Raw genomic sequence first — 131,868 nt, forward strand, 5'->3', positions numbered from 1 at the left:
ATCTCCGTTTGTTTTTTCTCTTAAGAATGCATGACACTTTCCTGTTTCTTTGTCTTTTAGTAATTTTGGATTAAATACAGGATAATATATTGTTATGTTGTGGAGACTCTAGATTCTCTTACATTCCTCTGAAGACTGTTATATTTGTTTGTTTGTTTGTTTTAACAAACCATCTACTTGGTTGGATTCAAACTTCAAACTCTGCCTCTTGAGTGGCACTCAAACCTCAGTTCTTTTATTTTAGCTGGAGTCTGTCCTGCATACACATGGTTCAGAGGTCAGACCAAAATTTGGGAAGAGTTTTTACACACAATTTGGGGTTCTCCCTGTGGCTCTCTCCTTTTGGGAATTTCCCCTTCACTTCCCAGCCGCTGGGCTTGTCTTGTTCTCTGTATGCTAGTTACTTAGGCTAGAAAGACTGTAGATTTTCTGTTGGGGTTTCAGCCACCACTAGACAATATCAACCATGACCTACCCTCAGGCAAAAATCCATAAAGATAGCAAATTCACTCCATTCCCTTCCTCCAAGTGTCAATGCCCCTCTAGGATCTTACAGGGCATTTTTGTTCTGTTTTCGCTTCATTTTTTTCACTCCCCATTGCCTACAGGTCATTGTTTTTGTATATTTTCCAGAGTTTTCATTATTATATTCAGGAGGGTTGGGTCTGGTGTGAGGTGGCTGGTCATCTGTATTTTCTTTTTAAATTTTAAGGCTTACTTTCACTTTGGGGCCTTTAATTTATCTGGGAATATGTTAATATGAGTTGTAAGTTGTGAATCTAAATTTACCTTTTTCTCGATATGGATAGTTAAGAGATGCTTAGTGTTGTGATGCAAGGATCTAAGTTTATCCTTTTCTGATATCAATAACTGATTGTCCTGATACCATGTACTTAGCTGTCCTTTCTTTCCCCACTGATATGAGTCTTTTTCTGTTATTATCCAAGTTACCTTATATAAATGGATCTATTTCTAGGTTTTCTGTTCTGTTCCAGTTGTCTGTGACTCTATCACTGCACCAATACTTCTTTGCTTTAAACACAATTTTTGAATAATCTGATTAGACAGATACCTTCTGATCCTTCTCTTCCTCTTTTTACTACTTGTTTTTTAAAAGTTTCACTGGATATCTTTGGTCCTTTACCTTTCCATATAAATACTAGTACCAATTTGTGGTGTTTCATAAAAATCTCCCTCAGGGATTTTGATTAAAAATGCATTGAATATGTAGTTTAATTTTGAAAAAATTGCTACCTATAAAATCTAGTCTCTACAACAAGTGGTGTTGGGAAGGATGGACAGCTACATATAAATCAATGAAATTAGAACACTTCCTCACACCATATACAAAAATAAACTCAAAATGGTTTAAAGACAAATATAAGACATGGCACCATAAAACTCCTAGAAGGGAACATAGGCAAAACACTTTCAAACATAAGTTGCAGCAATATTTTCTTGGGTCAGTCTCTCAAGGCAAAAGAAATAAAAGCAAAAATAAACGAATGAGACCTAATCAAACTTAAAAGCTTTTGCACAGCAAAAGAAATCATCAACAACCAAAAAGACAACCTTCAGAATGGGAGAAAATATTTGCGAATGATGTGACTGACAAGGGGTTAATATCTAAAATATACAAACAACTCAATATCAAAAAACCAAACAACCCAATCAAAAAACGGGCAGAGGACCTAAAGAGACATTTCTCCAAAGAAGACATACACATGTCCAACAGGCACATCAAAAGATGCTCAACATCACTAATTATTAGAGAAATGCGATCAAAACCACAGTGAAGTACCACCTCACACCTGTCAGAACAGCTATCATCAAAAAGTCTACTAATAACAAATGCTGGAGAGGGTGTGGAAAAAAGGGAACCCTCCTACACTGCTAGAGGGAATGTAAATTGGAACAACCACTATGGAAAGCAGTATGGAGGTTCCTTAAAAAAATAAAAATAGAACTACCATATGATCCAACAACCCCACCCCTGGGCAGATATCCAGAAAAGAAGAAAACTCTGCTTCAAAAGATACATGCATCCCAGTGTTCATAGCAGCACTATCCACAATAGCCAAGACATGGAAACAACCCAAGTGCCCATCAACGGATGAATGGGTAAAGAAGATGTGGTACATATATATAATGGAATATTACTCAGACATAAAAAAGAGTGACATATTACCATTTGCAGCAACATGGATGGACCTAGAAATTGTCATACTAAGCGAAGTAAGTCAGACAGAGAAAGACAAATATTATATGACATCACTTATACGTGGAATCTAAAAAGTAATACAAATGAATCTAAACACAAAACAGAAACAGACTCACAGACGTAGAAAACAAGCTTATGATTACCTAAGGGGAAAGGGGGTGTGGGAGGGATAAATTAGGAGTATGGGATTAGCAGATACAAGCTACTATATATAAAATAAACAACAAGGCCCTACTGTATAGCACAGGGAACTATATTCAGTATCTTGTGTAATCTAAATCTATTTCTGTTTATGTTTACATATATATATATATATATAAATGAATCACTATGTTGAAACCAGCACAGCTGAAACTAACACGATATAGTAAATCAACTATACTTCAATCAAAAAAAGTACAAAAAAATGTGGTCTTCTTATCCATGAATAGGCACCTCCCTACTTATTTAGTTCTTTCAGGGGCTTCAGTAAAGTACACAATTTGTTTATTTATTTAGCCTTCTGTTGTGCTATGAAGTCCCTCATGAGAAGGAAATGTTCATTTACCTGATTTTGTTCTCTCTCACTAGCGTCTGTCACAGTGACCTGCCCATTAGAAGATCTCAAGAAACAAACTTAGAACTTCTGTCTTTGGATTTTATATTCAATCAAGAATAAATACAGTTATAATCTCTCTTCTAGGTCCCCTACCCCTAGGGTCATAGGATGTTAAGAGTGGAGGGTCAGCTGGGACATCCAGAAACAACAGATGTCATGTTTCAATGTGAGATACAGACCATGACATCTTAAAAGTAATTTGGACAGTTAGATGAGTCTTAAATTTTGTACTTGTATTGAAGCTATAAAAGCTTCATGAGCAGAGAATTTTGGAGAAAATGACATGTGAGAACATTCAGAGAGAGCTGTTTAGGTGCTGCGAGTCCTTCCCACTCCCATCTTGCCCCAACAGGGAAGGAGGGTGGGTGTGCCTGCCCTTGATCTCAAGCCTGGTGGACAAGGCGTAGGGGGACCACTGAGAGAGCTTGGTCCATGCCCGCCATAGCTGGGGGTGACAGAAGGCTCGTTTCTGACTCTTGAGAACTCTAATCTCAAGCAAGGAACAAGATGAGCTGTTAGGATCTTCCTGCATCCCAGAGTTCGTTGGGCAAAGGATAAATAAATGTTTCTACTTATGAACCAGAGGCGGGCCATGGGGCCTAGAGGAACTCTGTGCATCCCCTCTAGGGCTTGTACAAGAAGTGTGAACTCTTCTTTTTTTTAAAATAATCTAACTACCAATTTTTTAAAAAATTTTTTAAATTAAAAAATTTTTATTTTGGCCATGCTGAACAGCAGGTGGGATCTTAGTTCCCTGATCAGGGATCAAACCCGGGCCCTGGTATATATCTGAATATATATAGGTACCTGAATATATATACAGATACACAGTCATAAATCTACAATACAATTATCATGCTACCACTAATCCCTTTATAGCATCAAATGAAATCAAATTTAGAATTTTGAATTTAATTATAACATGGAGCTTAAAGCTTCAGTTCCTGACAACTAAGTTTTGTGACTTTAGGGATTATGGGATCACCTGAGTTTTCATCCCAAAAGGAAAAGAATCGGTCCCCACTGAATGGGAAATGAAAACAAAGACACTTAGTGATGCAATCCCACAGGCCCTGTGTGGTTACTCCGCTCACTGACTACTGATTAGGGCCTGCAGTGGCCTGAATGCTTGTGTCCCTCCCAAACTCCTGTGTTGAAATCCTAATGCTCCATGTGATGGCCTTTGGGAGGTGATGAGGTCATGAGGGTGGAGCCCTCATGAATGGGATCAGTGGCCTTATACATGAGGCTCCAGAGATCCCCAGCCCCTCCCGCCGTGTGAAGTGCAGATGTCTCTGAGCAGGCAGGCCCATCTATGAACCAGGACAATGACCCTCCACAGAAGGCCTCAGGGCCATGATCCTGGGCTTCCAACCTCCAGAGCTGTGAGAAATACGTGTTGTTTATAAGCCGCTCCATCTGTGGTGCTGTTACGGCAGCCTGAACACACTGAGACAGGGCTGGATATTCACACTCATACCCACAAGCACACTGCCCGCCAGGGCACAGGCATGCACGTCAGAGCGTGACGGACCATGACACACTCATGTTTGCACCCCTTGGCTTTGTGTCTGTTTCCAGAGCTTTAGAGAGCGCCTTGCCAGTGCCCCATCAAAGCCTCACGCTGTTCAAATCAGACTCAGAAGTGACTGCCATTGGTGAGGGGCTGGTTGAGTGCCCTCTTGGCGGGTGGCCTGGGACCCCACACCTCCTGTCCTGGCATAATCGCTAATAGCACCCCATACTCTCTGAACAGGTCCCAGTTTGGACAACTCAACTCACGACACGGTTACCTCCCTTGGGCCTCCCCTGGCGTGGGCTGCTCCCTGCCCTGGCCCATGAGGCCCTGATTGGGAAGTGGGACCGCTGCACTTCCCTGCTGGTCAGTGTGGTCCAGCCTCCCCAAGACAAGGAAATTGGAATAAAGGAGCCATGGGGATTATTTGGGTGACGTGTGGAAGCATGGGAAGGGATTCAACAAGCACGTGGTCATTGATTATAGCCTGTGATTCAGAGGGGCCAACAATCACATGCGCACAGTGAGGACAAATGCAGGGGCCCGGGGCAGGGGTGGAGTCACAGTCTGCACAGCAGGAGGGTCGGGGTCCCAGGCGGGGGGCACTGGGCAGAGTGCATCCAGTTCACCAGGGGAGGGTCAGGGTGGGGAAGACGAGGGTCTCTTTTCAAAACAACTGCCGAGATTTTTAGCTGTGCCCTCCCCTCCCTGCCCCTCACCCGAGAAAGTACAAGTTAAAATAGCCCCTCGGAGCTGGGTGTCCCTTGGGGCGACCATAACAGAGTACCACAAACTGGGTGGTTTCAACCACAGAAATCCCTTCTCCCACAGTCTGGAGGCTGGAAGTGTCAGCGGGCTGGGCTCCCTCTGAGGGCTTGCCCCCGTCTCCGGGCTCCTTGGGTCTGCCCGCGTTCCTTGTATCTTAGCTGTATCTCCCGGTCTCGGTCCCCGAAGTCAAGGGCATCTCCCTGTCTGTCCGTGTTCACATCGTCTCCTTTCTGTGTGTCTGTCTCTGCATTTCCTCCCCTCTTATAAGGACACCAGTCAGATCGGACCAGGGACCCACCCTACTCCAGCCTGACCTCGTCCTAACTGAAACACATCTGCAACAACTCTGTTCCAGATAAAGCCACGCTCTGAGTTTCCGGGAAGGACGTGAATCTGGGGAGGACACGCTTGTATACCCAGCACACCTGCAAGTCATTCAGTGACAGCGGCTTGATTCACAGGGAAGAAGTGCGCGGTGGCTTTTATCCAACTTGGCTGGCGGGAGGATGGGGTCCCCGGGGTCTCCTGCAGCTGCTGGGCCTTTGTCCTGCCCTGCCTGTACCGGGGGCTCTCAGGGACCACCTCTGTCTTCCATGGCTGTCCCCCTGGGACACAGCGCAGGGCCAGGGGCTGGCGTTCGTCAGCCCCAAGTGGAGGCACACCCAGGTGCTGCCTTAGCAGCCGCCAGGCCTAGGTTCCTGCTGGAGCCCGTCCAGCTGCAGAGAAAGGCCGTCTGGGTCCAAAAGGCAGGGCTGTCCACGAGGGGCCGGGCACATCCGCTCCCGGCTCCCAGCTCTGTTTGCTTCTGACTTATCTCTGTTCCTTTGGGTGCCCTGGTCATCAGCTGACTTGTTCTTGGGAACATTTCCTTGGTGTCACGGCACCTGGGGCTGACGCATAGCTCCAAACCCAAGCGAGCCCTCGACGTAGAGGTCACTGTGGCAGCATCACCAGATATGTACCTTGAGCTGGACGCTGCTTTCCCTGAAACCTCCAATGGCTGTCACATGCCCCTGTATGTGGTATGATGGGTGCTGGCCCAGGACTGGGGGCAAGAGATCCAGGGTCCATGAGGGGCGTATTCGGGCCCATAACCTCCGTCCGGACTCAGGACCCGCTGTCCTCTACTCCTCCCCTACAGCTGGTGCGCGATACATGTGCACGACTCTAAGCCCCCCGCTTGTCCTCGGTGTAAACCAGGAGCCTCCCTGAATCGGTCCATGGTTGCGTCCCCAAAGCATACACACTCAGGTCCGGCTCCTCAGGAAGGGTCGGGCTGGAAGGAACTCTGTACGGAACACAGAGGGCAGGGCCACACCCAAGGCAGCCGCAGAGCGATGCGACAGCTGGTCAGCAGGAAGCTCCCTGGGGAGGTCTGTGGCCCCAGGGCTACCCTAGGTGTGTGGAAAAATGTGACTTTGTATCTTCCATCTCTGTGTGGCTCTCTGCCGGCTTGAGTAACCCAGAGGGACGGTATTAGAAAGCTGAGGGGTGACATGGAGTATTTGGCCCTGACTGTATTTTCTGTGAGGTGGTGAGTTCACAGTGACTGCCTGGAACGCGTTTCTGACCTTCATCCATCTGTGAACTCCTACTCATCCCTCAAGACCCAGTGCAGATTTCACCCCGGATGAGAAGCCTGCTGGGCAGCATTCTGCCAGGTCTTGTGGCGTCATACCACAGTTCACACTTCAAGGCTGGTTCGCCCTCACAGGGCTGTGGGCTCTGAGGGCAGGACTCTGCCTGGTGTCCTCCGGGCCCTACATTACAGGTCAAGTACCAGGCCTGTGATCACGCTCGGTCCATGCTTGTTGTATACGTGCCAGGGGCCATGCATCCTGCAGGTGGGAGGTTGCAAACCTAGCACTTGGGGCCAGACAGCCTGCTTCTTGGCCCTCGCCTTCCCTGGGCACCAGCATACAAAGACCAGGGAGGGAGGGATGCAGGGTGGGCTCCCAGGACGGCCCAGGCAGCTCCTCACCCTGGTCTCTGGGAGCGCTGGGCAAGCCATCTGTCAAGGCTGGGCCAAGACAGGTGACCCTGGGGCCTGCCGCTCTGGCACTGGTGTTATTTCATTCCCGGAACTTGAACTCCCCCGGGGAAACGCGGATGGCTATGGGCCTGTGCGCTCTGGAGGGCAGGATGGGCTCTCTGCCCCCATCTTCTGCCCCTGGTGGACAGCCCAGGGTCCCCAGAACAGAACAAAGAGCACACACACGGCTGAACTTCCCCCAGCAACGTGTGCTCACCTCTCGAGGCTCCGAGGCCGGCCTCACCCTCTTCCCTCTAAGAAGCCTGTGCTCCGTCCCCCCCGCCCCCCTTCCCACAGCTGCCACTTCTATCAAGACCTGGAGTCTGCGAGGCTGGACCCTCTGCCGCTGTAGCTGCTGCACCGCAGCTGGCAGGTGATCAGGTGTGACCCCAGCACCTGGTTCGGGCTCACCAGCTCAGGCAAACCTGCAGATGAGGCTGTGTGTGACAGGCAAGGAGCTGGGGCACCGGCGGGAAGTGAAGCGTCCAAGGTCACACAGCCCGGACTTGGGACCAGGTCTCGCAGCTTCATCATTGTAACGGTGACCCCCGTCTCCCTGTGAGGGAGTCTTTCAGGACGGGGCTCTGCCCCCTTGTTATTCCTTCCTCAGCCCCAAGCCCCAGGCTCCTGCAGCGGGGTCTCCACCCACATCCACCGAGTGAAACTGCAGCAGACCAGCAGGCAGTGGCTCGCGCTGGCTGCCGGGAGAACTCAGTGGTCTCCCAGCCACCTGCCCGGGCAGGCAGGGCCCAGGGGTCCACGCCGGTCCGGCCCTCCAGGTGATTCCAAGGGCAGCCAGGCGGGCTCCCTGCCAGGGCAGCCTTCACATAACTGCCCCTTCTAAGCCCGTTTCTGGGGGTCTGTGTTTTCCTGAAACCTGGTCCAACCCCAGCCTGGCCTGGCCTGGGGTACTATGGGGGGTGGGAGGGCGGGGGCTGTGGCAGCAGTGTGGCCAGAAGAGGCTCCCAGGAATTTCCCCTGCGATGACATAACCATCATGCCCTCTGTTAGCTGGGGCGACTCTCTCCCTCTGGGAACAGAGCGAGGGGCATGAAAACGATGAGGAGCCTGCTGTCTCCAAGCCTTGGAGCGGGGAGCAAACCAGATGCGGGTGTCACGGCATGTGGATTCCCCCAGGGCTCACTGGGTAGGCAGCAGGGCTGGGCCAGGGGAGTGGCGAGGGGGGACAGAGTCCCCGTTCCCAGTGTAAGCACAGTCTGGCCCTATGGGTCACTCAGGGGAGGACAGCTCTGAGGAGGAACCCCTGGGTGGTTTGGGGACCCCCTCCAACACTGTAACCCCACCTGGGGATTAAAGTGCGGCCAGCAAGTGGGTCCGCCCTGGGATGGTGTACAAAACCTACCCCACGGTCCCTGGGTCAGAGCTGAACAGGGAGAAGAATAGCCCAGCCAGGAAGGAAGCCTGAAGAACACACGATAGCTGGACCCCAGGTGCGCCCTCTCTCCCCAGTCAGCCAGCTGCAGGGTGGGGCGGGTACCCTGAATGGAGAGTGGAGACCGCAGGGTCCCACAGAGGCAGGTCGAATCCCAGCTCCGCCGGGTCCCCTAGGTAACCTCTGACAGCCATCCTGTAACAGAGAAGTACAAACCTGACTCCAGGCGGGATCTGTCCCCTCAGCTCTAACCTTGTGCTCTGTGCTTAATCATGTTGCCTCTTCACCTGGGTACCGGAACGTCCCCTATGGCCTGAAATATACATAACAGCCCTTTCCCAAGGCTCTGCCTCCCAGACTTGACCTTTAAAGGTAAAACCCTTTTCACTCACATAGGGATAAAAAGTTGCACAATAGAGAATAACCCTTGTCTTGTTGGAAGTTTACAGGCACGCGGTGACTAGACCTACGTGGAGGCTGCAAGAACAAAGGTCTGGGTCTGGCGGCGCTAAGAAGTTTCAGGCATCAGCCGCGTCCCCTCCCCTTTTAGAATAAAAGAAGCCCGAATTCTAACCCGGGTAAGATGCTTCTTTGGGACACAAGTCCACCATCTTCTCGGACTCCCAGCTTTCCCAATAAAGCCGCTCTTCCTGCCCCAACCTGTCTCTCGATTTACTGGCCTTTTGTGTGGCCAGCAGTATGAGATTGGATTCAGTAACAATGTTTTGAGCCTTGGTGTGTTCCTCCAGAAAATGGGTAAAGTTATACCCGTATCATGTAGGTATGCTGTTATAAAATAATTTCCAAGATATAGCCTTCACTTAAAAAAAAAAAAACCAGCCAGCTGGGCAAGGTGTAAATTCGCCTTTGTGTTAAAAATGTGCTTAAATGTACAGAGAACATTCTGGAAAACACCTAAGAACGTGTTAAACATGGACAGCACCACACAAAAGGGGGAGAGTCTCCTGTACTGTCTGATTTTAAAAACCTACTGCAGGGACTTCCCTGGCGGTCCAGTGGTTAGGACTTCGCCTGCCATTGCAGGGGGAGCGGGCTCGATCCCTGGTCGGGGAGCTAAGATCCCACATGCCTCCTGGCCAAAAAACAAAACATAAAACAGAGACGATGTGGTAACAAATTCAATAAAGACTTAAAAAAACCAAATGGTCCACGGCAAGAAAATATTAAAGAAAATAAAAACCAGCTGCAGGTATTGTATTTTTATGAAAATGTATTGAATAAGTTTATTTAATACATTTGTTAACGTGTAGCTGATGATAAAAACAATTTTTTTGCTGGAGAAAAGCAAAAAGGAAGAAAAGGAACTTCTACCTTTCAAGAGCTGTGAAATCTGTACGCACCACGTACCGCACTTGCGCCGCCACCTGTCTTTTCAGGTACCCGAGACTGGGCTGCGATTAAGCGGCCTGGGAGCTCTTGTCGCTGAGCAGGAACCCTGGTGGCCTGCTGCTGGGCGGGTTGCAGGATTGATGCCCAAGCCTGTTGACCCTGCCCTCCAGCCCCACGCTGAGCCTGTATCCTTTTCTTCCAGCCAGGCTAACACAGGCATCAACACGGCCCTGCTCCCTGACAGAGAGGTATTCGCAGGAAACTGGAATCTGCTACCACCACTGGCTTACTACCAGAAAGGTGGGGTCGGAAGCAGCCTCTCCCCTTTGGGATGGACGACGCTCTGGGGGCTGTACCATCCTGTGCAGGGGAGAAGCAGGTGGGGCTGGACCTAGAGGGAAGGGCTCCCCAGACAAACAGAATCCGGAGTGCCTGTGTAAACACAGGGGTATAAAAAATGAGTCTTCTTGGCAGACGTGGCATGTCCTCTGAGCCGACGGGTCCCCAGAGCCCGCCCGTGACCATGGAGGCCAGAACGTTCTGGCTGCTGGTGATGGTCCTGCCCTTGGTGTCCTCCAGCTCGACTGGGCAGTACGTGGGTCTGGGTGAGTACCGCTCTGACCTCCTTAAGGAGGAGGGGCCGGGTGGCGGGGTGGGAGCACATGACAAGGGGACGGGACGTGGGAGAGCCAGGCTGGGGGCTTCCTGTGACTTGAGGAGAGTGACCAGGCCCCTTAATAAAATTGCCACTTACCAGACACACACGTTTTCTCTCAACAGCTCTACATATTGGGTCTTGCTGTCCCCATTTTACAGACAAGGAAACTGAGGCTCTGAAAGTTGATAACTGACCCTCTCGGGCAGTGTGGAAATTAGGATTGGAACCCAGGTCCACCCGGCTGGCAGCCAACACCGAAGCCACTATCCCACTGCCTGTCTTGCTGGGGATTTCCAAATTACAGTATAGGTCTTTGTGCATTATGCTAGCACATTCGCAAGACAAAAAGAAAAGACAAATGAAAACGATCACATTTTCAATACCTACAAACACAGTTTTCATTTAGCCATTGCACTGCAGTTCCAGTGGAATGAGTCTGCCCCATTAACCAGCGCGTGAAGAAATTAGGGTGTGGAGCTTCCCTGGTGGCGCAGTGGTTGAGAATCTGCCTGCCGATGCAGGGGACGCGGGTTCGTGCCCCGGTCCGGGAAGATCCCACATGCCGCGGAGCGGCTGGGCCCGTGAGCCATGGCCGCTGAGCCTGCGCGTCTGGAGCCTGTGCTCCGCGGCGGGAGAGGCCACAACAGTGAGAGGCCCGCGTATCGCAAAAAAGAAAAGAAAAGAAAAGAAATTAGGGTGTGGCAGTTATCTGCTGAGAGGTCTCGAACTTGTCACCCATCAGAATCACCTGGAAGATTTTAAAACTCTTAAAGCCCAGGATACGCCAACTATATCAGAGAGTCTCTGGGTGGGAGGAGGTAGCAATGGTTTTTCAAGACCCCCGGCTGATCCCAATGTGAGCGAAGTTTGGGAACCAGTGGAATGAGGAATTATGAATTGGCAGCCATAGGAGAGGATTTGAGATTTCACGTGATTTCTATTTTCCTAAGGACAAATCCAGTTTAAGAAATGAGGCAAAGTGGACTTTTGCTGAACTTCAGACATAAAGGCTTACCTGGAAAATGAAGAGTAGAGGCGAAGGATGTACAGGGAAGGCTTGACAGGGGGGTAGGGAGATACAGAAAAGAAGCAGGAAATAGTAAACATTGTGATTTTCTCTTTTGAATACCCGCCTTCTATTATACTCCTTTTGTTTTAAGGGGGAGATTTTGTTGATAAGACAATAAAGAGGAACGTTGTTTCCGGGTTCGGGGACCCTGGATTCCCATGGGTACCTGCCAGCTGGAAGGAATCCAGGCCCTATTGACTTCCTGGCAAGGTGCTAGGAGCACCCAAGTGAGAGACACCAGGCAGCCAGCCAGATCTCCTACAGAACGTTTCTCTTTCAACATTTACGGGAAGAGTGTCCTCGACAAGCAGACAAGCACAGGTTATGGGAGGGGTGAGATCACAGCCTTTGAACTCAGGAGCTGGGGGAGGGTGCAGACCAGCAAATGCAGCCGGTAGACCAACCCCAAGCCAGCAAGGGCTCTGACTGGGCTTTGTTTGGGACAGCGCCGAACCAGTGCGTGGTCCCAGCCAAGGACAGGGTGGACTGCGCCTACCCCGACGTCACCGCCGAGCAGTGCACCAACCGGGGCTGCTGCTTTGACTCCAGCATCCCCGGGGTGCCCTGGTGCTTCAAGCCCCTGCAGGAAGCAGGTGAGTCAGCCCCACGTGCACGGGGGACCTTTCTGGGCTCCCAGGAAGCCACACACACCTGAGCCCTGGGTGGGACCCCCTGTGCCACGGCCGTCAGTTGGCCGAGGAGGTCTGTGCAAACTCTAATCATTTCAGAAAGGTGTTCAAAGTCGAGGCCCTACGGAGAGGGAACTAGTTTGGAGAGAAATGGACAATACGTAGGTTTGGAAAGTTGGGCGGATTTCAAGGTCATTTTCAGCACACGACCCCTGCAGAGTCTCTGTCCTTTGTGACTGGCGACATGCTGGGCTGGAGTCCTGGCACCTCTCCCCACCCTGCCATCCCCCACCCTGCCCCCAGCACGAGGTGCTCACCCCTCCATCGCTGGAGTAGTGGGGTGCAGGGCAGCCCCTGGGGAGCCGCGTGTCAGGAGCAGACTGCGCACAGGTGATTTGCCTCCATGCCCCGCCCATCACCTGTGTGGCGTGGAGGTGGCCGTGAGCCACCTGGCAGCCCCGGTGCCAGATCACCGTCTACGATGAACGTAGCTACCTAAGGCCCCTTCTTGGAACGAGCACCCGGGGGGGCCCCTCTTGCGCTTCGTCCCCGGGTAACGACGAAGGAGGCCACGTCTCAGCCAGATGCCGGCTCCCTAATCAGCACGGGGCCCCTTCCCACTGTCCAGGGCCTCCTCCCCTTCCCGGCAAAGCCAGGCAGAGGTCCAGATAAGGCTCTGGGCCCAGGAGGGAGAGTCAGCCCTGTGCTGGCCGTCCCCGCTCTGCCGGCTCCTCGGCCTGCGACGACACTTCTTTGAACTCTGGCAGTGGCCCTACCTGGGCCCGTCTCCGGTGCCGTCTGTCCTGACAACCTGGGTCCCCGTGGGGCATGTGGCTATTCTCCCACGAGGGTCGGGGGGAGCTCAACCCTTCCCCAGGGACTTGGTGTGGAAAGCAGCAGACGGCGCTGACCTCGGAGCCTGTCTGGACCTGGAGAAGCGGGGCAGCGGGTGGGCAGGCACGGGATGGCTCAGGGTAACGCATGTCTGTGCTTTGTTTCCAGAATGCACCTTCTGAAGCCGTGCTGCTGCCCGACAGCTTGGGAGGGGACTCTGCCTGGCGCTAGCACCTCTCCTTTTCTATCACCTGCTCCCGGCAAGCACTGCCCCTAATGTGTGAGGCCTGATGTTTAAAGAATAAAGCTCCCGTGCTCAGCATGAGTTCACGTCTTCATTCCTGAGACTTTCCGCTGCTGTGTTTTATTTCTACCGAGTCACACTCCCCCTTCTCAGCATTTCACAGATGGGAGCGGAGGAGGGTGTCTTAGCATCTCCCAGCGGAGGGTCTCCCCCAGGCCTGGGGAGGAGGGAAGGCTCCCAATCTAGCTCCCTAGCTGTGACGGTGCAGCAAACCTCGCATCTAGTGCTGACCGGACGGGGAGGGCAAGCCGCCTTCTAAGTGTCCCTTGAGAAACACCGTTTCAAATGTAAGTTCCAAAAAAAAAAAAAAAAAAAAGATTATTAATGTCTTTCCTGGCGAAGAGAAAGCTAATAAAACCATCCTACCAATTGGCACTTTTTGGTTTCTTTGTAAGTCAAGTTTACCATCTGTGACAGCTTGGGTGGCCTTCTTTTGCTTTTTTCCTCTGAAAATGGATGCAGCTTTGTGGATACATGAACAAATGTCACCACGAACACTCATGAAGTCTTAGTGACCCCGAGATGGAGAGCTGTCCCCTCACTCCCTCTTGGGGACACGCAGCTCTCCACGGACACCGGGACGGTCTCCAGCCGTCCAAGCTGAGTGTCCTGCTCTCCTCCTGCTGACAGGACTCTGTTAAGGTTGCACAGACGATTCTACTCATTCTACCGCAGGGCTCGTTTACGCCGCATGCGCGGGGCGGAACGGAAAGCAGCGCAGCCTCCGGTCGGGGGTTTCTGGGTCTGAGCCATCCTTCCCGCTGGAAAAGAGACACTTGCTCCTTTTCGAAACCAAAGGCTTTGTTTTTAAGCTTGCACTTTGGGCCAGGTCTCTCGAGTGAGATCCTATGAACATCCTAGCAGTGAGATGTTATTCCCTTTGTTGTAGGATAAGTAACTCATCCCAAAGCCCCCGCTGAGGGCCCACCCAGGGGAGGCCTGTTACACTGCGATTTGTCACGTGAGGTCTAGTTGGAGGAGCTAGAGCCCCTCTGAGGTGCACGTGATTCCCCAAGAGCGAGATGCCCAGCCCGCTCCCTGAGCACTCTCACGCCCTCCACCCTGCGAGAGGGACTCCATCCTGTCCTTCCTCCCTGACGGCCGAGTCCGTAGCTCTTTGCGGCGTCTGCCCTCACGCACTCGACTTGTCCGCAGAGTCCCACCAGCGCCTTCCCCCACCCGCAGGTCCCCGCTCGCCCTCCACCCCCAGGAGGACCAGGCATTCAGCGCACAATCCCGTGGGGTGAGGAGGGAGCGGAGGCTGGGGACCACCCTCCATCCCAGAGGCCCCAGCATCCCAGGCCCCTGCACCCGCCCTTCTGGATGGAGCTCGAGGCCCGGGGAGCTGCTATCTCCCCTCACAGACGCTGCTGCCACCACCCCCCGTAGCTTCCGTGGTCAGATCTGAGCCACTGCTTCTGTGTCAAGGCCACCGACACCATCAGGGGAGACGGTGCTCACCCCTCACCCCCAGGCCGCAGACGGCGGCTTCTGTTCCCTTGCCGGCTGCTCAGGGCCCCGTCTTGAGTGTGTGCTTTCCCGGGGGAGACCCCGGGCCAGACTCAGACGCTGGAGCGACCTTCATCCCTGCTCAGGAGAATCACCCACAGGTGGGGGGATGGGGAGATGGACCTTCATCTTCCCCTCCTGGGGCGCACATGTCTCTCCCCAGCCTTCGCTCCGTTGTTCGTGCAGGGGGCAGAGGGGGTCATTGCGCAAGCCGGGCCGCGTGTGCCCTGGGGTCCCGGTGAACGTGAATATGGAGCGGCGCACCCTCCTTCAGTGCCCACCGCCGCAGCCCTGCAGGGTTTTACACATTTGACTTCCGTTAATTCCCACAGCAGCCCCGGATGATAATCTCCATTTCTGCAAGTGAACGAGCAGAGGCACAGAGGTTAGGTCAGGACCCCACGGCCACACGCAGTGCAGGGAGATCTGGTTCCAGTGTCCGAAGACACTCTCCCACCCCAGCAGCTCTGAGCTCTCACAGGACAGGGGGCTCTTTCTCTGTTCCCAGCCTGGACGCCGGACGGGGCAGCCTCCGGGTGGCGGGGAGGGGAAGATGCGCGGGTGTGGCGGGCGGCTCCAGTGCCCTCAGGTCAGTGAGGACCCCGGTCTGCTGTGTGTCCTGCCAAAGAGAGCGGGAAGCAGCCCCGCTGAAGCCGCAGCTTCCAGAAGGGTCTGGGAGGGTGTCCCATCGGGACCCCACCTTGGTGCGCGCCAGCCCCGGTGTGGGGGGGCTTGCGGAGGTCCACACCACCCTGTCCGGCATGGAAGCCCGGACCCCAGCAAGCCCCAGCTTGCTCAGCAGGGAACGGGATGGAATTTGCCCCAAAGTGCCTGGGTGGGGGATTTTAAGTTCGGCAGTAGAGAAAACTCAAGTCACTGACGTGCCCATCGCAAATGAATTTTGGGGTGAGGCCGAAACACGTGTGTGCCACATTTTGTGTGTCTGCCCTAATGGTGTGGCTGCCTCTCGTTTCACCCTTTGGGCAGACACACAAAGGGTCTGCGTGAAGCCCAGCATCTCAGGGTGACATCTGGGGGGTGGAAGGAACTTGGAGAGATGCCGTTCCCGGCGTGCTCTGTGTTGGGGGCAGGGTGGTTTCTGCCTTTATCTTTCCCCCAGGTATGGACATCTCACGGTGCAGCCAGCCGGGAGTCCCTGGCGGACACCCAGAGGAATCTGTAAAGATCATCAAAGCTAACGAGACGATCAAGCACTTGGCATGCGTCAGACACCCACCAGGTGCCTGAGATTTGCTAACTCCCTGAAAGCCCACGCAGTGAGGGGTACCACCATCCCCATTCTCGTTTTCAGAAGAGGGGACTCTCCACGGAGCCCCACAGTAACTTGGTCAGGGAGTGGCGCCCAGCAGCAGCCTGCGAGGACAGGCCAACAGCAGGAGGCGGGGAGGGTTCAGAGCCCTTCTCGAAGGTTGTGGCTGAATCCTAGCCCCTCCCACGGGTCATTCCCATCTCATTCAGTCTGTAAGTCACAATAGATCGGGGATAAGGAAATTACATAGTTACTATGTTTCCAACCTTGTGTAAAGGTCCATAATAACTGGCTAGGTTTAAAAAGGAAACACTGAACTGCCGATAAACTAGAGTAATTATTCTAATTACTGGCTTGCCAGGAGCCAGCAGACGATCCCACGGAGCCCTCTGCTGTCCTTGCGTTCACTGTGACACGATGGGGGTCCCTCAGGGGTGGGTGGTCTCTGTCGGGAATTTTAAACAACCTTCTTGGCTCCGGACACTGGCTGTCAATTAAGTACCCAGAGAGTGCGAACCGATTTTAAAATTCGGGGATAAGAAGTACTACAGTGTGGACTGGAAACGTTTTTTTCTTTTATCTAGAGTGCAGTGAGTAACTTGATATTTACCGTTGCTTCGCCAATGAGGACATTGGGACAAATTCGCTCCAGGACACAGCCTTGCTAAGACTCAAACCCGGGATGGGCTGTGGCCACTTCTGCTGGGCTGCGTCTAATACGGTCATCATCGGTGGACTTCAGCCCCCCTGAAAGCACTTAGCTGACACTGACTGCCCACGGCCCACGTGGCCTTTACACCCCCTTACACTTCCCCACCTCCTGGTCAGTGCGCCTCTAAAATTTGAATCCACAAGTGGCTCAGGGTGAATTCAAATGATCAGTTGAGTTTCACAGGATCCAGGGATCACTTTGATATCAAGTACCTTCCTCACTGACTAATGGTGCATATTTGTAGAACCTTCCAGAAACCATGGAATGAGAGCTTTGACTTGCCAAGGAGAAGCCAGAACCCCACTGCTGCTGGTGGAAAAGGAAGATAACACCAGGCTTCCCTCCCACCAGCCCCCAACACACAGCGTGGCCACTAAACCTACGGATAACTTCTCGTGGCGTTTATGTGCTTCTCCCCTCCTCTTGTGTCAGTGTGGTTGGTCCGTAAGAGCGTCGCTTCAGCGTTTATTTGGCAATTGTTCCCTATGTACTGTTCCAGAGTATGTCAAAAGTTCACTGGAATTCGTCACGCTATTCCAAGAATTCTTGAACATTCAGTGGCACGGAGAGGAGGGATTTAGCTTCCAGCTCAGACACCTGCACAGGGTCAGATGCTCAGCAGACTCATGGTGGGGGGGACCCTGTGAGGGAGAAGACCGGATGGTGCAGGAGGTCTCAGATCTCACTGCGGATCTGACACCACTGAATGGAGCAGGGAAGGAAGGACTGAGTGGGCAGGGTCTCAGGCCACAGCCAACTTAGACAAGGTCTCCAAAAAGTGGATGGACGGTCCCTAAACCAAGGTGCCCCGTAGGGGAATCCTGTTTGGGGCAGGAATGGCCTGGTTGGGAGAGGCCAGGGGGAAGCGTGCTCGTGTAGGTGACATGGGACTGGAGGCAGAATGTGGGTGCTGGATGGGGCTGCCTTGAAAGCACCGTGAGAGTGGGAGGCACCCGTGGGGTCTGCAGCTCCACCTCCAGTGGGAAACCTTCTCTGCGTGCCTGTTGGGTTTCCTTCCGCTTGCGTTTCCAGAAAAGCTTCTGTGGTTTAAACGGTAGGTTGTAAGGATATAAGTATAAGGATGTTTTCCAAATTTTCAGACTTACTGAAGCACGGTTGTTATGGTAGAAACCACCACAGCAGGGATCAGGAGGGACATGGCTTTACGGATTCTGGAACATTCTGACGAGGGCATGAGTGCTGTACCTTCCGGTCCAGGGCGCTGTTGGCAATCTGGGGCGAGGCGCAGGAAGCGCGGCAATGAGGAGTGTCTTTCTGGGTGGGATGAGGGGCTGGGTGATAACCTGCTATCTGGTTACCTGGAGGGGGTGGGCTTGGGATAGGATGGTTTGGGGATGAGATTACTAACTTTTGTATTATTTGTTCAAAGAAGTGTGCAGGGTATTTGTAAATTAAAATTTCTAATAAAGAGCATTTGGGAAGGAGTGGGGAAGGAGTGGGGAAGGAGTGGGGATTTTGGTGGGGAAGGAGCGGGGAAGGAGCGGGGAAGGAGCGGGGAAGGAGCGGGGAAGGTGGCAGGTGGTTCAGAAGCACAAGACAGCGTCCAGGGACAGAGAAGCCTGGGCAGGGAGAAGGAACGGAGGAGCCAGGTTTCTCTCTCTGTCCTGTCCCTGCACGCACACCTTCCTCCACACCGACAAAGGTAACCTAGTGCAACCCCATTACGGCCACACTCGGGTGATTAATCCCAGAGTGATGCCTGAACTCCAGTGCTGACCCATATGGGGCCCTAACAGCACAAAGACCCCCAAAGCTGACTCCTGGGGATGTTCGCCCATCACCCTACCCTAAGCAAAGCGTCTGGGAGAAATTTCCCCTGGGTGTGGGGGACGGACTCCCCCAGGCCACTTCCTGTGACCCGATGGATTCTTTGCTGTCAGTTTCTCAGTGTCTTCTTCCAAACGAGGGAGTGCGAAGCAGGGGCCGGAGCGCCGGTTCCCTGGCTACTGTCACCATCTGCATTCTGCCTCCACCACTTGCCTCGGGCCACTTGTCTAACCTCTCTGAGCCTCAGTTCCCTGGCCCGTGAAATGGGCTGGCAGTGACACGCTGGCCCCAAGGATGGCAGTGAAATGAGACCACATATAAAAGGCACCTGACCCTGTGCTACCACATCACCTAACAAGGGGGGCTTGCACATCACCCCCGTCACTCTTATTTTTCTTCCCAATTTCATCCAAAGCCATTATAACACCTACCAGAGGAACCTTTTCATTAAAAGAGAGGGCAATGCAAGAATGAGAAAATTCCCCACAGGCTCCGTCAGACCCCAGGCCCAATTCTCCCGCTGGTCCGCAGGCTGCTGTTGTTAAAAGCAAACCAGAGAGAGAAACAGAAATCTGAAAAGAGCGATATGCTTTATTTTGATTTATGTCACATTCTCATAAATGGCATCTAATTTCAGAAAACAGTGTTCAAATCTGCAAAAAATGCACGTACAAATTTTCTAAGGAGATTTCTGGAGAAATATACAAGCAGGACCACGGTCTGTGGAGTCAGAAAGCTCACACGTTAGGGTCTGCTCGGGCCTATGTTCCAATAGACCCGAGGGAAACAGCCAAGGAGACAAGTACCCGAGGGGGCCGCTGTTATTATATATATATATATATACACACACACACACACACATACATGTGCACGTATGTATAGATGTTCTCACCTGGGACAGTGCACACCTCTCCCAGCGTGCGAGCACAGTACTTCCTAAAGTCACGTGGCTAAATCAATGTAAGGTTATCCGCACAGCGTTATAAAAACCAGACATTACATAGTTACGCATTAGATATACAGACATATGCACATCTTTACACGATGATTCAAAGTGTTATTTGCATTGACTCTTGCTTTGGAAGGAAGAACAGAGGAAAAATGTTAACTAGCTAACCGTTAAGGAAAAGGCAGCGATTCAGACTCAGCTACGAGCAGGTATTAAGCCGCTAGGTCTGCAAAGGAAAAACAAACCTGGGTGAGGGGGTCAGCTACACACGCTCACTTTTGAAACATACTCATTCCATGGAGAAACTCATTTCTGGTCACCCCCTTCCCCAGGGAGCATTTGACTAGAGAAACAGAAAACTCCTTGTGTGGGGTGGGTGGTCCATTTTGTTAGCGGTTTGGATGGTAGGACCTTCGGCTACCAGCTTTCACTGGCCGAGGACTTGAAATGAGATATTTATGATGAAGCTTGGGCAACCTGTGTTCCAAAGGTTGTGGAAAAGAGACCCCCCAAGGTACGTGATGACAGAATTGTGAAAACATGTAAAGATATAAAAACAAAATATCTACCATGGCCACTGACATAGAAACCAACCGTGGTACCTTTCAGATCAGGTTGCACCTCGGATGTCCAGGAACCCATGAATATAGGGACCTTAACCTTGACCCAGGTACCCATGACTTTCAGCCTTTCCCTTCAAGGCCAGATCCATTCCACCCAGCACAAGAGAGCACGTGCTGGGGCCTCAAGCGTGGAGGTCGGTTTGATAACTTCTCCCCAAGAAATGCACGAGCCTGCTGCTTCCTCTGCTTCAGCAAAGCCCTGTTGGGTAAACACTGTTTTCTCGAAAGCTCCACCACGCTGATCCAGGGCTGTGATGGAAGAAAGGGGCTGAGGCTGGACAGTCACCTCACGGCAGGTGAGATGAAAGAACGCTCCCCTCCCAGTGGCTGGCAACAAGGGCTCCCCGAACCCTCCTTCCAGGAGATGCCCTGCGGGACTTGAGAACTGGCCCCCAAGCAGGTGGCAGGGAGGGTCACACGTCACCACTCCGACGCCTGCCAGCCAAGCCTCAGCGTCTCCGTCCCAGCTCACCTTGGCACCTGCTGCAGGTGAGGGATGACTCCCGTCCTGCAGAGGGACGAGCAGGTGGCTTACAAGTTCCCCAGAATCAGATGTCCGAACATCAGTGGACAGAGGAGATACCATTTAACTGTATACAGCATCACGGCCACGGTTAGATTCACGTGCAAAGTACAGGCCAAAGGCACCCACAGGTGATCAACAGGGTTCTCGTTCACGTTTATTCAGACACACCAAGCGGGGGATGGGGCCACGCCACTGAGAGAAAACGTCAGCTGAACGTAATCGCTTCCGGCTTTGCTATTTTTCGCTCGTGTGTCTTGGGCTCATGCCGTTTCCAACATCTGGGTCAAACCACGAACCCCAGGGACGAACTCACACGTTCCTGTGGCCACGTCCCTGGCTTGGCGTGTCTCCCTGGGAACCGGTGGGCCGGGCCCTCCAGCTGTGTGCGCACATCCCACCACCCTCCTTCCCAAAGCGGGGCTCGGCTTCCGCCCAGCCTGTGACAACACGAGGGCACTTTTGTGCTTCTGTTCCTTTCCCTTCAGCTTTACAATGGTCATTATATTGTGGAAAAGCCCTGAAGCCATGACCCCACCGGTGATAACCCCTTGGCTGGACAGAATGCGATGGCCAGTGTGCCTGGGGTACTTTCTCCTTTCTGACACCACGGGACTCTTTTGAGAACAGGGAGGGGGTCAGGAGCTCTGCGCCTGACCTGTGCTCACTTTAGTCATTTGTAGACTTGGCTGACCTCAGGGTCCGCTCGAGCAGGCCACAGAATGTCAGTCTGAGGAATGATTCCAAGTGGACTGTTCAGAGGTAACGTAAAAAATTAAGCTGATGCTAAACCCTCGTTTCCTTAAAGATGGGGAGAAGGGAAGGATACGCGCTAGTTAACAGAAAACCTAGGCTAGGCCTGCAGAAGGATGGGCGTGAGCGCATCACCTTCACGCCCACTTCTTGCCCAGGAGGCTGGGTTTTCAGCACAGGCTGAGCGGAGCCTGCAGGTGTGAAAACTGGACTGTGCAATGGGGGTGCGGGGCTCCCCGACGTATTCCTGCTTCTGGTCCCAGGGAGGCGCGCCAACAGGGACGTCAGGAACATCTGGCTTTGGCAGACTCCAGGGAATCTCCCTGAGGCAGGAGGCCCAGTGCCCGGACCTGAAGGACCATGACCTTAATGGAGGCTGCACAGAAGAAGGGCGGGGTCCGCAGGGCAGGAGGGGTGCAGAGAGGAGGCTGAGGGAGCCTCGTGAGCTTGCCCCACCCCAGGGTGCTCGCTGAGGCTCCCCGCACCCTCTCTCCCTGTCGCTTGGCGGGACTGCAGGGGCCGTGAACTCTGGGAGTTGGCCCAGCACCGCATTCTGCCCTGTGTCCCTGAGGAGGAATGCAAGCCGGGGGTGACAGCCTGGCCCTGAGCGCGCTGCTCTCGGAAGCGCGGCTCAGTGTAGTTCACCCACCAGAGCTGAGCTAAGACAACACCCTACGCCCGGCTCCTAGGTCCTCCCACCCAGGGCCCGTGTCCCCGGGGACCACGGCAAGGGCGGCACACGTGGGGCCCGTGCATCTGGGCTCCGGGCATTTCTTAAAGCCCCGGCCGACATTAACAAGAGGGAAGAGATGGGGGACGAGGCTGGAGAGCGGAGGAAAAACACAAAACTTTAAGACAGTTCAACCTAAAACGTGCAAGTTACTGAGAGAGAAGGGTGACTGTTGACAGTGGGGTGTTGAACCAGAACACTGAGGAATGAACCAGAACCCACGCTAGACGTACAACGAAGATGTTCCAAATACAACCTAAAATTCCCCTTTGCCTGGTACCGTTCAAGCCAGTTTTGAATCTGAAGTATTTAACACTGAACACAGGTAAAAAGTTTTACATAAATATTTTATTAGCAGTCTTATTTCTCCAGAGCATCTAACTTTATAGCCACACACGCTGCACCACCCTCCGCCCTGCTGGGTTGTTTTGTTTTGGTTTTTGTCACATTCCAATTGAGCTGGTATTTGCTGAAAGACTTAGTGGGTTCTGACTACACTTTACCAACTGCTCGGCAGGCATGAGGTGAGGGAAGGTTCTCTTTCTTTCTTGCAGTAAAGGACGATTGACGATTTAGAAACACCACAGATAATACTATGAGATACATACCCGGATCGAGCTGGCACGTGCCCTCGTGTGTGTGCACACGTGTGTGCATGCACACACTCATAGGCACACACGCATGCGCGCGCACACACACACCAGCCCCTCTCGGGCCCCAGTCAGCCCACTGGTGCGCTGAGTTAAGAAGCTAAGGCTGAGCGAAGGCAGAGGAAGGCACCTCTCCACTGAGACGGGGGGTAAGAAGCTGGGCCCCCAGGCCAGCTCGGGACACCCCTACGCCAGGCAGTTGAGGAAAGGGGCACAGGCTACCCCCCATCTCAGCTGTCCGTTTGATGACAGCAAGTCCAGAGCTAACCTAGTATTGCATTTCAGACCTCGCAAAGTGTTTTCCTGTACATTCGCACACTATGAACAGGAGGCAATACGGCAAAACAAAAAACAGAGAATTTGGGGTCCGACGTGGGCCCTTTCCCGGCCCTGGACCCGGGGCCTCACGGACCCTCTCCAGCGTCGGCACCCTGCGTCTGCAGAACAAGATACCCTGCGGCCTGCCAGCACTGGAGGGCGAGCCCGCTCTGAGCTCCAAGCCCCTGCGTCTGCAGAACAAGATACCCTGCGGCCTGCCAGCACTGGAGGGCGAGCCCGCTCTGAGCTCCAAGCCCCTGTGCCTGGGCCACGTCAAGCATGCAGGGATGGGTCAACACACGTCTGCTGAGTAAGTGAACAGAGGCGTGGGTAAGGCATCCAGCCAGCTCCCGGGCCACCCGGCAAGGAAGGATGCTCGGGGCACTGAGGCCCAAGCTGTTCTCTCCTCAGTGAACCCACCGGCGGGCTTTCTACCCCGTGGACTCAGCCTGCCCCTGACCTCCTGGCAGTGCCTTTCTTAGGTGGGAAAATGACCTTTTTGTGGGTCTCCAGGATGAGTTTTTACCTAAAAGCTTAAGTCCTATTTCTTGGTTCTGAAGCCCCTCCCCACAAGGTGACAATCAGATTCCAGCATCTTCTATGTAAAATGTTTACCTGATTTCTTTCCTTCCCATGTCACCCACACAGGAGCTTTTGAAGCATTTAATTCTCGAGCTGATACCCAGCAAGGGTAGGAGGCACAAAATGCTATGAACGTGGACAGAGGAGCACGGCTCCCGAGACAGGGCTGGTCAGCAGACCCAGGCCCTGACGCCTCCGCGAAGCGGGCACTAGGACCCAGCGGAGGCCCTTCCTCTCCCCAGTTCCATGTAACAGTGATATTCTTTGGACTTCCATTTCCTTCTCTACTAACAACTGCAAAGGCTGCACATCGTTCATCCGACGTTTCCTCCGTCCTTCTAAACGAAGAAGCGCGATCAGACGAAAGGAAGATCTGAGTCATTACATTCAGAAATTACTTAAAAGAAGTAGATTTGGGAAGTCGGCCTGGTTTAAATTCCAGCGTATGAAAGGTAGCACGTCACCGCCCCCCGCCCCACACTTCTTAACGGCACCTACTTAGAAAAATAAAATCAACAAGTTGCTTGCATGTTTTCTTGGGCCATTGCAATAAGCAATGCAATCTTCCCTATAGCAAAAAGCAGAGGGGAAGCATCTGGAGACCCAAACTGCAGCGTCTGGGTCTATGCTGCCGAGGGTTTAGGGTGAGAGAGCTGGAGCGAGGGGCATCGCTGACACTTGAAGACTGATGAAAGCAGCTTTCCAGGTCGACATCCTCACTGGATACGGCCTCAGGTGCTCCGAATCAGATTATCCTGCGGTGGTGACCTCAGTGTACTCACCGCACTCCAGGTAGCATCCTTGAAAAAATACCCGTGTGCATGTCCTTCTTGGGCTCACAGACCCACGACTGGAAGGACTCACCTGGAGGGAAAAATCTTTCAACAGTGGCCTCAGCTGATGTAATTCTGAGGCATGGTCCAGGACTTCTCCTATTCCCAACTCTCTATTTCACCAGGCTGTTCCCACGTGTGTCTTCCTACGTGTGACATTCATACAGGCAAGTCTACCTTGAAACTGAATAAAGACTTTTTATAAAGGCTAAGTTTGACCCTGGTTAAGTAACTTAATCTGGAAGGCAACGCCACATTGGTGTAAAACAGGCAAACGTAAAATTACATTTGAAATACCTCAATTGTGTTTACTAAAAGGGATCTGAGGGTGAAAAAGAGGCCTCTAAGAACTTGCAAATCAAATGCATGTGACTGAAATTTGCACCTTCCTCATTCTCTTAAATAGGAAAAAGAAGTTCTGGAACACAACCTAGGAATCTCAGAACCTTTCAGAGCTGAACGTGACCTTGAGGACGATCTCGTGCTGCTCTTTACAGGTGGGGAAACTGGGGCTCAAGGACATGAATGAATCTGTCCACAAAAAATACAGTCTTTCATTAGGAGACCTGGATTCCGGGTTCACGGCATTCTAGAAGGGGAAAGCGATTCCGTTTTCCTTCCGAGGACCTTCTTTGGCCAGAGTCCCCTTCCACACTGGGGTCATACTGCCGCCAACAAGCACACGGGCGCCCGCCATGAATTCAAAGGCCGTTTACCCTGCAGACGTGCCCACTGCTCCTGTGCTAGAGGGATTTTACTTATGCGACTGTATCACTGGAAAGGAGTTTCTGGTCTGGAAAGACTATGCTAGCCCGGCGCTGAGAAGGTGAAGGTGCCGCTGAGACGCCATGGAAACCAGATGTGGGAGACGGACTCTCCCACGGCCCTCAGTGCATGATGTGATGGAGTTCCAGATGCCTCGGCCACACTAAGTCTTCGCCAGTTTCTGGCAAAGGCCTTGGATTCTCAGGAAATCTCAGCATCTTCCCTCCTGTGCAGTTAGCGCAACTTTTGCGGGCTACACCTGCACAACGTTCACACCTGGAGTTTCTCTAAGCCCAGCTTCCCCAGGTTCAGTGGAGGTAGTTGATGTGATATGTCAGGGAAGAGAAATGTTTGTAAAAAATCAACAGGATTGATTTTCTAGAATTTTTTTTTAGGCAAAATTAAGGTGCTTGGAAAGTTAGGAAGAAAAAAAAACCCAATATATTTTGCTTAAAATAAGAAGCACGGGGAAAATAAAAGACTTTGAAAGAGATGGCCAATTTCACCTTACACCTTTCTGTGTAACTTTAAAAGATTTCCACACGGCTTAGTGCGTACGGTTCCAAGGTCACCCTTCAACCTGGAGCCGGCTTCTGTGTCTTTCCCAAGTTCTGTCTGTAAATGAGACCAGCTCAGCGATCAAATCAAACCCCTCTCATCTCTAAACAAAGTATATTTACCCTGAATAATTTTCTTCACCAAGTACTAAAAAGGTACAGTTTCTGGAAATGAATGAAATTTATCGACTTTTGGCTTGGAAAATGACCTCGTTGGAAAAAGAGACAAACCGTAGAAAGGTGAAACTACGAAAACACTAGTCACAGAATGGAATCGCTCCTGGCTTTGCCTTTCTGCCCCTGGACGTCTGACTGCACAGGGATTCCCAGGAAGCTGCCTGAATCCCCAGTCCAGGACCAGAGCTCCCTGGTCAGAAGGAAGAATTTTGCCGAGGAACCCTCTCGTCACCAGCTTTGTTGCAGTTTTAAATTCTGCCTCAGGGGTGGTATTTTAAAATCCTGCACGTGGAAAAAAAAACCTTTCTACTTCTTCTTCTTAGTTACAGCTAGAAAGGGTAATGGAGAGAAGGCCCAACCCAGCAGGGCGGCGATGTCCATCCAGCACTGGACGCCCAACAACCAAATGTGGTCCCAGGGGTTGGGTCACAGGAGTGTCTGTGTCCTCGGGCCCGGGCTTGCCGCAGGTTCTGCAAGTGGCCCTTGGCCACTGTGTCCGATTTTCCTCTCTCTGGCTTTCCAGTGCTTTACCTCTCTGCCCGGATTTTGTATCTCAGCACAAGGTAGGCAGTGAGACGCAGGGAGATGAAGAAAATCCCCAGGACAATGAAGTCCAGGTAGAGCTTGGCGTTCTCCACGTCCAGCTCTCTGAGAATGGCCGCCGACTTCTGGAAGTGGCACGTATCATCGATGTCACAGTGCAGGTCCTCGCGGTCGAGGCCATAGATGGAGAGGATGACCCCTTCGAACCCATATCTGAGGAAGGAGGTGCCAGTGTGAGGAGGGCTCAGGAACCCTCCCCCCTGCCTCTGCCCACATCTGCGGAGGGTAAGGTACCACCACCATCCCCCCATCCTCAGCCTGGCTCCCCTCCCTCCCCGGAGATCTTTCTCCCTGGAACACTTCCTAACGACTCCACAGCTTCCTCAGATAAATCCATTCAATGGCTTGACGATGTGTTTTCCAATTTTGTTTCCTCCAAAGTCTCAACGAAAAAAACCAAAAACCCACCCAAAAAAACCAAGAGTAGGTATTGTTCAGGGGTGATACGAATGGAAAAACACTTTGATTACTTCTGAAATCATACTTTTTTTAACAGTTAAATATAATAAAGGGTCCGATAGCTTTCCAAGGACTGGGGAGCATTTAAATAAAACATTTCTGCATCACCTTTCATTCTGTTCCAGCCCTGCATCATCAGAACAAAAACGCTAATTCTGAGAAGAAAGACACGGGTTTCTGATTTCTTGGTCTTGGAAGGTGCACCTATGGCTGAAACTCTGTACAAGTGCTTTGTTTTGATTTTGTTCTCCGGAACAATAGACCTGGGTCTGAATTGACATTCTAGAAAAGACAAGCTTGTCCACAACCGGGGACCCTGGCTGTCACGTGGAATGGCTGTGTCTGGGGAGAAAAGCTCTAACGACCAGCCTCTCCTGCCGAGGGCCGACGTGCCGAAGCACCTCTGCGTCGAGAGCGTGAAATCTGATCGCCTAAGGGCTGAGGCACCAGAACTGCCTTGTTCAAGAACATTAAGATGCTTGAAACATGACCTGTTTGCCACTGGATTTCTTATTAAGGTTTTACGGGTTCAGAACCTTGTTCATCCCAGAGAGGAATGAAGTTGCTAAGAGATGGAAACATGCAAGGCAGCGCTCCGAGGCACGCTGGACACGGAGCCACGAGCATGCGTGTGTGTGTGGCATGCACAACTAGGAAAAAACAAAAGGCACCGATACTCTTCGGGTTCAGGATCCAGGAAACATGCCGTCGTCTAGCTGACAGCGAACAGGGGGCTTTTGTGAGCCTCTGCACGTCCCCAAGTCCCTTCCCTCTGTCGTCCTAAAGTCCCTGAGGCGTAAGGTGCCCCCGCATGTACCTGACATAGGAAATGTAGGACATCCACTGCAGGTAGGTGGGGATTGTGTGGAAGCTGACGAAGAATCCTGAGAAGAGGAGGACGGGGACGGCCGTGACGGGGCCCACGAAGGTTGCCACCTGAGAGGGGACACAAAGGGGACTTACTCCCATCTACCTCCTCCTCCCCAGGTGGCCCGGAGGCCACAGCCCGTGTTTCTGGACGGTCGCCAGCAGCTGGCAAAGGGCCAGAGACTTCAGGACGGGTCACACCAGGGCCAGGACGGTGCAGAGAAGCACCCTGTTTGGGGAGCGAGCTGGCTGGTCTCTGGCACAGGGAGGGGCTGGGGCTTGTGCCCAGAGGCCCAGCAGAGGGGACAGAAGGTGAGAAAGAGTAGAAACCCCACAGAGCAGGGGCGGCACGATGCTGGACATGTGGTTGAGGGTGCTTGGCTGGGAGAGAGGCACAGCGTCCCAGGACCTGATGTCAGCGTGTTCCAGGGAGGAAGGCTCGGGAGCGCGATTCCCTGGGTGCTGACTGCAGCTGGTGTGGGCCGAGCACTTTCTACGGCTCGGCTGTGGGGTGGATGCCATCGCTATTCCCAGCCACAGATGAGGGTACGGCCCAGAGGCTCTGAACACAGAAAGGAGTCCATCACACGCCGGGGAGGGGGGCGTCAGAAGGCCACGGTGGTGCTGACTGCCCAGGCTTCTGGATTCGTCTTCTAAGGGTCGGACTGGCCTGAGCACCAGGAAGCCCCAGAGGCGCAGAAACTGCAAACGCAGCGGGTTTGGCAGGTTGGGGGTGGGTGGTACCAGGCATCCAGAAGGGACACCTGGAGGGGCTCAGGAGGGTGGGAGCATGGGGTGCAAAGGGGGGTGTCTAGGGGACAGCTGAGTGGATCCCGCAGGGGCAACAAAACGTAGGCATTGAGAGCTTGGCCTCTGAGCCGGCTGTGTGACTCTGACAAAAACATGTTGCCCCTCTGGGCCTCAGTCTCCCCATCTGTGAAATGGGGAGCATTGCACGTAACTCATGGGTGTGCTTGGACTCGATGAGCTGATGTTCAGAAAGCACTGAGACCAGCAGCTGGTGTGCCCCGAGCTCCACACAAGGGCACCTGCTGCTGTCAGTTTGCCCATCCTGAGAAACCAGTACCACTCGATCCCTTCCCTGGGGGTCAGTCGACCTACTGAAGCCAGACTAGGAACCTGGGGCAGAATCAGGAGGAGGGTCACAAGGTGGGGGTGCTGAGCCCCACCGGAGCCACAGCCCCGGTCGCACGGGCCAGGGTGGAGAAGCGAGGCCTGTCTTGTGGTGTGTCCTCAGCTGATACCTGCAGGGAGGTGGAGGCGGCTCCGATCAGCAGGCCCAGAGACTGCGCTACCAGGGAGGTCATGGTACCCAGCGCCGCGAAGAGGACGAAGCGCACGGCGTCGGACGGCTGGGACGTCATCCAGTACACGATGCTGCAGTAGGCCACGGGGAACATGATCTGGAAACACAGGGCCTGTCACCCTCTCCCGGAAGCCGTACTCTCCTCTCCCCCACGGGGGGTACTGGAGAACCCCTGCCCCTCTTCACATCATGCCACTGCCACTCACATACCTGAAAGGGCACGTCAGCCATGGTCTTGGCCAGGTAGTAGGCCTTCAGGCTGTACCAGTAATTCAAGTGTTCTCGAAGAAACACTCCCATCTCCAGGGGAACTAGGGGACGGGAAAATGGAAAGGGTCAGGCTGACATCACAGCGGGATCACCACCTCAAACAGGTGGTCTCGGGCTTCCCTGGTGGCGCAGTGGTTGGGAGTCCGCCTGCCGATGCAGGGGTCACGGGTTCGTGCCCCGGTCCGGGAAGATCCCACATGCCGCGGAGCGGCTGGGCCCGTGAGCCGTGGCCGCTGAGCCTGCGCGTCCGGAGCCTGTGCTCCGCGGCGGGAGAGGCCACAGCAGTGAGAGGCCCACGTCACGCAAAAAAAAACAACAACAAAAGAAACAGGTGGTCTCCTGCCAAGCCCTCTGTAGCCCCAACCTGTCCTGCACCTCCCTGTGGACCATGCAGTACTTACAAAGTACATTAAGGTTGAATGGAAAGGTGTGAAATGATTGACCCGTCTGGAAAAACTGCCAATCATTTTTACAACGGAAGCGTCACGAAGGGGAGAGTCCAAGTGCAGAGCATCACTGTAGTGATGGGTACAAATGTCTACGGTCGCCCTTATTTTCACTGAGTAACTGTAACGATGTGATTCCCTTCCTGGACAAGACCTCGCAAGCTGCTCTTGGAAATTCAGGGCAATTTAAGGAGGAGGCATTGCCGGGAGGGGGTTAAAAACGTCTCTTCAGCCTTCCACCAGGCTTACAGGACTTCCTAGCGGTTCATTCCTTTGGCTTAAATATAGTATGTATTTTCTTGTCTAACAGAAAATACAATAATACCTACATCTGTCAACGAAGAAAACGGTATTTAAAAACACAAGACGCTATGTGTTCGTGGCCAAGCCAGCCATGGCCTCAGCGGCAGATAAGGAGGGAGAGGTGGGCACGGGGTCCGCCAGACACTCACACGTGAGGACGGTGGGCATGAGGGCTGCAAACATGAGGAAGAGCATGGAGAAGAAAAGGAAGCCGGAGTTGCTCAGGACCTTCTTGGCTTCGTTCCCGATCCCCAAGTAGAGCAGCCCGATGAGGAGGCCGATGCCAATGTGGGAAGTGATCCGCAGGTGTGTCAGGACCTGGGGACAGACGTGGTTCACACTGAGGTGTGCAGAAGTCCGAAGGCGGACAGTGAAAGAACAAGGCGGCCAAGGCCCCCAGAGGCAGCGGCCAAGGCGGGTCACAAGCTCTGTCCTGCCCCTTCCCTGCACGAAACAAGCCCCCGACCCTAAACCAGCACACGTGCGTGCGTGCGTGCCCACACACACACACAAACACACACACACACACACACACACACACACACACGGCAGCCTTTTACTGCCGTTAAAACAGAAAGAATTGCTCTCCTTTGTGAAATCCCCTTCAAACCAGGGAGGGCAGTGTACCTTCAGCGGGGAGGACAAGGGACAACGATGGTGGTGAAGGGGGCAAAGAATGGATACGTGACAGGCCCACCCTTGCAGAGCTCCGCCTGGTGGCTACCAGCCCCTACATCTTTCAAACTGGGTCCCAGAGGCCCCTGGGCACTCAGCCCCCTACACAGGTTGTCGGATCATCCACTCGAAAGGGTGGATATTGTCACGGTTCCCAATCCTTCACCAACTCCTTCTTGTAAGTGTCTGCACCACCCACCATGCCCTGTGTCGGACGGAGCTTTCCGGAGGGAGGAACACACTCCCCGACGTCAGCCTTGGCCAGCGGAATGTGAACACCAGTGACCGTTTCCCTCCGGGAGCCAGAGCCGTAAGGGCTGCCATGTGGTTTCTCCTGCACTTTCCCTCTGCCATGTTCCAGAAAGGAGCCGGTCCTCCATTCTGGGTCCCAGGACGAGAAGACTCGTGGGACAAGGCCATGGCCCACAACCCGTTACACGAACCAGACATAAGTATTTACTGTCCCAGCCACTGGCATCTGGGGAGTGTTTGTTACTACTGCTTCACAGGGAGCTGACGGATGCAGATGGAAGAATAGTCTGAAAGTGCAAGCAGGATGAAAACCCGGAAATGACCCGACAGCTTCCTTTGCCACGGAGGCCGCCTTACCGAATCCCTCATGATGCTGAGGAAAGTCCTTTTGAAGAGGATGCAGAACTGGGTGAGGCAGCTGGCAGAGAAGCTGTGACAGCCTTCCATGGAAGTGGAGTCCTGAGGACACACCAAGGAGGGAGGAGGGGTGAGACCCCAGCCCTGGGACGCCTCCCCTCTCAGCTAAGAAAAGTTCTCATGCAGCGGGCGCACGAGGGGGTGTGCAGCGCTGCTGGGGGCTGGGGCTTCGCATTACCTTTCTCCACCCCTTCAATCGTTTTGCCTGCTTTACCTCTTCAGAGGGCCGGTGCCAAAGAAAAGGGTTCACCTCGCCATCACCTCCGGGCTCTCTCCTGTAGTCAGAGTCACACATGCCCTCCCGGACAGCTCTCACCAAGCGGCCGTTCTGATCGCCATATTCACCGGACGCGACTTCCATGACTGCACCATGAGACACAGACAGGGTCACCCTAGGCATCGCTCATGTGAAAGGTGGGCCTCTTTGCTTTGCAACAAAATCATTAATCTAGCAGGAATAATTTTAACTGATTATGTAGAAGCTGTGTGATGATGCGAATGATATGATAAAAGTCATTTAGTGACCAATGTTCTTTTGGCTCTAAACGCCCAGGCAAGGCCATTTATCACATCAGGAGCCTGAAAACGCAAATACGGATTTGATGTCGGGGAGCCCAGGAAGTCATGAGCTCATGCATCTGTTAACTTATTCATCTGTCCAATATTTACTGAGTGCCGGCCATGGGCATTCAAGCACCAGAGCTGGAGCTGGGAGGAGGGCAGAAGGAGGCAAGATTCCTGCTGGGAAGGCAGTTCCCCGGGCGGGGGTGAGTGACGGGCGCTGTGGCAGCTCTCTGGGACCAAGGAGAAGTGCTGGGGGTCCTGAGGGAGTGCGCTCGGCGTCCTGGGGACGTCGAGATCATGGACCACCAGCCCCACCTCTCAGATCCCCAGGGACCATCTCCTCCACCTTCCTTCCTTGGCCCCGGTGTCATGCCTCTGCACCTCAAAGTGTCCAAGGTCCCCCGCTGCCCCTTCTCTCCTGGGTCCACACTCCCCCTGATGACTGCTGTTCCTTCCTGCCCTCCCACCTGCCCTCTCCTCTCCCCCATCCTGTCCCTCCTGGTGTGGGTCCCAGCCCCTCACCCGCATAAGATTCTTGCTAATGCAAAGCCCGCAGGGACCCCCCCCTCTGGCAAAACCAGCCGTCTGTTTCCTGAGCCGGGGTGGCTAAGCCGTCCTCCGTCTGGTCACACACCAGGAGAGGTTGTCCTCACCAGAATGTCACGATCAATGACACCAAACGAGCCAGCACTGACCACTCTGCTGGTCACTCACACTCACCACCCTCCAAACAGCCATCCTCATCTCTCACCCTCTCAGGTGTGATACTGAGGGTCTAGAAGCCACCGGACAGGCACACCGTCCCCTTCTTGGGCCCTCCTTGCAGTCCCACGTGCTCTGTTCCTTCTCCTGTCATCTTTCTCTCTAGGTTCTCACCTCTTCACAGGCCACGGACCTCACTGCCCTTTCCTGTGCAGCAGCGCCTGTCCCCGACTGTCCTCTCTCCTGAACGACCGGGCAGCTATCAACCTGACCCATCCCTGCCTTTACAGACGCTCAAGCCTCCTCTTCCTCCCCCTCGGCCCCCACGTCCTTCCAGCTCACGGCACTCTGGTCCTGCTTCGTCAGAGCCCCTTCTTTTAAGAGAGAAGCAGTTCCCAGCAACAGCGTCTTGTGGAACACTATCTGGGAGGTGACATGTAGAGAATGCGGGGTCTGGATGCTTGAGAGTAAAACAACTGAGTGAGAAAGCCCGGTGACCAGGAGACCAAGGAGGAGAATTATGGTGGATTGAAGGGTGTTCCCCCACAATTCACGTCCACCTGGAACCTCAGAATGTGGCCTTATTTGGAGAAGGTTCTTTGCAGGTGTAATTTTCTGGTTATAGATCTTGAGATGACATTATCCTGGATTTAGGATGGGCCCTGAATCTGAAGACTGCCCTTATAGTAAGAGGAGAGGACACACAGAGACACACAGGAGAAGAGCCGTGTGAAGACAAGGGGCAGAGACTGGAGGGATGCGGCCACAAGCCAAGGAATGCTGGAGCCTCCAGAAGCCGGAAGAGGCAAGGAAGGCCCCTCCCCCGGAGCCTTAGGAGGGAGACTGGCCCTGGAGACACCTTCACTTCTGGCCTCCAGAGCCGTGATCAAATGCAGTTTCTCTTGCTCTAGGCCACCCAGTTCGTGGTGCTTTGTTATAGCAGTGCCAGGACAGCAGGATGCGATGGCCAGGAAGGGACCCCAGATACAGTGGCGGAGGGAGAGACTAGGACTGGGTCAGGCTGTTTGAGCACGTGGTGGTCTAGTGAATATGAGCTCGAGAGAAAGAGAAGGTGAGGGGGGTGCAAGGTCTCCCCCCTTGTTGTAGTTCCCAGGTATTTTATCTGGAGGAAACGAAACCTCTTTTGACGCGGCCTTAAAAGTTCTACCTCAGGGTGGCACTTGAGCTATCTGTGGAACGTTCAAGTAATTCTTGATGTGGAGGCTTCAGGTAAAAGCGGAAACCCACCAAGAATAAAAAGACCCCCTTTCTTTTCCTTCCAGCTGGTCATGGCTCTACTTACCAAAATCGGCCGGGTTGTGGTAGGTTGGGCAATTCAGACCTAAATCCCTCAAATACGGTACAAGATTTGAGACTTTTCCCCGGTACACACACTGTCCTTGACTGAGGACGTAAAGCTGGAAGAAAGTACGGAGAAGGGAAACATCAACTCCTCCTTCCTCTGTAAAGCAAGAGACACTCTCAATCCATCCATCCATCCATCCAACCATCTGTACATTCATCCAGCCATTCACCCACCCATCCATCAATCCATCAATTTCTCTCTCAGGAGAGCTTTATGTTACCTCCCAAGGACTCAAAGTTCAAAGGGAAATCCATGATAAGTCAGGGAAAACAGAGGATATCATGCGACCAGGAATTATTATGATGTTGCTTTCTCCCCTTCATGCTAACCACCTGCTTAGGAAAGATTTTGGAGCTATATACACGTTTCATGCCTTGGGACATTTTTTTTGCTCACGATAGTATCAAAACCTAAGATTTATAAAAGAGATGATATTGTCCAGATATCACAACCTGCTATCTAATTCTGTATGGCAAGTACTCCCCCACTGTCACCAGGGGGTGGGGAATGAAGCCTCAGTAACGTCAGTGACCCGCCCAAGACCCCGTAGCCGGACACCAGCCCCAGAGACAGGATACTGGTCAACTCTTCTACCCCCTCCGGTCCTGCCCCTGAGCTGCTTATAGAGCCAAAATCTTAAGAAACATAACACTTAAAGCCACTCAGAAATGAAGACACCCCAATGAACTAAGGGGAAGCCGTGAGCACCGGGATTTGGGTTTCCCCGGGCTGATCAAGCAAGGCGTACGCACCTGGTCGAACAGCTCGAAGAGCTTGGCGCTGGGCTGGTGGATGGTGCAGATGATGGACCGCCCCCCCTGGGCCAGCCCCTTCATCAGGGAGACCACCTGGAAGCAGGAGGCGCTGTCCAGGCCGCTGCAAGGCAAAGGGCACCGTGAGATGCCTGTGGTCCCCAACCAGACCCCGCGTTCAGAGTGTCCCGGCTGGGTCTGCGCAGGGAGGCGAGGGGATTCAGGAGGTATCCCCTCCTGCCGGCAGGGAGGGCAGGCGTCCTGCCTCCATGGCTCCTGCTTACCTGGTGGGCTCATCGAAGAACATGACCGGAGGGTTGTTCACCAGCTCCAGCGCAATGGCCAGGCGCTTCCTCTGGCCGCCCGAGAGGCTGCCGGTCCGCGTGTTGGTGCAAGAGAGCAGGCCCAGGGCCGTCAGGATCTCCTTGACCTGGGGGACAGTGGAGCCAGAGTGGCATCAGGGACCACCTGCCCCCTAGCCGCCTACAGGGCCCACGTGGAACCCCCAGCTGCCTCCCCAAGCCCACTCGCATGCCTGCCCTTTGCCAAGGCGGCAGACACTCGGCAAGTGTGAGCCCAGGAGGCTGAGAGGCAGGGCTGGGGCCAGGCCGTCCCGGGTTGGGGTCCTGGTCCTGCCCCCTGCCGGTCACCTGTCAAGTCCCTTCACTTGTAAGCCTCGCTCAGGGCCCGGGTCAGGGAAGATGTTGGATAAACACTGCAGAAAGTATGGATCAGTGAACACATAGGTGGACGAGTGACCAGGTGTCTGACCAGCACAAAGGGGAGGGCCACCCTGATGGTCTGATGCAATATAGTAAGTCCCCTACATATGAACCTTCAAGTTGCGAACTTTCAAAGATGCGAACGTGCCCGCGTGTGCCAGCTGTTATACTGTACTACGGTACTTTTCAAGGTACTGTACTGCAATATCTAAAATGTTTTATTTTGTGTGTGTTTGTTTTTTATGTATTATTTCTGTGAAAAGTATTATAAACCTATTACGGTACAGTACCATATAGACGATCGTGTTAGTTGGGTACCTAGGCTAACTTTGTCGGACTTATGACAGATTGGACTTACGAACGTGCTCTCGGAACGGAACTCATTCGTAAGTAGGGGACTCAGCGCAGCGGATAAGATGCTTGGCGCCCGGTAAGCATTTACTCGAAGGCAGCCATTAGTGACACTGTTACTAGTGTACACAGCTCCTGTAGACACAATCAAGCAGGCCGGGCCTCTCGGAAAGAAGGGGTGAAGCCCCTTTCACACTTGTAAACAGGCAAAGAAGGTCTCTGATTCGGCAGCAAGGTGAGGAAACTGCTTAAAGCTGCCCCCACCTCCCTCAGCGGCCCTGCCAATGCCACCCTGGAAGCAGCCTGGGCACCAAGATATAAACGGCCCACTGTGCACTGAGCCCTCCCTGGTGTTCCCCTTGATCATTGATGCGGTATTGACGCGGGGGGCAGGAAAGGTCAGCGGACTTCGGTGCAGGCTGTGGTGTGGCGTTCAGTGTTCAGCGTTCAGGGTCCATCCCAGCGTCTTGCCGGGTGCAGCGGCCCTCCCTGCCTCCAACTCCAGGTTCACCTCTCGGGGGACAGCCTGCCACGGAGGCCCTGCCAGCATCCACTGGGCCATCGTCCCAGCTCCTGGCGGCAGCAGGGGGACCCCAGTCCGGCGGCTTCTCTGGGGAGATGTGGTCATCCAAAAGGAGGAGAAGCTCACAAGGAAGAAAACTTCCACCCCAGCTCTTGAATTACTTGCACGGTCAGGACAAAATGTGGCTTTGGTGATGGGAAGAGTCAGGGGATAGCGGTTCCACGGGCCGGGAAGCAGGCGGGTCAGACGGATATGGGTTTGAATCCTGCTTGGTCTCTCCCTTGCTGAGCCCTAACCCAGCTCCGCTGCCTCTTCCCCGGAAGGCAGATCAGCGTGGTCGCCCAGAAAAGGCCATCTTTCAGGCACACTTTCTCTCACATGGACCGTCTGCTGGCGTTCCCAGGACAACACGGCTCCAGCGGTCCCCGGGAACCCAGGCGGAAGGTGCAGAACAAAGACCACATCCCCACCTGCCCTCAGCTCCACCGGAAGGGTGCTGGAGGTGGAGGTCAAGGTAAATCCCTCCCGTTTCCACCCTGTGCTGGCCTCTGGTCCCCGGTTCTCAAGAGTGACGCCCTGAAGGCTGGTTTTGTTTTAAAATTAATCAGAAAGAACAATGTTCCGGCCTTGGGAGAACTGGCTCCTGAGGAAGGCTCCTCGCTGGGGGTTCTCGAGGGTTGAGGCTGCTTTTCTGGGAAATGAGGGAGGTAGGCAACATTCTACCACCTGCTGGAACATTCCATTCTATTGTGTTTCCTCGAGAAGTAAACAAGCAGGACCTAGGTACACACAGGGGCTGGAGGGAAATGAGTCAGGGCAGGCCCTCAGCAGCAGTCCTCCGCTTAGACGGTCACACAGTCCCGTCAGGGTTAGGGTTGGCTAAGTTGAGTTTCCCTTAGACAATAAACATAAAGGGATGTGTAAATATAAACCAGGCCTCCCCACTAAGTGGGGCTTTCTGGCGCTCCCTGCGGGGTCTGCTTACCCAACACCTCGTGCTCCCTGGGGTTTTAGGGAAGCAGAAAAAAGAATTTAAAGAATTAGGAGATCTCCATCATCCCGGAAACTTGTTTGTGCTATTCTTAAAAGGCTGATGAGTAACACGTAAGAACCCAATTTCTCCTTGCAAATGTGTCAGGGTGGACTCTGGTTACTTTTAAATGAATGATTAACTATCTTCATTGTTGGTGTTTTATAAACAAACGAACAACAACAAAAAAACAATGGAGCATAACGTGTATTAAACACTGAAAGGGCAGAGCGCTGGGTCTAACCCCGAGGCTGGGGCCTCAGGCCGGCGTCCTGCACATCCTCGCTGCGTCTGTGTGTCTGCGTCTGAGAGTCCCTGGCGGCGCGGTCACTCCGGGTGTGTGCCAGCCCAGGCACACACCGCGATGCCACTGCCACCCACACGAGGACAGCCGGGGCCAAGCCACAGACTCAACCTGCCCCCAAAGGCCCCTCCACGCACGTGTGCTGAGTGGATTTCGGGCAAATCTGGAGCACCTGTGGCCCGAGCAGACACACTCACCATCTCCCGTCTCCCTTCGTCCTTGTCCTGGAGTTTCAGATGCGCAGACACCTGCAGGGGATGAAGACCACAGTGTGGAATCAGAAGAGGTGGACGGCAACAGGACAGACTCACTCAGCGACTGCAGGCCCAGTGCCCCGGGGGCTGAGCCGCCAGACGACGGAGGAAATCCTCAGAGGTCTGGGCTTCCAAGCTTCCGTGGTTAACTAAGGTAGGTCCAGGAGAGCAGCGATGCCTGGGTTGCATCCTGTTACCTCAGGGGATTCTCTGCTGTGCCCCGAGGGAAGTTAGAGAGATGAGGAATCCCCAGGCATCGTCGAGGGCTTGAAGCCGACTGGCGCCTATTCAGGAATTTCACAAGTCACCTGCTCAACCACTGATAGCTTATAATTATCCACAGCGGAGGATTTATGCCACAGAAACTGGTAAGTGGGACATATAAGAGCTCCAGTTTTGTTGTTGCTGTTGTGTTGTTTTGTCTTGTTCAAAATCCTGCCTGTTAGCACACCGTGGGGCCCCTGACCCTGCTTGGTGAAACCCTGAGGAAGCATCACCGTGCCAGCATCAGCCTTGGTTCTTCTCTGCCAACGCCTGTGACCTTGGGAAGCAAGGATTTCGGCTTCCCCATCAGCACAGTGGTGAGGTTAGAACCTGCCCACCCGGTGAGCTAGTGAGGTTGTCCCGAGGCTCCGTGAGAGACTAAGATGCAGGGGCAAGGGGCCAAAGGGCCACGGTCCCAGAGTCAGACAGGGCCAGCCGCCTGCCCTGTGACACCAAGTGTGGTGGTGGAGGGCCAGAGCAGCACATGGAAATGTACCACCAATGGCTGGTGGCCAATATCACCCCTGCACGTGGGACAGGACCCTGCAGAGCGAAAGGTACCCTTTCTCATTAACTCAGGGGAACTTTTTATCAAAGGAATCGTGAAATTCTCAAAATCAAAATCGAATTGATTTTAACTCTGAAAAATAAATGGATTTCACAGCAGAGCCTGATGACAGGTTGGGGGAGGATGGAGGTGACAGCAGGAGTCACCCATCTTGTTTGCAAGAGAAAGCAGTGATTGAGCTGGAAATCAAAGTGAAGTTCCTCAAACAAGTAACCAAGGACTTCACGCAGTAACTCTGACAAGCGAAACGCTGGTCACCCCAGATGAAGGTGAAGTAGCGATTAAGGAATCCACAGGGTCGGTAGAAATCTTGGATCTCCTAACTTTACCACCCTATTTTCAAACACCTCCTGAGCTCCCGGTGGCCCCATCAGTGTGCCCACTTGGAGGCCAGAGAAGGTACATGGTCAGGGTGCCCGGCGCTCATGGCTGCTGGGGGAGCTCGTCAGAGGGCAGATCACGTACCCGACACCTTCCCTGCTTCTCTTTGCTCAGCTAAGGAACTCCTGGAATTGCCCTTCGGACAAGATGCGACACCACAGACAGGAAGCCTTGCGCCATCCGAGTCAAGAGTGCAGGGCATGGGCTTCCCTGGTGGCGCAGTGGTTGACAGTCCGCCTGCCGATGCAGGGGACACGGGTTCGTGCCCCGGTCCGGGAAGATCCCACATGCCGCGGAGCAGCTGGGCCCGTGAGCCATGGCCGCTGAGCCTGCGCGTCCGGAGCCTGTGCTCCGCAACGGGAGAGGCCACAACAGTGAGAGGCCCGTGTACCGCAAAAAAAAAAAAAAAAAAAGAGTGCAGGGCAACACTTCACCCGTAGCAGCACAAGAGGAATGGCCATCCACTGCCCAAGTACAAGGCAGACCAGCTGGGAAGGTCCCAGACGTGCCAGGAGAGGCCCGGAGGTCGGGCACCGCCTTGTGCCATGGACGAGGGGACGCAGGACATCAGGCAGCCCCGGGCACACACGCTCCATGACGGACAAGGGCAGCCCACTGACCTTCCAACCTCCTCTGGCCGGGAGGCTCTCTAGTGGCTTCCGTGGCCCACGGTTGGTCACTGTGGTCCCTGTCCACCTGGTACTTGGCTGGGTCATGGTCTGTCCAAAGAGCACAGCTGGGCCAGGCCATCCTGGACCACACTGCACAGGACGCCCAGGCTAACTGCTAAACTCTCGGAGGTGCCTTTCCTCGTGTGTTTTGCAGGATTACATGTCTGAGGACTGTGCCGGGCTATGAAGGTGAAGGCCTGGGACCCAACCGGTGTGCAGCCAACTCTGGTTTCACCCCCACCTGGCGGGCACGTGAGTCAGAGGACGAGACCCTCGGGGCCCTAACCCAGGCACCAGACTGCTTGGAACTTGTGCCCAAAGCCACAGAACACTGATGAGAAGGGAAGAGCCTCAGCTGGGGCACAGGACTGTGGCCACCCTGGAAGCGGTCCCTCACATCAGCCAGGCTAATAACCTTCTCAGAAACCTGACGTCGATTTCGTCATCCAGGGTCTACAGAACCCAGGGCCTTGAGGGGTTGCCTTGGGCAAAGCTGTCCAAGGTGTCAGGACTCCGTGTGAGGGAGGGGTGCTGGGCACTGCGCTGTCTCACGCGAGGAGAGAGGGGGGCGGCCAGGTGAGGGGCTGCAGGCCGCAGGACGCTCACCATCATGGCCTCCTGCACGGTCAGGTGAGGCAGCAGCATGTCGTCCTGCATGATGTAACAGGACACCTTCCGGAAGCAGCGTAGGTCCCGCGGGAGGCCGTTGATGAGGACCTCGCCCTTCATGCCCGTCTCCCTGCAAGGCCAGCGAGAGGACGTGTCAGCCCGATCCCTCCTGCACCCCTTCCTCTTCCAGGGCCTGGGGACGGGAGAGAGGACGGCCCCTCCCAGCATCTTCTCACTGGACCAGTAGGGACACCAAGCCAGGCAGGGATGGGAGGCCCAGACAGCACCAGAACTCAGAGGAGGGAACTGCACAAAGAAAACACTCAGCGTGGAAAGGGAGAGGCAAGCGTGGGGCCTCTCTGGGACAGCACATTCGTAACAGGCGCCTGTGGACCAAACCAACGGAGATACACACGGATGCCCCTACATGCAGCCACGAGGCCCCACGCACACCCCTGGCTTTGCAGGGGTTTATGAGATGGGCGTATGAACAGTGCTGTGTGCAGCTGAGGCTACACCAACCGCCCCAGAGGCCCCAGAGGCCAAGAATCTTCGGTCTGGGGTGTGGCCACTACATCAGAAGCAGTTCCTGGGGGCTGCACGACGATGATGCTGACTGGCAGGACCACTGCAGGCTCTCTGGGCTCAGGTCTCAAAGAGGAGGAGGTCTGCGCCCTGACCCTCCTCGGCCAAGCGATGGGAAGCTGTTCTCTCTGACCACAGTGGAGGTGGGGCATCCTACGTGTACTGTGGAGATGGAAGGGCATGGCCCCGCCAGCCACGCTCACTCCCTCATCCACAGACCCGCTGGACATCGCTGTGGCCCGACGCTCTCCTGGGCGCATCATCTCAGCCCAGGGTCACAGTGGGAGCCATGGGCATCCTACCAAGGATCCCCGTTCTCCAGCCCTGCCTCCCCGATGCCATGAAGAACAGAAACACAGAGGGTCTATGGAGACCAGTGCAGTTATATCTGGCGTCCAACTTCATCCAGCCCATTGCTGTGACTGTGGGCCCTGTGGTGGGTCCCTTCTTTCCTTCAGGGAATGGGTGGGATCAACTGGCGTCCCAGGGACCCAGGCTGGGAGCTCAGTTGTCTCCAGGTTGCCCTCTGTGGCTCCAGGACGGCCACGTGCCGCACAGGCTGGATAGCAGCTGAGGGTGTGGGATGAGCTGAAAAACGGCTGCTCTCCCCTCCCGTGTCCCCAGCATGACGCTGGGTGTTGGAAGTTTGGCTCTCACCTTTAGAAGTGAATACAACAGACAGGAATCTGCCGTAAGCGAGACTTTTAAAAATCCTCATTTTCATCTTTAAAGAGTAATTCAGAAGTCCTAAGGAAGGGGGGGGCGGAATTTCTCTTTCTTTGCCAGTAAATGAAGTTATTTTTTAAATGTATTTGCTGAAGTAGCAAATGGAAGCCATGAGATCTGAAGAGAACTGGCTTTAAGAGAGCATTTTGTTAACACTTCTGAAGGTTCGGTTTTCAAATCATCCTCACGTGAACGTCACCGGACAGGACGTCGAGAGCTGTGTTTTCCGAATGTTGGAGCAGCTAACGTGGCCACAGGCAAGGGTCGCGTGAGCTCTGGGCCCCAGCCTGACGCTGCTGCTTTTCTTCTGAAAATGGCTCATCTTACCTTTGACCTTCATTCACACTTGTCTCAGCGTTCTCCTGCCGGCCCCCTCCCCAACCTGGACCTCTCCATTACTTCCTGTCCCATAAGGCCTGGCCCTTCTGCCCCAGGACCTCCCTCTCCTGAGCACAGCATCCACTCACCACCACCAGGTGACAACCAGCATGTGCTGCCTTCTGATGCCCCCAATGCCGGAGCTCAGCTCCCTTCACAGGTTCCAAAGCCCCTTACTGTGAGACACCCCTCCGGCTTCCCGGGAGGCTGTCCAGAGCCTTAAGAAGTGACGGGATGGACCATTCATACTGGTGGCCCCTGGCTGACCACTGGGCGAGGGTCTGCTCACCTGTATCCGGCCAGGATGTTCATGAACGTGGACTTCCCAGCCCCGGAAGGACCCATGATGGCCACCAGCTCTCCACTGTTGAATTTCCCAGAAATTCCTTTCAGAAGGGTCTTGTATCCTGTGAAAAGCAAATCACATTCATTTTCAAACCAGGACTCACTGGTTTTGCCCCCAGTACTGCAGAGGCAAACACACAGTACACTTGGCTGCAGAACCAAGGCCAAAGGCAAGGCGTTTCACACCCTAGTACAGCAGTCCCCAACCTTTTTGGCACCAGGAACCGGTTCCGTGGAAGACAATTTTTCCACGGATGGCGGGGGGGGGGGGGCGGATGGTTTCGGGATGATTCAAGTGCATTACATTTATTGTGCACTTTATTTCTATTATTATTACACTGTAATATATAACGAAATAATTATACAACTCACCAGAGTGCAGAATCGGTGGGAGCCCTGAGCTTGTTTTCCTGCAACTAGAGGGTCCCATCTGGGGGTGATGGGAGACAGTGACCCTCGAACGGTGTTGCTTATGTCCAGTCTACTCCATAAGACGCAGCTTAACTGTCACTTGCCACTCACTGATACGGTTTTGATATGAGTGTGCAAGCAACTGATTTATCATGGTCTCTGGGCGGTCAAACCTCTCTGCTCATGAGAACCTGTATTTGCAGCTGCTCCCCAGCGCTAGCATCAACACATCAGCTCCACCTCGGATCATCAGGCATGAAATTCTTATAAGGAGCGCGCCACCTAGATCCCTCGCGTGTGCAGTTCACAGTAAGGTTCGCACTCCTATGAGAATCTAATGCCGCAGCTGATCTGACGGGAGGCGGAGCTCAGGCGGTAACGCGAGCCCTGGGGAGTGGCTGTAGATAGAGATGAAGCTTCGCCTGCTCCCCCGCTGCTCACTTCCTGCTGTGCGGCCTGGTTGGAGGGGCGGGGCTTGGGGACCCCTGCCCTAGTATTTATGAAAATGCTGAGTTCTGGGCAAGAAAATGGGGTTTTTTTGGATGCCTCTGCCTACTTCCTCGATTGTACGTCATGGGTGTATCAGTGATAAGTACCAGTGTACGTACAGCACTCTAGAGTTTACAAAGCCCTTTCGCGGACATCGTCTAGGGTACGAGGACTCCACCATTCTCATTTCGGATTGAGGAACTGGACGTCCAGTGGGCCTGGGCGACTTGTCCAGGACCCCAGAGCCAGTGTGAACAGATCCTAACCCAGGGCTGCACCACTCACCACAATGGTCAACTCATGCCTTTATCAATTAAGTGATTAATTTATTATTTCATGTATGAATGTTCTGTTTCTCATCTCTACCGGTATAAATTATTTGTATAGAATTTATTCACAAATCATTACTTTATAACTAAATGATTCGTGTATTAATAATTCATTAAGAATTAAAAGCTTATCATTTTGCACTTGCATCACATTGCTTTGGACTTCCTGCCCAATCTCCATCCGAGAGCTTCGTGAACGGAAAAAAAAACTACGTATGCCAAATGGAGTCACGTTACTTTTTCTCGAGCAGACTGTTCAGATGAGCTACAAAGAATAAAATAGAAGCAACTGGATTCATCTACAGACTCCTAATTCAGAAACATTTTTCAGGGACTTCCCTGGCAGTCCAGTGGTTAAGACTGCGCTTCCACTGCAGGAGGCACAGGTTCGATGCCTGGTCGGGGAACTAAGATCCCACGTGCTGTGCGGCTCAGTCAATAAAATAAAATAAAAATTAAATTTAAAAAAGAAGAAACACTTCTCAGTCCCTGAGAAACATTCCAAGGACATACCCTTAAATAATCAGAATCGGACAAAAACAGTACTTTGGCTTCCCACGCAGAGCTGAAAGCGGCCTGATGAGGAAGGGGCCTGCAGAGCCCTCGACTGAGCCCTGGTCTCGGACTCTGCCCCTAGTCGCTCCCTGAACCCCCAAACCTGTGTGTCTACTCGAGCCCCAGCCTGGGTCTGGGGAGTCTTCTCCCAGCCGCCTCTCGTCTTCCCCCAGCCGCCTCTCGTCTTCCAAGATGGGACACCCTAAACGCCCAACCTGTCACCAGCTGCCTCCTTGAGCTGGATGGCAAGTCCCTGAGGACCTTTGAATCAGGCAGAGAGAAGCGGAAGCGAAAGGCAGGAAGCACGCAGCCCTGCGACCTGACTCGTTACGGGGAGCGGCAGTCACCTGGGGAGACCTGAGACGGTCACCCCTAGTTGGGGGGGAAGGGCTGAGGAGCAGACGGACGGGGGCAGGGGGGCCTGGGGCAGCAGCTCAGGACCGCAAGTGAGTTAGACTCCTACCCCCGGGACGTGGGTGATGGCAGGTTGGCAAACACACAGGTTTGCCCTGCAGCAGGGGAGCCCAAGGAGACCAGGGTTGGGGGTCAGGGACCCTGAAAGATCATGTCTGCCACATGGGGGACAGATGGAGGGAAGAGCTGGGGGACAGCAGGGCCCCCTCCCTGCAGGGTGAAGCCCCAGCATGGGCTCCCCATGGGATGGAGCTCTGCAGAGGGGGGCCAGGTGCTCCGGGTCCCGGGCACAGGGGACCTGTGTGACATCACTGAGGGAGCACTAATGTGGGGCGTCTGCTCCTTGCTGTCTTCCTGGGGGTTCAGGCGGCATTGGGGTTACTCCAGAGCAACCTTCCTTTAGGCTGTTCTGCCCCGAGTTCAGAGCCGATCCCCAGCTGGTCCCCTGGCAACCAGGAGCCGCCCAGTTAGGGAAACGGATGGCTGAGGTGACCACTGGCCACGTAGAGGCCACGTGCAGCCTGCCCCTGGGTCATGACGCCTGAGGACAGCCTCACCTTGGGGATCTGAGGGGTCCGTTCCCTCCAGCAGGGCCCATGGGTGCTGCTTTCACTGTGACCCGTGGTGTTGGGGTCCACACGGGGTCACCGGATAATAACACTGCCAGGGAGCTCCCACAGGCTGTGACATCCACGGCCAGGACGCCAGGAACAGACACGGGTCTGGGAGTTGGGGGAGCATCAGGCCTTTCGGGGAAACGGCGGGCGGACCGGGGTTATAGACCGTGGTTTTGTCATTTACAGCCAGCAAACTGGAGTTGGGGGTCTGGCTGTGGACCCCAGAGCTAAAGTGACACACGTGGAGCCAGGTGAGTCAGTGGCCCCAGCTCTCGCTCTGGAGGGGCGTGGGCTCCCAGGGGGACGTGGAGCGAGGGGCAGGGCCTATGTGTGACACGATGCAAGGCCGGCCAGCTGAGAAGCGTCCTCACGTGCAGTCCACCCTCTCGGGCGGTGCTTCTCTAATATCAGAAACCTGTTTTTCTTTTCTTTCTTTCTTTCTTTTATTATTATTATTTTTTTGCGGTGCGCGGGCCTCTCACTGCTGCGGCCTCTCCTGTTGCGGAGCACAGGCTCCGGACGTGCAGGCTCAGCGGCCATGGCTCACGGGCCCAGCCCTTGCTAGGCACGGTGTGTTTTGTAAGGGAGGGACAAACATGCCACAGCATTTCTAACTCTCCCACGGATCCACTAAACTCGGAGCTGGTGGACGGACCAGCCCTGTGCCTTGCCCAGTGGGCATCAGGAAGGAAAACCACGATGGAAAAACCGGTAAAGGCTTTCTCCATAAACCCCGCTAGTGACACGAAAATGAAGCCAACTGGAAGTGACTTGTCCATGATCTAATCCTTTCCAAGGGGAGTTGTGACGTGGACAGAAAATCCACACGTCCGTCCAGCACCCACCTGGTGGGGCTGTAACTGTCTATAAGGACATGGAGATAAAGATGCTTATTAGCAGTTAGCAGTAAGTGAACCTGAAGGGCTTTCTTAGTTATGTCTGCAGTTACTTTTAGTTGTGTTACTTTTAGAAGGTTACCAGTTCGGAAGAAGCCTGTCCAGACATCCTGAGTTTCAAGAATGAGGGAGACATCTGAGCAGGCTACTTCTAAAGGCTAGGCCCGCCTGCCAGCCTCAAACCGAGTGCCCGCCAGGAGCCCAGCGCCTGACACCTGCCCCCAACGCACACCTCCTTTTGCCTCCCGGCCCTAGCATGGCCCCTAGAGGCCGTGAACATCAGCTCCCCGAAGACATGACCAGAACAGCCTTCTGAAGCACCGTGTCCTGTGCGTGGAGCGGTGCTTGGCACGTCGCGGTCACTGAAAAAGCGTCTATGACGTTGATAATAAGAAGGTGAACTCTTGGCACAAGTGAATGCAGAGTGACAGCCACCACCTTGGGCATTGCCCTTTGGTTGTCACTTCTGTCCAAGCCACCCCCAACAGGACCAGACCCCTCTGGCGAATGCTGAGCCAGCAGGAAACGGCCAGGAGCTCCCGGAGGACCAGCTGTCTGGATGGTCTCTGAGGTCAACTCACAGGGCGGGCACTGCCTTATGGAGGGGCCGTGGTGTCCCTGTGCCTCACATCCTGTAAGTATAAGCCCATGCCCCGTCGCCAGTAAACTTTTACGTAGCAGCAATCAAAATGGGCACATTCCATCATTTCTGGGCAATCACTTTTGCTTGTTTGTTTGTTTGTTGCGGTACGCGGGCCTGCTCACTGTTGTGGCCTCTCCCGTTGCGGAGCACAGGCTCCAGACGAGCAGTAGTGGGATCTTCCCGGACCGGGGCACGAACCCGTGTCCCCTGCATCAACAGGCGGACTCTCAACCACTGCGCTACCAGGGAAGCCCACTTGTGTGTGATTTTAAGCCACCCAGTTTGCAGCAATTTGTTATAGCAGCTACACGAAACGAACACGCCCAGTCTCCCACTGCCCACACCAGCCACGCCCACGCCAGGCCTCCTGGGTCCTCCCCGGGGGACCACATCCCTCAGAAGATAACTTCCTGCTTCTTCCATGAACATTATGTAACAGTTGCACTTTTCAGCTAGCAAGCCTTCCCAAGGGGCAGTGTCCTGAGAAGGAATGTTCTAGAAGCAATGAGAGCTGCCACCTTGCAGCTCTTCCAGGGGCCCTTCTGCAATCCAGGGTCATTCTCAGACTTTCCTGTGCAGCCCACATGGGCACGAAGCCTGGTTAAAGCATCCCCAGTGCAGGCTTTTCATAATGAGGTTAAAGGAGCCGATTAAGCTCTGTCCAATTAAATGTGAAAAGAAAGATGATCGACCTTGGAGTTTCCAGTGGGGACCTCGGGAGAGGGGGGAGCACGGGGGTGGGTGGCAGCCCGGGCCTCATTCCCAGCCGTGCTCATGGCTGGACAGTGGCCATGCACAGGCCGTCCGTCCACCATCCTGGCCTCAGTTTCCCCTGATGAAAGAAGAGGTCTACCCTCCAAAGACCCAGAATTCACCAGGTGTGCGCGTCACGTGGGGCTTTCTTCCCTGGACAACCAAATGTCAGCTGAGGTTCAGGTGTGGGCTTTCATTGAAATGGCCAAGGGTCCCAACCTAAGGGCCGGAGACACGGAATTCCATCTGCAGACTCAACGCTCACGGCAAACGTTGCTATCGAGGCTGAACCCAAGTTTACCAACATGCAGAGCCTGGCCCAGAATCCTTCCTCAATCTGAAGCAGGTCTTTCCTTTCACAGAGATGTTTTTCAGTTGGTTCTAAACAATGACAACTAAAAAGAAACGAGGGAGCCCAAGCAAATTAGAAAGAGCCAGGCACTAAGCCCAGATCACTGACTATTTTCAAATGGATGTGTGTCTTTAATTTTGTTTTTTTAATGGTAAATTTTTGCACAGTGGACTCACAGGATTCTAGAATGAGGCATTTCCTAGCTCTGCCAAAGAAGACTTGCCCAGCCCCAATGCACTGCCCTCATACCACACGCATCACTGGCTCTCCCCTACCTGGAACTGTGCTCACTGACTGTGTATTTTCTCTGCTGAGAGGGAGAAACGAGGCAGACATTCCTACCCGGCTGATGATAATTATCGTCGATGTCACGGGATGCGAAAATTACGGCATCAAAGGATTGTCTGATGTGGTGAGCACGAATCACTCTGGATCCTTCTCAACGTTTGGAAACCAGGAAGGGAACATCGGCTGAATGATGGGAGAGGGAAGTGGGGCTGCGGGACACAGAAGAGGTTGCCTTGGCGGCTCAAGAGAGGACAAGTCGTGTTCTGGTTGCCCAGTCGCCTCTGGAAGGAAGTGTAAACGTCTCCTGTGCTCGCCAGTGTTGTCCCTCGTACCCAGCTGGCATGGAGCAATTCAGCCCATATGCACATTCTCCGTCCTCATGAAGCATCGTTTTCGAGAACTCCTTTGCTGGCATGATAGCTGGGCTCACTCTAGCCATGCAGGGAAGCACCTCTGGACAGCAGGCGTTTCGGTGGCCAGTTCCATCACATTCTAACGTGTGTGAAATTCATCTTGACCACGAATTTAAACATATTCCAATTTCTGGAGTGTCGTATCCACTGTGGGGGGATGAGCACAGTGGGTGGGTGGCCTGAGGGAGGGGTCGGCCCTCTAGAGTCTGGATGTCCCAGCGTCGTGCCTTCCCGTGGTCGGTGTCTATGCCCTCACACTGGCCCAGCAACAGTGTGGGCCTCCCAACAGCCTTGGGACGAGGCTGCTTAGAGGAGGGGGGACGGACAGCGGGTCTCAGCTCATCTATCCCAGCACCAAGCAAACTCCAGCACGTGTCCTGCCTGAAGCTGTGTCTCTTCACCAGCCCTGTGCCTCCTTAATAATAACTCTGTAAACAACGAGGGATAATTCAGACCAGACACTGAATGGGAAATAATTCTGCAGAGCCGCCAGCCCCGTGGTCCCAATATCGCCTGCATGTGGAGTCTTCCTGGAGCTTTGGAAACAATTCTGATGGAGTCGGTCTGGCCCCAGGGGCCCCTCCATCGCCCTACAGCTGTGCCTCTGGTTTGCTGTGTGACTGGGGCCAGTTCCTTCTGCTTCCTCGACTCACCATCCTCACCTGGTGAGGGGCAGGGAAGAGTACTTGACCTTAAGGGTGTTTGTGAAGATACAACAAGATCACGTGTTTGAAGGGTGTCACAAGGAGCTGCAGGTAGATGGTGTACTAAGCCGTGGTCGCTAGAGATGCAACTGGGACAAAACACATCCCGGGAACCGCAAGCCACGTGACAGCAGCGTCTCTTCACCCGAGGAGGAACAGCTGGACCACCGTCCTCTTTCAGGTGGACTGAGGATGCCACACGTGTCCTGGCGCATCTGCGGGGAAGGGGCGCCCACCAAGAGCGCCCGCCTCAGGGTTAACATTCTGGACGTGGGTGCTCAGGCTCATGATCATTTTCAAGGAGCCAGAGCCCATTTCTGGAAGGTTCCAGAAAGCCTCCAAGTGCTGCTGGGTGAAGAGACGCCGGTCAGCCTCTGTGAGGAGGGACAGGGCTGCCTGGGAACCCTGACCCCAGCCTCCCCAGGAGAGGACCTGCATCTGTTTACACCATGAGAACTTCTGTCTCTCAGTGGCTCAGGGTCCCGGAGAACACTGATGGGACATTGCTGGGAAATCATTTCCGGCCACCCAGGCTACCCAGGTCACCTGGAATCACAGCCCCCTCAAGCCAGAACTCCTGGGTTGGGTGCTCAGAGCAGCTCTGATGCTGATGCCAAGACAACGTGCTGTGCACCCCTACATGCACACACCCCATGTACATACACTGCGTACACAGACACACACCAAGTACACACACACCGTGTACACACACACACCATGTACACACACTGTGCACACGCACACCATGTCCACACACACACCACGTACACACACACCCACGCCCCACAGGCAGCTAGCTCATCAGCGCACTGGCAGTGGAGCCCCTACCCTAGTAAAGATACTAAAAAATAGGTGGGAGTTATTCACATCTGCCTGTCAGGCATGAAGCAGTTTTCTATCACTGCAGTATTTTTATCCTTCTAAAAGAAGAACTGGTCTTTTTCACAAGCTTCTAAACCTGCTAGAGCAATGAAGAAAAAACATCCTTCTGATTGCTTAAATTATGCCAAAAGCACCAATGAGGCTGCCAAATAGCCTCCTAGTACCACGTCAACCTCAGTCTGAAATGAACGCAGCAGGTCCATTTCTGCACCCAAAGTCGTGTTTTCCTCTAGATGCCAACATTGACCAGATAAGCCCAGCTGCGCTCCCTACTCCTCCCCCTTCCCCTCCCCCATCAGTCTCCCCTTGGAGCTGAAAGGGGCTCTTGGTGAGAACAGACAGCCTTATTCTCCAGACCCCTCTTCCCCCCTCTCCAAGAGAGAGCTCAAGGCAAAAAGGACAAAGGTCCATATTCCCAGACACCAGTGACATTTCCTTCTCCCCCACCTGCTTCATCCCCCAATGCCCAAGGGCAGCTCATCAATGCCTCACTTTTCCTTATTAAGGGGCAAAGCCACACCCACAGCTCAGACCTCTTCTTGTTTTTCTCACCTTCTGAAATCGAAAGGCGGCTTTTTCGCCGACAATAACAACAAGAACCAGGTCTGGGAAGCCGGTCTTAAAAATATCAACATGGACGCGACCATAACACGTGAAGGCTTCTGAGTCACGGGGAGGGAGAACCACTCGTGAAATGAGGACATTGTCATTTGTCCCCAAACCGCGCAGAAAGCACGTCACCCCCTGCCAACCCCCGCTGGATGCTGCAGCAGGAAGTCCACTCTGCCTTCAGAACAGCTGCTCGCTTTGTCAGGCTGTGAACACGGATCCCTGGATTTTAGCAGGCGCGCACGCTCTGGAAGTCGACAGGGCAACAGACAAGGGGGCAAGTTTTCCGGAAGGTTCCCCCGAGGCGCGACTTTAATGGACGTAAAATGGTCCCCTGGGGACTTCCCTGGCGGTCCAGCGGTTAAGACCCCGTGCCCCCAATGCAGGGGGCCTGGGTTCAATCCCTGGTCAGGGAACTAGATCCCGAATGCCGCAACTAAGGGCCGGCACAGCCTAAATAAATAAATATTTAAAAAAACCCAAAACCTCCAGGGACACCCAATCACAGTGGGTCCCCACGCTTTTAAAAAAAAGATGATCCCCTGACCACAGCTCAGGGATGCTTTCCATCCTTTTGTCCTGAGAGCCTCTCCCCGCTTCACCACCCCGATCTCCTCATGTTTCGAGGTCCCTGTCTGTCTGCCTGCCCTCCCCCGCCCTCCACAAACCCAGTGCCCCCCTCGGTTCCACTTCTGCCCCGACCCCGAGTGGAAGCAGCCTCTCATCCTTCTGCCTGAATGGGTCTAAGTATTCTGAATTTCGGCGGGCCATGATCACGTCAGTAGGCATCGTGTACAGTGATGCTCTGTGTCCGCAACACCGCCAAGGAGGCGCACACAACTTCCTCTCACCTCTGATCCCACAACACTGTTGGGAAATCCACCACCTCAAAGTGTGCCCCTGCAACACAGAGCTTCTTGCCTGTCCTTCAAAGCCCATTACTCTGCAGACTTGGAGGACAGTGGCACATCAGGGGCCACTCAGCAGAGTCGCTGAAATGCAATTTCCCTTTCGTGTTCCCCAGAAAAAAGTCATAGCACCGAGGGTGGCGCCCAGCTCCTCCCAGGCGGGCTCCTGGCCTGGGGACAGTGGGACGCTGGCTGCAAATGCCCGCGGGTCCCATCAGATGGGGGCCTCCCTCCCTACCAGGATCCAAGGGGCTCTGTGAGACAACAATACAGTGGGCTGCATCCCAGGCCTTGCCGAGCTGAGCCCGGCACGGTTCTGGCTCACTCCCCACCCGCCGAGGGGGCACCTGCGCATCCCTGGTCTGATCCTGGGACCTGCTCTGGGCACCTGCCCTGACAGGTGCTGTGGTCTCTGCCCCTCGCCCGTGTTCCCGGCTGACATGCCCACGCCGACCCTGGTATCTCCTGCCGGAGCAGTGACCAGACCTTGATTCAGGGCACAGCAGGCATACTCCCTGGGGACCAGCTGCCCCCAGGCTGGGATCTGGATTTAGATACCTTGTCTGCTGCTTCTTGAAGCTCCGGCTACGTATGTCCCCACGTGTCGCTGTCACATGCAGGCGTGTGGGGACTCTGGAAGGTAGAGCACACAGGTGGCAGCCCCAGCACAAAAGTCCCTTCCACTGCTGTGCCCAGGCAGCAGCCCCTGAACCTCGCTCACTGCCGCCACCACCTGGCCTGGGACGACATCTAGAGGTGGCCTTCCCTCCAATGACTTCCCAAACTCCGTCCCCAAAGCGGGTTAAAATCCAAGGTTGCCGGGAGGAGGGAGGAAAGGTCGCCTCCAGCCTGCAGTCACCCAGCCGGGAAGATGCTGAGGTCCCCAAGCAACTCATCTGTGAATAAAGCTTCTCTTGGGACACATTTCAAAGCTGAATGACATTGGAGCCACCTTCTATTAAAGAAAGATCACAGTGCAACACCAACCAGAGGCCACAGACTCTCAAGAAAGGCACAGGTAAGACTCTCGAACGGGACAGCCCAGGAGGTGAGCCAGAATGCCCCGCACCCAACAGCCGCCCCAGCTCTGTGCCTCTGAGCTCGGCTTCCCAGCCCCGCGGGCCGATTCGCTGTCGGGGGTCTCTATTCCACGAGAGCCGGGATCACTGCTCTGATACAGCAAATGGCTGTACTCCTGGCCCCAAATTCATACTGTGAAAGAGAAAGAGAAAACAAAGCAAAAACCAGCCCGCACACAAAGGCAGGTGCAGAGCACACTGGAAGCGGGGCTTGGCTGGGAACCACCGGGCTTTGGTGCTTCCCCAAATGTTTACGTGAATGACATTTCTCAGAGCCCGGCAGCCCGCAGCTGCCGCGCCTCCAAGTAGCCGGGCACAGCTGGAGATGCTCGGCTCAGCCACTGGCTGCTGTGCGGGAGCATTTGGGGGGCAGTTTTAGAAGCAGCAGCTCGGAGAGCTGCTGTGTGTCTACACTGGGGATGTTCAAGAGCTCGGTGACCTGGCTGAAGCTGCCGCCACCTGCTTCGTGAACTTGCCCTGTGTCCCGCGGAGAGAGCACTGCACACGGGGCTGGCTGTGTGCCCGTATGTGTCCTCGACGGGCTCCGGGGACACATCCTGGACCAGTGGGGCTCCTGGGTGGGATGCTGAGCCTCTCAAGGCTCCCTCTGGATGGGGCCCCCCCATCTCCCTCCAGGACCAACTCTACGTGCCCCAGCCTGGGGTTCACGGCCTTCCTTCCACAGTACACGTGAGCCCTTCTAGGCCCATCTCCCTTTACCCCCCTTTACCCACTGCCTCAATTTCCCTGCACGCCGGGCTGGTCTGCTTGGGCTCTCCCCAACCCGCCCGTGCTGGTGCACTTCCTCCACTGAGAACATGCCCACCGTCCTCTCTCAACCTTGTCCTACCTGTTCTTCAAACCAGCTCCCTGGCCCCTGAGGAAGACAATGACCTTTATAGGGTGACAACAGCTCAAACCTTAAACCCACCCCTCGAGTACCGTGGGACTTGGGGCAACTTGATGTAGCTCTGTGAGCCTCTGTTTTCTCATCCGTAAATTGGGGATACACATACCTCCTACCACTGGGTGCTGCTGGAAGATGAAATGACACAAGGACTGGGAAGCATTCCATACGTGGTTGGGTCTCAAAGACTGCCCCCCACAAACCTAGAGCAATGGCTTCCTCCTCCAAGCACCTGGGCCATTTTCATCCATTTGCCCAATTTGCCAATTCATCATTTCACCACCCTGAGGGTCAAAATGGGAGGCCTGGAGGCAAACCAGCTGATCCCCTGCCCGCCTCCCTCCTGGGCCAATGACAGAGTCCCCTGGGCCCCAGATTCCTCACCTTCAAGGGAAGGGCGACGTAGCTCTGCCGGGGCTGTAGGTGGGTAAATAAGGCAGCGTGTGCCAGGCGGGGACGGAGCCTGGCCCCGAGTGGGGGCTCATCGCGCTAGTTACTATGATCGACGCTGTGCTGCGATCACGTCTATTGTTGGCAGCAGTGTACTTATTAGCTCTGCCGTGGTTCCCCTTCCCGGCTGTCTGGCAGGTCTCCCCTGGAAGCCCCATCCTCCCAGGTACCTGGAGCAGGCCTTCCACACACCGCTGTCTGTTCCTTGATCTGACTCCTGAACAAATTCCCAAGCCAGCAGTCAGGCATGATAGGAGGAAAGGTACAATTGCAAGAGAGACAAAAAAGCTTGTGCTATCCTCAGTTCTGTGAACACGAGGCATAGAACCGGCCTGGGTTCACGGTACCGTGTGAGAGACCCTGATGCAGACAAGCATGCCTTCTGCTGACACCATGAGTGACCCCAGAGGACCAAGAACAGCCACGGGGGGGACCCACGGGCAGGCCAGGAGGAGGCGCTTCTCCTGGACGGCCTTGACTCATTCCCGCGGACGCCCCAGTGCCCATCTTCAGGCGCCACGTCCAAGGAGCGAGCTTGAGTGTAGCTTCTCAATGTCTGAGCGCCACCGCATGCAGCTGCCTGCCCCTGGGGAGCCCGGAGCCACCCTCCCGGTGCAGGACATCCACAGGAACCCCGAGGAGACCAGAGGACGATGCAGCGCCCAGCAGCACGGGGAGGGCGAACTGGGTTTCAAGCTGCCTTCTGTCCATTTAAATGCTTTCAAAATGTGACCAGAAGGGCCAACGCCCCCACCCCCCCAAGTCCCAGCTCAGCTCCAGCCCCTGCTTTCCCCTGGGAACACGCCTTCAACGGGGCCCCTACAGCACCGGCCAGCAGAGGGACGGGATTCGCCCCAGGAGAACGCCAACCACCCAAACAGAATCATCAGCTCCGGCCAGGCCTCACCCCTCTGTCTTCATTTTGTGTCACTGCCTCCTGTGGTTCCCGGTCACCCAGGCTGACAGTTAGGGTCCCCACCACCCCCGTGTGCACTCACCTCATTTCTGCATGGTCCCATCCCTTCCTTTTTTTAATTTCAGTGCACTTCACATTTACAAGATGGTGACGGTGACGTGATGACAACTACAGTAGCCGACGCGTCTCCAGACGCCCCATATGCCCTGCACTATTCTGAGCTCTCACGTGTATTGACTTTGATTCTCACCACAGCCCTATGTGGTACAGACTTTAATATCCCCATTTTATAGGTGAGAACATGGAGGCACAGAGAGCTAAAATAACTTTCTTAAGGTACCATGGCTAACAGGTGGAGGGCCAGAACGTAACACCAAGCAGTCGGGCTCTAAGCCCATACTTGACACTATACTAATTCTCTAACGCAGACTGCATGTTTGTGAGGTTTAAAGAAGAAAAATAAATGAAGACACACGCTGTGCCTCTTCTGATCTCAGTCCCCTGCCTCACTCCAGATGTCACCATTGTCTTGAATTGTATTATTCCCTTATTTTTGTCTCTATTGTATCACATTTGTATTTATCCTTAAATAATTTCGGTAAGTTTTGCATGTTTGGGGGACTTATATAAATGGTGTCATAACGTGTGTCTTCCAAGAATTGCTTCTTTCTCCTCTCCACCTTATTTTGTCTGTCAGATTCATTCTTGTTGATGCTATGACCGTGCTCATTTTCTTTCACGCTTCCACACTGTTCCACCGTGGAGTTAACCACTGTTTGTTACCCACGCTTCCTTCCATGAGCATTTGGGTTGTTGTCTCCAGTCTTTCTGCTATTAACGAAAAACACACGACTGCACTGCACACACCTAGGAGGGAAAGTGCTGGGTCACCAAGCGTATGCGTCTTTGACCTGGCTTCATAAAGCCAGATATGTTTTCCGGGGCTGCACCCCTCCACACCCCCGGAAGAGAGGAGTGGTCTGGAAGAGGACGCTCCCTCTACGTCCCCACCGACGCTCTGCAGTGAGGTTCTTTGTCAAAATGTTGATCCCTTCTTTTCTTCTGTAGTCGTCTCCTGGAGCTGCCTCAGTAAGTTACCCCAAAGTTTGCAGCTTAAAGCAACAGAAATGTATTCTCTCACAGCCTGGAGGCCAGAAGTTTGAAATCAAGCTGTGAGCAGGGCCGCGCTACCTCCAAAGGCTCGAGGGCAGGGTCCTTCCTGCCTCTTCCAGCTCCGGTGGCTCCGTGCCCCCCTGGCTGGTGGCCGCATCTTCAATTTCTGCCCATCTTCACCTGCCTTCTGCCCTGTGTCCTTGTGTCTTTTAGCTCAGAGTGTCCCTTTCTCTCCTAAGACCTTGTCCTTGGATTTCAAGTCCACCCTAATCCAGGATGATCTCACCTGCAGATCCTTAACTTATTATCTGCCAACACCCTTATTCCCAGTAAGGTCCCATTTACAGGGTCCAGGGTTAGAACAGAGACTCATCATTTTTCAAGGTCACCATTCAACCCACTACCCCGTTGTCACTGTGGGTGAAGAATGTCACCTGCCACGTGAGTAAACAAAGGATGCTGTGGCCACGAAGCCAACAGCCACTGCAGGCGACCCCAACCTTGCATCCTGAGGGGACTCAGGATGGGAAAGCACAGGATGCTGGCCCCAGATAGCTACGGTGCCTATGCAAGGAATGATTTCCATGAGCCCAGACTCTAGCATCTTCCCGTACACAGAAAAGCGCTAAATGCATTAACTTGAGATGTCTGGTTTTCTTTGATTATCAGTAATCTTTTGATGGTCCAACTACCTGTTGCAAAAACTGCTCTATATCCTGGCTCCCCCCAGCCTCTCTGGAGCCATCTGGGAGGCTGCCTCCTAGGCAAGCATGAGTCCTCAGAAAGTTCACCAAATAATCAACTCTCAGCCTTTCGGTTGTGCATTTTTTTTCAGTCAGCATCACACTCGAGTCCAAGATCTTCACCCGAATTGTGGTGAAACACCCTTTATGGGCCTCCAGCCTCTCTCCTCCCAGGCACCCTGCACCCTGATCAGGCAGCCTCCGGAAAGCCCATTTCCATCACCAGGTACCACTGACCTCTCCCAGCACCAAATCTCAACTCCACAGCCAAGCCCTCAGCAGGGTCCTTCCTTGTGGCTCCCACCCGCCTTCTGTTCTAAAGAGGTTTCCTGCCAGCCGTGCTGGGCTGCCTCTGCTCCCCCTGGACATTCTGTCCCCAGCCCCCTCTTCCCCACCAACTGCATCTGTGTCCTGTCTTCCCAGGTCATCCAAGTCCCCCCTCCCAACGCCCAGAGACCTTCTCCATGCCAAAGAGAGACTCATCGAGGGCCATGGTTCGTCCACTTTTTCCTCCCCAACACTTAGCAAAAGTACTTTGCTTATAACAGATAATTAAAATCAAAACGTGTTGAATGACAAACAGATGCTTAATCCCGCAGAATGAAATGGAAAAAAAATTCAAATATTTTCTACCTTGAAATTACTCAGATTGAAAAAGAAGCAAACGCAACCAGAAGTAGGAAGAGGCTCAGCTAGAAACTGCTTCTTGAGAGTTTATAATCCCTCGCATTCTTACCTTAGACGTTACTGACTAATTTGAAGTACAAGGTTCCCCCAGTGCCATTGTAACACCAGAGTCAAGGCTACAGCTTGGTGGCTCTGTTGTAATTGTAGGTGTTTGATTTTTTTTGATTTATCCTAATCTGGTTACATGAGGCTTTAGTATTGACAGGAGAATCATCAATATTTCACTTTCTCACTCTGAACAAAATAAATACATGTATATAAGACACAAATTTAGACGTGGCAGTGATAGGACTTGATCTCAAAAGCTGGTTTACCTTAAACCCCAAATCTCTCAACCTGCGACTTGGTTTTCTAATCTCTAAAATGAGAAGACTGAACTACAGGAATCTTTCACGGCTTTTCCTAACTTAAAAAAATACTCATATATAAATATAATCACCCATGAATGTATTTACATATACAAGCACAAATATATGCACATGCTCTTGTATCGTGAAGTTACATTTGTTCCTTTCTGCAAAGGCAAATTATGAAAAAGAAACTAAAAGGCTCATGGAGTTGTACTTCATCCCTTTACGTCAGTGAGGAAAAGCCGTGCTGACTTCTCCTTTAGCCAAAGCAGCTCTGTTTACTCTTTTTGCACTGGACCGAGCTTCGTCTATGAAAATATTCATTCACAGGCAAATTATTAGAACAGCTTCATTGTCTTTGCCAGTATCTTAGGTGAAAAATGTCTCGATAGTAATAATTCCTTTTAAAAGCTATCTTATATCCATTGATGACGATGTTTCCCCTCGAGCAACAGCCTCTAAAACTCCCCATATTAATCCCTCTGAAGTGCTTGGATGGCAAATTCAGTTCCTGCCACCTCCCAAGTCTGGAGGCTGACAGCTGAGCCAGTGAGCTGCCCAGAGGTGGGAGCTACTTGGTGGGACGGTGACCTCCTGCCCCCTGGGCATTTGCTCCTGTTCCCCCTCCCAGAGCTGTTGCCTCCTCCGGTGACAGGTGTCCCACTGCCCTGGGCTCTCTGGGATGTTCCTGCCCAGGGTTGCTGTCCCTGATTTAATTCCGGGACATTTTGTGGAAGAGACGCAGGCAAGGTGTCTCCTGCTGCCCCACCAGCACTTTCCCCACCTTGAGCCCCGTCTGCCAGTCGTCAGAGCTCCAAGACACTCAGATGTGGAGGTGCCTTTGAGAAAGGGGGTGCTCAGAAACAGACGGGAACTGCTGGATCGCCTGGCTTCCCCCAGAGTTTGGTCAGTGAGCTTAGTTCCCACCCAACGGGCCTCCCCTCCCCTGAGCCACTCTTGTCCTTGCCCTGACGGGACATCCGCCCGCCTGGCCAGCCACTCCCTCTCCCCGGATCTCTCCGTGCCTCCCTCCCACGAGGGGACCCGGCTTGTCTTTGCTTCTGCTTTGCCATCTGTCCTGTCCCCTGGCTGCCCATCTCATCTGTGCCGGACTGCAGGATGTGTGGCCCAGCTTACAAGTGAGAGGACCCCACTGTCCACGAGAGCGCCTCGTCCGGGCAATGTTACTGTCGTGAAGCAAATCAGGACGAAGGTGTCCTGCTTCCCTCACTGGGTAATCCCTTTATCTGGCCCGAATGCCTAAAAGTCAACTGGAGAAAAAAGCAATTTCCGGTGTCTTTATAATTTTTATGACTACAAAAACCCCAGACCAACGTCTCCCTTATGAATCAGGCTTATACACAAACCAACAGAATGGCTCAAGCTTTTACATAAACCCCTTTTTCTCTGGTTCTTCCATCTATGGACTTTCAAAAGTCTTCTGATTCTGGGGCTTCCCTGGTGGTGCAGTGGTTAAGAATCCGCCTGCCAATTCAGGGGACACAGGTTCGAGCTCTGACATGGGAAGATCCCACATGCCGCAGAGCAACTAAGCCCGTGCGCCACAATTACTAGGCCTGCGCTCTAGAGCCCTCAAGCCACAACTACTGAGCCCATGTGCCACAACTACTGAAGCCCGCACGCCTAGAGCCTGTGCTATGCAACAAGAGAAGCCGCAGCAATGAGAAGCACGTGCACCGCAACTGAGAGTAGCCCCCGCTCGCCGCAACTAGAGAAAGCCCGCGCGCAGCAACGAAGACCCAGTGCAGCCAGAAAAAAAAAAAAAGTCTTCTGACCCTGAAGTCGGCTTCAGCCTACACCCTCCGGTACAAAGCACAGGGTGTCTGGAATTCACTGGAGGAGGCCCAGGGGCAGCCCCGGAGGACACACTCCAGAAAGTCAGCTGCTAGGATGGGGCTGAATTTCAGGAGGCACCTGAAGGGCAGAGCTGGGCCAGTGACTGGGCGATTCGGGACCTGCTAGGCATGGGGTAGTCTTCCTTGGAGGTCACCCTCCACAAGCGAGTCGGGAAACGATGGCGCCCACATTTCTGGTTTCTCCTCCCCCTCCCGGAATGACTCTCTCTGAACCTGAAGTTCCTCCAGCAGGTTTGGGGTTTTCTCTGCCTAAGGTCACCACCCCCAAAAGGGAAGGTGCTTCCCCAGGGGTGCAGGTCACAGTCATCTCTCAGCGGGTGTTTTCCAAGCTTTTCGTAGAGTCGGTTGTTTTTGTGTCGGGGGAACGGACTTCCTGGAAACAGGCCCTCGCTTCAGCACAGAGGCAAGAAGGCTTCCGATCACCGAGCTCACGCTCCGACCACTAGGACACCTCCGTGCTCCAAGCAGAATTTTTAAAATTCATGAATTACTATCCCTGCATTTCAGAATCTGCCATCTGGGAGACGAGGAAGAGGCTCCAGTTCTTTGCCAGAAGGAGAGTGGGGATCACAAGGTACGGCAATGCCATCCATTAGACGGTGGGTACCCGGTGCGTGAGAGGACAGACTTCGGAGGCCTTTCGGATGTGCCGAGTGATTGGCAAATCAGTGACAACATCAGGTGCCCGTGCTTCCTATCTGGTCCCTGGAGCTGCTGCAGAGGACTGTGGACATGCCGACCTTATTCTGCAGTGACCGGTATCACTACTTACAAAATACCGAGAGAAGGGCTCAGACAGGCTCATGTCAGAACACAGCGCCGGGAGGGGACGGAGAGGCTCAGGTCCAAGGCCCCACCCTAAACACCCAGCAGCCCCGCAGCTGCCCCTGCCATGCTCTCCCCACCCCAGACTGACCACAGGCTCCAGCCTCTGCAAATGATTTTGCTATTTGCTGTGTGGTTTTAGCCAGAAGAGGACAATTCTTCTTTTAGTCAGAAATAAGGAGGTTTACAGACAAGAACAGAGAACAGCCAGGGTAGCCAGGTGAGGAGTTGTGCGCACCTGGCTCCCGCCGACGACTCTCCCACCGTCCGTCTGGGCAGTGCTGCGAAGCCCTTCCCACCAGCCCTCTCCCCAGATTTCACAGAGGAACTGGCCAGGGGATAAGTCGGACGGTGACAGAGATCAAAACAGCTTTACTTGGAGGCTTGACCAGGTTTTGCAAATAAGCAGAAGGAAACTTTTTCTTTATCCTGCACAGAAGATGCTGCAAACCAGGAAGCATGAATACACACACACACACACACACACACACACACACACAGAGGGATGGGTACCTAGAACACGGTTCTCTGGATCAGATGAAGATAAAAATACAATCTGTGCTCTCTTAAATAATGGCATAAATTGCTAAATCCTCGGAATTCCCTGGTGGTCCAGTGGTTAGGACTCTGCGCTTTCACTGCCGAGGTCCCAGGTTCAATCCCTGGTCAGGGAACTAAGACCCCCCAAGCCGCGAGGCACGGCCAAAAATGAATAAATAAATAAATTGCTGAATCCAGGCATTCCTGCCCTGTTATCCAGCGTCTGGAAGCACAGAGACGCCTTGAGGGACAGTGAACTTCTACAGGTCGCTGTGGAGGGGAGGGGCCTGCAGGCTCCCTTAGTCCACAGACTGGGGGGCTCAGAAGCTATGCCTGGCCCTGCATCTCCCACGAAGTAAGGTCTGCATCCTTGTCCCACCACCCTCATCCCCAGGGAAGCTGACTGTGTGAGCAGGGCCGTTTCCGGCTCCGGCTTTTAAAAAGGTCAAGTGTGGTTCTCAAGTGGCCGCCAGCTTCTCTGCTCTACCCCAGCGGCTCTCAGAGCAGGGTCCCCGGGCCAGCATCAGTGTCACTCAGCACTTGCTGGAGACACCGAGGCTTGCCAGCCTCAGATCCCCAAAGAGGAGCCTCGGGGCAGGGCAGGGGGCCGGTCACCCTCCGGGGCCAATTTGGTGCTCACTCGGTTTGGGACCGCTGCTCACTGTGATGGACTCCTGCCACGTCAGCTTCTGGCCAAAGGGCCACCTCCCGGGCCATCGCACCCTCACCAGCTCTGAGAGCAGCTGTGGACGTGTGACGTGTGAAACAGCCCCCAGAGAGGTTGGCCTTCTCCCAGCAGCAAACTCACCCCTTACCTCTCGACACTTCTCTCCATCCCCAGATTGACCATCCGGGTCTGGGTACCAGGCATCGCTGCCCTTAATTGCTCCAGCACCCTCCTCCCCTCTCATAGCACAGTTTTTGAAAAGCCACTAATCCCTAATGGGAACGCAGAAAGTCCAAATACAGTAGTAAGAATAGCACGTGCTTTGATAATTTTGCACAAAATAAAAGAAAACCTCACTGCCCTACGTTCCTTAGGGAGGTATCTGGCTCCACTGTAGGGTCCATGGCAGGCACGTTTGTAAAAAAAGTGACCAGGGCTTCCCTGGTAGCGCAGTGGTTGAGAGTCCGCCTGCCGATGCAGGGGACACGGGTTCGTGCCCCGGTCCGGGAAGATCCCACGTGCCGCGGAGCGGCTGGGCCCGTGAGCCATGGCCGCTGAGCCTGCGCGTCCGGAGCCTGTGCTCCGCAACGGGAGAGGCCACAACAGTGAGAGGCCCGCATACTGCAAAAAAAAAAAAAAAAAAAAAAAGTGACCAAAGCACCCTGGGGCCTTCTCCATACGACGGAATCATTTACCAAACAGTAACAAATAACATTACCAAACCCTATGGATTTTCAAACTCCCCCCAGAAACACAGCTCTGATGTGTCCCCCTTCAGTCTACAGCAAGCTCACGGATGTCATGTGAACCAAGAAGGCCCACTTTGCACAGGTTTTCATGAAACCTGGTGGCCCAGCCAGGTCGTCCGGCTCTCACATTCCAAGTCCAGTCACGTCTGGACGTGGGCAGGGCTCTCAGAGCAAGTCCTTGAGCGTCAGAGTTACGAAACTCCCAGAGATCCACGTGCTCCTTCCTGGCCATTACAGGCCTCCGGGGCCCCGATTCCCGCTGGAAAGTCTGCCCACGTGACCACCCCACCCCCGCGAGGCTGACAAAGTCCCAGAGCAGCGGATTCACCCCGCACTGCCCTGCGTGCGCGAGTGTGGTGTCCACTTGTCACAGCCGTCTGCTGTCCCCAAAGACGCAGAGCAGGCTTAATCTGGGCCGGATGTGAGCCCTGGCTGCAGGATCCCCACACCACAGCCTCCAAGCTCATCAGATTTCTCTCTGATGACACTACCTCGTTCTCGAAGAAGACAACGCTGCAGGGCACAGCGTTGAAAGAAGGAAATATTTTAACGTTTCAAGTTCATTAAAAATGCCTGTGGACCTGGGAGGTCAAAGGATCTTTTGACAGGAAGCAGGACAGAGAGGGGGAGCCTGGGGTCCTAGTGGCCCTCGTAGGAAGGCTGAACGTGTCGCTCACGCTTCTCCAGCAGCGGTTCCCTCGTCAATGACAAGGCGGTGGGGCCGCCGGCAAGGCTGGTCACACCACTGCCATCCTCCTCTGCCCACTGGGGGGCCTCGCAGCCCAAGGCAGGTACACAGGGCTGGACCCTCCCTCTAACACAAGACTTACAGCCCTGTGACCTCGGGAGGTCTTTCCCCTCCTCCCTCGCACCTAGGAAATGCTCAGCTAAGTCAACGTTCACCATAACTGTGCAGTAGCTTCACTCCTTTTATTTCTAAAGCCCCAACTTACTTTTAGAATGATAACATCCTGTTGACTCTAGGCTATTATTATTTTATTATATCCCATATAATACCATTCATAAGGACTGTAGCTACTGTTTATTAAATGCTGCATGTTGGGCACAGAGCTTCACCTGTATCAAGATATTTGGTCCAATAAGATGGGTATTATTATTATTAATTATTATTATTAAGTATTATTATTATTATTATTGAGTATTATTATTATTAAGTATTATTATTATTAATAACTCCTATTATTATTAATAACTCCTAACAGGGAGGTTACGTGACTCAGCCAGTTGCCCAGCTGGTAAGTGGTAGAGCCGGGTTTTGAACCCTGACTCTTTTAGTCTGGAGGCCACGTTTCCAGCCCCACCCCCTTCTCTGCTGAGTGCATGTTGCTAAAAGGCGCTAGACGGGGAATCATTTTATTAAAATAAACAGCGAGAGAAAGAAGGAAAATTTTAACTAAACCCCACATACAATTCAATTCATCTTAACCTCCTTCTTGGTACACATTAATTCAGAATGACTGTAAAGGAAGGAAAATACATTTTCTACAAAACTGCAGCCAGTGGGATTTCACATAAAATATCTGCAAATCCAAGAACAGCCTTCTGTGCTTGCCATGCCGCTGCCACGCTGGGACCTCGCTCACCACCGACACCCCCGCGGCTGCCAGTTGGAGCAGTGGGTACAACACACTTAATGTTCAATCGTCAAAGTCTAGCCACCAGACTAAAATGTGCGGCACCTGATAAAACCTCACATCCTCCTAAGGTAACCTACACAAACCTCAACTCCTGAGGCCAAGCCCTAAAGTGTAAGGTTGAGGGTAGCTTCGTTGCAACGGTGGAAATTTCCATCCAGTAACGACAAGTGTAGATGCTTCCTTGTAAATGTCTGGACCATGCAACCCTCCTCGGGTGGTAACCTAAAGCTCTTGGAAGACCTCCCGGATAGAATAAACTCTACCTAGCTGGTCCACGAAAGCACACGCGTCTTGACAAGAGGCATTTGTTCACATCTCTGAAACGCTCGGTTGATTTAGTCCTAATTGTTGCCATGAGCAGGAAACCCAGGGGCACGGTAGAGAAGGAACAGTATAGAAATTCTCTCGCAGAGCAACCCTCGGGAAGCTTGTCAGCTGTCTCCCCCTGGGAGGGCAGGAAGCTCCAGGCATTTGGATGAGAGATCCCGGATGCCGTGCAAGAGACAGCACTACTGTGCTGCTGGACAAGTGCGCAAGGGACTTAACTGCTCTGAACCACAGGGCAAGGGTAAGCAAACCTTCCCACGGGGTTGCTGGGAAGACGGGGTAAGTTACTGCACATGAGCTGTATTATTATTATTTTATTATTATTATTATGCCAAATCTTTAATGAAGCCAAGAACCCAACCCTTCAGAGACCTTCGACCCACACACTAAAAAGCATTGAGCCCCACTGTGTGCACGTGGGTCACAGTCACTCCCCCCACTCCGACCCTCTGAGACCGGCACTCTTATCAGGCCCATTCTGCAGATGAGAAACCGAGGCCCCCAAACCACGTGGAGCCAGGCTTCAAGAGCAGGCTGCCTGACCCAGAATCCAGGCTCTCCCCACTGCCCGGCACCCCGTCTGCCCATCCACGATGCTGTAGCTGAGGCCAGCGGTTGAGCTGCCCCAAGGAAGCAGCACCTAGAAACCACTTCCTACATGGCTAGTCAGAGATGGCGCACGGGCTTGACACAGCAAGGGGAGATCGAAACAGTCCATCTCCTCAGGCTCTTGCTTTTCCTCCCCGCTTCTCCTAAGACCTCTCCTGGGGTGAAAGCATATGCTCTTCTACTGTGATGCAGAGTTTTGTTATTTCATACATCCATTCGGCAGACACCTAGAGGGTGCCGACTCTGAGTGAAGCCTGGGGTAGGTGGCAGAGATGAGGGGTGACGGACACAGCCCCTGCTTGGAAGCTCAGAAGAAGAAACACATAAAATCATGCACTGAGTTCTATGATCGTAGGGCAGAGGGGTGGGGAGGTGCCCAGGAAGGACCCTGGCCCCGGAGGTAAGGATGGATGAGGGCAGGCTTTCCCCCAGCTTGGGGAGGCAGGGAGGGTTCCTGGCAGAGGGTGTGGCCCAGGCAGAGAACACACAGGTACTGGGTAAGCAGCCCCTTCTGCAGCAGGCGGTCCACCTGGCTGGCACATGCAGAGTGGCTGCAGAGAAAGGAGACAAGGAGGAAAGGGCCCACAGAGAGACTTCCGGCCAGGCTAGGCACCTGCTAGAGACATATCCAATCCTGAAACTAAGAACACTCTTAAGAAGAGACGAAGGGACAAGAGGACAGTCGTCATCCTCCTCTCTAAGCCAGACAAAAATCAGAGACGAGAAAAGGGTGTGGGGTTTGGACCAAGGCATAAAGCACATTTCTGACAACTTACAGGGTAGACCAGAAGCCCGTGATTAGACCGCGCCCTCTCATACCATTTAGGACATAACCATGTTCTGGACAGGCTGACATGCAGGTCTTAGAAACAGGAAACCCACAAGCTTCCTCTCCAGGTCTCAATGGGGACTCTCATGAAATGTGAAACTAAATGTAAGCGGTCCCCACTTTTCAACCAGCTTTCGGGTATAGTCTGTGCCTGGGTTGGCAATGAGCACTGTTATTGTTTATAGCAATGGAACGTCTCGGCTATTGTGCGCTTCCTTCTTTTTTCCGAAGGTTTTTCACCCACCTCACCAGCCGCACCTCGGGAAAACACAAGAGGGAATTTATGTGTAGAAGTTACCCACCACCATCTCGGATTCCTGTATCCAAGCTTCAGGTCAGTGAGTCTCAGAGATCTGAGAACCATACTTTCTAGGTAGGTTTATGTCAACTGTACAATCACAAAATCAAATAAGGAACCAAGTAAAACCCAAGACGGTTCTCATAAGAACAATCATTAGCTCCCGGTCTCCTTGTGTTTGATCAGGAGCCATATGAATGGCGGCATTGAACGTTTCATAACTCACCTAAATTCAGCCCATAGGAACCAGACCGGCGGGTGTCTAGGGAAGACCCTGGTTCCCAGGGACAGGCAAAGCATGGTACCCCCAGTTCCATCAAGGCACCCCAGGCCTTTGAGGCGCTGGAACGGAGCCCAACTTGTAGAAATCATGTTTATATTTATGATCGCATGTATGGATTCACACACACACACACACACACACACACACACACACACACACACGATGTGTACTGGATGCTACGGGAAGCACACCTGAAGTTCAGCTGCTATTTCTCTAAGCCTCGCCAACACACCCAGGACGGAAGTGAGTCAGCAGGGATCAGGGAAGCGGCAGCCTTGCAGCGTGACACTGGATTCCAGCCCACTTACTGAACCTGCCACTCAGATTCCTAAGGGAATTCCAGGATTCCAAAATCCACCCTGGTCATTTGTAAACGCTGACTGCTTCATCTGCTTGGCCCAAACTGGGAGGCCCTGCCTCTCGTTACTTCACCCACAGGGAGAACCTAAAACAAAGCAAAACAACATTTCCTGAGGATTCAGGTTTCGGTTGTCTCACAGGAAACGCATGCACCTGACCTAATGGCCCCGCTTGCCACTTTAAATAGAAGTCTGGAAAATTCATGAAGCCTCCCCATTCTGATGAACGCGATAAGGACTGAGACACTGCCCAGGACGCCAGCCGTTTTCCTGAGGACAGCCTTTCTAAATATCTATGTGCTACTCCTATTCCAGTGAAGTTTCCCAAGTATGCTTAGAGACATCAAAATAATAATCACTGGGTAAGAAATGTCTCCATTCCTCAGATACATTTTAGTGATGCCTCCAGAGCAAAATTAGGCTACTGGAAAGGTGCTCCCACTTTCTGGGTCCAGGCGTTCGACGGATCTGGGCTGGAGCAGTGGGGAGCGCATGCCCGGGGGTCCGCTGTGCACAGGGCGCCCCAGTCGGGGGTAGGCGCTCGGAGGGGCCGCAGCATCCGGACCTAGGAGCTCGGCGTCCTCTGCTCGCGCTTAGCAACAGCGCCCGGCGCGCAGCCAATCGCGCGGCGCCGCCGAGGTTACCCGCGAGCGTTGACCGGTAGTAACCCCGGCGCGGGCGGCGGCGGCGGTGGCGGCGGCCGGCGGCCACTGCGCACGCGCAGCGGGGCGCACCTGCCCGGCCCGCAGCTAGGCTGGCCGTGCTCTTATCTTTCAACTATTGAAAATTTAGGATTCCCGAGGAGCACGAAAACGTCCGGGGAGCCTCTGCCGGACCCTCAGCCAGATCTATATCTGAAAGCAGGTATGTCCCTGCCGATTGGCTGGGACAGCGCAAACGTCGCCCTGGGCCCCATGCCTGCAGAGGCAGCGTCCGCCCCGGCCAAGAAAAGAGATGGGTTTTTACTCCATTTTTAAAGCCGGCGGAAGAGCCGTCTCGGCGGGCGGGAGGTGGGCCTGGCCAGAATGAATTCGCTCCTTCGAGACAAGCCGGTCCGGTCGCCCTTGGAAGGAACGTAGGGGTGGACGACAGGGGGGCTGATAACCCCGTCCTGGAGAGGCAGGGCGAGCAGAGGCTCCCTGCACAGACCCCAGCCAGCTGGACGGAGTTCTGATTCACGATGGAAGCCAGAACTCGCCCCAGCCCAGCTCATGAAGGAAATCTGGGGGTCCCCTGCCCCAGCAGATGAGAAGGGCTTTTGTGGCACCCCTGCTGCCGCCAGGGTCTGGGGTTGTGTTTGTCATCCGCAAAGAAAAGGTGAGAAAAACAGCTTATCTTACGTGGACCTGCGAAATGACAAAGGGGAGAAGTGTTCTCAGTGGAGCTTGTTGAGAGGCAGGTCGTTAGGACTTGCGGTCTAAGCCTGAACCTGAGATCTGCCTCCTTCTAAGCCTCCTTTTCTCCTGGGTAATGTCCACACTGATAATGGCTTTCCGGGGAACACATAATGAGACAGTGTGCTAAAGCAAACAGCATTTGCTTAGTAAACAGTTATTTTTAATTAAAAAAACCCAGACACTTCTCCCGCCAAAAAAGTGGGAGGGAAGAAATAAAAACTGAGAAATCCCATAATATTCCTGCTAAAAGTTTCGCTTTCAAGATAGGCAGTGGAGCTATCAAGGCGAGGGACTTTTTTGTCTGAGTGCATCAGCTCACCTTATGACAGTAAAAGAAACAGAAACAGTCACTCAGGTTCTGTTTTTCCGTTGATCTCCACCCTTACCAGTTCACAACCAAAACCAAGAACATTCCAGCAGGGGCCCCTGCTCACTGCCCTGCCCCCAAGGATGCCACTGTGGTACCTGCTCCCAAAGCAGGACTCCAGCCTCATCTCCTCCACAAACCACAGGCTTCTTATTTCCTCCTTTCCAGGTAGCCCTGGATCTTGATGTACCTGTTTTGTACATGGTTAGGCTTTTCTCCTCCCAACTGGTGAGCTCATTTCAAGACCAAGATTGTACATGTTCTGCAGAATTCCAAAAAGCAGAACTTGGATCAACAAACGAACATGACTCGAATTGAGATTTCAGCTCAACAGACAGAATTCTAAGAATGAGAGTTGTGCAAACATGGACCTGGCCACGCAGAGGGATGTCAGGGTCTGGCTGCTGCCCAGACAGGCTGGCCGCCCGTTGTCACGGGGCGAGAGGGACTGCTCCACGGGTGAGAGGTCAGATGAGGGAGCTCCCAGGACCCTTTGGGCTCCAGGATTCAGGCTCTAAATATAGGTCTCAGCTGGACATCATCACAGTCTTGAAATCACTCTGGCATGTCTCAGTTTTGACACCGAATGCCGTTTACCCCACAAGCACAAAGGTGACTAACGACAACACAGCTGACAAAGAGAGAAGTGAAACTAAGGGCTGTGGGTCAGGCCGGGTCCCTGCAGGTGCATCAGCCTCCATCCTTCATTCTGAAAACTCCTCTTGACGCCTTTTCTCAAATTAGGGGCAAAACCACTCAGTATCAGAGATATTTCACTTGAATGTAAGCGTTCCTATAGAGGTTTTGGAACTCCATCAGCAAGGGTTTTATAGCGCATGTACCTCCATTCTACAAACCCCTGGTTTGTACGGTTCAGTCTTTCCAAATGTTTTTTAATCTGACCCACGTGGTTACCTTTGTTCCTTAAATAAGCAAATCTGTTGATTCTACAACGGAACTCAAAAAGAGCAGGTGTGTGGTTACTAAACGTTTTCTCCTGCCAATTTATAGACAAAAGAAATGGTTTCGTGCTCAGCAGAATGTCACCCTGTGTTATATCTTGGCCTTGATGGATTCGGTTCCAGTTTACAAGAGGGGACGTTAGTTCCTGCATGTGAAGTTTTCAAGGTGTCAGCATATTTGGGGGTGTTAAAGGAAGGCAGGAGGGCACCCCCCCCAGCAAGTGAAAATGAGTGTCGCAAGAATGTCCTCGAAAGTGATAGTGACACCAACCCCCCACTGAGCAGATCACAGTCCTGCAAAGTCACACTGAAGAGACCAGATGGCTCCAGACCAGGCACTCTCTCTGGAAAAACAGCAACGTGTTACCGTGCGTTGCCGATCGGAAGGCGACGGGGGTGGCCTGACAGTGACGCAAAGGAGAAGAGCCGGTGTCGACGGGGCCACTTGTGCCGTGTCTACGGGGGCTGTTGAACCTGATCGAGCCGCACTTGAATCACGCACCCCTGATTCCAGGTCCCAACTGGTGACGGTTTGGCTTCCGTGCGGTGTGCTCCAAGGGAGAGAAGGGGCTGGCTGGAGAAGGGGCGCCTAGACCCCTTGGATGTTCAAGTTCTGCTGTAAACTAGCAAACCCTTTTGGTTTTGTACATGGTCACGCTACATCCGTCTGTCCTGAGAGTCAGCTCATCCTCCACAGTTTTTCAAAGCCTCTTTTGGAGCATGTAAGACGGAGGTACAGAACTATTCCAGAAGACCTCATCACCAAATGGGCCTGAGAGGAAGCCACTGAGAGCCTAAGAACTGGCCCGGGAGGGGACGGGAGGAGGTCTCCAGCCATCTGCATTCACCAAGGTGACCTGGGGTCATTGGGCTCCTGGTGTAAAGCCCCAGCCTCAGGCAGGGAGCTCTGGCAAGCAAGGTTTAGGTTTGCCACACTGCACTATAAGACCGTCACAGCCTCAAATAAAGACAAAGGAAGAGCAGCAAAAGCCATTTCTTTTGCACCCCAGAGAAAGCCCACCTTAGCACGATAGTTTCCAAGAAGTACAAAAGTAATTCATTCATGCTTGGGGAAGAGAAACCCGCCTTTGCACTTGAGCAGCTCCCCCTCTGGAGCCCCCTCTCTACTCTGGGATTTCTAGATTCTCCCTTTCTCTGGCCTTCCCTCCCCACCACTGTCCCAGTTGGTTGGATCAAGTCTCCCAGCGCTGGGTTGGAATCCAGTCTTCCCTTAATGGAATCGCTGAAAGGGAATTTTTTTTTTTTTTTTTTTTTTTTTTTTTTTTTTTTTTTGCGGTACGCGGGCCTCTCACTGCTGTGGCCTCTCCCGTTGCGGAGTACAGGCTCCGGACGCGCAGGCTCAGAGGCCATGGCTCACGGGCCCAGCCGCTCCGCGGCATGCGGGATCTTCCCGGAACAGGGCGCGAACCCGCGTCCCCTGCATCGGCAGGCGGACTCCCAACCACTGCGCCACCAGGGAAGCCCACTGAAAGGGATTTTAATGGCACATTGTACTCATTTTAGCCAGGCTGTCAGCGCAGGCCTTGTGCAATGGCCATGGAAATTAAGAGGAAGCAAACTTCAATTTGAGAAGGGTGTTCAAATGCATTTTTATAGCTCAGAAGCAAACCAATACAGATAATCTGATGTGGGGCTGCCTAGAATATTTAACTCCATCCTGGCATTTGGCAAGGATGAGGCTGGAGGGTACGGCTTCAAAGTAGGAGGTGCTGTCCCATTCCATCGGAGTGTTACTGTGGTGAGGCCCCAGCTGGGCTGGGGAAGAGTAAAGAAAACTCTCCAAACCCTCAGATGTGACTTTTGTTCTCAACCCACGAGGTAATCTTGGGAGGCGTTATTTCATTTCTAAGAATCATGTCACCTGTTTGCGCAAAGCATGCCGTACATGCCAGCCTCACCTTCCTGGGGAGGAGACAGGACAGCCAAGCCTCCCCATGGGATTAGGAAACCTCTTTGTGGGTCCTTGTGAAAGGCAGAGGTGACTGACATCCAAGCAGGCCGATTAAAGGGGAAATGAGTCAGAGGTAACAGTCAAGGCCACCCCCAGTGGTTTTATAAAATGGGGTGAGACACATCCGTGCCATAATGGTCCCGTTGTGTGCTCACATCAGGGCCGGATGTTTGCTAGGTGTCTTGTCAGGTCCTGTAGCCTCAAGACCCCAGACCTGCCTTCACGTCCCCTCTCCCCTGCTCCTGTGACCTGGGATCTATCTCTGAACCTCGTGTACTCCACACATTGAAAGGACAGAATTGGCCCCTGCGCCAACTGGACCAAAGGGCTGCTTGAATTGTATAAATGCAAATGGCTCCAGTCTCCTTGGGGGACAGACGACCCAGAGTACCCCCTTAACTCCACCGTGTGGACGAGCTCTGAAAGCCAGAGAGTGCTGTCTGAGTGCAGAATTTTCTCCGCTCCACCTCAGCATTTCACAATGTGGGTTCTCTTCTTAACAAGGGGTCCTAAATGTTACCAACGCCAACGCAGTGTCTGCCATCCAGGAAGCAAAAGCCGCTTTCAAAAATGAGTCACACTGGGGTGAGTGAGGACAATCAAACCGGATTGTTCCCCTACGTCCCTCGACACAATAGTTTGTGTAACGGCACCAGAGTCCACATTGTTCCAAGTCATCTGTCCCATCAACTTAGGCTATGTGAGTGAATTCCTTGAGGGAAAGTAATCACTGTATCAGAAGCCAGGGAAATCATCCTTGGGGTGTACTTTTTTTCTCCTGAGAACAGTTCCCTTCACAATTATGTTGTCTACTAGGAATCTATTATACGATCCAGATTTTCCTCTCAAGCCATCATTAATCATATGGTGAAAATGGAGCTAGAATTGAAAATACAAGTTGTTTTCTTAGACGCTGAAGTCAATGTCTGGCAATTGTCAAGCTCAAGAATTAGAAAGCATCAGCGCCTGACATTTGCCTTCTTCAAAATGCTGCTATGGAGTCACTTACGACCCTTCTACTAAGGGTTATGAAGCTCTCTTTCTCCGTCTTCTTTCTTTAAAATAACTGTGTAGGAGTTTTTAGTATTATTCTAATCCCAGTGCCAGGCTTGGCTACAGCATTCTGTGTTGAGTGTGTGTGGTAGCACCACGTTCTGGGAGAAAACGGCTTTCCTAGAGTTTACTGGAGTGGCCCAGTGTCTTCGAGATGGAAAGAAGCCTGAACTAGGAATCCGATGGCTGGGTGGCGGACCTTGCTGGCTCCGACCTTGAGCGAATCACTCCAGCCCTCAGGCTCCTTTGTCCTTCACTGCACACTTCACTGTGGGCATTACAATGAGCTCAGCACATAAAGTTGAATTTTTAAAAAAACAAAAGACTATTGACTTGATACAGACAGAAAAACAGAATATGGTCAGAGAAGTAAGAGCATAAGCTCCTGCCCCAAAGTTTGGTCACACTTGGCATCACGCTGGGCATCACACAGAGGCGACGTGAAACCTAAAACTACCACCAAGAGAAAAGGGGAACGCTTGCCAGCTCGGCAGCGTCTGTGGGCACCAAGCCTGGAGAAGGAGCACAGCTTCCCTATGGCCGTGGGGACCCTGGCACCCTGAGGCCCTGCGCCAGGCGCTGCCCGGTGCCCAAGCGTCGGAAACCACCACCCAGCCCCCGGCCTAGCTCCCAGCTCAGGCTCGGGCAAGCCCTTCACTCGTGGCTTCCTTTCTATTCAGTGAGAATGTGGACGAGTATCCCACACCCTGGAGTTATGCGGGAGTGATAAACAATCTAAATTCTGAACTGCGAGGGTACCAAGAACAAAAGAAACGATGGGGCTGCACGGGAGAAGGGGCACAGAGAGGGAAGTGGACACAGGCACTGGGGTGGAGAAAGAGGCCAGGAGGAAGCCAGACAGAGAAGTCAGGCCTCGTTGGCTGAGAAACCAAACACCTGGACACGCCAGGCTGACGGTGCCGACTTCCTCTCCAGCCCTAGCCATCTCTGACTCACAGGCAGGTCCCGGGGGCCCACTTTCTACTCCTCCCCGCTTGAGCCCACACAGGTTACTGCAGGGCAGTAACCCGCCCATCTGGGCGGGGCTTCCTAGGAGGCCACCGGCCATGGACGGTAGCGGCTCCTCCCTCATTAATTAAGAGGCCATCACTGTTGACAATCAGTGTGACCAGTTCTAATACGTAGAGAACAGAGGGTGGGCAAGCCGCACACCTGACCAGGTAATGATATTCTTCACCTGCCAGCCCCAAGTGAACACCTGCAGGGTTGGATTTCAAACCAAGATTCTGCCATGGTTTTCAAACATGTGCATTTCTGCATCTCAAGCCTTCACCTGCGAGGATACCCACCCAAGCGTTTTCAGCATCATGACCACGTTTCTAAGGCCACACGTAACACGTGGACAGAAACCTGCCCACGTGGCCCACAGGTCTGCCGCAGTTTGTCTATAGAGACACAGCAGGTCAAAACCTCACGACACCCTCCTGGTCGCCCAGTGCATTGTTTCGGTAAAATCTTTGTTCAAGTGGAGAAGGAAAAGGCTGGAATCTTATGTCGAAATTTCAAGAGACTCAACCAAACGGGCCCGACCCTGAGCCTCTCACAGAATTTCTTTGTGAACAGAACAGGCTGGCACACTCTGAAGATGTTGAGTCTCAGATAACAATGCGACGGTATCAGCCGCTGGGGAGGTTTGGGATCTGTTCCCATTGGTGCAAACAGACACAAAATCATCCCACAACCAGCTCGGCTCAAAGGTCCCAGGCACCAGTCAATCAAGGTTCTAAAACCATGGCTCTAAGGAATTCCAGGGTGCCCACGCCAACCGTCTCAACTGCTTCACGTCAAGAGAGTAGGAAGCAAAATGAAGGCAATAAGGGGCAGAAGGATGCAAAGTAAACAAGTGAGTCTTGGTGGGTCTCCTTCAAAAACGAAGAAGGATTGAATCTCGATTTAAGTTGAGAGCTCTAAACAACCCCACATTCCAGGATATTCCGGGGGTACCTGAGCCACTTTGTTGCAAATTCCTCATAGATTTTCAAGTTGTTTTCAATGATTCATTAGAAACTGAGGACCACTGTTTCTGGGTGATGTGTAGCACGTCCTCTCCCAGTCACCCCCCCTCCCCGCCAAAGATGGATACATGGAGGGTGCACGGGGCAGCGGGGGACACGGAGTGAGTTCCACGGGAAGAAGTCGGTCGGGCTCGAGAAAGAAATACCAACCGAGGGAGGCATTAACTCCACACACTTTGAAAACCTAGAGCTGGCAAGGGAGCGAGCATCCACGTTGCTAAGAAAACTCAGAACACCGTCAGTCATCAATTCCCATTAACATGCAACAGGCTGGCGGCAAACTCCTGTGGGCGTGGCTCTCCCGAGACCTCCGAGTCCCACCTGCTCCGCCCTCTCTTCTGTTTTTATGGATAGCCCACCAACGACCCCCATGAGACAGTCCTTTCAAGATCTGTAAACATACACGTCTGGTTTCCAGAGAGGTTACTGTAGGTCACTTGTTACTTTTCAACACGTCAAGCTTGGGAGGAACACCTGGCTTCCACTTTGCTCTGAAACATTAAAAAAAAAACAGTCCTATCTCGAAAGACTAACATTAACGGCATCCGGTAAAGAGGACCCTCCGAGTGCAGACAGGAAACTGGCACACATGGACCGTGGTCAAACTGTGTGATCAGATCAGAGCTTAAGAACCAGCGTGTGACTCACAGACGTAGAAAACTTATGGTTACCAAAGGGGAAAGGAGGGGCGGATAAATTAGGAGTTTGGGATGAACAGATACACACGACTATATATAAAATGGATAAACAACAAGGACCTACTGTATAGCACAGGGAACTATATTCAATATCTTGTAATAACCTATAATGGAAAAGAATCTGGAAAAGTGCATATATATATATATATACGTATATATATATATACGTATATATATATATATGTATCACTGAATCACTTTGCTGTACACCTGAAACTAACACAACGTTGTAAATCAACTATACTTCAGTCAAAAAAAAAACCAACAAACGCTGTGAATCTTGAGTCATCTAATCTGATCTGTTCATATCGTAAGTGAGGAAAAATCAGGCATAAAGCAATTACATGCATTGGCCACAGCAGAGCCAGAGTCTGGAAAGAGAATCAGCCTCCCAGCTTCCAGACCCAGATCCTCCCAAACAACCTGTTCCTTCCTCCGAGGTGCCGCGCCTCTGGATGCCCCCGCCCTACCTTTCCTCCTCCACCAGGGACCTTCTGGGACCGAGTAGGAAAGGTCCTTGAATTCGATGTTCACAGCCGCCCTCCGCGGCAGGGAGGAGAGGCGCTGGGCCTCTGTGAGACTGTTATCCTCTTTCTTCAAAAGTCCGTTCAGCAGCTCCATCTCTATCACCTCCCTGCTGCTGGAGACCACCTCGTCCACAGAGACGCACACTGACTTGGGCTCTGTCATTGCTGCAGAGTGACTGCTGCCATTCTAGAAAGATGGGGAGGAAAAGCACCAAGAGGAGGTATAAGTTACACCACGGGAAGGACCACAGGGACTCACCATCAGGCTCAGGGCCATCGATCAGTCAGAGTCATCGATCAGTGCTTCTCACCCTCCATGGTGCCCTCAGCGTCACAGGAAGGATGCTCACCTACAGGAATTCCTCCTCCCCGGCCCTCACTTACTCTTCTACTAAAAACATGCTAAAGATAAACTATGATCTACCGTCTTATCTAGGAATCCTAACATCTAATCACAAAACTGATAAATACATCACCTGTCTCAAAGAATGAGACACCAGCCACCCTAAAAATTATCTGCCTGCAGTCCACTCACTAAAAAATCCCATAAAAATGCATGAGGCTGCTAAGAAACGCACAACTGAAAAAGCTTTACAATGAGCTCTTTTAGTCCCTTCCTGGCGTAACCTCATAAACGTTTCTCGAGAGCAGCGATACCACTTGGACCGACGGGGTTGGTAGGAGATGGCCTTTGTGTTTCCCTTGTACATCTTCCCAATCCCTTACAGCTCTCCTCTCTCACTGTACCTTCATAATGGCACTGAAGTGTTCGAAAGGTTGATTTGTTTTTCTCTGGGATACAGACAAGGAAACTGAGGCACAGGCTATGTTAAGGAACTTGCTCTGAGCTCTACGATCAAGTGAGGGGCAGAAGTGATCCCAGTGTGAGTCATCTTGAAAAACGGTTGCCTCTTCCACTGCATCACCTGGATACCTAATACACAGCTACACTGGCATTTCAAGATTCCATCGGGAGTCCTTCGAACTGTTACAGATAAGCCAAGAACCAAAGGTCTTTAAGCAAAGAAAGGAATATTCTTGCTAATGGCTTGGCAACGGCTGGACAAGTCAATATGCTTTAGGCACCTCCAAAACACAGAAGAACCCTGGGGTGGATGAACCATGCGCTGTGCTTTTTCTAGCTGCCTCTTGAATCAAGACAGAACATTCCACAGTGCCCAAAGCGTGGCCTCTGGCGACACTCCTCCGTACTGTTGCAGGCAGTCAGCCTGATCTCGAGAGCCCGTGGACAGCCACCTTTGATAATTCAGGCCCTTCTGATGGCCGTAGGACTGGGGAGACGCCGCCATACAGCTGTTTGTTCTAAATAACATCATACTGTTATTTTTCCACAGCTTGTGAGGTATTTCTTTAAAGTTGATGGCTTTTTGATCGTTATTGTTCCTAACAAAAGGCTAAAACAAAACCAGAGAGTGCGTCATCCATAAACACCCTTATAAACTCCAGCAACTCTAGTGACCGAAACAAGCCCTCCCCCGCCTTAGAGTGGCCTCTTGAGGGTACGTGACCGCATCCTTGAAGAGGATTTCCATTATTATTATTCCACATGATTTCCATCGTGGAAATCTTGGACGATTTGGAGGTTCTGAATCTTTAAAACACAAATAGGGGGATGGGGAGATGTGGGCACAGGGGCTTCCGGTTCTTGTGCTGTTTGAAAATGTTGCTTTGCTGTTTAAGAAAAAGACACACAACACACACACCTCCCAGGCATCTCCTACCTCTGGAAAGCTTAACCGTATCAAAACTTAGCTCACTGACTATAACATTCTGTGGCTAAAAATTAAAGTGCGGAGTAAAACTCTGACAAAATTAATCTTGGTTTGCCGCTGGCGCCGAGCATGAGAAATGCTTCAAACACAAGCAGGAGTACGTTCGTGCATCCTCCGCATAATTGGGGAGGTTTGTCTTAGCCTGACAACGGGCCTCCTCAGAGCCTGGGCTGAGCACGAGCCTCTCCCGCTCCCGGGAGGGCGCTGCAGGGCGTGGCCTCTGCATCCGGGCTTGTCAGGTGCCTTCTGCGTCGGCGCCCCTTGCAGAATCAACGGGAGGCCCTGCCCCAGCTCAGCAGGCTCTTGGCTTCGTGCACCTGCAGCTCTAGCACCCAGAGCAGCACCAAATGCCATCCCTGGGCCCACCTGTCTTGCTCTTGGGGAACACGAGCTGCTGTCCCAGGGTTATAACCCCGTTTGACTCCACAGGGGCCCTGGAAACACCAAATCCTGGCTTTGCTGGGGGGTGGGGGGTGGGTAGTGGGCAGAACAATGGGTGAGACAGCTCCAGGCCTGGTCCCAAAAGTCCATCCTCACCTCCACCTGGAAAGGTGAGACGTCTACTTCCAGACCCGCGTCCTGCCGGGGCACTGGCCCTAACGCTGGGAGAGCCAATTGCTCTGTCTTCAGTTGGGGGCGGGAGCTTCCAGAAGCCCCTCCCCAGGGCGTGGCCCCCTCCACCTCCAGCCACCTTGGACCATCCACACCCTCCCCCAGCACCCACCACTTGCGTCAACCCCTGAGGAAGCCCAGGGACAGGTCGGGTCTTCTCTTTTTAATGAAACCTACACGAATACAGGGACGAACGGCCATGACTCCACCCACCTGCCAGCTGGAGCAGATGCCAGACCTGGATTATGATGAGGGTCTGACTTGCCTGTCTAGATTCCAAGCCTATCTGTCCTCTCACTCACTCACTCACTCACAGCCCAGATAAAGCCCTGGGCATCAGCAGTCAGCCAGACAGACGTAGCCTGTGGCCTCAGCTCGCTCAGGTCCAAGACTGGGCCGCAAACGATTTCAATGCCAAGGGGCAAGAGCTAGAACAAGATGATGCAGGGACCCACGAGGGTCACGCAATGCAGTGGGGGCCCTGGGTGGGGATACACGGTGTTTCTGAGGAAATAAACTGTGAGGTGAGCTTAGCGAGGTGGGGTGGGGAAGGGGTGCTCGTTCACGACCGACATTCCCTGCGAGGGAACAGCACGTGCAAAGGCTCGGCAGCAAGACAGAGGAACAGCTGGAGATCTGTAATTCAGGGTCTGGAGCTCTGATCTGGGGAAGGCGGGAGGGGCTTTTGGAACAAGGTGGGACTAGCGAGGCCCACGGGGTCCGCACGGTGGAGGGCTTGCAAAGCTTGTTAAGGGATGTGCACTTTATCCCGAGGTCTCTGCGGGCCGCGGAGGCATCTCAAGGCGGAAGTAGCAGACCAGCGAGCCGGTGAGAACGTCTCCTGCAGCTGCCTGCAGTGGGGAGGGTGCGTGGCCTTCACCAGCGGGGGGCAGTGGGGAGGGAGACAAGTGGACGGGCCAGTGGGACAAAGCTGGGGGAGTAAACTGATTTGGGAGCGAGAGAGGCCCGTACTTACTATTTACAGTTTTGCATTAATACCTCCCGCGGAGTAGGTAAGCAATTATGAACAGTAGCGGCTATTCGTGCAGCAATGCACAATTACTGCGCTCATTAAACTCCAGACTGCACAGGTTACTCCTCCTCTGTCTCCACAGCTCTCCGGGGGCCGGGGCCGGGTGGGGTATGACCCTCTGCCGCTCCATTTCACGAGGAGACCACCTCACCTGCCTGAGACCCCACCGTTAAGGAGTAGTCAAACTGGGGTCCAGCTCTCTGCAGCTTCCCTGCCTGCACAGGTCCTCCCAAACAGTCCCCAGCAGCGCCGGAACGTTGCTTGGCTTTCTGTAGGCAAAGCTGTAGTGGACCCTGGGTCACCCCAGCCCCCGCCCCTTGCAGGGAAATCCACAAGAGAATGGGGGGCCACACAACCCTACCCCCAAAGCAACCGACACCAAAGCGGTGCATGCCATCACCCACTTTTCCGCCATGGGTGTCCAATTAATAAAATTCTATCTGAAATCCTATCTGATGGGTGGCAGTGGCTCTCACTCCAAAATAGACCAGCTCTCTGGAAACACATCCTCAGATGAGAGCCGCCGGTGATGTAGGTTACAGCTAGCTTGTCCTCAGCCTCCTGAGTTCATTAAAGATGAAATACATCCTCCCTCCCCATTCTTTCCCTTTCTTTGTTCGCTTCCCTATCTCGCTGAAGCATTGTCTTTGACCTCCTCTTCCACACACAATTTGTGCTGCATAATAAATGGTAAGTACTAGTGAGTCCATTCACAGGTGTGGAATGCAGAGGAGACCCTGTTTGGACTGTTCCTGCCCGCTGTTGTTAGGAATATTTTCTTGGGCACTGATTTCAGTTTGAATGCTAATATATTGAGATACTTGTTTAGCTGGGGAGGGTCTCTAATGGTCAGAGAGCCCCTGAGCCATTGTGAGGCTGCTTCACTCTCTTTACCCAGGGAAGTCCAGTTGGAGATAGAAACTTGCCCCACAGCATCTTGGGGAAGGGAGGAAAGCCAAGAGGAACTCACAGGCTCCAGGCGTGCACTCTCACTGCTGCCAGCTATGGTGCCCACCTAGACCAGCAGACCCTGCAGTTGAAGGGCAGATCCCTCCCTGGGACCCTGGGCACATTAGAGGAGAACGTACTGGTCCAGAATCCTCAAGACCACCGCCTAAGGGAAAAGAACCCAAATGTCACGCCCTTAACTAAGCAAAGGGTAGGTGTCACTGGCCTGGCCACTCAGAATGCCAACCTCATTGTCTCCAAAATCTGGCTTCCAACAGCCCCAAATACCAGTCCCCATTGGGAGCCCTTGCCTGCCCCGCCCAGCCCAGCTCAGGGACTCTGAAACACCATGTGGGTGCTTCTTCCATCCTCCAAGGCACCTTCTCCAGACTCACACCTGGCAGCCAGCCCCGGGCTGGACCGCAGAGCAAAGTTTAGGATGCTGGGTACCTCCCCAGGGCTCTGTTTATGACTTGGGTAGAATTTTTAAAATTAAAAACAAAAAAGCACAAGGTTTTCAGGGAGAATGGTTTTCACACAGAACAACATTCTCTGAAAAAATGAGCTCAGCCATTAGCACCTCCACACGAACGAAACACCTGAGTTCTGGGGCTGTCTCCAACCATAACGTAACATCCAAAATATCTTGACATAAAAACACCTGTACCTTAAAACATTCTGATTCATTATTGTCCCACGTGTATGAGCTACTTCTGCAGTCTTGAAAGGGCTTCAAGAGTTAGTTACCCAGTGTCTCCACGACCTGAAACTTTCTTTACCCACAACTAACAATACTAACCTCCTTCATTTTCCATTACCACCATCATTTAGGAATCCCAAAGAAATGAACACGGGTAAAATGAAGAATGGCCAAGTGTTACCCAAACATGCAACCAGATAAAAGCAAATGTCATGAGGAGGGGACTGCCTCTTTCAGTTTTTGATCCCTCTTATATGTAAGAAGCTAAGTCATAGAGGCAGAACATGCCCAGAGATGGGACCCGGCCTGTGGGTCCCCCTGCCCCTGGCTCTTTCCTGCTCTACCAACCTCCTTAATGTGTCCGAGGCCCCACTGTATCGGTTTACACAAAATCATTATATAATGAGCTGCCGAGGCTCGGTATGTTCTACAGTAACCTGTTTGGAATCATAGGATGCAGTTGTCAGAGCAGAGCATGCGCAGAAACCCGGCTACTTCTTCTTCTTTTTTTTTTTTTTTCTTGAGCTCAAGGCAAGAGGTAACTGTCGGTCAAATCCTGCTGAGCCCTGCTGACTTCAAATACGAGATGCTAAAAATGAAATAAAGGCGAGGGGTGGAGGTGAAAACCGATGTGCACGGTGGGGTTACAGCTCAAGGGAAGTGACTAGCAGGATAGTAAATACATAGACAAAGGATAGAAGGGGGATGGATAGGGAGGGCGAGAGGGCTTGGAATACGGAATGCTTTCTACTTGTACTTTAGATGACCTGAAATCGGTCCAGAGGTACCTAACTGCACTGTTGGAGTGCTAGGCATAGAAATGAAGGGCCCTAGGATGGGTGAGACGATGGTTAGTTTGTTTTTTTTTCCTAATGTGACTTTATGGAGATATGTTAAAGGGGCAAGAGGAGACTCTTGACCACTCAGAGGAATAGCACTTACTGTAATAGTGTCTAGCAAAGAATGCGCCTGCAGCCGGTGGTACCCCTACGGAGCTGGCACCCTTGGGAAAAGTGAGATGCGTGCCTCTGTCCCCACCCTATTCTCTCTACAGGGTGCAGAAATGTGGCCAGAGGTACCCAGGCTCGGCCCTCATCTGCCTCCCCATGACTCCACCGCCCCCTCCTGAGCAGGTCCGGGAGAGGCTGTCCCCGAGGGCGAAGGGGCAGCACGGGCCCCGGCTCTCCACCGCCTCTCTCTTTTGTTCCCCCAGACAGTGCCGGTGCTCCGGAGAGTAGCGCGAGAGGCGCCCGCTCCCCAGGCTCTGGCCGCACGCGCCGGCAGAGGGATGGGGCCCCCTTTCCCTCTGGCCCGGGCTGCCGCCCCGCCCCAGTACACTCCGGGTCCCCAGGCCCCTCACTCGGAGGCAGACGAGGTCAAGGCCATCAGTACACTTGTGGGGCTGCTGGCCTCCTTCCTCCCTGCCTCTCCTGGCCCCTCCGCCTTCCCCGCATCCTCGGCTGCAAGGGGCATCCCGAGGAGCCAGGTAGCTAGGGCGGGGGGCGATGGGAGGCGGGCGCCTCTCCCGGGGCTCGGGGGACAGGTGTCAGGGTGCGGGTGCGGGTCTTTGTGCGTTTCTTATTCTCCTAGAGAACAGAACCAAGCCCCGGGGCCAAAGGATGCGCTCACTCACCATGGCGGTGCCGACCGAGAAAGCGGCCGTCAGACAGGCCATGCCCCGGGGGCGGCGGCGGTGGGGACGAGGCTGCGGGCAGCGGGGACGGGCGGCGGGCAAGAGGCGCGCTCGCCTTAGGCTCGGCGGCTGCGCCGGGCGCGGACTGTGGCTCTGGCTCCGGCTCCGGCCGCAGCTGTGGCCCCGGCCCCGCCCACGACCCGCCCGCGCCGGCCCCGCCCGCGACCCGCGATTGGCCGGCGCGCAGGGGCGGGGCGGAGCCGGCAGGTGCGCGTGCTCTTGTTTTGCTCCTGTGCGGCGCGGCTGCCCCAGATCTAGGCAGTCCGGTTCCTCGCGCTGCCCGCGCCCCTGGCCTGGCTGGTGCCGAGGGTCCGCCCCGGCCCCGGAGGCGCCGAGTTCGGAAACTCGCGGGGCCTGGGCCAGCGACCCCGGGCCCCCTGCGGTCAGTCAGCGGGGGTCCCCCTCCAGAACTGCCACCTCAAAGCCTGCAGTGCCGGGCCAAGGAGGGCCAGGGGAGGCGTCTGGGGGGGGGGGGAGGGTGGAGGGGCACTTTTTTCCTTGTTGGGCATCACTCTGCCACGTAGGAGCGTGAGAACTAAAGGAGAGATGGCCGCTCCAACGACCCCTCCCCCGCCACTGCAGCTCCATATCTGGGGTGGTACCCCCATACTGAGGCAGCACACTCACTCATTAATGCAGCATTGCTGTGTGCCAGACGCAGAGCCAAGTGCTGGGTAACAAAGGGGTGACTAGGTGAAGATGCCCAGGCCTCTGTCCTCCCCTGGCTCCCACCCCCCGATCCCAACAAATAAAGAAAAGACCCGGTGTTCCCAGTACGTGGCCCAGCACCTGGCCCAGAGCTGTGTTCAGGTAACTTCATAAGGAGTAACACTTCAGGCATCCTGTCTTTTGGCCCCAGATGGGAGCATCAGATGGCCTGGCCTCTGCTAAAGCCCTTATTATATATAAGTGGGACCATTTCCCGGTAACCATGGTGATAAGACATTCCTTACTCCCAGTCTCAGAGGCTAATGCTTTTATTCAGTGGTTTGCATGTGGGGACCACAGGTCGGAATGCATCTCTTCTCCCATCCAGCACACCTGGATCGCCCCTTCCCACTACCCCTCAGATGAGCTAAGCCCCTGTCCTTCTCCTCACCTAGAAAGAGAGCATGGCTTTTCGTGCCAGGCAGGAGGGCTTCACACCACAGCCTGATGACCATAGGCAGATTCTCCCCTCAGATCAAAGGAGGGCAAGGCAGTAAATTGTATGATTTCAAGGGGAGAGGGCCCTGCTTTTGTCTGCATAGTTCACTTGAAGAGTCCACACATTACCTCTATTCTATTGTTAGGAAATCTGACTGCTGCATTTCCAGGTGCCACCCTCTACATGCCGGGCCCCCGGGGCTGTGTGGTGCCTTAAACGTGCTGAACAGGGAGGCCAACAAGCTCTGAATGTTCTGGAAAGAGGATTCAAATCTACAAACCTCCCTGGGAGAGTTTAGGCCAAAAGGCAGAGACAGAGGTGCCTCATCTCTGGGATCCAGGATTGGTGGACGGCACTGAAGCCCACCACTTGCTCCAGGGGCAGATGGGACATAAAGCAGGGGAGAAAGACACAGAACGCGGCCGGGGAGAGATTCTCTATGAGAACCTGGCTGGTCGCTGCCCAGCTGTGTGGCTGGGACAAGTGACAGCGTGGTCCTGTTGCACTGGCATCTATTCTCTGCCCAATATCCATTCTCCATGCTGCTAGGAATGTGTTCAGAATTTCCTTCTGGAACTCCCCTTGCCCCCAGTTCTACACCATGTGATCCGGTCAGTGGTTGGTCAGGAACCAGAAGTGTAAGGCGATGCTCGCCGGGCTCCTGGGAATGGCCAGGGGGACAATACGTAGAGCCTAGGATGAAGCCAGAGAGGGCAGACAGCGATAAAGTGGGTCCTTATTGCCGTGGCTTGAGCTGCTGGCTTTGCACTTACAGGCATGGAAAGAGTCCCACTTATACACATCTATACGTTGGGGTAATGATCATCTCAGCCGCATGGGAAATAGTGCCTGTCAAGTGCTGTCCACTGTGCACGGCACATAGCTAGCACTCCAGTTCTAATCCTTACTAATGTCATCCCCCTTGCGCCAAATCTGAGAATAAGCAAATGGTAAAGTAGGTCGGATCTGTGACATTGCTATTGGGACTTTTGGTTGTAAGTGACCAAAACTCTTCTCCAAATGGCTAACGGGAAGGCTCAGGGTGCACTTGTTTCAGGCCTGCCAGGACCAAGCACCCATTCTGGGTTTTCAGCCCTTGATCTCTAGCTCTCTCCATGGCTCTGCCTTCTATCTACTGGCTTTCTGCTCCGCGAGGCTGTCACCACGGCCCTCCTGGCAGCTCCAAGCCTGCATCCCATCAGTGTTACCAAACCAAATTCGGGTCCACTCGCCTGCCACACAGCAAAGCCAATCTACTGACACTGGGTTGTGGTGAAGGAAAGTACAGCATTAATTGCAGGGCATCAAGTGAGGGAAGGGGAGACAAGCCTCAGAGCCACTCCCACCTGGTCTTTGGGTTGGGGGATGCGTTTAAGGGGAAGAACAAAGAAGCTGGGGTGAATCTTTTTCTTGTGACATTTCTGAATCATGGTTTCAGGAGTCAGGGTGTCCCAGGTGGTCCCCGGCTAAGGGGTCTGTGAGCTCACCTTGCCCTGGAGAAATGACCCGAGTTTGTACGTTAATGATGAATCTATAATAGCAATTTTAGTACGTTAACGATGGACAACAGCAACCTTAAGCATCCGACTCTGGTAATTAGTGTTGTTAGCACAGGCTTGAGGCCAGAGGGGACAGAAACGGGATGAAGTTTGGGATAGAGATGAATCCTAAACTTGGTAAAGGAACTTGGTTTTAGGGGACTGGGTTTCATCAGCTGGCAACCAGCCACGATGCCCAGTGAGGAGGAACCAAACTCTGACTGGCCTGGCTTGAATCCCAGGGAACCAAACAGGCCAAAGGGAATGCCGGCCCTAATGGGAACATGCAGAAAGATTGGGACATGCGTGCTTCCTCAAGGCCATTTTCGGGAACTCGGAGCCCAGTGTGCGTGCCGGGGAGGCAAACATAAGAGGAGCTTATCACAGGACTGTCCAGTCCACACCCCAACCCCAACAGGAATTTCCACAGGACATCACAGGCAGGTGGACCAGGCTGGGCTTGAGAATGTCCAGTGGGAAAACACTTTCTGCCTCAAAGGGCAGCCTGTACCAGTTGAGGTAGCTGTCATTGCAGGGAACGGTCCCTGTGCCTAATGGGACTCCCTGTCGCCCCGCGGGCTCTGTGTTCCACCGTGTCAGTGAGCCCCGCCCCCACACAACAGGACTTGAGCTCTTCAATCATGGCGCCATATTTCTCTCCAGGCCTTGGCTTCCCTGGACAAATCGTGCCTGGTCCCTCCGACATTGTTCTGGAGAAGATGCCCCTTCTTCCTGCTCACCTTTCTCAGTGTCCCCTCTGAAACTTGGGGTCCACAACCGAACACCTACTCCAGGTAACTCCTCTGCTCTCTAATGAGCATTTGCTCCCTCAAATTGTTGGTAAGGACCCGCTACCAAGCTGCAGAGCCAACTGCCCGATGTCCTGGGAGCGAGCAGGTCAGTGGACTCAACCAGCAGCCGACTCAATTCACTTTCCTTGTAATTGTGTAGTTTCAGTTGCCTGGTTTGCACTTTATCCCCCAAATCCCATAGATTGGGGGGCCAGACATACAGCCCCCGAGGCTGGGGAATGGAGAGGACACCCTGAGGACTTCGTCTCTGGTGCAAGGATTCCTCTCTTGGTGCCTGGGGAGGGGGGGCGGGTACAGGTAAATCAGATATCCAGGTGGCCTTGCGGCAGGCCTGTGGATTGACCCAGGTGTACTTCTGCAGGGAGTTGGCCACAGGGGGTGAGCATCTTGGATGGCCCCAGCGCTGGAGGTCCAGAACAAAAGGTCTCTGATCCCTCCAGAGGAACCTTTGGGCACATCCCCTGGCTTCCCAGCCTCCCCGCTCTCAGCTGGCTAGGAAGAAATCTAATGAACACAGTCTTCTTCACATCTGGGTGATCTGCCTTTCGATAATTTGACCTTGAGCGCCGAATTAACCCAAGTGATCCACCTAAGTGGACTCTGCTCGGCCGACTTTCTCCTGTTTGACTGCAGAACTCCACCAACCTGAGCTCTGTTTTCTTTCCAAGACCTACGATTTCAGCCATGCCCTTCAGCAGACAGAAATATCTGCGTCACTGGGACCCGGCCTCAACGCTGGGAACCCAGTGTGGACAAAGGGGAAACCTGGCCTCGGGTGTGGACCAAGGGGAAACCAGGCCTCGGGTGTGGTCAGTGACGGAGAGAGATTGGAAAGCTGACATTCTTGTCTAAGCTGGGTATGTTTTCAACTTGTTCCATGAGCTCAACATATTTTGTAAATAGTTAGAGGAACTCTCACCGTGTAGATTAAGGGAGATCCTGCCAGAGGCAAACTGGTACCACAGGGGCCTCGGTCTATCGCAGTCCAGCCCTTTCGGAGTCAGCCTTTCAGGTGTCCCACCCTAGAGACCTGATATCTGCAGTTGCATCCCGCCAAACTGCCTCATCCCCAATGCTATGCCCCCTTGTAATCTGGGCATCACATGTCACATAATTAATTTACTATTGGTTGTGCTTACACACTCCTTGAGAATGGAAGCTCCACGCCGGAAGGAATGTCCATCCACTGATGGATCTCCAGCCCCAGGAACGGTGCCTCGTAAGGGATTTTGTCCCGACTCATCAGCTATTTGGTCGATACCTCCTACCCCCATCCCTCTGGGTCCCCCAGCCCGGCTGTTGCCAGTGTGCATGAAGGCCCCAGTGTGGAAAGCGCCTGCCCTGCAGTGTTCCACCAGGGGAACACCTCTGGCACCCCACCATTTCCCAGAGGAAAATAAAAGCCCACAGAAGCCTGATCCCCCTGCCCCGTCCCCAGCTCCTCTCACCACGTCGACCCCTGTGCTGCGGCAATATGAGGGTTTATGGGATTTCTTTCCCCAAAGCCTCACCAAACTTGATTCTGGAGGCGTGGTGTAGGGGAGTGTTTGCTTAGTTGCTTGCTTTCTACAACCCAAAGCTCTGACTCTGAAAGTAAATGTTTTCAGTCAAATGAAAGCAAAATCTTGTGCCGCCACAGCCAGTAATAAAGAGGGGCTAGTCCCTTCCCCAGGCTGGCGGTGGTGGGAGACACGGTGGGGACTCCTGGGAGGCGGGGGTGGGGGTGGGGAGGAACCCTGCCCTATTATATCCCCAGGCTCACGACAACACAACAGGTACCGGAGGCAGCGTCGCTGGGGGACACTTGCCCTTGTCTGGGCTGGAGACCTGCATTCGGGTCATGGCCCCTGCCTTCTCGGCTTCTCTGATACTTCCACTTGTGTTAGCAGAGAATTAGTGGCCATCAGGCCCTTTCTAGCTCTGTTCACAAAGAAGCCATTGCCTCCACTTTTAAAGAGGAAGAGAGAGAGAGAATGAGAAAGACAGAGAGAGGAGGTGGGAGGGAGGGAGGGAGGGAGGGACACAGGAAAGAAGGAAGAGGAGTGAGGGAGAGGAAAAAAGACCCTTAAGTGGTAAGAATAGGTGCCTTAGCCCTTGACGGGGAAATGGTAAAAAGGGGAGCAGATGAGCAGACAGACACAGAGACAGTCCATCAGGGAGGGTGACAGCCTGAGGTAAAGTCACACACTAAATGGGGACTCTGTAAATTGGTGTATTTTAAAGCAACTTTATTTCCCTCTCTGTGGTTTGCTTGATCCCTAGTTTGCTGGCCCTCCTGACTCCTCCAGCTTCTGTCTCCACCCAGTTGCTTCCATCACGTGTGGGCGCCAGCCCAGCTCCAGAGAGGGGCCCCTCCCTCCCCAGCCTGCCCAGAGGTGGGAGCAGAGGAGGGGCCATCTGCTGAGAGTGCAGCACAGATTGGAAGGAGAGAGAGGGAAGGTTGAGATGAAGGAGGGAGAGGACAAGGCAAGTAAGTATTTCATAAGCTAGGTTAGCAAGAGGCAAGTTCACCATTGCAAACAGATTATTTCTGCCTTCTTCTGTTAACCTGGAACACAGAGTGGTGGGAAAGGTGCAGGAGACAAATGAAGAGGGAATAGCAACTGGCAATGAGATGACCTTCAAAGCTGAAGGTTAGGAGAGAAGTCTCAGAGGCGGACACTGGAAAATTACCAGAGGCCTCCTTCCCCCACAAAAGGTCCCAGCTGGGACATAGCTGGAACTCCCAGGCCACTGGGCACCCACTTGTCCTCTGGGAAGCTGCCCTCCCAGGCTCCATGTGCTCAATCCTACAAAGCAACCCCTACCCAGATCCATTCGATGATGCCATCTAATGGTTTGAAAAATGCTTTAACATGCATTACCTTCTGTGGTGCTCAAAACACCCCTGCGGAGCCGGAGGGCAGATGCCATCACCGAAACACGTGTGGATTTGATTCCCAAGCCACAGATTCAGGACAGGCCATGCCCCTGGGACGCAAAGAGACTCTCCACGCCTCCAGAGACCACAGCTCAAGTCCAGTGTGCTCAGCACCCTGGCCACGGGCAGAAGCCCTCTTGCCTCCACAAGACAACTGAGCTCTCCTGGCGTCTGCCCACCCACCTCTCCCCTGTCCAGGCCTGGAAAATGCTTCCTCTACCTCCTGCCTCTCCCCTCCAGAGCCCCAGCTCCATCCCATCCCCTCCGCTCCAGGAAGACCTGGTGGTCACTTTGCTGAGCCCTGGCTTTTGAAAGCAAAAGTCTGGTTAGGGAAATTATCCTCTGCATGCTTGGAAACTTCTGGACAGAGCAAGTCCCCAGGGTGAGAGAGAATCAATTTTTAAAAAAAAAAAAGTCTTGGCTACTTTTTAAGAAAAGGTAAGGGAAAGTAGCTTGAGCAGGGAAATCAGTGTCAGAGATTATTTCAGCAAATTATTTCCTGCCACAGAAAATAAGGAGATGGAGCATGAGGACTGAAACCTGCCCAAGGCCATGATGCCCAGGCAAGGACCCAGCTCTCCTGACTCCTGCTGAGCCCCTTTTCCACTTTTTTACAGCGGCCAAATGTTTGTTGAGAATAACCCAAACCTACTTCAAATAGGGAGACGGCTACAAGAAGTCCAAGTTCAATCTTTTAAAGGTCACAGGCAAGCTAGTAGGGAGATGGAGTAGACATGCTTTTCTCTCTTCTTCCCCCCAACACAACTAAAAACTCTGGACATTATGCCAAACAAACACAAGGAGACTCTGAAAGGTGGAGAGGAGAAGGCAGGGTGGTCAGGACCCTGGGACCTAAGGAAGCACACTGGTGAGATGCTGGGTTTTCTTTTTGCCACACTGACAGTCTTCAGACATTCTGCTGAAGAAAGCAATAACCTGGAAGTGCCAATGGACACGAACAACAAAAGCCCCCACAAAAGACTGTCCTCTCTCACCACGGGAATGGAAAAGGAGCAGCCTATCACTATAGAAAATTTGTAGACAATTACTGCTCTATTCCAGCCAAATACCAGGCAATAAACTCCCCGCACCACCCACAACAGCAAAGATGAAGGGGGAGTCTAGATGTCCACCCTCCTCAAGCTGTAATGAGGCACAAAAACCTGCCCCATCCCCAGTTAAAATGGTGTCGGAGCAGGCCACACAGGGAGTCTGGACCACACCCTTACTGGCAGGAATGAGGAGCCCCTCCCCTTCTTACGGGGGTGGTGGCTGAGGAGACCCAGCAGAATCAGTACTCTCACCACCATCCAGTGGTAACAAGAACACAATACTAGCCCCCAAGCCATGACGCCAATGGATAGCATGTGGGGAGCAGTAATGAGGTTCACCTCTCCCAGCCAGGGAGGTGTGGGTGGTGACCAGGTGGAGAGCCAGGACTCCAGGCCTTCCCAGCAGTAACAAGGAGTCCCTCCCTTGGATGTCAAAAAAGCCTGAACAAACAGAAGGCTAAAACAGAAGGCTTAAATAAGATCTAGCATCTTGTAACATAATCCCCAAAATATCTAGGTTTCCATCAAAAATCATTCATCATCTAAAACCCAAGGGAATCACAATTTATATAGCAGAGATTTATAATTGGAGCATGACTCTTTGAACCTTTGCTCATTTTAATTCTAAAATTAACTGCTATATCAATATCAAAAAAACAAACAACCCAATCCAAAAATGAGCCGAAGACCTAAATAGACATTTCTCCAAAGAAGATATACAGATTGCCAACAAACACATGAAAGGATGTTCAACATCCCTAATCATTAGAGAAATGCAAATCAAAACTACAATGAGGTATCACCTCACACCAGTCAGAATGGCAATCCTCAAAAAATCTACAAACAATAAATGCTGGAGAGGGTGTGGAGAAAAGGGAACTCTCTTGCACTGTTGGTGGGAATGTAAATTGATACAGCCACTATGGAGAACAGTATGGAGGTTCCTTAAAAAACTAAAAATAGAACTACCATATGACCCAGAAATCCCACTACTGGACATATACCCTGAGAAAACCATAATTCAAAAAGAGTCATGTACCACAATGTTCACTGCAGCTCTACTTACAATAGCCAGGACGCGGAAGCAACCTAAGTGTCCATCTACAGATGAATGGAGAAAGAAGACGTGGCACGTGTGTACAATGGAATGTTACTCAGCCATAAAAAGAAATGAAATTGACTTATTTGTAGTGAGGTGGATGGACCTAGAGTCTGTCATACAGAGTGAAGTAAGTCAGAAAGAAAAATAAATACCGTATGCTAACACATATATATGGAATCTAAAAAAAAAAATAAAATGGTTCTGAAGAACTTAGGGGCAGGACAGGAATAAAGACAGATGTAGAAAATGGACTTGAGGACACGGGGAGGGGGAAGGGTAAGCTGGGACGAAGTGAGAGAGTGGCATGGGCATACATACACTACCAAATGTAAAATAGATAGCTAGTGGGAAGCAGCCGCATAGCACAGGGAGATCAGCTCGGTGCTTTGTGTCCACCTAGAGGAGTGGGATAGGGAGGGTGGGAGGGAGACACAAGAGGGAGGGGATATGGGGATATATGTATATGTATAGCTGATTCACTTTGTTATAAAGCAGAAACTAACACGCCATTGTAAAGCAATTATACTCCAATAAAGATGTTAAAAAAAAAAAGTAAACCGAGTATTTTGTAGTAGAAGGTCTAGAATAACTTATATAGTATCATATCATGATAGTTCTAGCCAATGATTATCGCTGCAAAGTGGAGAAAAAGTGAGCTGGGGAAGTATCTGACACCTATGAGCTTGAAAAGAGCTTAGCCGTCACCTGGTAACAAGGACTACCAGCCTTGGAGGCCGTACTAGGTGCCTAGCACCGTGTGTTGAAATTTAGAGCCATTAATTCACTTAATCCTCATCACAACTTCATGAGCCAGACACTATTATTATTCACAATGGGAAAATAAGGCACAGAGAGCTTAAGTAACTTGCCTGGGGTCACACAGCAAAAAAGTACCAATCTCAGATCCAAAATAGTCAGGTCTGGTTCCAGAAATAGCAAATTTTTTTTTTCCTATAAGAAGGATTTTTTTCTTTTCCTTTTTTAAGTAAAGCACACAAATTTCAATGTAAACCTTGGTGAATTTTACATATCTATTCACTTGTATTCACATATCTATACACCTGTATACTCACCAACCACGAAATAGAACATTTCCAACTTATGAAAATGTTTCTTGTGTCCTTTCCCAATCAGTTCCTGTCTTTGGAGGTAAACAGTATTCTGGCTTCGATCACCATAGATTAGTTTTGTTTATTCTTGATCTTCGTATAACTGGAATATAGTACGTACTACTAGGTGTACTCCTTCTTTCACTCAACATTATGTTTTTGAAACTCACCTATGTTGTACGTACACATAGTTCATTCCTTTATGCCACAGTTTACTTTTCCATATTCCTATTGATGGATACTTGTGTTGTTTCCAGTTTGGGCCTATTATAAATAAAGCTGCTATCAACATTTTTGTAAATGTATCTTGGTGGACATAAATATTCATTTCTCTGGAGAATATACGTAGCAGTGAAATTGATAGGTTAGGGGACAAGAACACGGTTAACTTGGGTAGATATTACCAGTTTTCCAAATTTATACCAATTTCTATTCCCACCAGCAATGTGACGCCCCAGCTGGTCTACATCTTTGCCATCACTTCGCATTTTCAGTTTTTTTTTTTTTTATGTGGCTATTCTCATGGGTGTTTTTTTCCTCTCTGTGATTCATTTTGTATATTTTCTCTTGATCTGTCTTCAAACATACTAATCTTGTGTCCAGCTGTATTCAGTCTGCTGTCAAAGCCATCTGAAATACCTTCATCTCAGACATTTATTTGCACTTCCCAAAAGTCCATTTGATGATTTTTGTAGATTCTAATTCTCCAATGAAACGCTCGCTCTTTGCGTCCATACTTGTCTATGTTTTACTCTATTTTTTAACATATTTGTCAGAGTTACTTTGAAGTCCTTGACTGCTAACCCTCTTCTCTGGTCATTCTCTGAAGTTTGGCCTCTAAACATACCAGCCGTTTCCACAGACAAGAAATGAAACACGTCTCCTGACTTCTAGGCTCTGGCTGTTGCGTTCGTCACCTTTCACCTACCAGTTTGGATGTCTGGGTTGGTTTGCCTTAGAGAGTCTATGACCGCAACCCCAGGAACCAGGCCAGGAGGTGCACGTTGCAGTAACAACACCCACTCAATAACCCAAATTGTGTTGAGTCAGCAGACATCAGGAGGCATTTTTTCCTCCCTAAAACTGTTGAGGAAGCTGTCTTGGGCAACACAGGGTCTAGAGATTAAAACCATTTTCACCATTTTCCTTGAACTGGCCCATCCCCACTGGGGATTGTCGACGCACCGAGTTACAACCCACTAATTGAGTAAAATGTTCTTTATTTTCCAGAAAGTCCTAAAATTGACGCTCATGGCAATTTAGTTAAAAGAGCATGCTGTGCACGTTACAAATCCTGTTCTCTTAAAAACAAAGTTACCTCCTGGTTCCCGTCACTGGTTCGCTGGGGTTTGGTCTGCTTCTGTTGATGGAGGACTTTGAGGGATTCTGTAAAGGTTTGTGATTAGAGACAAGCACCCACGTGGGCACTGAGATTTGTGGGATAAATATCTCACGTGGAAAACTTGAGGGTGTTTCGGTGTTTATGTCTCAGTTGCTGCACAGTTTAGAGTTTGACACAATGCAGATACTTTATTATTTCAGTTGTACCAAGTTTTCAACTCTTAACCACACAAGAGATTAGGAGCGCTCTTTGGGCTGTCAGCCAGCAGTGCTTGGGAGGGAGTAAAGGGGGAAACCACGCCAGGCAAGGATTCAAACCTGGAACCGAGGCCGTGAGCGCTGTGCTGAGGGCCCCGTGGACCTGGGGACTGCCTGAGGTTTGCTCTGTGATATCCACCGTCCCTGGGGCCTTTCTGGCCCCATCTTACTCAGTCAACCTCATCCCCACCACGCTGGCCCCCTCCTGGCCAGGCACCAGCATCCCATCATCCTCACGCTGCCCTTCACGTCTCCAGCCTGAACATCCTTCATCTGTCCCTCACCCGATATGGGCTCCAGATGTGCTTGGGTTCCGAGGCCTCTTGTAAGATGCTGCGCCCACATCGTGCTCCCTGCGAATAGAGTGCCGTCGTGAATTCTGCCCTGGAGGTGAGCTTGCGGACTCCCTTCCCTGTTGTGTCATTGGTACGTGAACCTCCAGCCTCCCCACTACTCATACCCAGGATGACCAGGCCTCCTGTCCCTTGCCCTGGTGACCACTCACAATGTAGTGAGTCGTGCCCAAAACAGGCTGCCCAGAAGAATCTCCTGGAGGAGGGGCTGTTAAAAAACACTAATGCCTCCAGGTCACCCCAGACTCATGAATCAGGACCTCTGTCTGGGATTCAGGAAAGGGAAATCTGATGGCCACACCTCAGAGCCCGTCCTGAGCCATGGGAGCAGCCCAGGTAGACGGAGGGCTGGAGGCCCCCTGACACCCCATCTTTCTCACAGCCCTTCGCCAGTTCCCCACGCACACCCCTGGTAGCTTTGCACCCCTGCTGGAGGTGGCTGTCCTCCTTCCCTAACCTGGTCTGTTGGCCTAAGTCTGTCCAGCTGCCTGTCCCACGTAGCCATGTGGTCTGAGGTCACTCACTCCAGGGCAGGATTGTGGTGTACGGGCTCAGGCCCATGAGGACATGAGGATGAGGGTGGTTTTTTTCCTGATGAACCACAGGACAAGAAATGAGAAGTAAAGCATGCGCCCCAGGCAACTGCCTTATTTGCAATTCCCAAAAAAATGTCCGGAGTATGTTCTCTATGTGCCAAAGGTTAAATGGCTTAGAACTCCTGGCACCGGAAGAAGAAGACAAAGAAAGTTGGGGGCAGGGCCTTTTACTCCCAGCCTGGAAGGAGGAATCCTAAGATGCTCCCAGGGGTGAGCTGCAGGTTCTTATACCCACCTCTATCCATGGAATCACTCTGAATGTGGAAACCGGAAAACCACATAAGAATATCTCACACAGTTGGGATTGAAAAATAGATAGACGATAGATAGCTAGATACATACAAACGTACATACATACATACACACATGCATGCACAGTTGATATAAATCGCAAGCATGTTGGTCAAACCTCAAATCCACTCACCAGGACAGCCTGGGTCCTGCCCACTTGGCCCAGACAATGCCAGTGGCCATGGGGAAGGCTGTCTGTGACCCTGGAGCCAAGAGGAAAGACAAAAGCAAAGCTAGCAAGTACCTCCCCCGGGCCAGAGGACTTTAAGCGCAGGAATGTCCCGGTGGCTGGGGTCTGCACAGGTGCTCTTCACCTAATGTGCTGCAAAGCCCCACGCGGTCACCATCAAATGTGGGTGGGGTTTGCCACAGTCAGGTCTCTGGGCGATGTCAATGGGGTCTGGGTATGGAAAACTGGGCCGGGTGGAGCAGGGTGTGCAAGGTGACCTAGAGCATGGGACAACGTGTGGACTGGGCCACAGAAGCATCATGCAATGTCTGCAACCCATGAGAACCAGCCTTGACCACTGAATAGATGAGAAAATTCTATCAGGCAGTAAGCTGCCTTCTTCCAACAGAGCTGAAAGGGCAGCCGAGGGGTAACAGTGTGATTCAATGTCAGCCTCCCTGTGCCCCGGGCGTGCTCTTTACGTCACCCTGGACCCAGAATGAAAATGCGCCCTCGTTATCAGGACATCAACTTCCAAAGGCTTTTTGCCTTTTGGAATCATAGAATTCTCCACTTAAGGGTTTTGAATCATAGACTCTCTTTACAAAGTCCTGCTGCAGCCCTGGAGAAAGGATTTCTAAGCCCAGCTCCCTCCTTCAGGTCCTCAGCGCTGAGCTCCAGTCCACGGGGGACACGCTGCATCCGGAGTGTTGGCAGCCCCAGGCAGGGCGTGCCAGGGCTTCCTCCGGCTTATTGTTGAGCATTGCAAATGCATTTTCCCATAGACGAAGGGGTTAGGTTCCCAGGCCCGTCCATAAAAGCCCGTTTTTGTTTCATTTGTATTACTGCAATTCTTCACGGTACTGAAATGTGGAACTCTCAGTATAGAGAGCTCTATGACACTGCGTTCGTCAGAAAATGTCCCCAATTCAGCCTCGGCCTCCAGGAGGTGTGGTTCAGTGATGCAGGTCCTGGGGCACCCACCTAGTCCAGGTGGGCGTCAGTGCATGGGCACTGTGGCCAGCATTACCCAGAAGGTGGTCTAAGGCTATGACGTCAACCCCAGGGCCAGGGAGGAGAACTGGAGAAGGAAAAGATGGGAAGAGCTGAGCCCCAGACTGAGGCAACCTTTCCTCCATTAAGGATATCAGCTGGTCCAGTAATTTCTGCAGGGGGAGCCTTACATGTCCTGCTAAATTTTCTGATACCCCGCACAAGCAAGCGCAGATGAAGTGAACCCAGTCAGACCTCCCCGTCAGGACAAAGGGTTTAACCTGGAGAAGGGCAGTTAGGGCTCACCCCACAGGCTGAGTTGGATCAATCAGTAAAGTTATCATTACCTTAATCCGTGTCATACCATGTCCAGGCTCAGCAAGCCTGGTGCCCTGATCGATTAGTGATGTCTGCCAAGGCAAGGGGCAGGGACAGTCTGCCACGAGGGCTACCCCCACCCTGGGAAAGTCAGTACCTGCCATATTTCTAGAATTCCCCCTGGAAAGATTTGCTCTTACATACAAGCGGACACTTAGATCTTTTTCAGAAGTCCATAATAAAAGCATTACTTGTCAAAGATTATACAATTGGGCACAGAAATCTAAAAATGTTCTACACCAAATGATGCCTATGCAATGTAAAGAAAGTGGTCACGTTCTGGGGGAAAGGTGTTGCTTTGGGGTACACAAAGTTAAGTGTAACCTGGATAAATGATATCAGTACTGTTGAAAATTGTATGTTTCTTTCTTCAGTATCCAGAAAAACTTAGTTATGTAGTGCATTTGTGGCCACTGTGCATCGTACCTGAATTTTTACTGTAACTTTATTTTACATACTCTATGCTCCTTCAAATGTGTATATTAGTATATTGGGGAAGTAAAATACTATGTTATTGATTGCTCTGCAACATAATGTAAATGATGCTTTGTCTCTAAAATGCTAAAATTCTATTACTGTGGCTTTAAAATGTTTTTCACCTGCAATCACCCCTCATACGGTCGGTTTCCTTGTAGGCTCAGGACCTTCTCTCGATGTAGTGCTTACACTATGTAAGTGATTACAGGCCTCAAGGGGAGCGTGGCATCAATCCTGGGATAGCAGAGGCTCCTTGGGAGAGTTCAATGTTCATGATACTCCACTGAGAGAGTTTGCTCCAGCACAGCCCAGGGACTGTTGACCTATGGGCAATCATTTGGTCCATGACCAGGCCCTCCAGCAGAGTAGCGCATGCTGGGCCCAGAGCTTCCGGTGGGAAGCGCTGGCTAGTTCCCTGACCCTTGCAGAGGTCAGCTCTCCACTGAAATCCACTGCAAATCTTTCATGCTTTTTAAATTAAAAAGATACCTTTTTAGTAATGTAAGTGAGTGCAACCCATATGAAGCAATCACATTCAGGACATCTTTCTGAATGAATGAATGAAAGATAGACAGATAGATGATAGATATAGATATGGATGGATGATTAAGGCAGAGATGATAGATACAGATAGACAGATACTTAGTTGCACAGAGGTAAATATGATAGTTGGAAGGTAAGACACATTTTTAAGTGAGTAAACACACAGCTCAGTCCCTTTTGCCAATCCTTACTTGACTTCTGCTCTGAGGTCTGAATTCTGGGCTGAAGACAAAGCTCTTCCTGGTCACAGATTTGTTCTGCCTATTCTGCAGCCAACTGATGAAGGACTGGCTGCCCTGCTCCTTCTTGCTGCCTGGTTGTTAGGGCCTCAGCTGAGAGGGTTGATCACAGTAAATACCCTGGTTTCTCTTCTTGGCCTTGTTGCTAAGGCTCCTGCAGCGCCTCTCTACCTATGGGAGGAGGATGCGGGCAGTCAGGCCCCCGAGCCCTCCAGCAGCCCGGTGGTGTCAGACTGCAGACGACTGGGCAGGTTGCCCTCCTGGAGTGTTGTCACCGCTACATTGATCCCCATTACAGCTGCTGCGTGTAAAATAGACTTGGCGGTGGTACTCACCCCGAAGGCGGGGGAGGCGTGTGCCCTGATCGCCAGCTCGACAGTAGCCTGCAGAGTAGAATGTAAACATATAAACATGCACTTCTGGTCGGCTGGCTTGTTTATAATCCCTGATCTGTTTGGTACACTAGATTTTAATATTTCACACTTTCTCTCAAGTAGAAGATGTTTGCAGTTTCCACTATTACGAAAATAATAATTTCTTTTCACCAAGTGTCTTACACATGCCTGGCAGTTCTTGGGCTGCTTCCATGTTTCCTGTACTTCACTCTTTAGGACAAGCTAGAGGTGGGGTATTATTTAGGGTGAGCAGCTGTCGGGTTTTTTCAGGACTGGGGGAGGACGGCAGAGGAGTTCCTGGGACGTGGGACTTTCAGTGCTAAAACCAGCATGAATTGATCACCTATATTAGCCCCATCTTATGGATGGGGCAACTGAGGCTCAGAGGAGTCCACGGCTTGTCCAGGGCACACAGCGTGTGGGGCAGCTGGATCCTCATCCTCTTGGTCCCAAGGCCACGGCCTGTGCTCCTGGCCACCCACCACAGGCATGTTCTTATTTATACAGAACAATCAGAACATCTTTCCTAACGAGTTAGACTCAGAGTGGGCTGAGAATGTCTGTTGCCAAGCCTTAAATGAATCCTGAAGACACAGGAGCAGAAAGTGGGATGGACTTGCATGGAGCGAAGCTGTACGTGCAGCCTCCCGCCCCGAGGGCACTCCCACACCTTGCTCTGGGCCCCGAGCCCCACGCCATGCCTCCCATCTCGGGGAATGGCCCTTGTCCTGCTCAAGCCCCAGTCCCTGCTTCGGAACCCTGGCACTCTCCCCACTCCAGGGGGCCTGCCCTGCTCAGCCCACCGGAGGACTTTCAGACAGAATTTTTCAGAAGGGGAAAGGAAGAGGAAGACCAGCTTTTAAAACTAAGACAAAGTATACATACTTATTATAACAAAATAGAGATAGATGAACAAATAACTTATCCCCACTTTACCTGCATCACACACATGAGACACGAGTGTAAAAATGTTGGTGTATATCTGCTATGGGCTGAACTGTGTCCCCTCAACATTTGTATGTTGAAGCCTTAACCCCCACGTGATGGTTTTGGAGGTAAGGGCTTTGGGAGGGAATTAGGTCATGGGGGTGGGGTGCTCACAGTGACATTAGTGCCCTTGTATGAAAATACTCCAGAGAGCTTTCTCCTTTCTCTCTGCCTCTCAGTCTCTCAGTCTCTCTGTCTCTCTCCCTCTCCCTTGGGCAGACACAGTGAGAAGATGCCATCCGCAAACCAGAAGAGGGCTCTCATCAGAACCCGACCGTGCCAGCACCCTGGTCCTGGGCTTCCAGCCTCTAGAACTGTGAGAAATAAATTTCTATTCTTTATCAGCCGCTCAGTCTATGGCATTTTGTTACAGCAGCCTGAGCAGACCAAGACAATATCCTTCCAGAACTTTCTCTTTAGTCATAAAATACGCAATTGTCTGTGTGCACCTGTGTATATGATTTACGTAAAGTATTTGTTTGCTTTTAAATAGATATGGAACTATACTAGACACATTACTTTTTTCCTCACATGAAAGTATTCCATGGCAATATATAGATATCTCCTCAAAGCTTATGCTAGAAAAAAAGGAGAGGCTAAATTAATAATAAAATTTTCCAACGTGAGAGATTAGAAAAAGAACAAGCAAATAAACCCAAGGAACACAGAAGGAGGGAACTAATAAATGCAGAACAGACATTAATAAATCAGAAGACAAATTCCATCAGATGCCTTACGCACAGCTCAGTTCAGCCTGGACTCTGTCTGATGTCAGCTGTGGCCTCAGCTTCCGGTTGACGGCCCTCACCTCATCCCTTCCCAGACCTACACCTCTTGTGTCTTCTCTGATGCCATCAGGATCCCACCCAGCACTTGGAAGTACAGGAGGCTACCGCCCCATGGAGTAATTTCCCCCGTGGGAAGCAGGAGTCCCGGTCCTTCATTTCTTGGGCAGAAAATGATGGGACTGAACACAAGTAACAGGTTCCCTTGCCCACTCCACCCCTAAGGGGAGGTGAGCTGGGTTGAGGGTAGGGGTGTGTCCAGGGGTCAGCCGGAGTGGTGGCTTAGGTGATTTGCCCACCCCTTTGGTGGTGTTGAGTGCAGGGGCCATGCCCAGTACCCTGTTTTTGCTCCCCGCTCTTCAGAAGTGGCAGTTGGGGTTTTTTGGTCTTTTTGTATCTTTGGGGGTTCTTTGGTCTTTTTGTACCTTTTACCCAGAATTTGCCCCCAACTGCAGATTACGCAGTTATTGTTAGTCCCATAATGTCTCTTTGTATTTTGTTGCTGGAGGAGACGTTTGTCCAGGTACAAACATTGCAACAAAGAGTCCCGGGTCCCAGCCTGTCTCACAAAGTCTGGGAGAATTCTACACCCATCTCAATAGGTCCCAGATGGGCCAAGCTCCAGTTGCGCATAGCAGTGGCCAGCAGAAAATGTTCATTCCTTCAAGTGCACCTGGAACTATGTTAACAATAAGTGAAGTGTTGTTGTTTTTTAAGTTTCAACATGTTTTTAAGATTGCCATCACGCAGAGCACATTCTTAGACCTCAGTGCGATTAAATTACGAACCAACAGTACAAACACTTCAAAAGTGTTTAGAAAATTTCAGTGTTCTCCTAAATGACTCGCGTTAGGAAATTATAATAGAAATTGTAAGACGCTGGCTCCACCGGAATGGATGGCTAGAAAGAACACATGATTTCACCACGTCATCCAGTCCAAGCTCATACTGCTAACCAATAAGTCTAAAGACGAGGTGTTGGGGCAGGAATCGTGACTTTATTTGGAAAGCCAGCAGACCGAGAAAACGCTGGACCTGTGTCCCAGAGAGCCACCTTACCAGAGTGGAGTTAGAACTCAGGCCTCTTTTATACTAAGATAGGAGGGAGTGTGGTTAATTGTTGCAGACTTCTTGGAGACGGAATCCTCTGTTCTTGCAGCTGTTCAAGTAGGTCTGGTTGTGATGTTAATATAAACGTCCAACGAGACAAATGTTATTCTCTGTTCTGCAACTTTTTATCTCTATGTGAATAGAAAAGTGTTATACTCTTAAAGATCAGATCCTATATACTCTGTTTTTTCTTTGCTGTATGCGGGCCTCTCACTCATGCACAGTCTCAGCGGCCATGGCTCACGGGCCCAGCCGCTCGGCGGCATGTGGGATCCTCCCGGACCGGGGCACAAACCCATGTCCCCTGCATCAGCAGGCGGACTCTCAACCACTGCGCCACCTGGGAAGCCCAGATCCTATACTCTTAAAGGTCAGATCCTTTAGAATGGTCTACCCTGTATATTTCAGGCTCTAGGCAACATTCTTAACTTGTAGCAAAAGCAATAGAATACAAAGGTTAAAGTAAAAGAAACAGATCCAGTATGGAGTCAGATTTGTTCTTGCCTATTACAAAAACAGTCAAATAACCCTGGAAGCAAGAACAACAAATCAACAAACTTAAAAGTGAGTTCTTTGTAAAAACTAAGAAAACAGAGAAACCTATAGCCAGAATGCTATAGAAGAGGCGAGGGAGGGAGGGGGGAGGAGGGAGAGAAGGGGGAGGAGAACCAATTATGGCTCATAAGAATTAAAAGTGGGATTGAATTGCAGTGCAAATTAAAAACACATTTAAGAGATACTATGAAGAACTTTATCCAATGAATCTGAAAACAGCAATAAAATGGATAATCTTTAGAAAAGCAAAAATCATCAAAATTGAATTAAGAGGAAAACAAAAGTCTGAATAAACCTATAAACGCTTTTAGATTGAGGCAGTAGCTAATCTTCCTACCTTCCCAGGTGTCCCAGACAGATTTTCAGGTGAATTTTATCAAATATTCAAGAACTAGATCATCTTCACCTCATACAAATTGTTTCAAACAATAGAAAAAGAGGGAGTGCTATACAGTTCATTTGAAGATGCTGATACAAGTTTGATAAAATCAGACTAGGAAAATACATATGTGCAAGTCAACCACAAAGAGTACGTGGACCAGATAAAGAAATCCTACACACTAATAGCAAAAAAAAATCCAAACAATCTTAACATTTAAAAGGTGCAAAGTAGATGAACAAGAAATTCACAGAAGAAACTCAAGCATCCGATAAACATACGAAAAGATGCTCAAATTTCTCAGCCGACAGGGAGCTAGAAAGTAAAACAATGAAATACCATTTCACACTCGTCAGCCTGGCAAATGTTTTAAGTCTTTAGATAACAAGTGTCCCTAAGCATGTGGAGAAACAGGATTTCTAGCCCGTTTTCACGGTGGTATAAAATGGTACAACCACTTTGCAGGGCGAATTGGCAGCATTTGGTGAATTTGAAGACTCCTGTCCTCTACAACATGGTTCTTTTAAAGCTAAAGGTCCAGGTACATCGTCAGCTCAGGGCAGGTCCAGGCTCTGTCCATCAGACCATCTGCCTCTCAAATCAGGGGTTTCATCCCGTGTGGTGATCAATGTCTAATGGCACTGGGACATTTTAATAAGGTAAGGTTTTTGCTCACTCTAACCATGTCTCATAACTTAAAAAGAAAACAAACAAACAAACAAAAAAAACCCACTTCCAAAGTGTTTAATCCAAATAGAAGATCTAACCGTCAAATGCCATAGTGTGTCAATATAAACGATGTCAAAATTGCAAGTGGAGAAAAAAAACCCAGTGGGTGTGGTTTTAGCTTTAATGCTGACAGGAAGCACCCAGTGCAATCATGTGAAAATGTTTCCAAGAACATTTGAACCCCTTAAAAAAATGGCCTGTTTTCTAAAAGGAAACCAAGGCTGTTTTGCTGGAGGAGATCCATGTTTCTAAGAAGCCGAATTGGATTTTGGGTGAAGGGCATCACATAAGGGACCGCTTTTCGGAATTATCTTCCCAGATCCTGCACCCATAGACTGTGCTCTTGAGAGTCAGACTTTTTAGCTGGAAGGAACGTGGGGAGCCTCTGGCCCGGGCTCTTTATCTTACAGATAAGGAACATCACTGAGGCATTTCTCCTGATTCACTGTGAGTTCTTGGGGAGACTTTGGAGAGTCTCCCCAGCTACCTGGTCATCTTTCTCTACTTTGGGGGAGCATAGTGTCCCTGGGAGGAAAGGCACTAGTAACCCTGAGCTCTTCCAGAGACGCATGGATACCTCACTGTCCTTGGGTTTTGTACGTTCAGATGTTGGACCTTAAAGTCGGCGCCACATCGAGGTTCCAGAAAGAATCACGAAAGTTCTATCGTTGCCCCTCTGTGTCTGTGCGGCTCTGGGGGCTGAGAGGGCGCGAGAGCAACCTGATGGATGGGGACTGTGGGCTCTGACCTGTCACGGTGACGTACAGAGCGGGGAGACAGGACACGGGAAGGAAGAGACACATTAGTAAATGCTGAAATAGGGCTTGAGGTCATTTAAAAGCACTTCTCAAGCACCGGCTCTGATGTAAGCTGTCTTCCAAAGCAGGCACCGCGAGGATACCGAGCTGGGGGATACCTGGTCCCCAGCCTGGAGTTTTACAAGCTCACTGACAGTTACACTCTGCAAACACGTGACAGATACGAAAACACATGCACAGATGCCCACGTGCATCCAAAACGTAACACATCTTTAACCCGCCTTTGCTCACGCATCAGTGTTTTGTAGAGGCCCGAAGAAGAAAGCACTTGCTGTGAGGTGGAGTAGCAGGATGGCTTCCAGAAAGAAGTGGGAGTGTGGCAGGTGTGTATCGGAGTTAAATTCGCAGGAGTTAGACAGCCGTCGTGTGCAGGGAAGCAGGCTCTGGGCAGAATCACCAAACGACACAGGGTAGGGTCCCTGGCTTTGGTGATCCAGAGCAGCTCATCCCTGCTTTACAAAGCCAACTTCACAACTGCCACTGAGCTATGCGGCTGCTTCCCACCAGCTATCATCTATTTTACGCACAGCACAGGGAGATCAGCTCAGTGCTCTGTGACCACCTAGAGGGGTGGGATAGGGAGGGTGGGAGGGAGGGAGACACAAGAGGGAAGAGATATGGGGACATATGTATATGTATAACTGATTCACTTTGTTATACAGCAGAAACTAACACACCATTGTAAAGCAATTATACTCCAATAAAGACGTTAAAAAATAAAAACAAAAACAAAAACCTGCCACTGAGGTCATTGCTTATAAAAACACGTCAGATTAAAATATCTAAATGGCAGCTAGGAGAAGGCACAAGGAGCTAAGAAGCTCTGAGAAGTTGTGATGGGGAGGTGATCACGAGGTCTCTGCAGTGCGCAGACGGCCCAGGATGAAGGCGTGCACGCAAGGGCTTGACAGCTTTGAGAAAAACATAAGACTTTTTAAGAACATTGCCAGTGGTGAAATAACATCTATATTTTAAAGCAGGACGAGAAAAATGAAACATCCAATTCTCTCTGTGTTTGTTTGGGCCTCCCTCCCTCCCTCCCTAATGTGTAGGATTCCTCTGCATTATACATTGACCGACCTCCTCGAAGGTGGGAAGGTCTGCTCAACTGTAAAGGTCCACTTTTTTCCTTTCTTCTGACACCAGCAATGTAACTTCTTGAAAGAATTTAGTTCCGTCTCAACTCCACAGGGGGTCCTGGTGACCTGCTTGTTTTCTTGGTACGAGTTTAGCTGGGCTATGTGTCCTTGGTAAACTTGATGTAAAATATCAATATGTCATTTTTTTTTTTTTTTTTTTTTTGCGGTACGCGGGCCTCTCACTGTTGTGGCCTCTCCCGTTGCAGAGCACAGGCTCCGGACGTGCAGGCTCAGTGGCCATGGCTCACGGGCCCAGCCGCTCGGCAGCATGTGGGATCCTCCCGGACCGGGGCACGAACCCGCGTCCCCGTCATCGGCAGGCAGACTCTCCACCACTGAGCCACCGGGGAAGCCCCAATGTGTCATTTTGATGGACGATTCTTTGACTCGAAAGTGTTTATGACTGTGCCTTGACTTCTAACAGACAGAACGGTCCTCAGAGATTATATTTATAATCTGGCTCGAATAAAATTCCCTTTTTTTTTCTTCCTAACTTGTTGGTGAATTGAAATTTCACCGGGAAGAACAGGAATACCCCTCCCGGCAGGATGCAGGTGGTGTGGCAGGGAATTCAGGTAGCCAAGGGGAGCAGGGGGAAAGGTATAGGTTGCAAAGACGTTCCAGAGCTACAGCTCCCTCCTTGGACGTGTTGCTCAAACTCTCTGAATTGAAATCGAGGTTGAGAGTATGTGGCCAGAACAAGTGGGCTCTACCTGCAGCCAGACTGAAAGTGAAATAGGATTAAAGCACCGGCAGCAAAGACAGCAGGCAACAAGGTTCCTACCGGAAACACAATGTGTATTTACACACATGTGGATGGGTTCCCAGACTCGCTCCAGAAAGTGAACGGTGCTATTTGTGGGCCTGGACAAACCAGGGGCTGAAAACCAAGCTCTAACTCTGGCAGACGTTGTGTGTCCAGCACCCTTCCTGCCTCCCTTCAGGTTACCAGCCCCTGTCCTGAAAGGAGTCCCTCCGTCTGACTTCTCTCTTTTTTTTTTTGGTACACGGGCCTCTCACTGTTGTGGCCTCTCCCGTTGCGGAGCACAGGCTCCGGACGCGCAGGCTCAGCGGCCATGGCTCACGGGCCCAGCTGCTCCGCGGCATGTGGGATCTTCCCGGACCGGGGCACGCACCCGTGTCCCCTGCATCGGCAGGCGGACGCTCAACCACTGCGCCACCAGGGAAGCCCTGTCTGACTTCTTGCAAGCGTGTGGTCCAGCTCTGAGCAATCAGAGCCCCTACCTCTCGGTGATTGGTTGGAACGTGCTCATGTGACTCAGCCCAGCCAATCAGAGTCCCTCCTGGGCCTCTGCCACTGGAGCCAGTGGGAAAGCTGTCTGTGTGTGCCCTGATGATGAGCCCGGGCTCTGCCAGCCTTCGCCCCAGCCCAGCCTTGAGAGAGGACATCATCAGAGCCCTCCCGGGCCCTGCGTGCCCCTGGACTTGCCACTTCCGGGAGCCAGGAAGCGCCCTGTTTTGCTTAGGCTAGTGTGAGGTGGCCGCAGCTCAGAGAGAGCCCTGAGCAACACAGCCTTTTATAAAATGGCATTTTAAGGGAATTACAGCTAATAATTGCCCAAAATAGAATCAGAACTGGCTGTTAATTAAGGCCATCGAGAGAGGAATGTTCTACATTTTAGACGTACAAATAAACCTTTGCGTTACACATTATTTCCCCAAACACTCTCTCCTTCTCTCTCTCTTCCTCTCCCTCTCAGTCTCTCTCTCACACGCTTAGAGAGTGTTATGAGAGGAAATCAATTTTCCCAGGTGCTAGGATGTCATTAAGTACTAGAGAGTAGTAATTTACTAAATGGTACCGTCTCGCTTTGGAAGAGTTGATGGAACTTCTAGAACAACACCTGGCTCACTTTCTCAGAGCAGGGGGAGAGCTCTGAAAACAAGGCAAGAGCGGCCCAGGAGTCACCAGACCCCACATCCAGACCAGCTCTGCCACAGGGGGCTGTGCAGCCTTGGACAAGTCACTGAGCCTCTCTGGGCCACAACTTCCCCATGGAGAAGTGAAGGAATTGGACTAGGTCAGTGCTTTTCCAACAGTCACTGCCCAAGGCTGGGGCCAGGTGGCAGGGCTGGAGGGCAGGGGGCAGAGCCGCAAGTCTCCTCCCCGCTCTGCAGCCAGGCGGCTACTCTTCCACCAGAATCTCTGGGCAGTGGGCTCCTGGGCTGAAAGCAGTTTGAAATCCCTCACAGTACATTATTCTCAAAGGTCTTTCCAGGCTGTGATGCAGTGAGTGGGGAAACTGACGGCTTAACCGTCAGTGCACCGGAAGACAGAATCAATCCAGAGAGAGTCGGTGATCAGCTGGGGGGCGTTGGCCCCTGCCTGTCTCTGGCCTAAAACACAACCGCCTGATTCCACAGTAACGTCATCACCCCATCCATGAGTGCGTCGTACATATGTGCTAAATAAAATACGAAACAGGAAGCCTTTGTTTTCTGTTTGTTTGCTTTTAGGAAGCTTGTTGAATTTAATTTCACATTTGAAAGAGAATGCTTTAGCTTTATAAAAAAATTTAGGTATGCATTAAAAATCCCTCTTGGGGATAAGTTTTTTTCCTATAATAGAAGGTTAAAACTAGCTGGAAGGGGGAAATATTATTTCAGGGGTTTTATTTATTTATGTGGAAATTTTTTTAAGCACAGTGTTAACACTTGTATAATTCTCCCAACATTTTAAGAATTAGAAAATTACAGAAAGGTCAGCAAACAGGGTAAAATCCATAATGCCCTGATTGTTCTAAATTCAAAACGTGAGCAGAGAAATCTTTCCACACCCTCATTTTTGGAAGAACTCCCTGTAAGCCAGCTTTGTCTGTTCCTGGGTCACCCAGCCGCTTCGGCAAGTGCTCAAGATACAACTTCGAATCTGCAGGCGTGATTCCACATCCCAGACCACTGTACAATCTGCACTGTTAAGCAGCCTCTGCTCTAGCTCAGCTGCAGAGAACTCTCTGCATTGATGAAGCTGCTCTGGGCCTCAGTTTCCCCAATGAAGTTGGGAGCGTTCAGGGCCACAGAGCCTTGAGCAGCAGGCATGGCCTCCAGGCCACTTCCCAGGCCGACTAGAGCTCATCTCAAAGTGACCGGCTCTCGCTTCCCATACCCACCCACGGGCACCTTTGCTCACAACACAAACACATCTGAGGCCTCCAGACACAATGACGTATCCAAGGGGGTCCTGGAAGGTAGCCAAAGCCTGATTCCACCCTGAGTCCTGACCTGAAACCTGTTAAGGTCATGTCTCTGTTTTTTGTCGTTTTTGTTTTTTGTATTTTTTAACCAAGCCCAAATGGTTTTATTGGTGAATTCTACAAAATATTTAAGGAAGAAAGAATGCTCACTCTCCATAATCTCTTCCAAACAATAAAAGTGGAGGGAAGACTTTCTTTGTTGTTTTATTTTTTTTCCAGTTTACATATACATGTATCTATTCTTTTTCAAATTCTTTTCCCATTTAGGTTATTACAGAATATTGAACATCATTCCCTGTGCTATACAGTAGGTCCGTGCTGGTTATCTATTTAAAATATACCAGTGTGTGCATGTCAATCACAAACTCCTAGATTGGAAGTTTGGGAGGTCATGTCTTTTTGAAGCGAGCTTCGGAAACCCATGTTTTCCTTTTCCCGCCTGTCAAATTTTGAATGGGAGGCTGATGGTGAGAGTGAGGGTAGCGGGGAGAAGGTATCTGTATAAGTAGTTAGAAGGTGGTGTGCACACCTGTCTACCTGCTAAAGTGTGCTCCACCTCTGTTCAGTGTCTGTACGTCAGCCATCTCGTCGTTCCTTCATCCAGCAGGTCAGTTGGGAAATTAGCTAGTGGTAGAACGTTTGTTGAACTCCTCCGGAGCCGCCACAGGCACTGTGCTAAGGTTACCAGATGAATAGATACTCTTTCGGCTCTCAAGGACTTTATTGCCTAAGGTGGGAGAAGGACAAATAAATAATAACAGTGTAAAAACCCTGCAATCACAACACAAACTGTACATTCTGGAAGCAAGAAAAGAAGCAATGCACTTGTGTCATTTTGACATTTTGCATGAATGATATTTTTATTTGAAATGTATTTTTTTCTTTAAATTGTGATTTTAAAAGATCTGCTTTAGAAAATGATGACCACTTATTGTGGGATTCCTAATATGTATGCAAGTTAAAGGTATGAAAACAGTATTATTACAGAGGAAGGGACGTGGAAAGGAAAGCACACAGTTGTAGGTTCTCACACTCTGGGCAAAGTGGTGTAATGTTATCTGAAGGTTAGACAGTGACAGATTAGAGATACAAGAGCGTGTAACACTAAAAACAGTAGCGTGAACAAACAGGGGAGCACAACTAAAAAGCCAGTAGTGGAGAGCAAATGGAATTCTAAATAGTACTCAGTTTAAAATGTTATGTATAATTTACAACAATTTTAAAAAAATACCCAATGCTCAGCTGATCAAATAAGGTAGGAAAAAAAAAAGAAAAAGGAAAAAGATGATAGATTTAAACCCAACCATATCCTAAATTATCTCAGCTATAAGTGGGCAAAACATTCGCACTTAAAAAGGCAGATATTGTCAAAGTGAATCAAAAAGCAGAACCTGAATATACGTTTCTACAAGAAACCCATTTTAAATATAATGACATAGATAGATTAAATGTAAAGGAATAGAAAAAGATATACCGTGCATATGCTGTACATGAGATTAGCTGAACTAGCCGTATTCATACAAACAAACTAGACTTCAGAACAAGAACTACCACCCGACACGAAGGGTAAATTTCAGAATGATGATGGAATAAGTTCATCATGAGGATATAACAATTCTAAATGTGGGCATACCTCATTACAGAGCTTCAAAAATACATAAAGGAAAAGCTGACAGACCTAAAACGAAACACAGACAAACCAACAATTATAGCTGGACATTTAAATGTTTCTCTCTCAATAATTGATAGAACAAGTAGAGAGAAGATTAGCGACAATATCACCTTTGCTCGAGAACACAGTAACAATGCACTTCCCTAATTTACAGTTTCAGACACTCCACCCAACAACTGCAATATGCATTCGTTTCAAGTACGCATGGAACGTTCACCCAGAGAGACCATGTGCCAGGCCATAAGTCATAATAAATGGAGTGGTTCAAATTAGGTAATCTCCATTCTTTGACCATAAAGGAGTTAAACTAGAAATCGATAACAGAAAACTATGTAGAAACTCTCCTAATAGAAAAAGAAACTCTCCTAGATACTTGGAAATGAATAATGCATTCCTAAACAGCCCATGGGCCAAAGAAAACCTCACAGAGAAAATTAGAAAACATTTTAAATAGAATGAAAATAAAATTATAGCATATCAAAATTTGTAGGATGCAGCCTAATTAGTGCCTAAAAGGAAATTTATAGTTTTCAAGGCTTTTATAAGAAAAGAATAAAGGCCTCAAATAATTGACCTAAGTTTGCAAGTCAAGACTCTAGAAAGACAACAGTGAATTAAACCCAAATTAAGAGGAAAGGAAATAATAGGTGGAAATCAATGAAACACAAATAGAAAAACAATAGAAAATTCAATGAGAGCAAAAGTAAGTTTTTTGAAAACATCAGTCTAATTGATAAATCTCTAGCCAGAAAAATCAGAAATAAAAAAGGAGCAAAGACGTAAATCACCAACATGAGGAATTATAAAGAGAACATCAGTATAAATACTACAAACACTAAAACAATAATACAGGAATGTTATGAACGACTTATGCCAACACAACTGATAAGTTACTTTAACAGATTTCTTGAAAAATACAAAGTATCCAAGTAAATAAATGACCTGAATATTCTCCTATCTATTAAAGAACTTGAATTTGTAGTGAAAAAACTTTCCTTAAAGAAAACTAATTCCAGATGGCTTCATTAGTGAAATCTACTAAACATTTTAGGAAGAAATAATACTAACTATGTATAAACTCTTTCAAAAATTGCTAGCAGTCTTTTTTGGAGAAATTGGCGAGCTGATTATAAAATGTCATAAGGAAATGCAGAGCACCTAGAACAGCCAAAAAAATTTTTTTAAATGAATGAAAGCAGAGGACTTAGACTACTTGATTGTAAACCTCACTAAAAAGCCACTGTGACCAGGACACTGGAGTTGTGTTGATATGAGGACAGGCATAGACTCACGGAGCAGAATGCAGAGCCTATAATGTACCCTCACATATTCAGTCGATTCACTTTCAACAAAGATGCCAAGGAAATGCAATGGGGGATGGGATAGTCTTTGCAGCAAGGGATGATGGGACAACAGGATGTCCATATGAGGGAAAAAAATGAACCTCAAACCTTACCTTGAATCATGTTTATCAGGTGTACTGTTGGCTATGTAAATTATGCCTCAGTAAAGTGTTTAAAGAGCTGTTTATTTGTAACTGATTGTGGCAGGATTAAAAATTATCCATCCTACTGAATCCTTAGTCTTACGGACTAAACAAACAAATGTTGATACACAAATTTTTACCTAGCAAAAAAATCCATCTCATTTTTTTAGTCGATATAGGAAGATATATGAAGGTCTAAAATGCACATGAAAAAATGTCATTAGTCATTAGCATGAGTCATTGGGAAACTCCAAATAAATCACAAGAGATCACTGCACGCCTACCAGAATGGCTAAAATTTAAAAGGATGGCGACACCAGTTGTCGGTAAAGATGTGGGACCACTGGAGCTCTCATACATTGGGAGGTGAAACAGTATAACCGCTATGGGAAGATGCCCAACAGTGTCTTATAAAATTAAATGTACATCCACCCCATGAGACAAACTCCCCCTTAGATATTTACCCATAAGAAGCAAAGGCATCAAAAGGATTATATAAGAAACAGTGGGTTTGTCCTAATGCTGGAATCAGCTTGGGAGCCCACCATCAGGCCCATGCACAAACAAATGGTGGTACCTTCATACAGTGGAATAATGCTCTTTAGGACAAAGGTCCGCATCACTAGTACATACAACAGAGTGGCTCTCAGAATATGATGTAGGAGGAAAGAACCCTTACACACAAGAGCACACACCATGCGGTTCTGTTTACATGATGGTCTAGAACTGGCAAAACTATCTATAGTGGAAAAAATCAGAACTGGGTTGCCTCAGTTGGGGGGATGGGCCTGGGAAAGACCATGAGGAAACGTTCTCTGTTTATTTTTTTAGATGTAGGGATTTTTAAAAATTTTATTTTATTCAAGTATTTTATTCAAGTTGATTTACAATATTGCGTTAATTTCTACTGTAGAGCAAAGTGATTCAGTTACACATCTATATACATTCTTTTTCATATTCTTTTCCATTATGGTTTATCACAGGATATTGAACAGAGTTCCCTGTGCTCTACAGTAGGACCTGGCCGTTTATCCATCCTATATGTAATAGTTTACATCTATTAACCCCAAACTCCCAATCCATCCCTTCCCCACCCCCCTCCCCATTGGCAACCACAAGACTGGAACTTTATTTTGATAGAGGTTTGGATTAGGCTTCAATTTGATACATTTTGCTCTTTAAAAATTTATCTTAAAAAACCCATAAACTAATAATGAACTCTAATGAATGTTATACATGCTGAAGCACTTAATGTACTGATATCTACCACTTTAAAATGATCCCCAAACAGTCTGGATTAATAGATGGATAGAGGGATGGACAGATGTGTGATAAAGCAATTATAGAAAAATGTTAATTTTAGAATCTAGGGCAAGGGTTGGTAAACTTTTTCTGTAAAGGGCCAGATAGTAAATATTTTAGACTTTATGGGCCATACAGTATCTGATGCATCCACTCAACTCGTTCATTGGTGCAAGAAACCCGCCATAGACTATACGTAAATGAATGCATGAGCTTGTGGTTCCATACAATTTTATTCAGATGCTGAAATTTGAATTTCACATAATTTTCATGTATCACAAGATAATTGATACTTTTCTTCTTTTGATTGATTTTCAGGCTTTTTTTTTTTTTTTTTTTTTCTGTGGTACGCGGGCCTCTCACTGTTGTGGCCTCTCCCGTTGCGGAGCACAGGCTCCGGACGCGCAGGCTCAGCGGCCATGGCTCACGGGCCCAGCCGCTCCGCGGCACGTGGGATCTTCCCAGACCGGGGCACGAACCCGCGTCCCCTGCATCGGCAGGCGGACTCTCAACCACTGCACCACCAGGGAAGCCCCCAGAATTGGGTTCTTAATGGTTAAGTTTATGCCATTTATATTTAATGACCCGACGTGCGTTTTCTCCTAGTTCTCTGTATGTGTGTAGGTTATGCTTTCTACATATTAACCTACACACAGGGGCACCCGCGCAGAGGTTCCTCATAGTGTGGGCTGCCAGGTAATTCCTCACTCAGCCCCACTCGCTCTGCTTCTCGGAACCATAAGTGGGTTTGGGGAAGCTCCCCTGCCAGCGCGGGGACCTCCTTTCCCTGCCCCTGCAAGAGGCCTTGCCTCTGCCACGTGTGCTTCCCCAGCCTTTTCGAAGACTTGCAGCTACCGGAGCCTCTCCTGTTTCTCCTGCACCATCGCTTTCAACATCCCTTCCACCTGTCATGGCCTGAGGCCTCATGTGCGGCCTCGTCTCCTTAGAGATGGAGTTTGTACTTTTGCCCTCTTTTCTCTTGTCCTTTGTGGCTCTCCCTGGACAGCAAGGCGGGGCATGGGGGGTTGCTGACTTGGGCCACATTTTTTTTTTTTTTGTAATTTATTTATTTTTGGCTGTTTTGGGTCTTCATTGCTGTGCGCGGTCTCTAGTTGCGGTGAGCGGGGCTACTCTTGGTTGCCGTGCACAGCCTTCTCACCATGGTGGCTTCTCTTGTCACAGAGCACGGGCTGTAGGCACGCAGGCTTCAGTCGTTGCAGCATGCGGGCTCAGTAGTTGCAGCTCACAGGCTCTAGAGCACAGGCTCAGTAGTTGCGGTGCACGGGCTCAGTTGCTCCATGGCATGTGGGATCTTCCCGGACCAGGGCTCGAACCCGTGTCCCCTGCATTGGCAGGCGGATTCTTAACCACTGCGCCACCAGGGAAGTCCTCGGGCCACCTTTTTTAAACCGGAAGTCTGGCGGTGCATTTCGAAAGTATATGAGCTCTAATCACCATTTATATTTTCACTGCATTTAAAAATTTTTTTTAGCTAAGAAGAAAGACAGTGTTTCCTTATTCTGAGAAAATCTAAAACCACTTTTTCGTATTGCCGCTTGGATTATTAAAACAGGATGATCTGCAGGTTAAACATGATAAGGTTCATGAGCCAATCCAATTTTTGATAATGAACAAAATATGAGTATATATAATCTCTCAGCACGAATAAGTAAAACAAACATCAGAGTCTCCGAGTGAAGAGTGAGCTAAAATAAACCATCGTGGTTTAAATAGCATTGCACAAGGAAGCTCCTTGCTCGTAGAGACTCCGTTTTACGACAGCAAGACACAGACTAAAAGCAGATTTAGTTTTAAGCACGACCTCAGAGAGCTACAGTTCTTTTTGTTCACAATTTGTACATGTTTCCTGCTTGTCTACCCAACACCAGACAGTGTCCATCCAGGACATTCTCTAAAACACATATGCCCACCACCTCTTCTCCCAAGGTTCTCATCGGTGTTGCGACCTGTGGCCTCTGGTTTCACCTGTAATTCTGCCCACACGAAACCAAGGTCTGGGGAGTCAAACTAGTCAGTTTCTTTCCCCTTCGTCTGGTCACAGCTCCTTGACTTTGGGGGAATGCCCTTGACCACTGACCGCTGTGGGCAGGAATAAGGGGCCATCGTCAAAGAGCTCTGGCCCCTGGCCAGGGTGGGGCTTGGACACAGGCTGGCCAGTGGAGCTCTCAAGCCTGGGACCCTGACCAGGGTGATGGAGGGGTGGGCACAGTTCCTCCCAGGGGCAGTGGCCTGGACCCCTGGGGCCGCCTGGAAACTGCCCCTTCTAAACTTTATTCTTTGGCTGTCCCACCAGTTCTGTGAGTCCCTGTATCCTGACCAGGCTGGCTGATCGCTAGCTCCGTCCTTGGTCCCAGAGACCCACAACAAACACCAGGGCCAGCCGTTAGGTGTCCTCCTGGGCGAGTCTGCAGAAGGTGGCTGGGTTTCCTTCTGGGTTAAAGATGGCTTAGACGCCAAGGACTGGAGGGTGGGGCGGGAAGGGGGCTGGCGGAGAGTACTAGATGCTAGCTTTAGGGGAAATGGGTGGGTACGTGTGAGATCTTTCTGAGTTACTTCTCATAACTGCAAGTGCATCTACAGTTATCTCAAACGAAAATTTTTTTAAATAACATAAGGTCATCGCCCTCCGTCACTAACTGCCCACCAGGCTGCCCAGCCCCGCTCTGAGCTGTGGCCTCACCTCTACTGCTCTGGGCAGCGGGCCGGGGGCTCGGGCTGCTAGCCCAGCTTCCAGCCACACTCCCCTGAAGCCTCTTCCTCCCTCCCCCCTCCCCGCCCCCCTTCTCAGTTCAGAAGCTGGCAGTGCCCCCTTGTTCTTGCCACTGCCCAGGAGTTGCCCCCAATACCCCCTCAGCACCCCTCCCCTCTCCCCATTTCCTGCCAGGCAAGCCTGCTCCTTGCCCCACTGGCTGAAACAAAACCTTCCTTTAAACTAAGAACATCTCTAGCAGCTGGTTTTTCCTTTGTCTTTCAAGGCCAGACTCCCTATGAAGCAATCCCCCTGCCTCCACCCTCGATCTAACCCAGCCACCTGAACGCGCCCCCTCAGCTCAAGGCCCCTTTGCAGAGTCCCAGCTGCCCCTCTGTTCCACCTGCAGGGCAGCCTCCCGCCTCTCTCCCTCCCCTCCCCTCTCCCCTCCCCTCCTCCCCTCCCTCTCTCCTCTCTGAACCCTTCCCTGCCCCTCCCTCCATCTCTTCTTCCTGCCCTGTCCCCTCCTCACAGGGCTGTCCTGAGTCTTTATTTTTTCCTATGAAAAACAAATGGGAATAATAGAGGCTTCCTGCAGAGACCGTTGGAGTGAGGCGATTATAACCGCAAGTATTTTGAAAACTCAGAGGGGTTGTGTTTGGTAGTGTTTATGCAAATGGAAACAGCCTTGTGAGCAGGGTGGCAGTTCAGCTGTCGTGGCCGCTGGGGGTGGTGTGCGCGCCTGTGTGTGTCTGCGTGTGTGAGAGGTACCCCGCTGAATAAACAAACAACCCGGGTAACCTCTGCCCATGAGTTGGTGCTTCCTCAAGCCCATCATGTCTCTGATTGGAAGCAATTCGAATTACATTTGCAGTCGTGGAAAAATCTGGCACTGTTCCCAGACAGAGCTGCTCCAAGAATGCTTCTTGCCCCTACTTACGACCCTGAATTTCTTTGGATTGTAAGAGAATGTAGCTCCTGTGGCCACAGGAATCTGGTCTCACCCCGGAGACGCGTGAGGGCGTCTGGGAGAATCCTGCAGCCACGCAGAGCGCTGGTGCGAGGCTGCTGTGCCTACGACTGGCAGGCCTGTCCCCCCGCTGTCTCCCCATCTGTGTTTCTCCCCATCTCTCCTTCCTGACTACCCCGGGTCAGCAAGTTTTCCTGGCCTAAGGAGAACCGCTTTCCCGCCGCTTCCCAAGTCCAGGAAGAAGCCGAGAGACCTGCTCCTCGTCAGTTACCTAAATTACCACCTGCCTCGCTGGGCTGGCATTTCATGGGTCCGTCCTGATGGGAGGATGGACAGACGGCAGGGAGGCCCACAGCTGGGAAGTGGGTCCTCAGGGACCCAGTGGTCCTGCTGGCCGCCCCGCCCTTTCCAGGTGGGTGCCTCCGCCTGGGTGTCGGGCAGGGACAGTAGAGGAGCCCCAGTGAATGACAAGGACAGAGGAGGTTACAGGGAGTCCCTTGGGAGCTCTGCAGCCTCAAGCCAGGCCAGTAACTTGCAAACGGCACCATGGTCAGGAAGTATTTGGCGGTGGTCTCAGAGGCTGGGTCTACCAGGCTGTCCTGGCGCTGACGTTCACCAGAGACAAGCCTCAGGCCCCCATCTGTAAAATGAGTGATCTGAGGGTCGCCCACGCGGGCTTGCGTACAAGGAGAGGGCCCGGCCCAGCGCCTGGCACGGCAGGGTGCCAGCCAGTGCAGCCGAGTCACCGCCACCTGACTTGGCGTCTCTCCTGGGATCCCATCTGGTCCCTCCTTCACCTCCACCTATCACCCCGCCCACCAGGAACTACACAACCTCATGAAGCAGGTGAGGCCCTGCTGCTTTCATCAGCGCTTCCCACCAGCTGCCCCAGTTGGGGAGGGGAGGGGAGGGGAGGGGAGGGGCGAGGGGAGGGGGAGGGGAGTGAGGGGAGGGGAGGGAGAGGGGAGGGGAGGGAGAGGGGAGGGGAGGGGGTGAGGGGAGGGGGAGAGGAAGGGGCCCACCTGGACGGATGGCCTCCCCGCTTGCGCTGGGGTCTCCCAGGAGCTGTCTCCCCATTAACTGCCTCCCTTTGCTCCTGAGCGCACCTGGCTCAGGATCTCAGCTCCCAGGATCCCCTGGGGAGGCCACTAATCTTCCCTAAGGCCCGGGATCCCCAACCCCTGTGGATTCGCATAAAGAAGCCCTTTGTTGGGGGGGGAGCACAGGGGGGTTGGCAGACATGGAAGCAGAAGGCGGGGCTCCCTCCAGACACAAGGGGATGGACGGGTGGGGCTCCGTTCTCTCATTTCCCCCAGCGCGCCCAGGAGGCCCCATCCCCTAGGGACCGGCTCCCTCCACAGCTGTGTCTACATCAGGGCTTCCTCCTGTGTCCCGGGAGAAACTCCAAGGCCTTACCATGTCAAGAGCAAGCCCAGCTCCTTACGTGGATGTCTGTGGAGCACCTATACATAGGAATGGTGCTGGGCTCTGCACAGCCAGGGCCAGGGGCAGAGACAGAGAAGCGAGCCCGGATCTGGGTGGGGGGATGGGGGGGTGATAGGAGCCCACAGGACGGGCACTCCACCCAGCCCAGGGCCAGGACAGCCTCCTGGGCAAGGTGGCTCCTGCATGGTGCTGCCGGGCAATGGGGCGGGTGGAGCGGGCAGGGGTCATGCCACACTGTGCAAACAGCATGTGTACAGCAGGGAGGATTCTGGAAAATGTAAGAGGTTCACAGGGCAAGGGCACAGAGCACAGGGGCTGGCAGGTGGGGCTCGGGGAGGGAGGGGTAGGTGCTGATGTGCTGATACGTGATGAATGACCAGCTGCCTGACAAGAGAAGCATGAGCACACATGCGTATATCAGTTTATTCTCCATTTTATTGAGATAAAGGACGTATAGTATGCAGTTTACAGATAATAATAAAACAGACGGTACTTTTTATTGCGAAGTTCCCACGGCCAATTGATTCGCACGGAATGCTTCGGTTGATTTTTGCCAAACTCTTGCATTTGTAGCCAACCTACAGTTGCATTTCAATCCTGATGGGACAATGTTTTGTGCTATTCACGATGTAACAGTTACAAACACCGCAGCCTTTTAGGTCAGTCTGCATTACTTATATTTTCTCCACCGCTTTCTAAAGACTAAACCATCAATAAAAATACCTCAAGCTCTGATTTGTAGCATTTGCTGAATCCTGTGGTGTAAACGGCTGATTTCAAGCCGCTGCCACGCAAAGCTGGGAAGAATTGTGCAGTGGAGGTGTTGGCGAGGATTTCCGCCCCTCAGATGCAATAGAGGCAAATAACTGAAAAGGCAGAAATGATAGTAACATACAGTAATAGAATTAGGACGTGATGAGTTTTGAGCACTTTTTACCTCTGTTTTAATGTATTTCATTGCACGTTCATCTACATCATTAATAACAACTGTTTAACACCCAGTTCTCAAAAGCCAGTATAATAAGCCAGGCCAGCAGCCCCTGCAGGTAGAGACGGGACCTTGGAGGGACGGCCAGTCCGAGCAACGGAGTGGAAGGTGGCCACGGAGGGCGCAGATCTGAATGTGCCGCCCCCCCGCTGACGCCTCTCTGGGTCCTGATCCTGGAACCCGTAAATGTATCATCTTACATGGCAAAGGGGATTAAAGGTAGCAGATGGAAGTGAAGTCGGTAATCAGCTGGCCTTACAATAAGGAGATTATTCTGATGATCGGGGTGGGCCCAGAGTGATCAGCAGCGTCCTTAAACGTGGCAGAGGAAGGTAGCAGAGGGACTCGGAGCGATGTGATGTGAGGAGGACGTGAGCTGCCCTTCTGCCCTCGCAGACACAGTAAGCGCCACCCTGAGCCACGAACCGACGGCGCCCCTCCAGCTGGAATAGGCAGGAGACGGGGTCCCCCCGGAGCCTTCAGGAGGGACCAACCCTGCCGACACCCTGATTTGAGCCCAGTGAGACTCGTGTCAGACTTTTAATGCCCAGACGTGTAAGACGATCGATTTGTGTAGTTTTAAACCGCTAAGTTTGTGCTGATGTGCTATAGCGACAGGAGACTAGCGCACAACCTGCCGTATTTCTAGGTCCTGTTCTGTGACCTCTGTGAACGGCCTGGGGGGGCGACAGGTGGGGGTCTGAGCTGACCCACCAGGGCCTTGGGTGGGACTTAGCTTCCGAAAAAGGACCAGGGAGAGCAGTCTTGATCTGGCTGGGCTGTTATGAGGATCAAGGAAGTTCATGGCGGGTGAAGCTCCGGGGCCTGTGGTCCTTAATTATCGTCAGGGCTGCAGAAACCAGAGGCAGGAAGGGGCCGGTCTTTATTAATCCAGCCCCTCTGGGCAAACTGTTCCTCTTTGCCCAGAAACAGCAGCAGTTGAAAGCAAGTCCTGGGCTGTTTATTGTTTCCCAACAGACGTGACGCCCAGATCTGCCTAATTCTGACGGCGGCTTGGCCCCAGGCCAGCGAGGCCAGCGAAGTGTTTGTTTGCCTTTAGTCCCCTAATGACTTGGGAGAAAGCCATCTTTGGGCAACACGTCCCTCAAACAGATCAACAGAGCAGAAAATGCTCCTTTTCTCAGCCACAGCTGGGTGACGCAGGGGTGGGGTGGCGGGTACCAGGCCTTCCCCCCAGCCTCCGAGCCCACACCCTGGGTGCCCAGTGCTCGTGTGGAGGTGCCCACCTCCAGCCCTGTGTGGCCTCACCTGAGAGCAGGTGGGGGAGGCAGGGCAAGTGTAAGGCTGGGACGTGAACGAGCGCGTCACATGGTCACCAGAGCACCTACACCAGGCCTCAACAGACTCTATAGGTCCTGGCCAAGTCAGAGGCCCTCCGGGTTCAAAGATACAGGCCTAGGGGTAAGGCGGGGAGAGGGAGGGATGGATTGGGAGTTTGGGGTTGGTAGATGCAAACTATTAGATACAGGATGGATAAACAACGAGGTCCTGCTGTAGAGCACAGGGAACTCTATCCAGTCTCCTGGGATAAACCCTAATGGAAAAGAATATTGACGAAAGAATGGATACATGTGTATAACGGAGCCGCTTGGCTTTACGGCAGAGACTGACACACCATTGTAAGTCGACTGCACTTCAATTAAAGAAAAAAAGATACGGCCTCCGAGTCTGGAAAAATCCACAGAATGGACCTGCTGCTGCAGGGCCGACTTAGGGCGAAGTAGGGAGGTGGGGGACAGAGTGCTGGGGCGCGAGGCTCCCCCTCCCGCCTGCTCGGGGGTCTCAATCTGCTGCCCCTCCCCCTCCAGGCTGAGGAGCATCGCGACGGATGGGGGGGGCAAGACCCTCGCCACCGAGCATGGGGCCTGGGGCCTGGGCTGCCTCTGCCCCTCAGCCCCCACAGCTGCTTTCCTCGGGGGACGCGTGTGCCTCGGGGGAAGATGGGGCTCCGCTCGGCAAGACATCCGGACGGTGCCTGTGCTGAGGGCAGACCCTGGCTGCGCCACCAGGGCTTCGGGACCGTCTGACACTTGGACAGGGTCTGAGGTGTGCTCAGGGACCCCAGGCCCAGTGTCCGTGTCACCCACAACCACAGGGACCCCCTCGGCCTCCCATTTCTTTAGCCCTGCTGAGGGCGACGTGCTGGCTGCCAGGAAGAGGGGAGACCCCCAGACCCACCCCCAGGAAAGGCTCCCTCCACCGAGGGCCGCCCGCCCTCACCTCCAGCGCAGCCAGGCTCCCTGCCCTGCGCTCTGGTTCAAGTTCACGCTCTCCCCTGTGCCTGTGAGAGGGCTTCGCGGCGGGAGGGGCTGCCAGTGCCCCCTTGGGCCCCAGGGACCACCAAGCGTCGCTGACGCTGAGGACCCATCAGCTGGCCCTCCCGCAGCTTGGCCTCCGTGGCTGTGCTCTCCTGATGCCCAGCCTTTGGCTCATTTGAGGCCACAGAACTTTCTAGACTGCATTGGAAGGAGAGGGCAAAGCCATAGGAAGGAGACTGTGGGCCTTGCTGTCTGCATTTTCTAAGTATCCTGAGATAGTCTGCACAAAACATTTCTTCTAAGGCTGCCAGCTCCAGGTAAGCTGACACCAACGGTGCGTGCGTGCCCGGCCCTGAACCCTCGGGCCAGCCGCTGGCTGCGCCCTGGCCCCTCTGTCCTCCCTCCCCGGCCTCTGTTGTGTTCCCTGTCCCCTGGCTTCTCTGCCCCACCGTTGTTTAAGGCTCTCCTGCATCTGTGTCTCATGACAGGGTGCAGAGGACACACCACTGCATCTTAATACAGACACGGCGTCCAAACTCAGAGTCACCCCGCAGGGGCATCCTCTCTCTTACCTCAGCTGGCGTAAGTATGATGAGCTGAGAGCTAGTTAGAACCTTTACAGACGGTTGTAATTAGAGCTGCACGATTTGTGGAGATGCATGTTGTCGATGATTTGGGGGACATTTACCAATGATAATTCTGCATATGCTAATTATATTTTTCTCTCCCTCTTGGTTCCGTGGGGTTTTGTTGTTGTTGTTCTTTTTCTCATTCTCTCTTTTTTCTGTAATCACAAAATCCACAGAGAGAATACTGGAGTGAGCTGGTCAACTTTGCAATACTTGGGCTTCCCGGCAACCACTTCGTGAAAAAGAAACGCAAACAGATCATTGGTTTGGGCCACAGGGAAGGAAGCCTGACTGTGCTGCGTGCAGGACTCTGGGCCCAGGTAGGCAAAGCTGGTGCCCAGAGAGCCGGGTGTGGCCTCGCGGGACCAGCGTGGGGCTTCAAAGGTTGTGAAACGGGACGGATACCTTGCAGGAAGATGAGAAATACTGTGAAAGTCTCAATCCGATCGATTCCACCCGGAATCAAACCCCAGGATGAACATATTAAATCCTCAGTCTGCCTGAGGGGGTGTCTACCCCTGCGCTGAAACACCCAAGTCCCCGTGGTGACTGACATGTTTATTTTGCTGAGCTGATGGTGATCTCCGCTACGCTCAAAAGCGTGTTTGTAAGCACTTTGTGAGATGTATAAAATACGATGCAGCCCCAAACGATGGAGAGAACGTCTTCCCCTGCACGCTCTTGTTGCCTTCACTGGTCGGTGCTGGCTGTTACACATGGCCGGGGTCGGGGGTCTCTGAGCTGAGGCCCCTGACCCCCTTAGCCCAGAGCTGCCTGGGTCCTGCGGTGACTTCCCTGCTCTGTAAGGAAATCAGAGCTGGAAGCAGGGAGGGGCCGGCCTCCCAGTAGCCTGGGCACCTCTTTAGGAGGACTCAGCCCTCAGAGGGGCCCACGGGTGCCCTCAGACATCTATGCCCTTTGGCACCCCTGGTCCCTGTGCAGTAGAGGGTTAGCTCAGCGGAGGTGGGGTGTTAAACCCTGCACCTTGCTACAAAGGGCCGGTTTGTGCTGGGTCCTGGGAATGTCCAGCCTGCTAAGAGGGTGTCTGTGCACCTGGGGCCTGGGACCCTGCCTGGTATTTGTGCTAACGGTGCGATTGATGGCGGGGGGTGGGGGGACTGAGCACATCCGTTTTTTCTTTTTTTTAAATAAATTTATTTATTTATTTATTTTTGGCCACGTGGGGTCTTTGTTGCTGTGCGCGGGCTTTCTCTGGTTGTGGCGAGCGGGGGCTACTCTTCGTTGTGGTGCGCGGGCCTCTCACTGCAGTGGCTTCTCTTGTTGCGGAGCACGGGCTCTAGGCGTGCGGGATTCAGTAGTTGTGGCACACAGGCTCAGTAGTTGTGGCTCACGGGCTCTAGAGCGCAGCCTCGGTAGTTGTGGCGCACGGGCTTCGTTGCTCCGCAGCATGTGGGATCTTCCCGGACCAGGGCTCGAACCCGTGTCCCCTGCATTGGCAGGCGGACTCTCAACCACTGCGCCACCAGGGAAGCCCCTGAGCACATAAGTTTGACCTGGCGGCGGGAGGAAGCTGCAGTCTGAGTAGTTCAGGTCGCCCACGTGGGTGCCTCACACCTACGCAACTGACCTCCAGTAAAACCCTGGACGCCAAGGCGCATGAGCGTCCCTGGTTGGCAATGCCCCACACGGGTTGTCACAAGCCGTTGCCAGAGAATTAGCAGCGTCCGCAAGACTCCACTGGGAGAGCCAAGGCGAGCTCAGCCTGCTGCCTCCTGGCCTCCTCTCTGCACTCCTCTCGCTTGTAGATTCTCATCTGCGTTCTTTCACTATAATAAACTGTAACCTCTGTGTCCTGTGAGTCTTTCTAGGGGCTCATCAAACTTACAGGTGGTCTTGGGGACCCTGGCACATCCTTCTCCCCAGAAACGTCCCCCACTGGAGCCTCCGTCAGAGCAGGATTAAGATGATTCCTGCCCTTTATGGGAGAAAGGGACCTTCTAAAATTCTCATAACAGGAGGATGGATGGATAGCTGTGCAGGGGAGGAAAATGATGTCACCTCCTTTTGCTGCCACTGAGACTTGAGGTCCAGCAGATCCAGCCCAGCCCTAGTGCCCAGCGTGAATCCAAAGGGAGGGTGTTGGGCCTCTTGTCCCGAGTTCTAGGACAGTCAGAGCAGCGTGGTGCCTGTCCTGTTAACAGCCTCGGTGTTGCTCTCAAGCTGGGTTCCTACACTGAAGCCGCCCATGGTGGTCGTCCGCTCGGAAGTCTGACGTCCCCACCACCCATGGGCCTCGTGCGAGGTCCTTCCTCTCTCTGGGCTCAGTTTCTCCACCTGAAGAATGAGCAGCAGGGTTCCTGCCTCAAAGTGTAGATGAAACCGTACGACCTATGCGAAGCACATGGTTCAGTGCCCAGCATGTCCGTGTTAGCATTGGAAATGGTGTCAGGGGTACAGTCTCAGCCCTGAACCCCAATCAGCAGGGCTGGCAGCTGTCACACCCTCCCAGGTTACTCAGCTTCCACCGGCTTCTGTGCCACCTGCGAGACGGGGACGGTAACAGCTCCTGCACAGCGCTGCTGTTGGGGGCCATGAACCCCGACACACACCTGAGACGAAGTGCGTCTCCAGTAAAAGCCGGCCATCGTTATCCGAGTTCTAGGCACATGTCAAGTGTCTTAGCATCAAGTTCCTCACCTAGAAAACCAGGAACACGCCCACTCCTCACCTGGTCTTTGTGGGGCTGGGTGAAGCTTAGCCCACGCCTGCCCGGCTCCAGGACCCTCGTCCCCAAGGTGGGCCTGGGGGAGGGGTTGCCACCCGGGAGGATGCTCCAGGGGTGGGGACTATGGGGCAGAGCCCTCGACGGCAATCCCAGGTCTCTCTCTGAGCGGGTCACTGGAAGCACCTGAAGTCCACCCTGCCCTGGACTTTTCACTTGCAAGAGGTCGTAAATTATCGTTATTATTAAAGCCCGTTCGAGGCGATGCTTCTATGACTTGTAGCCTCAAACTCCCTGATTAATGCTAGTGCCATCCCTATTTCACAGGTGAGAAAACTGAGGCTCAGAGAGATCAGGTGACAGGCCTGCAAGGCAGAGCAGGTGCCTTCAGCCTCCACAGCACCCTGACTCCCACAGTCCCTGCTACCTTGTGAGGTGCAAACTCTATTGCCTGGGCTGAGGAACCCCAAGCCCTTACTGTCCATTTCTTTCCACCAGAATCGCTTTGGTGTCCGGGATCTCGACAAGCAAGAACCCACAGTCCCTGATGATGGAATGACCTTTCTCTGCCCACAAGGGCGCAATGTCCAGGCCAGAAGCACTTCCACTTGTGACACAAACGCTATCCTCCTCACGCCGGCTGGACCCCCAGCTTTGCTGGCGGCCCGAGAACCTGCTTTCCCCACCACACCCCGGTCCTGGTCCAGGGAAGCTCACTCACCCACCCCCGGTTCCACGGCACAGACACACCGTTTCCTACTGTGGCTGCCCTTTTCCTCCCAGAGACAAAACGGATGAGAGAGAAGGCGTCCCCTCCCTCGGGAAGTCCAGGCAGGAAAGCAGAGTCCACGTGGGCTCGGCCCCTACCATTGCCCAGACCGGCACCTCTAGTGCCCCTCCTCTGAAGGCACCGGGTCTGTCCACCCTGAAAGGCCAGTGATGAAATAAAAAATTCCCCTTTTGAGGCAAGACAAGTAAACTTTAAATATAAACCTTTTTCTCTGCTGTTTGGCCTGTTCCCTCCCTTCCCTCCAACGTGCATGGTGTGTTAACCAGACCTCCGCAGAGCAGAAATACCTGCTCAACCATAAAGACCAAATTTTCTTCTCCTGACACGAGCCACATAACTCCTTAGAAGACAGCATTCCTTTCTTAATCCTGTAAGGGGTCACGATGACCCGCCACTCAGCTTGTACACGCAGACATCTTCGGCGACTTTTATGTAAAATGCCAATGTATCATTTCCCTTAAAGATAGCGATTAGAATAGACTGCTCAGATGACCTGGGGAGATACTGGGCCGCACTTCATGGAAGTTCTTAGCTTAAATACTTACTCATGACCTTATTGATGTTACTAGCTGTATTACTTGTGTTCTGTCTGTTTTGTAAGAGTATCGTTTCTTCCATCACCAAATGTGTCACTGAGCCTCACATAAAACTAATGATGACCAGGTGACCTAAAATGATTGACAAATATATAGTCCTATGAGATCAATGATTGCAATAGTGTAGCTCTAGATGTGGGAAAAAGCAAGAGGGACCATTTCCTGGACCATAACAGACCAGTAAGACAGGTGGTCCAGAGGCTTTCAGCCTCTGCTAACAGGGTCTAGTTCAGGGAGAGCACGTTGAGGGGCCGATCAACGAAGTCCTCGCCTGACCTGGGAACAAGCGTTCCTAGCGCCGTGGGATAAATTGGTCCGGAAATGCCTCCCACACTTCGGTTGAAATTAAGACCGAAAGGGAGGGAATTATAGAATAAAGAACGTTGCCCACCCTCCGGTTCTACAAGAATCAAGCCCTCAGCCACTGCAGTCGCTGACCTGCAAAGAATTCGGGGTGGAGATCAGGAATGAGGCCCTCTGGGCTCTGGGAAAACTGGCAGAACCGGCCTTCGGATAGGTATTTCAGGAGAAATTTTGTCTGATCCTGGATTCTTGCCTCTTCCCATACTTAGAAAAGCACCCAAACCATTAACTGAGATGCCGGTTCCTGGTGACCAGCGGCAGCCTTCTACCCACACGCGTGCTTGGTTGCACGTACCCCTTCCCCCAAATCACACATATGCTGACCTCCCTGCCACCTCCCCGGAACAGTCCCCAGAGCTCCTGCAAGGCTGTCTCCTGGGTTATAATCCTCAGGTTGGCTGGAATAAGAGTTTTCATTTCTTTCATTTATTTCTTAGAATGACTGTTGATTACTTTTTCTTGTTACCACCAGCGTGGTTATCTGAGCCTTACGCCAGCATGCACGTGCGCTGGGAAGCTCTGTGGAATGATTTCGGATTCCCTTCGTTTGCAGGCAAGAGGCTCAAATTGGGCGAAAAAGAACAAACCGGAGAGGCAGGGCTCTGGTTGCTGTGGAAACAACAGGACTCCCGCCCTGGTCTGCGGCGCCATCTCGTGGTGGCCCAGGGGTAGTGCAGCCTGGGCCGGAGAGCGCGAGGCAGGCGCCTGTGGGTCTCCATCGACCCTCCGTTTCCATCAGACCCTCCGCCACAGAGCAGATCGCAGCGCTTTCAAGCAGGCAGGCCTGGTTTCAATTCCACCTCCTCCACTTATAAGCTCTTTGACTTTGGGAAAGTTGCATAACGTCCCCATTGACTCCATTTTAAAGTGAGAAGGTGAGTAATTAATATCTGCAAGGTAAGGGCACAGCGCGCACGCGATCCCCGCCCCTCACTGGCGGGAGAGCCCACTCAGTCCGTGAAGCGATCTTCTGGAGGGTCTCCACGGCTCCCAAGTCTGGCCTCACAGGTTCTGCCTTGCACAGCCCTGGAGGTGACCTCTGCATTGGAGAGCAGTGAACAACCTCTACAGACGTCCAGGGCCACCCTGGATCCCTCCCTTCCTTCTTCTGTTTCAATATGCTTTCAATCTAACTCCGGAGCCATGGCAGCAGAAAGAGTCTGAGATCAGAGGCATTAAACTACAAGCAATATGCAGGCGGAGTCTATTCCCACACAGCAGCCTTGACACAGCAACATCCCAGAGCCCTCCTGTAGAAGTCTGTCTCCCTGCCTCCCTTCTTGGCCTCCCTGACTTTACTGTATGTAGTATTCACAGGGGTTTTCTTTAGCTGGATTTTGAGTTGCCCAGGGCAAGCATCCTACCGCATTCTTTTTGTCTTCCTAATGTCAGCCTAAGAACTGGAACTCAACAACATTCCTTGGTTGGATGGATGAATGGAAGGAAGGATGGATGGATGGATGGATGACAGATGGATGGATGGACAGATGAGTAGACGGATAGGTGGGCAGATGGGTGGATGGGTAGAGACGAGAATGGTGGACGCTTAGATGAGTGGAGGGGTGGACCAGGTCAGAGTACCTCACAGCACACATGCACTTGTCCCTCTCAGCACATGACCCCCATCACCTGTTGATCTGAGTAGCTCTCTCTCCCCCACAAGACCACGTGCTCTGTGAGGGCAGAACCAAGCCTGCCTCTCTCACAGTCATCTGTAGCACTGAGCCCAGGGCCTGGTGCATGGTGTGTGCTCAGGAAATATTTGTTGAAAAAGAGACTGGGGCAGTGGAGGGAAAAGGGGGTTGGGGGGGAGACCAAATTTTCCTAATTACAGAAAACACAAATGGATGGACACAGTAGTTACTGAGATTACATGAACACTGTAGATGGAGTTTTTAAATGCACATCAACTGCTTTACCTGAGATCCAAAGGGCCACACAGTGATGGGGCTCAAGCCTGGGTTTACTGAATACTTACTGTCTCTTCCTCGAGAAAGCTAAGTGAGAGGTACCAAGCTGATGTCCGAACAAGTGGACGCAGCTCAGGGAGAGCCAGAGACGGGCTCTTGGTCTCCCTGAAACGCACAGCACAGCGTCCGCCCTCTTGGATGCTGGGTGAGCACGTGACGTGGATGGAGCCAGACAGAGCAGTCAGCACGGTCCCTTTTCAGTGTCAAAGCAATTTATTCCTCTTGCTCCGAATTGGTATCCACGGTATTACATGTCGTCATTCTGCACTGACTGTGAGATTATCCAATAAATCAAAACAGTCACGTTTCCCAAACGTTCCGTATTAATGGCAGTTAATTACATTTGACAAAATTAATCTCATCAACTAAAAACTAAGACCAGGTGGAGGCCGAGTCAAGAAGGCAGTGAGGAAAGATGGGGAGTTGGCGTCTCCCCACAACTAGGGCGCCTGCCAGCTGCTGGTGGGGGACTCTGACGCCCAAGGAGACGGGAGGAACCCCCGAGTGAACCGGTAGGATGTGGGGGGACAGAGCGGGGAGAAGTGGAGGCCAGACCGGATCGGCGCCCCTGAGGCAGGGGAGATCAGGAGAGGCAGGTGGGAGGGGCCCTCCCAGACGGGAGGAGCAGGAGAGGAGAGGAGGGCGTTTGCCCCGCCCACTCGGCCCGGGGAGCCTGCTGGGCTCCCAGGTGAGGTCCCTGCCCTCTGAGACCAGGGCTGGGGGGCACGCCTGGGCCCCATCTGTTCCTTGAGCCTAAGCCCCGCCCCCCACAGCCCCCAGCGCCTTTTCCACCCCTGTGGGTCCTGAGCATTGGCCCCACCCACCACCCAAACCTTGCCCGCGCTTAGGCCCCGCCCTACACAGCCAAGGCCTTTCCCCCCCTTTTTCTTCTTTTCCCTCCTTCCCTTTTTTTTTTTTTTTTTTTGGCAGTATGCAGGCCTCTCACTGTTGTGGCCTCTCCCGTTGCAGAGCACAGGCTCCAGACGCGCAGGCTCAGCGGCCATGGCTCACGGGCCCAGCCGCTCTGCGGCATGTGGGATCCTCCCACACCGGGGCACAAACCTGTGTCCCCTGCATCGGCAGGTGGACTCTCAACCACTGCACCACCAGGGGAGCCCCCTCCTTCCCTTTTTTATTATTGTGGTACTGATGTACCTTCTAGTTGTTGATTCATCTATATTTTTATTTTCATATTCTTTCTAACATATCTGTTAGTTTCCTTGTCTAATTTTATTTTTTACTTTGTTATTGTTCTTTTTTTTTTTTTCTTTTTGGCCACCCCACGTGGCTTGTGGGATCTTGGTTCATGAGCCCAGGGTTGGGCCAAAGCTCCTGTGGTGGGAGCTCCAAGTCCAAACCACTGAACTAACAGGGAAACCCAGAGCCCAGGGAATATTCATCAGAGTGAGGTCTCACAGAGTACCCCATCTCAGCACCAAGACCCAGCTCTACCCAACAGCCTACAAACTCCAGTGTTGGAAGCCTCAGGCCAAACAACCAGTAACACAGGAACACAATCCCACCCATAAAATAAAAAAATAAAATGAGATGGCAAAAAATTATGTCACAGATGAAGCAGCAACGTAAAAACCTCCAAGACCAAATAAATGAAGAGGAAATAGGCAATCTACCTGAAAAAGAATTCAGAGGAATGATAGTAAAGGTGATCCAGAATCTCAGAAATAGAATGGAGGCACAGATTGAGAAAATACAAGAAATGTTTAACAAAGACCTAGAAGAACTAAAGAACAAACAAACAGAGATGAACAGCACAATAACTGAAATGAAAAATACACTAGAAGGAATCAACAACAGAATAACAGAGGCAGAAGAATGAATAAATGAGCTGGAAGACAAAATGGTGGAAATAACTGCTGAGGAGTAGAACAAAGAAAAGAGAATGAAAAGAATTGAAGACAATCTCAGAGACCTCTGGGACAACACTAAATGCATCAACATTCAAATTACAGGGCTCCCAGAAGAAGAAGGGAAAAAGAAAGGGTCTGAGAAAATATTTGAAGAGATTATAGTGGAAAACTTCCCTAACATGGAAAAGGAAACAGTCATCCAAGTCCAGCAAGCACAGAGAGTCCCATACAGGATAAACCCCAGGAAAAACACACCAAGACACATATTAATCAAACTAACAAAAATTAAATTCAAAGAAAAAATATTAAAAGCAGCAAGGGAAAAACAAAAAATAACATACAAAGGAATCCCCATAAGGTTATCAGCTGATTTTTCCACAGAAACTCTGCAGGCCAGAAGGGAGTGGCAGGATACACTTAAAGTGATGAAGGAGAAAAACCTACAACCAAGATTACTCTACCCAACAAGGATCTCATTCAGATTTGATGGAGAAGTCAAAAGATTTTCAGAAAAGCAAAAGCTAAGAGAATTCAGCACCACCAAACCAGCTCTACAACAAATGCTAAAGAAACTTCTCTTGGCAGGAAACACAAGAGAAGAAAAAGACCCACAAAAACAAACCCAAAACAATTAAGAAAATGGTAATAGGAACATACCTATCAATAATAACCTTGAATATAAATGGATTAAATGCCCCAACTGAAAGACACAGACAGGCTGAATGGATACAAAAACAAGACCCATATATCTGCTGTCTACAAGAGACCCTCTTCAGACCTAGGGACACATACAGAGTGAAAGTGAGGGGATGGAAAAAGATATTCCATGAAGATGGAAATCAAAAAAAAGCTGGAGTAGCAATTCTCATATCAGGTAAAAGAGACTTTAAAATAAAGACTGTTACAAGAGATAAGGAGGGACACTACATAATGATCAAAGGATCAATGCAAGAAGAGGATGTAACAATTATAAATGTTTATGCACCCAACATAGGAGCACCTCAGTACATAAGGTAAATGTTAACAACCATGAAAGGAGAAATCGACAGTAACACAATAATAGTAGGGGACTTTTAACACCCCACTGACACCAATGGACAGATCATCCAAACAGAAAATAAATGAGGAAACACAAGCTTTAAATGACACAGTAGACCAGAAAGATTTAATTGATATTTATAGAGCATTCCACTCAAAAGTGGCAGACTACACTTTCTTCTTAAGTGCACATGGAACATTCTCCAGGGTAGATCACATCTTGGGTCACAAATCAAGCCTTGGAAAATTTAAGAAAATTGAAATCACATGAAGCATCTTTTCTGACCACAACGTTATGAGATTGGAAATCAGTTACAGGAACAAAACTGTAAAACACAAATACATGGAGGCTAAACAATGTGCTACTAAATAACCAAGAGATCACTGAAGAAATCAAAGAAGAAATTTAAAAAATACATAGAAACAAATGACAACAAAAACATGATGACCCGAAATCTATGGGATGCAGCAAAAGCAGTTCTAAGAGGAAAGTTTATAGCAAT

The 131,868-nt window shown here is 51.9% G+C and overlaps 2 protein-coding genes and 1 non-coding gene across 6 annotated transcripts; 2 read left to right on the forward strand and 1 right to left on the reverse strand.

Annotated features, from left to right (window-relative positions):
* Positions 1-10,335: 10,335 nt before the first annotated feature.
* Positions 10,336-13,355, forward strand: LOC115841464 (trefoil factor 3-like). The gene is made up of 3 exons (XM_030835404.3): positions 10,336-10,483; positions 12,052-12,198; positions 13,237-13,355. The coding sequence occupies exons 1-3, from the start codon at positions 10,336-10,338 to the stop codon at positions 13,248-13,250; spliced, it is 309 nt and encodes a 102-aa protein (XP_030691264.2). The 3' UTR covers positions 13,251-13,355.
* Positions 13,356-19,246: 5,891 nt separating this feature from the next.
* Positions 19,247-83,243, reverse strand: ABCG1 (ATP binding cassette subfamily G member 1). 4 transcript variants are annotated; one of them, XR_011377405.1, is made up of 16 exons: positions 83,086-83,243; positions 76,310-76,553; positions 42,770-42,887; positions 40,789-40,921; positions 38,242-38,292; positions 35,399-35,544; positions 35,115-35,238; positions 34,300-34,414; positions 31,909-32,093; positions 31,671-31,772; positions 30,536-30,704; positions 29,578-29,678; positions 29,306-29,464; positions 27,991-28,109; positions 23,413-26,867; positions 19,247-23,340 (listed from the first exon to the last, which is right to left on the reverse strand). XR_011377405.1 is itself a non-coding variant. In XM_030835478.2 (15 exons), the coding sequence occupies exons 1-15, from the start codon at positions 83,125-83,127 to the stop codon at positions 26,639-26,641; spliced, it is 2,001 nt and encodes a 666-aa protein (XP_030691338.1). In that variant the 5' UTR covers positions 83,128-83,243; the 3' UTR covers positions 19,247-26,638. The 4 variants fall into 4 exon arrangements, 3 of the variants coding, with proteins under 3 accessions (XP_030691338.1, XP_030691337.1, XP_060153751.1); XM_030835478.2 differs by having other exon boundaries at positions 19,247-26,867; positions 31,945-32,093; XM_030835477.2 differs by having other exon boundaries at positions 19,247-26,867.
* Positions 61,637-61,709, forward strand: TRNAE-UUC (transfer RNA glutamic acid (anticodon UUC)). The gene has a single exon. It is a non-coding gene; the product is annotated as a tRNA-Glu (tRNA).
* Positions 83,244-131,868: the final 48,625 nt, after the last annotated feature.

This window comes from Globicephala melas, chromosome 4, assembly GCF_963455315.2.
Source record: "Globicephala melas chromosome 4, mGloMel1.2, whole genome shotgun sequence".
In the NCBI taxonomy this organism is placed as follows: Eukaryota; Metazoa; Chordata; class Mammalia; order Artiodactyla; family Delphinidae; genus Globicephala; species Globicephala melas.

Coding starts and splice junctions, on each gene's coding strand:
- LOC115841464 (XM_030835404.3), top strand. CDS start 10,336: ATGAGTCTTCTTGGCAGACGTGGCATGTCCTCTGAGCCGACGGGTCCC. Junction 10,484..12,051: donor TGGGCAGTACGTGGGTCTGG/GTGAGTACCGCT, acceptor TGTTTGGGACAG/CGCCGAACCAGTGCGTGGTC.
- ABCG1 (XM_030835477.2), bottom strand. CDS start 83,127: ATGGCCTGTCTGACGGCCGCTTTCTCGGTCGGCACCGCCATG. Junction 30,705..31,670: donor TCAGCATCATGAGGGATTCG/GTAAGGCGGCCT, acceptor GTCTGTCCCCAG/GTCCTGACACACCTGCGGAT. Junction 28,110..29,305: donor CCGCCTCCACCTCCCTGCAG/GTATCAGCTGAG, acceptor GTCCCCTCTCAG/GTGGCAACCTTCGTGGGCCC.